Source organism: Neoarius graeffei, chromosome 4, assembly GCF_027579695.1.
Source record: "Neoarius graeffei isolate fNeoGra1 chromosome 4, fNeoGra1.pri, whole genome shotgun sequence".
NCBI lineage: Eukaryota > Metazoa > Chordata > Actinopteri > Siluriformes > Ariidae > Neoarius > Neoarius graeffei.
The window spans coordinates 57,362,615-57,467,614 of record NC_083572.1 but is presented as its reverse complement, the minus strand read 5'-3'; the positions used below and the strand labels follow the sequence as shown (position 1 = coordinate 57,467,614).

At 41.9% G+C, this 105,000-nt stretch overlaps 1 protein-coding gene across 4 annotated transcripts; it reads left to right on the top strand.

The window, feature by feature from the left end:
• Positions 1–15,881: 15,881 nt before the first annotated feature.
• On the top strand, positions 15,882–98,819 carry gli1 (GLI family zinc finger 1). 4 transcript variants are annotated; one of them, XM_060919389.1, is made up of 14 exons: positions 15,882–16,757; positions 26,453–26,522; positions 81,273–81,373; positions 88,215–88,414; positions 89,426–89,527; positions 90,684–90,882; positions 91,480–91,639; positions 91,780–91,887; positions 92,305–92,442; positions 92,597–92,746; positions 92,837–93,001; positions 93,101–93,343; positions 94,270–94,582; positions 94,710–98,819. In XM_060919389.1, the coding sequence occupies exons 2-14, from the start codon at positions 26,505–26,507 to the stop codon at positions 97,232–97,234; spliced, it is 4,422 nt and encodes a 1,473-aa protein (XP_060775372.1). In that variant the 5' UTR covers positions 15,882–16,757; positions 26,453–26,504; the 3' UTR covers positions 97,235–98,819. The 4 variants fall into 4 exon arrangements, with proteins under 4 accessions (XP_060775372.1, XP_060775371.1, XP_060775374.1 ...); XM_060919388.1 differs by lacking the exon at positions 26,453–26,522 and adding an exon at positions 17,466–17,713; XM_060919391.1 differs by lacking the exon at positions 26,453–26,522.
• Positions 98,820–105,000: the final 6,181 nt, after the last annotated feature.

Here is a 105,000-nt window from a genome sequence, read left to right as displayed (position 1 = left end):
AAACCCAGTTCGGTAACACAAAATAGCATACTCTTATTACATTCTCCAAATATTTTAAGACATGCTGCCAAAAAGAAGGGATTATTTTCATCTATTATTCTGAACATTATTCCTAATTAATGCATGCAAAATGAAATGAAATTACACAGAGCTTAATTACCTGTATTTGCATTATACACTTACCGTTTCCATTGCATTTTCAGGGCATCTCTGCAGAATGACTTTGCTCATCCTCTTCTCCTCATATGTCTGTTGTCTTTCTTCTCCAATCTGCTGTGCAGGGGTGGAACAGAGAAGCTGGGAGAGAAGGGGAGAAGCTGCCTTTTATATGAGACACTGTGTGTGGTGTATTAGTAGCAGCTCTGAATCTTGGGCCAATGGGAAGAAAACATGTGCATGAGACCATCTGCAATGGAAAAACAAATCCCATAACGATGGTGTGGATTTTGTACAGCAAAATGCTTAGGCAGCAGATGTACAGCAAGATGTATACACCTTAATACACTCTCTCTGCCTGTAGCTCTATCCATGTAGGACCCAACAACTTCATGATTTTAATTAATTTTTGAAGATTCTAACAATTCATATTAAATTGAGGTTTATAGTGAAATATTTTTCTCATAAAAATAGAAAAAAAATCCTGAAATTGTGTTGATTTTTAAGTATCATTTGTCTTTATTAGTACTAGATATGGATCATGACCATATCCATGAACATAGCCTATCAAAACACAACAAATCCTAGAGTCCCACTTTTGTTTGGAAACTGCTGGACAGAGCTGAATCTTCATTTTATCACTTACATGAATAGATTGGCCACATTAGCATCTGCTTTGGCTTATGGCATGTCACTGATCTAATCCACAAAGCTCTGACTGAGCTTGGCCAGGCATCTGTGAATGGACACCTGTAATTTTTAGACTATTTGTGAACCAAGCTACTTATTCCAATTCACTGGATGCACAGGTGATCAGTATTTTTTCTGGGCCTTAAGTAGTAAAGCTGGACTTCACTAATTTATTTTGAAAGCCGCTTTGAAGTGTGCTTTTAGATCAAGCAAATGTTGCCTTTGTTCTGCATTGGCTCCCAATCAAATTTCATATTGATTATAAAGTACTACTATTGACCTTTAAAGCACTGAATGGTCTTGCACCACAGTACCTGAGTGAACTTCTGCTCCTCTATGACCCGCCACGCCTACTTAGATCAAAAGGTGCAGGCTATCTGCTGGTACCTCGTATAGTGAAGGCTACATCAGGGGGCAGAGCCTTTTCTTACAAAGCCCCACAGTTATGGAACAGCCTTCCAAGTAGTGTTTGGGAATCAGACACAGTCTCAGCATTTAACTCTAGGCTGAAAACTAGTCAAGCCTTGTGTTAATGGTGTTTATGAGGTAAAGGAGTAGATCTGGAGGGTCCTCAGACATAGAGTGTTTTGGTAAACTGGGATGTATGGATGCTGTCAGTCCCCACTCGCTTGCTCACTCGAGTTTGTTGACGGTATAGTGGCTGGCTGCTTTATGTCCCGGGGCTCCCTCATGCCTGTGTTACCTTCTGGCTCTCCCCTTTTAGTTATGCTGTCATAGTTAGTTGCCGGAGTCCCTGCTTGTACTCAGTGCAATATGCATACTGTTCCTACTTATTCAGGTGACATTGGGCATACCTAACAACCTGTGTCCCCCCCCCCCCCCCCAAAAAAAATCTGTCCCTCTGAGTTACATGTCAGTCCTGGGATCGAGATGCTGACCTCTTCTGCTCCTCGGACCTGCCTGATCCATCCTGGTGCCCTGTGTCTGGTCGAAGTCTCATCGTATTGCTCCTGTGGAGGGCGGCCCCATGTGGACAGTTGGGGGTTGTGCCTGGAGGACGCTCTGGACTCTTGCAGTGGTGCTTTTGTGGCTGGGGACTACAGTTGACTTGCTGACTTTAGGACTGCAGTTGACTTGCTGACTTTGGGACTATGGTTGTCGTGAACGGTTTTGCGCTCGGGTTTCCGTCGGTGGGGGGTTTATAGCATCAACAAAGCTGACTTTGTTAGGACTGTTAATGTTATAGTCATATTGTCTGTTGTTGCCTGGATGGGGATGGGTTCCCTTTTGAGTCTGGTTTCTCTCGAGGTTTCTTCCTCATGTCGCCTGAGGGAGTTTTTCCTTGCCACCGTCGCCACAGGCTTGCTCATTGGGGATAGATTAGGGATAAAATTAGCTCATGTTTTAAGTCGTTCAAATTCTGTAAAGCTGCTTTGCGACAATCTTTATTGTTAAAAGCGCTATACAAATAAACTTGACTTGACATTAAAATGTTGCTGATCTTCTACTTCACGGCATGTGGACATGCACTCACACATACGTGCAGTATACGTAATGGCACTCTAAAGACACATACATAATGCAAAATACATAAAACTGCTGCAATGTGTGTGGAGTAGCAAAGGACAAACCCCAAACCTCTTCATTCCACTCACTGTTTATTTTCATAACTCAATTTATCCTGAATGCAAGACTCTTCATTTGGTAGACCATATATATCTGAGGTGGGGGGTTGGGGTGGGGCGAGGCAACAGAAGAGAGGTAAAAGAAAGAAACAGAGAACAGTAGCTATAACTAAAGTCACCTGGCATATGGCTGTAGCATCTGCCTGAAAATAAGTCCATGGTATCACAGACAGCCTCAACTCTCATTCACAATCTGCTCCTGACAAGAGCAAGAGAATTTAGCCAGAGAGCTTATAGAGGTATTCCAGGTTTGTTCTGAAGTCATGAACAATGGAGGGATCCAATTGTTTTGCTCAATTTTTAATGGGTAATTTGATATTTGATGCAGGACAAAAATCATATGAATATACACCGATTAGCCATAACATTAAAAATCACCTGCCTAGTATTGTGCAGGATCCCCGTGTACCTCCAAAACAGCTGTGACCCATCAAGGCATGGATGCTGCAAAACCTCTGAAGGTGTACTGCTGTGTGCTGGCACTCACCACAATGTTAGCAGCATATCCTTTGAGTCTGATAAGTCCTGTAAGTTGTGAGGTAGGGCCTCCATGGATTGAATTTGTTTGTCCAGTACATCCTACAGATGCTTGATTGGATTGAGATCTGGGGAATTAAATGCCAACGCCTTGAACTCTTTGTCATGTTCCTCAAACCATTCCTGAACAATTTTTGCAGTGTGGCAGGGTGTATTGTCCTGCTGAAAGAGACCACTGCCATTTGGGAATACTGTTGCCATGAAGGGGTGTACTTGGTCTGCAGTAATGTTTAGGAAGGTGATACGTGTCAAAGTAACATCCACATAAATGTCAGGACACAAGGTTTCCCAGCAGAACATTTCCCAGAGCATCACACTACCTCTTCTGGCTTGCCTTCTTCGCATAGTGCATCCTGGTGCCATCTCTTCCCCAGGTAAGTGATGCATACAAAAAACTTCAAAAACTGACTGTTTTCTTGCTGCCTAATATATCCAACCCCTTTAGAGGTGCCAGTGTAATGAGATAATCAATGTAATTCAATTCACCTGTCAATGGTTTTAATGTTATGGCTGATTGACGTTTAGGCAGTGGTGCCTGAAAGTTTGTGAACCCTTTAGAATTTTCTATATTTCTGCATAAATATGTCCTAAAACATCATCAGATTTTCACACAAGTTCTAAAAGTAGATAAAGAGAACCCAGTTAAACAAATGAGACAAAAATATTATACTTGGTCATTTATTTATTGAGGAAAATGATCCAATAGTACATATCTGTGAGTGGCAAAAGTATGTGAACCTCTAGGATTAACAGTTAATTTGAAGGTGAAATTAGAGTCAGGTGTTTTCAATCAATGGGATGACAATCAGGTGTGAGTGGGCACCCTGTTTTATTTAAAGAACAGGGATCTATCAAAGTCTGATCTTCACAACACATGTTTGTGGAAGTGTATCATGGCACGAACAAAGGAGATTTCTGAGGACCTCAGAAAAAGCATTGTTGATGTTCATCAGGCTGGAAAAGGTTACAAAACCATCTGTAAAGAGTTTGGACTCCACCAATCCACAGTCAGACAGATTGTGTACAAATGGAGGAAATTCAAGACCATTGATACCCTCCCCAGGAGTGGTCGACCAACAAAGATCACTCCAAGAGCAAGGCGTGTAATAGTCGGCGAGGTCACAAAGGACCCCAGGGTAACGTCTAAGCAACTGAATGCCTCTCTTACATTGGTTAATGTTAATGTTCATGAGTCCACCATCAGGAGAACACTGAACAACAATGGTGTGCATGGCAGGGTTGCAAAGAGAAAGCCACTGCTCTCCGAAAAGAACATTGCTGCTCATCTGCAGTTTGCTAAAGATCACGTGGACAAGCCAGAAGGCTATTGGAAAAATGTTTTGTGGATGGATGAGACCAAAATAGAACTTTTTTGTTTAAATGAGAAGCGTTATGTTTGGAGAAAGGAAACCACTGCATTCCAGCATAAGAACCTTATCCCATCTGTGAAACATAGTGGTGGTAGTTATCATGGTTTGGGCCTGTTTTGCTGCATCTGGGCCAGGATGGCTTGCCATACTGAAAGCAAAGGTTCACATACTTTTGCCACTCACAGATATGTAATATTGGATCATTGTCCTCAATAAATAAATGACCAAGTATAATATTTTTGTCTCGTTTGTTTAACTGGGTTCTCTTTAACTACTTTTAGGATTTGTGTGAAAATCTGATGATGTTTTAAGTCATATTTATGCAGAAATATAGAAAATTCTAAAAGGTTCATAAACTTTCAAGTACCACTGTACGTTGATATAAGTTAAGTATACAATACAATGTTTTCAGAGAAACAGGATGTGTTGGACAAATTTCCTTGTTCAGTTGTATAAGCAAAATGCTTATGACACTGTTGGAGGTAAAACCAGTAGATATTTGAAATGGGTGATGATATAATAGCTGTAGTCAAAACAGGACATTTGTTCCATGTGGTTCCAACGATCTAAGAGTGTAGATGAGCTTTTTCTCCTTACATGTCCTCATATTACTGCACTGATAACAACAGCTAGCAATGCAAGCAGTGTCACACCAGTGGAAAGGAGAAATACTTCATTTTGTATATTTACTGGTTTCACCTCCTTTAACCCCATAATCCTCTTGCTTGCACAGCTAATGAAGGACATTTGCCTGAAATATCCTATTTATCTGGGATCTTTTTGTACTACACTTGAATTTCTACTACAGCTCTACTGAAGTATATAGCAGTTCCTTCCTGCATTCTTCTTTAGGCATAGATATTCGCTCACCGGCCATTTTATTAGGAACACCCATCCACCTGCTGTTTTATGCAGTTATCTAATCAGCCAATCCCTTGGCAGCAGAACAATGCATAAAATCACGCAGATACAAATCGAGAGCTTCAGTTAATGTTCACTTCAAACAGCAGAATGGGAAAAATTGTGATCTCTGTGACTTTCACTGTGGCATAGGTGTTGGTGCCAGATGGACTGGTTTGAGTATTTCAGAAACTGCTGATCTCCTGGGGTTTTCACACACAGCAGTCTCTAGAGTTTACACAGAATGGTGCGAAAAACAAAAAACACTGAGTGAGTGACAGTTCTGTAGGTGGAAACGTCTTGTTGATAAGAGAGGGCAGAGGAAAATGGCCAGATTGGTTCAAGCTGCCAGGAAGGATATAGTAACTCATACAATCACTCTTTACAACCGTGGTGAACAGAAAAGCGTCTCAGCATGCAACAGCAGAAGACCACACTGGGTTCCACTCCTGCAGCCCAAAACAGGAATCTTAGAATTAGGAACAAGTTCCTATTAAAGTGGCCGGTGAGTGTAGATTTAGATATGTATCTATTAAATAACTGCAGTGTAATGAAACAATTGTTGTAATGTAGTAAAAGTTATGATAAGTACATAAAGTGTTGAGAGAAACAGGATGTTTATTTCACTGTGCATGCAAAGTGCTTCTGAGGTGGCAGGCAGCAATACAGTGTTGTAGTCGACTCAATAAACCTCGAGTCCGAGTCCAGTCTCAAGTCCCCAGTGTTCAAGTCAGAGTAAAATCCAAGTCATTCAAAAAAAATTCGAGTCCGAGTGGAATCCACTATTGAGTCGAGTCCAACACTCCAACCGCACCAAGATGGTGGCTGTTTTAGCGCCATTAACATTAGTTTGTTCCTGAACATGACGTACAACCCTGATTCCAAAATTTGGGACAAAGTACAAATTGTAAATAAAAACGGAATGCAATAATTTACAAATCTCAAAAACTGATTGTAGCGCGTATCGAGTGTGGGTGGAGCACAGAGGACGGCAGGACAACGTTTGGAGGCAGACAAGGTGATTTATTTTTATAACTTTTCAGTTTCAGTAATCTCATTCATTCATTCATTCATTCATTCATTCATTCATTCATACACACACACACTCGTCTGGTCCCGGGTTGCGCTCCCTCTCCTCTCTCTCTGCCTCCTTAAATAGGGAGCGGTTACTGGGAAAACACACACACAAACACAGGTTAATTATCCTCAGGTGTCGCGATTCTGCCTCCGCGGTGGGGGAATGGGGCGAGGACGGGACACGGGAGGAGGGGGGGAAGAAAGAGAGAGAGAAGAAGAGAAAGAAGATGCTGTCGTCCGCTGTCCTGCTGCCAGAACAGCCGCCAGATGATCCTCCGCCAGTCCCACGGCCTGATCCAGCGACGCCGGGCGGTGGCACTGGACCCACTCCGCGGTTCCAGCTGGTAAGCGGGCGATGAACTGTTCCAGCGCCACCTGGTCGATGATTCCCTCGGCGTCGCGATCTTCGGCCCTCAGCCACCGCCAGCAGGCGTCCCGGAGCTGCTGGCCGAACGCGAATGGGCTGCCGACTTCCTCCATCCGCAGCGCGCAGAAGCGCTGGCGCTGCTGCTCCAGCGTGCGCCCCACGCGCTGGAGGACAGCCCGGCGAAGGTCGGCGTAGGCCAGCCTGCGGTCGGCGGGGAGCTGTAGTGCGGCCAGCTGCGCCTCTCCTGTCAGGAGGGGGAGGAGGCGCGCCGCGCGCTGCTCCATCGGCCACCCCAAGGCTTCAGCGACCTGCTCGAACAATGTGATGAAAGCCTCGGGGTCGTCCTGCGGGCCCATCTTGGTCACGGTGAGGGGAGACGGGCCCGCGGCCGGGGCGCTGGTGGACCCCGCCGACGCGAGGAGACGCCGGAACGCCTCTCGATCTTCCTGCTGGGCCAGCACCAGGGCTTCAAAGCGGTGCTCCTGCTCCTTTCGGAGCGTGACAAGTGCCTGGTGCTGGCTCTGCTGAGCTGTGGCAAGGGCGTGGACCAAGTCCGCGAATGGGGAGGATTCCATGGGGCTGCTGTGTTGGTGCTCCACCTTTTCCCGGGTTTCAGCACCACTGTAGCGCGTATCGAGTGTGGGTGGAGCACAGAGGACGGCAGGACAACGTTTGGAGGCAGACAAGGCGATTTATTTTTATAACTTTTCAGTTTCAGTAATCTCATTCATTCATTCATTCATTCATTCATACACACACACACTCGTCTGGTCCCGGGTTGCGCTCCCTCTCCTCTCTCTCTGCCTCCTTAAATAGGGAGCGGTTACTGGGAAAACACACACACAAACACAGGTTAATTATCCTCAGGTGTCGCGATTCTACCACTCACCTTCCCCGGCTCCACCCTCCTGTCACAGACCGGCGCTTGACCACGCCCCCGCTGCCACACTGATATTGTATTCACAATAGAACATAGACAACATATCAAATGTCGAAAGTGAGACATTTTGAAATTTCATGCCAAATATTGGTTCATTTGAAATTTCATGACAGCAACACATCTCAAAAAAGTTGGAACGGGGCAATAAGAGGCTGGAAAAGTTAAAGGTACAAAAAAGGAACAGCTGGAGGACCAAATTGCAACTCATTAGGTCAATTGGCAATAGGTCATTAACATGACTGGGTATAAAAAGAGCATCTTGGAGTGGCAGCGGCTCTCAGAAGTAAAGATGGGAAGAGGATCACCAATCCCCCTAATTCTGCGCCAACAAATAGGGGAGCAATATCAGAAAGGAGCTCGACAGTGTAAAATTGCAAAGAGTTTGAACAAATCATCATCTACAGTGCATAATATCAGTGGTGTGCACAGACATTTTGGGGGGCAAGTGCTCTGGGAGGAAAAAAGGGCACTTTTTTGCGCATGTGGAACACCTTATTATAAAAGTCTGATATTTAACCCTCCTCTTGTGTTCGGGTCGCCACTGACCCGTTTTAGTTTTTAAAGGTGTAAAACAACCACTTAATGTTAATGTATTACATCAAGGCTTTTTGACTTTGCCAGGAATCTCTAGTTGAACAAAATAGAAAAATTAATTTTTGTTTGGGGCGGCACGGTGGTGTAGTGGTTAGCGCTGTCGCCTCACAGCAAGAAGGTCCTGGGTTCGAGCCCCGGGGCCGGCGAGGGCCTTTCTGTGTGGAGTTTGTATGTTCTCCCCGTGTCCGTGTGGGTTTCCTCCGGGTGCTCCGGTTTCCCCCACAGTCCAAAGACATGCAGGTTAGGTTAACTGGTGACTCTAAATTGACCGTAGGTGTGAATGTGAGTGTGAATGGTTGTCTGTGTCTATGTGTCAGCCCTGTGATGACCTGGCGACTTGTCCAGGGTGTACCCCGCCTTTCGCCCGTAGTCAGCTGGGATAGGCTCCAGCTTGCCTGCGACCCTGTAGAAGGATAAAGCGGCTAGAGATAATGAGATGAGAATGAATGAAATTTTTGTTTTCCTAAATCTGAAAATGGTCTAGCAAAAAATATAATACTTATGTGCAGTTGTTTCTGTATGCGACGGGCTACTTCACGACAAAATAATTACAGCTTGGGCTTAGAGGGCAAACAATACATTTTCACTCGATTCATGTGTTACCTGGCTGGTGGGGCAGGGGAAGAGCTGACTGACTGCCCGATGTGTTGTCTGCGCTACGACAAGGCCGTGGCTTCCAGGACGCTATGCTGCTGCAACCTCACATTGAATGCACCGCATGCTTGTTCACATGACAGAGCAAGAGAGACAGAGGTCCGGTGTGTGTGTGGAGGGGGCACACATCAGGACATTATTTTCACAGACGCTTTTAATGCCGCGGCTTTTCTAAAAGATCATGTCGACATTGGCCTCAGTAAACTGTAAAAAAAAAATTCAAAAGGGCACTTTTTTGGACAAAGGGCAGAGGGGCAGGTGCTTGAGCACCACCTCGTGTCTATCTGTGCACGCCACTGCATAATATCATCAAAAGATTCAGAGAATCTGGAAGAATCTCTGTGCGTAAGGGTCAAGGCTGGAAAACCATACTGGGTGCCCGTGATCTTCGGGCCCTTAGACGGCACTGCATCACATACAGGCATGCTTCTGTATTGGAAATCACAAAATAGGCTCAGGAATATTTCCAGAGAACATTATCTGTGAACACAATTCACCGTGCCATCCGCCATTGCCAGCTAAAACTCTATAGTTCAAAGAAGAAGCCGTATCTAAACATGATCCAGAAGCGCAGACATCTTCTCTGGGCCAAGGCTCATTTAAAATGGACTGTGGCAAAGTGGAAAACTGTTCTGTGGTCAGACGAATCAAAATTTGAAGTTCTTTATGGAAATCAGGGACGCCATGTCATTGGGACTAAAGAGGAGAAGGACGGCCCAAGTTGTTATCAGCACTCAGTTCAGAAGCCTGCATCTCTGATGGTATGGGGTTGCATTAGTGCGTGTGGTATGGGCAGCTTACACATCTGGAAAGACACCATCAATGCTGAAAGGTATATATATATATATGTGTGTGTGTGTGTGTGTGTATACAGAGTCGACCTGTAATGTGCAGTTTTTCCGAGCCTCTCAATAAGGCAATTTTTCTATACTTTTTCACGGTAGATAATGCAAATAGCCCTCTGTATTTAATCTTTCATTTGTCTTATTTTTATTTCAGTTTTATTTGTTATCTGTATGACATTTTCTTGCTACTGTAACATGTGAATTTCCCCGATGTGGGATGAATAAAGTTAATCTAATCTAATCTAATCTAATCTAATCTAATCTAATCTAATCTATCCAGGTTCTAGAGCAACATATGCTCCCATCCAGACGACGTCTCTTTCAGGGAAGACCTTGCATTTTCCAACATGACAATGCCAAACCACATACTGCATCAATTACAGCATCATGGCTGTGTAGAAGAAGGGTCCGGGTACTGAACTGGCCAGCCTGCAGTCCAGATCTTTCACCCATAGAAAACATTTGGCACATCATAAAACGGAAGATACGACAAAAAAGACCTAAGACAGTTGAGCAACTAGAATCCTACATTAGACAAGAATGGGTTAACATTCCTATCCCTAAACTTGAGCAACTTGTCTCCTCAGTCCCCAGACGTTTACAGACTGTTGTAAAGAGAAAAGGGGATGTCTTACAGTGGTAAACATGGCCTTGTCCCAACTTTTTTTAGATGTGTTGTTGTCATGAAATTTAAAGTCACCTAATTTTTCTCTTTAAATGATACAATTTCTCAGTTTAAACATTTGATATGTCATCTATGTTCTATTCTGAATAAAATATGGAATTTTGAAACTTCCACATCATTGCATTCCATTTTTATTTACAATTTGTACTTTGTCCCAACTTTTTTGGAATCGGGGTTGTATGAACAGGTGAATGTACAGTCTCTTTATCAGGGAGTGTGAAGTATTCTCTCAGAGATGGTTGGGAGACAGATGTAAGTGCAGAAGGTGTGTTTATTAATTCAAGTGTAGACAGGTAAACAGTTCAGAATGGCAGGCAAAATTGGAAAACAATCAAACAGTCAACAGGTTGAGTGAGGCACAAACAGGCTAACGGAGACTCGGCAGAATCAAAGACAAGAAACAGGAAATCAGGGGTCAGGAAACCAAACAAAGAAATAAGGTTTGGTAATATGTCAGCAGGGCGGCACAGTGGTGTAGTGGTTAGCGCTGTCGCCTCACAGCAAGAAGGTCCAGGTTCGAGCCCCATGGCCGGCGAGGGCCTTTCTGTGTGGAGTTTGCATGTTCTCCCCGTGTCCGCGTGGGTTTCCTCAGGGTGCGCCGGTTTCCCCCACAGTCCAAAGACATGCAGGTTAGGTTAACTGGTGACTCTAAACTGACCGTAGGTGTGAATGTGAGTGTGAATGGTTGTCTGTGTCTATGTGTCAGCCCTGTGATGACCTGGCGACTTGTCCAGGGTGTACCCCGACTTTCGCCCGTAGTCAGCTGGGATAGGCTCCAGCTTGCCTGCGACCTTGTAGAACAGGATAAAGCGGCTAGAGATAATGAGATGAGAATATGTCAGCAATGCAAGTCAATACTTCACAAAGTAAGTGTGTTTTCACAGTCTTTATTTAGGTGCGCTGATTGCGCCTTAATCCTGTGCAGGTGTGAGTCATTCGTGGCACCCACGCGCTGTCCGGAGCGCACCCGAGATGCATGCGCCAAGGCACACAGGTGTGACATTCTTGCATGAAATTAGTATAAAAATGAATGTAGATATAAATATTTTATGCCAAATTATTACGGCATGTTACAAAAAATAAAGAAAAAATCCGAGTCCTCGTCTCCAATTTCCGAGTCCGAATGCAGTTAACACACGAGTCTGAATCATCAGCACTTGAGTCCAAGTCGAGTCATGAGTCCTTAAAATTAGGGCATGAGTCGGACTCGAGTCCGAGTCCTGGAATCGAGTACTACGGCCTGCAGTGATAAATTTGCAAATGAGGAGAAACTATATTTACTCAAAACACAAATTACTTCATCTCATTATCTCTAGCCGCTTTATCCTTCTACAGGGTCGCAGGCAAGCTGGAGCCTATCCCAGCTGACTACGGGCGAAAGGCGGGGTACACCCTGGACAAGTCACCAGGTCATCACAGGGCTGACACATAGACACAGACAACCATTCACACTCACACTCACATTCACACCTACGGTCAATTTAGAGTCACCAGTTAACCTAACCTGCATGTCTTTGGACTGTGGGGGAAACCGGAGCACCTGGAGGAAACCCACACGGACACGGGGAGAACATGCAAACTCCACACAGAAAGGCCCTCGCCGGCCCCGGGGCTCGAACCCAGGACCTTCTTGCTGTGAGGCGACAGCGCTAACCACTACACCACCGTGCCGCCCCACAAATTACTTAATATTAAAAATGGAACAGAAATCTATAGCCTCTGAAGCACTTTGCTTGTGCAGTTTATGAAAGATTTTTTATCTGAAACATCTTGTTTCTATCGAAACTTTGTGTACATGGCTTAATTTTTAGCACTTTTACTTTACTTTTATTACATTTACTACAACTGCACTATTTAGAATGAATACTGAAGCACACTGCAGTCATGCATAACCTACATGTACACAGAGAGAGAGAGAGAGAGAGAGAGAGAGAGAGAGAGAGAGAGAGAGCTATTTGACTTGATTTTTTAAATCCCAGATCTTCCTGCTTGTCCGATGCCTGTCCCAAGAGCAGCTGGATATGAATGCACTGTTTCATCTTTCCTCAGCTGCTACAGGCAGGCATGTGATGTGTGAGACTCCACTCCGGGTTTTGTACCGCTCCTCTTCTCTCTTCAGCCACACACAGCGTTCCAGCTCGGCCCACACACCTTTGCCTGTAGCACGCATAAATTCATATAAAAAAGTTCAGACTTGTTACAAACACATGACTTCTTCTTCTCCTCCTCTTCTTCTTCTTCTTCTTCTTCTTTCGTGACCTTACCATATCAAATTTACAGTTTGCCACAACATCTAACTCATGTTATATTATACCATATCTCAGTTTATTAATCAGTCTATAAGGTATTTTCAGAAATAAAGGTAGCAAACTGGACTTTACCTTTGTACTGAGGTAGAGTCATATGGGATACACCCTTTATACCGGTACCTTTAGTATGGATCTTATCATGCATAGTATGTATCATACAGTAGTGAATCTTAAATTATATAAAACCTTAAAGGATATATATTTATTTAAACATATTTGGGGTCAGAGTTTGCCCCAAGAGCATTAAAGCTCATCGAAGGGGGCTTACTCCGAATAACATTTCACATTGATATATAGAACAAACAAAAATGACAAGACAGCAGAAAAAACAAACAAACAAACAAACAAACAAACAAGGGAGGGGGGAGGGGGAATGTAAGCAAACAGTTGGCCCAACTATTCCTGTGTGTGGAATCGTTTAGATTCCACAATAAAAGTTTGGACATATGAAAATAACTTTCTATTGTTATCAAAAGATAACAAATTGGAACCAAATAAGAAAGAGGATACTTTAACTGAATCCGACATAATTGACCAACTGCTTGCAAATAAATAGCAGCCGAGGAGAGTAGTTTATTCCTATGGGCAGCAAAAAATGGACAATAAAGAAAAAAATGCTTTATCATTTCTGATGAAAACCACATAAGCAAACAGATGATATTTTATATCCAATACGAAAAAGATAATAATTAAATGAGCATGCATTTAACCTCAATCGAGTATGTAAAATTGATGAATATCTATTAAGGCTATAATCACACACACATAACACACACACACACATAAACACACACACGATATATTCACATTTTCAGGTTAAAGATTCATATTGTAGGTGTCCCAGTGACAAGGAAAATTGGAGCTTGTTACCTTTATTTCTGAGACTGTAATCACGAGATCTTACAAGACAGTTTGTGTGTATATTTTCATGGTACACCCAGAGATCATTCATATATAAAAGAGGTCCCTGGCCATCTTTTCTTGTATTACGTGATGGTAGAGTATACTACTATCAACTACTATCAAGTTAAAGGTTATTTTGTGGTCATCACTGTAAACCTAATTGACTAACCAGTTAAAAATGAAAGGGGTAAATCGAAAGCTCAGTGACTAAAACAAGTATAAATAGCGTTCACTTTAATGGAAATATCATAATAAAAACCAGGAAGTGATGCTAATATGATTCAGATTTAGAGTGATTCTCAGTGATTCAAATTTACATCTGGGAGAGTGGAAAGTTTAGAAATAAAAGGCTGTTCAATCTTAGAAGTAAAAGTACCATACTGTACTTTTCCTTGTCACCAGAATGGCACTTTTTCTACTTGCTTAATATGTATTTTTCACCTGAAAACATGCATATAGTGTAAACATTTCAAAATTATTGAAGGTATATAAATCAACTGCAATTAGGTTTCAAAGCTACAGATTAAAGCTAAAGATTTCTAGAAAAAAAAAAATACACACCAAAGGTGTGTGTAGCCACAAATATAGTGCCCCAGCAAGAAAGAAAAGTAAAGTTTGCTAAAGTTATTTCTCAGAGTGTAATATCTTGAATAAATTTATATGATGGTACAGACTTGTCTTATTGTTTCAGAATTAAATATGTGCTGTGATCATAAGGGGGTCACAGTCACTGCACATTTGTTTACTCTGGAATGGGTTTCTGAGTTGTTGCAGCCTGTCAGTAGTAGTAATATTAGTAGTAGGAGTAGTAGTGTTAATAGACTACTACTACTACTACTAGTAGTAGTTAATAGACTACTAGTAGTAGAGTGGTAATAGACTACTACTACTAGTAGTAGTAGTAGTAGTAGTGGTAATAGTAGTAGTAGTAGTAGCGGTAATAGACTACTAATAGTAGTAATGGTAATAGAAGTGTTAATAGACTACTAGTAGTAGAGTGGTAATAGACTACTGCTAGTAGCATTATTATTATTATTATTAGTAGTAATAGACTACTACTAGTAGTAATGGTAATAGAGTAGTAGTAGTGGTGTTAATAGACTACTAGTAGTAGAGTGGTAATAGACTACTGCTAGTAGTAATGGTAATAGAAGTGTTAATAGACTACTAGTAGTAGAGTGGTAATAGACTACTGCTAGTAGTAGTAGTAGTAGTAGTAATGGTAATAGAGTAGTAGTAGTAGTAGTAGTAGTAATAATAGACTACTACTAGTAGTAATGGTAATAGAGTAGTAGTAGTAGTCGTAGTAGACTACTACTAGTAGTAATTGAGTAGTAGTAGTAATGGTAATAGAGTAGTAGTAGTAGTAGTAGTAGTAGTAGTAGTAATAGACTACTACTAGTAGTAATGGTAATAGAAGTGTTAATAGACTACTAGTAGTAGAGTGGTAATAGACTACTGCTAGTAGTAGTAGTAGTAGTAGTAGTAGTAGTAATGGTAATAGAGTAGTAGTAGTAGTAGTAGTAATAATAGACTACTACTAGTAGTAATGGTAATAGAGTAGTAGTAGTAGTCGTAGTAGACTACTACTAGTAGTAATTGAGTAGTAGTAGTAGTGGTGGTGGTGGTAATCGACTACTAGTAGTAGTAATGGTAATAGAAGTGTTAATAGACTACTAGTAGTGGAGTGGTAATAGACTACTGCTAGTAGTAGTAGTAGTAATGGTAATAGAGTAGTAGTAGTAGTAGTAGTAGTGGTAATAGAGTAGTAGTAGTAGTAGTGGTAGTGGTAATAGAGTAGTAGTAGTAGTAGTGTTAGTAATGGTAATATAGTAGTAGTAGTGTTAGTAATGGTAATAGAGTAGTAGTAGTAGTGGTAATAGAGTAGTAGTAGTAGTAGTGGTAGTGGTAATAGAGTAGTAGTAGTAGTGTTAGTAATGGTAATATAGTAGTAGTAGTAGAGTGTTAATAGACCACTAGTACTAGTAATAGTAGTTGTTGTTGTAGTCAAGGCTAAAAATAACCGTTTACATAGAAATGGCTTCATTAGACGATGCTTGAAATAGGAGAAGAGTAAGTTACAGTCTCGGCACTGGGTCTCTCTCTCTCTCTCTCTCTCTCTCTCTCTCTCCTTGAAGAAAAACAGAAAGTTCACTTCCTGTTTCGGGGTGGTCCTCGGAGTGTGTTGGGGGGAGGAGGGGGGGGGCTCAGCGCTCAGCTCGCAGGCTCGCGCTGCCTCGGGAGCTCCGGCTCTGTGGATCAGGATACCTCACCGCGCGCGCGCTCCCTCCCGACTCACTCCCAACTCACACTGCAGCCAAACTTTCTTCTGGATGAGAGAGAGAGACAGAGAGAGAGAGAGAGAGAGAGAGAGTGTCAGAGAGAGAGAGTCAGAGAGAGAGAGTCAGAGAGAGAGAGACAGAGAGAGAGAGAGAGAGAGAGAGACAGAGAGAGAGAGTGTCAGAGAGAGAGAGTCAGAGAGAGAGAGAGAGAGAGAGAGAGAGACAGAGAGACAGAGAGAGAGAGAGAGACAGAGAGAGAGAGAGAGAGAGAGTGTCAGAGAGAGAGAGTCAGAGAGAGAGAGAGAGAGAGAGAGAGTGTGAGTGAATGTGTGAGTGAGTGTGTGTGTGTGTGTGTGTGTTTTGTCCGATGTGTGTGAAGTGGAGAACTGCGTGCCGGAGTGAGGTGAACACTTTAGTTCACGCGCTTGGACTCTGTATCTGTGTGTGTGTGTGTGTATCTGTGTGTGTATCTGTGTGTGTATCTGTGTGTGTATGTGTGTGTGTGTATCTGTGTGTGTATCTGTGTGTGTGTGTGTGTGTGTGTGTGTGTATCTCTGTGTGTGTGTGTATCTGTGTGTGTGTGTGTGTCCAGCAGCAGGAGAGAAAGAGGGGCTTTATTGGAAATTCTCAAACCCCCGGTGGGACGCGCTCAGTTTTCAGCTCCAGCTCTGCTGCTCTTCCCTCATTTTGTCCTGGGAAAGCCGAGTTTGTTTGTTTGTTTGTTTGTTTGTTTTTGTATTTTCATTTTGCAGAGAAACTTTTAAAGCCCCGCAGACTGATGGACAGCCGGAGAAACTGAAAGGTAAGCTTCTGTCCCTTTGCAACTTCTTTGCTACAAGTGAATAAATAATTACTCCTGAGAGGTAAACCTGTCAGTGGCGTTGGGATGAGACCTTAAAAGGCTAATATGCGGAAAGGCTTGAGTGCTGGAGTGTTAATCAAGTGGAATGTTTGCTCATTGATTAGCAAATCAAACATGTCTCTGTATGACACACTGCTGAGGAGAATCACTTGACTAGAGATGGGAAACATAAGCACATGAGCATACATCCCAACACATACAGCGAGGCCCTCGAGAGCCTCAGAAGCTTATTGAATGAAAAGAATAGACTTGTACACTCTCAAATGTGATGAGATTTACTTGGTGCTCCTTTAACAGTTACCATAGTCCTTAAGAGTGATTCTTAAGTTGCTGCATATATTATTATTATTATTATTACTATTATTATTATTATTCCTGCACACATTTCCTGTCAGAGTTTTTTGCGTCATCCAGAAATAAAATGTGTGCTGGTGGTCTTCTGGGCTCGACTAAGGCATTTGTGCAAGAAAGTATTATCCACACATATTGTGGCAAAGATATATCCTGATAAACACATCCATCTTCCCATATTCATGTGCTCTTCAGAATATCGGAATTGTAGGCATAATGTGTACGTACTGTATATGTTTCATAACTTTTTTAGAACGAGTACTTTCTGTGACAGCTTTGTGACTCTTTTGATCGAAGGTTCTTCCCTGGAAGCCTTCTTCTCTCTGGAGGTCACAGAATGCCTGTGTGGTTCGAGGGCCGCACCTCAGCAGCTGTTTCTCGTAACCTGAAATACTTTAGGAGCAAATATATTTTCCAAATGTGCGTCACTACAGCCAGGACCAGACAACAGGCTCGCCATCTTGGTGATGGATTTAAAAGAATGGCACTGGGAAAATTTGGATATACACACAATTTCAACATACCTCATATGTCCGTCAGCTAAGGTATCGCTAATGTCAAAAAAATCTGCCCCCTTCCTTTTTTTTCATTAGAACAAGTGGAAGAGGCTAATATACTGTATCTCCCAATAATGTCCACAAAATATAGCATCACACAAACTACACATACAAAACAACTGTAACAGCCTTGCCTCAAACAAGTGTTGAATTGTCAGTATCACAAATAGACATATCGTTTCTACACTGTATGATAAAAAGAAATCACTTAATTGTAGCGGCAGCCATTTTGAAACTTGTATAATGTTATTCAATTGTACATTTGCATTTTTAATCTAGACTTATTTGGGCATTTTGTGATGTAAAAATCGTATGACTTATTGTATTGCATCTACGCATCATTTGATATGAAAATATTTCGGCATGTAGGTTGCATGTCCTGCCTGTTATAATCTGCCTGTCATAATGATCAATTACTTGTCAGCTGCATTAGTCTCAAAGATTCAGTGAAACACTATAAAAAAGCAGAAGACTGAGCTAAATGTTAGATATTAACCAAATCCTTAAATTAATCAAATCCTCTGTGATCTTTCCATGTAGCATTTATTTCAATGAATTTCTGAAATACACAAACCTAGCACAATTCTGAATACAACAACATGCTGAGACAATGTTAGCGTGACATGTAAGAACGTTATCTTTTTTACACTATCAGTAAAAAAAGATCAAAACAACTTTTTTCACATTTGCTCCCCTTTTCTCCTTTTCCTGGGTTACTTCATTTTATTGCATGTCATTTCCCTGAGTTGTGGATCTAAAAATCTGAAGCGAATTTGAACATTTCAGTGTAAACATGAGAGAAATAGAGTGGTAGTGGAGAGAAGTTTTGACAGAGGGGGAGATCCGGAGTTCTGAGTGTAAAAGCTTATGTAAGCTTTACTAATCTTCATAATTGCAGTGTAAAGAGCTCAGTCAGGCGTTTACTGTGGTTAGATCCCCTAAACATCTTAAAGTCAACAAAAATTTTCCCATAAATGACTTGTGTTGTGGTTTGCATAAATTGAGGGTATTTCAGCAAGAACAAGGAGCTGATACAGATTAAGTAAATTTCTTAGTTGGGGTTTTGACTTTTGTAATTTATACTATTAGTATTAGTATTCGTATTTTGCAGAGCTGAGATATTTAACGGTTATTCCACGAAATCAAGTCGTACATGAGCTGATAGCCAAGTTGGCTATAAGACATGTGCGACGAGATTGAGTGAAGTAACTGTTTTATTTTATCCACATCCACTGGATTTTAAGAAACAGAGCATTTTTATTGGTATTTTTTTGCAAATTCAATAAATAAAAACTTTATACAAAACGTCCGACAAAATCGTTTCCGCTTAGAATGTAAACAAACTGGCGAAATGACAGTAGCGATTTGTGAAAAATGCGATAATAATAATTCTTGAAAAAAAAGATACGTTCTTACCATCAAATACTTTTATTCCATGCTTTCTTGCTTTTTTGTAATTTTTGGGGTTTTGTTTTCGAGTAGAGTTTTTATTTCATCCTCTGTTCGTTCAGCAACACGTTCGGCCATTTTGTTTTTCTCTACTTACAGTATATGAGCTGATATCCTAGTCGTAGAGTAGGCGATCAGAGCGCGCGATTGCTCATATCCGGTGAATGTGGATAGAATAATACTAATTAAACAGAACCGAGAATCATTATGTTGGTTGAACCCTCTTTGATACGCCAGTGTCCTCTCCATTCTGTTATCGTCCCAGTATACTATACTTTACATTCGAAGCTGTACATGTACGTATACACATAGACACACAATAATGATAAGCTATTGTGATTGTAAATCAGTGAAGATCTCACACACACACACACACACACACACACACACACACACACACACACACACACACACACACACACAAATCCATACACATTCCTCTAGACGCGCCCCACTACAGGTTGACATGATAGCTGAACTTGCCCTATGAGAGGTGAGAATGGCTCAGTAGGGTTTCTTCCTCTCCCCTGTTATTCATTATTAGTGTTTGATGGAGCTGTGTTAGGGCCAAAAGGCTCTCATTAGCAAGCACCCTCCCACCCATATACACACACACACACACACACACACACACACAATTGAACTTCCTTTAGAATCAGCCTACCAGACTGTCTTCATTTCCTAACAGAGAGGTGTCAAGGGGCTAGTGCTAGTGTATGTGTCACCTTTTGATAACATGGAGGTGGAGACCTCAAGATTAAACTTCACTGGTAAATGGATGTAGTAGTTATGCATTATCACATGCTTATTATGCTGTAATAGAGCTCTTTAAGCTTGTGTGAAGCTGTTTAAATGTGAATTCAGTATCTCCAGGCATAGAGCACATGGGCTGAAACTTAACTGCAGTTTTATGCTTTGCGACTGAGATTGTCGTAGAGCAAAACTACTTTTTTATGATGTGGGTTTTTTTTTTCGTGATCCTTTTTTATAATTTTGAATCAGTGTGAGGAGATTAGCTGAAAGTGCATGTGGGTGGGATACCGCTTACTGCTTCACTGAGGTGTGTGTGTGAATGTGAGTGTCTATGTGTCATGGAGCAGGCAGGCAGCATCAAGTGCTATGTTTTTTTCCGCACTGGATTCCTTTTTCAGGCTGCGCAGCAAGATGCACCCGTCACGTGAGCCTTTCCTTTTGCTTCACCCCTCCACTCCTCCCCCCGGTGTGGAGACCACCCTCATAGGGAGTGTAGCCCCCAATCAGCTTCTTTCACACCCCGTGAACCTGAAACAATCAGAGTTTAATAGCAGCTGTCCATCCGCGCGCCAGCCAGAGAGAGAGACAGAAACAGACTGAGCAAAAGACTCACACTAAATGTCCCCCACTTGCGCTCTCTCTCTCTCTCTCTCCCTCTCTCTCTCTCTCTCTCTGTGTCTTTATCCCCTTAAAAGCCTTTTGTCTTCCTTCTTTCCTTCATTCTGTGGATAAGGAAAAGCTAAGAAAGGGCATGGCTGATGTGCATCTTTTATCCTCTTTGCCTACATGAGTGTGGATGTATTTTATATGCTTTCTTTCTTTCTTTCTTTCTTTCTTTCTTTCTTTCTTTCTTTCTTTCTTTCTTTCTTTCTTTCTTTCTTTCTTTCTTTCTTTCTTTCTTTCTTTCTTTGTCTTCTCTGTCCTGTGCACCTGTTTAAAGTTATGTGCACCCCTACATTGTTCTTACCTAAAGATTACCTCAGGAGTCTTTTTGTCACAAAATTGGATTCAGTCGTGCAAAGCTACAGGTGTAGTGAGTATAGAATGTCATCATTAAAGCGTAGAACTTCTAAGAACCTTTCAGGTATATCTCTGAATGTCATTGTAGTGTGTTTTTGTCATTGCGTGTTGGGTCAGTGACTCGGGTCTACTCGGTGAAACTTAATGAGTTCACTGGGGGAGGGGTTCAGTGGTATTGCTAAGTAGTTGGTTTGACACAAAAGGGCAAAGGCATTAAATGTTTAGCCTTGGGATGATCACTTCAGGCTCACCCCGACAAAAGAAGCCACCAGAGGACACTGCTCCAATAGAACTGATGTGCAGTATTAATAGTTGTATTAGTTATTAGTTGTATTATTAATAGGTGTATTAACTGCGGTCTATACCGATAATAGAGGTATTCGAGTAAAATAAGGCCAATTTCAGAGTTATTGTTTCAGTACTGTTTCCACCAGTAAAAAGTTTTTAAATGGTTTCTAACTCAATCATGTGTTCACTATTAACTTCTCTTCTCTTCTCTTCTCTTCTCTTCTCTTCTCTTCTCTTCTCTTCTCTTCTCTTCTCTTCTCTTCTCTTCTCTTCTCTTCTCTTCTCTTCTCTTCTCTTCTCTCTGATTGGGATTGGCTCTGACTGGGACAGTCCATGTGGTAGATATTAGTAACAATACTGTAGTTAATGAGATCCAGGTGCTAAAGCACCGTGCATTTAGCATGATTTTTCAGCTTTTTCTTCTTTGCAACTTTCCATAAGGCCTGGTGCTGAGTTTATAATCAGGGAAGAGGTGCTGAAACTTTATCTGTTCTAGAGGGGCTGAGGAAAGGAGAGGAGCTGCTTTGATTGCAGTGCACCCTGAATTAGGCTTGTGTTGCAGGTCGAAACAGTTGGCTAATTGAGTTAAACCATACAACTGAGCATTAACTAGAGTACTCCTTTTGACTGGAGAGTTTCAAAAAAGTAGAAGTGGGGCATTGTTGCCTTGTTGAGAGTTTTTCTGTGCCTCCACCACTAGGTGGTGAAGACAGTATGTTTCTGGGTTGTCTGTCCGTACATCCTTCTGTCCGTGTGTCCGTGCCTTTGTCCGAGATGCTCATTAGCACGATATCTTAAGAACTAGAGGTTGAGTGTTTATAGAATTTATATGGAAAAGTCATTGTAACCTGCAAATGAACTGATTAGACTTTGTACAATCCCGATTCCAAAAAAGTTGGGACAAAGTACAAATTGTAAATAAAAACGGAATGCAATGATGTGGAAGTTTCAAAATTCCATATTTTATTCAGAATAGAACATAGATGACATATCAAATGTTTAAACTGAGAAAATGTATCATTTAAAGAGAAAAATTAGGTGATTTTAAATTTCATGACAACAACACGTCAAAAAAGTTGGGACAAGGCCATGTTTACCACTGTGAGACATCCCCTTTTCTCTTTACAACAGTCTGTAAACGTCTAGGGACTGAGGAGACAAGTTGCTCAAGTTTAGGGATAGGAATGTTAACCCATTCTTGTCTAATGTAGGATTCTAGTTGCTCAACTGTCTTAGGTCTTTTTTGTCGTATCTTCCGTTTTATGATGCGCCAAATGTTTTCTATGGGTGAAAGATCTGGACTGCAGGCTGGCCAGTTCAGTACCCGGACCCTTCTTCTATGCAGCCATGATGCTGTAATTGATGCAGTATGTGGTTTGGCACTGTCATGTTGGAAAATGCAAGGTCTTCCCTGAAAGAGACGTCGTCTGGATGGGAGCATATGTTGCTCTAGAACCTGGATATACCTTTCAGCATTGATGGTGTCTTTCTAGATGTGTAAGCTGCCCATGCCACACGCACTAATGCAACCCCATACCATCAGAGATGCAGGCTTCTGAACTGAGCGCTGATAACAACTTGGGTCGTCCTTCTCCTCTTTAGTCCGAATGACGCGGCGTCCCTGATTTCCATAAAGAACTTCAAATTTTGATTTGTCTGACCACAGAACAGTTTTCCACTTTGCCACAGTCTATTTTAAATGAGCCTTGGCCCAGAGAAGACGTCTGCGCTTCTGGATCATGTTTAGATACGGCTTCTTCTTTGAACTATAGAGTTTTAGCTGGCAACGGCGGATGGCACGGTGAATTGTGTTCACAGATAATGTTCTCTGGAAATATTCCTGAGCCCATTTTGTGATTTCCAGTACAGAAGCATGCCTGTATGTGATGCAGTGCCGTCTAAGGGCCCGAAGATCATGGGCACCCAGTATGGTTTTCCGGCCTTGACCCTTACGCACAGAGATTCTTCCAGATTCTCTGAATCTTTTGATGATATTATGCACTGTAGATGATGATATGTTCAAACTCTTTGCAATTTTACACTGTCGAACTCCTTTCTGATATTGCTCCACTATTTGTTGGCGCAGAATTAGGGGGATTGGTGATCCTCTTCCCATCTTTATTTCTGAGAGCCGCTGCCACTCCAAGATGCTCTTTTTATAACCAGTCATGTTAATGACCTTTTGCCAATTGACCTAATGAGTTGCAATTTGGTCCTCCAGCTGTTCCTTTTTTGTACCTTTAACTTTTCCAGCCTTTTATTGCCCCTGTCCCAACTTTTTTGAGATGTGTTGCTGTCATGAAATTTCAAATGAGCCAGTATTTGGCATGAAATTTCAAAATGTCTCACTTTCGACATTTAATATGTTGTCTATGTTCTATTGTGAATAGAATATCAGTTTTTGAGATTTGTAAATTATTGCATTCTGTTTTTATTTACAATTTGTACTTTGTCCCAACTTTTTTGGAATCGGGGTTGTAATTGATCCAAACTTAATCCAAGTCAAATGACTCAAATGTTTTTTTCTTCAATAGCTTCCTTTCTGTATTAAGTATATTTTAAAGGTATTTCAGGCATACAAATTAGTAACAAGAAGGACAAGACTTGTTGGCGACGACTCGTTGACTAATAAGCTTCTTCTAAGAAGAAAAATTGTGAAAAATGGGTCAAAAGTAGCGATGTGTTGTTCGCATATGTGTTGCCTGTGCCAGCTTTGAGAACAGGCTTATGTACACTACCGTTCAAAAGTTTGGGGTCACCCAGACAATTTTGTGTTTTCCATGAAAAGTCACACTTTTATTTACCACCATAAGTTGTAAAATGAATAGAAAATATAGTCAAGACATTTTTCTGGCCATTTTGAGCATTTAATCGACCCCACAAATGTGATGCTCCAGAAACTCAATCTGCTCAAAGGAAGGTCAGTTTTATAGCTTCTCTAAAGAGCTCAACTGTTTTCAGCTGTGCTAACATGATTGTACAAGGGTTTTCTAATCATCCATTAGCCTTCTGAGGCAATGAGCAAACACATTGTACCATTAGAACACTGGAGTGAGAGTTGCTGGAAATGGGCCTCTATACACCTATGGAGATATTGCACCAAAAAACAGACATTTGCAGCTAGAATAGTCATTTACCACATTAGCAATGTATAGAGTGGATTTCTGATTAGTTTAAAGTGATCTTCATTGAAAAGAACAGTGCTTTTCTTTCAAAAATAAGGAAATTTCAACATGACCCCAAACTTTTGAACGGTAGTGTACATATATGCTAGTATTTCCCTTTTTCGAACATGCTAGCAGTGACTACTTTTGCAGTGTAATTTAATTGAAATGCTCCTATGGCATCCTTTCTTGTAACGTTTGAGCTGTTCATTTGCATGAATGGTGAAACATGTTTAACTGTTAGCTGGGTGCGAGGCTGTATCACAGGGACAATCCACTACACTGCCGTTTGCTGAAGATGTACTCCAGTAGATCAATGTATTAAGAAAGGTGATCAGATATCAGTATAATTCTAATGCTACATCCACACGACAACGGCAACGAGATTTTTTTTTAAAATATCGCATCCACATGGGCAACGGATCAGTAAAATATCAGGTACATATGGCAATGCAACACTTGCTGAAAACGATGCAATACACATGCCACACCTCTACTTGCGCTGTAAGACGGTCCCATCGGAGACACCAAAACAATAGAAGAAGTAGACGCATGCGCATAAACCCCTTTTTCTGTAGCATTAGCCACATAAAGTTTTGATTATTAATCAGTAGCGTAAAACGAAAGACGCGGAAAGAGGAATGAATGGGGGTAGATGGAAGCCGGTACGCCAACATTCTGATATCCTCCAGAATTCTTTAATGGTCCGGAATAAATTGAATGCTACACGTTGATGGATTACTTTGTTCTTCTACACCCTTTTTGAGGAATGTATTGTCGGACTTAAACCAACATCTGAAGAGGTGAAATCGCTCCTTTTTTTCCCCTATTTTTGCTGGCGGGATTGTTTTTGTTTTTGGAAAGCACACGGGTGGTGCACGGTTTGGTACTGCTTCTGCAGTGTTTGGACTAAAGACTCTGCCCTAAGGGCTATTCTCTCTCTCTCTCTCTCTCTCTCTCTCTCTCTCTCTCTCTCTCTCTCTCACGTTCTCACTTTGCACCATTACACAATAAATATTCACAGTGAAAATATTTTGTAAGCGCGTTTCATGAACCAAGTTATAGGATTTGACAACTCACATCGAGTTCGTTACACTTCTACCCGGCGTGAAGCGCTGACAGTCATGTAGTTGTGACGTCATCGTAAACAAATCCGTTCTACTCATCCAGACGACTTCGCAACGGCGCCGTTGCCAGATTTTTCCACTCTGGAACCCGTTCTCAAAAGATTTCGTTGTGGGGCACCCAAAACGCCGGTGCCGTGTGGACACCAGGCCGAAACGATAAACAATTTTATCAGATTCACCTGAATCCGTTGCCGTGTGGACAGGGCCTAAATGAAGCTCAGATGCAGCAGAGATGCTTGCTGTAGCGTTCAGTGTACATTTGCAGTGCTTCACTGATTTCACAATAATTTAAAATAGAATTCATAAAATTCCATGCAAAGCAATGTTATTTTGTTAATGAGAATGCAGAGGAAACTTTCATTCAACGTTTTCAGCTATAGTTTTGCAAAAAAAAAAAACAAAATCACTGGTCAAAATATGGCAACCTTTGTCTGGTTTAGGAAAAAAAAAAGTCAGTGAGTTATTTAGGAGCCAAAAGCGTCAGCTCTTATTCATGAGCTGAGCCAAATGATCTGACTCACTGAAGAGAGCAGGAATTCCCATCTCTAGTCAAAGGTCAAAAGCAAGAGAAAAATTCCAGAAGTAAGAAACACACAGTGACTGGGGGGGAAAAGAGAAAAGCAAATTACATTTTAAATCTTTTTATTTCAATGTGCAACATCTATTTTCAGAATTTGATGCTTACAATGTTGCTTGGAGAGATTTTTAATCATTCTTCTGGTAATTTTTTTACCATGAAGTCAGTATATCTTTTAGCGTGACCACACAGGCTGATGTGTCTCCAGGATTATCTTTTGTAGTTTATGGTGATATCACTTATGAGTGCATACCGTTCAGTGTGTAGGATGTAACTTTGTGAATTCAAAGTCCTCTTTGTTATTGTTAGTAATTCAAATCTTCCTCGTTATACTCTCATCATGCCTCAGACTTACACAGGAAATGAACAGACACCTCACACTTTCCCGATTGCAAGGCTGAATGCAGAGTTCTGCAGTGGTTAGTATATTATAGATATGATGCAGGGATGTCAGGTCAGTATATATTCTCTACTACACTCTTTTTAAAAAAAATGAATTTCAGAGGTTCTTTGAATAGTTTTTAGGTCTTTCTAAAGAGTTTAGACCTTTTCTGAAAGGGAAACCCTGTGGTGTTTGAGTGGTGTATGAGAGGGAATGTCTTTCTTTCTTTCTTTCTTTCTTTCTTTCTTTCTTTCTTTCTTTCTTTCTTTCTTTCTTTCTTTCTTTCTTTCTTTCTTTCTTTCTTCCATCTAGTGTGTACTATTTTTTTACAACCCTGATTCCAAAAAAATTGGGACACTGTGTAAAACAAATAAAAACAAACTACAATGATCTGCAGATCCTTTTCAACCTGTATTCAATTTAATACAATACAAATACAAGATATTTAAATTTATTATTATTTTTTTTTTTGTAAATATACGCTCATTCTGAATTTGATGTCTGTAACATGTTCCAAAAAAGTTAGTACAGGGGTAAGAAAAGACTGGGAAGGTTGTTGAATGCTCAAAAAAACAACAAACAAAAAAAACCCACCCGCGTGTTTGGAATATTCTGCAGGTCAACAGGTTGATTGGTAATTGGAAAGGCTCCGTTGGTCACCAGCAAGGATGGGTGGAGGTTAACCACTTTTACCCCTTTTCCACCAAATCAGTTCCAGGGCTGGTTCGGGGCCAGTGCTGGTGCTGGTTCACAACTCGTTCAACTTGCGAACCAGCTGAGAACCAGTTTGCTTTTCCATAGCTCGGGGTGCTAAGGGGAGCCACATCATTACATCACTGTATACGTCAGTTACGTCGCTGCGTTTGCATAAACCTTGGCGTGAACATCGAAGCAACAACAACACAGAGAAGAAGAAGAAGCAGCAACAACAACAACAATAATGGATGACTGCTGCTTTACTGCATCCATGATATCTCGTCGCTTATTTAAAAATGGCGCCCTCTCGCGGTCTTGCTATTGTTGTTGGTCTTAACAACTCTGCCCCCCCCCCCCCCCCCCACTGACGTAAGTAGTTCTTTCCTCTAGCCCAGCAAAGAGCTGGTGCTACCCTGGAACCGTTTTTTCTGGCCCAGAGCCAGTTCTTTGTCAGTGGAAACAGAAAACCCGGTTCCAAACTAAGCACTGGCCCCGAACCAGCCCTGGAACTGATTTGGTGGTAAAGGGATATTTGTGAAAAAAAAAGTGGGCAAATAGTCCAGTACTTTAAGAACAATGTTTCTCAACTTACAAATACAAGGAATTTAGGGATTTTAGAATAGAATAGAATGCCTTTATTGTCACTATACACATGTACAATGAGATTTTACCATTAACAATACATAATTTCATCAGAAGATTCAGAGACTCCAGAGAAATCTCTGCATGTAAGGGGCAAGGCTGAAAACCAACACTGAACACCCATGACCATTGATCCCTCAGGCGGCACTGGATGAAAAACCAACATGATTGTACAAACCCCATTTCTAGATAAGTTGGGATACTTTCCAAAATGCAATAAAAACAAAAATCTGTAATTTGTTAATTCATGCGACCCTTTATTTAACTGACAAAAGTACAAAGAAAATATTTTCAATAGTTCTACCGACCTACTAATTAAGTATTTTGTAAACATAAACAAAGTGAGAATTTGATGCTGATCAAAACAAAGTTGGGACAGAGGCATTATTACCATTGTATTGCATCACCTTTCCTTTTAATAACACTTTTTAATCATATGAGACCTGAGGATACTAATTGTTGCAGTTTTGCAATGGGAATTTTTGTCCATTCTTGCTTGATGAAAGACTTCAGCTTCTCAACAGTCCATGGTTGCCGTTGTCTGATTCTCCTCTTCATGGTGCGCCAGACATTCTCAATAGGAGACAGATCTGGACTGGCAGCAGGCCAGTCAAGCACATGCACTCTGTGTCTACGAAGCCATGCAGAATGAGACCTGGCACAGAGAATTTGACATCCGTTTTTTCCCTAAACAAGCTGAAATGTGGACTCATCTGACTACAGCACACATTCACACTGTTTTTAGTCCATCTGAGATGAGTTCAGGCCCAGAGAAATCGGCATTGCTTCTGCATAGAATTGATGAATGGCTTCCTCCTTGCATAATACAGTTTCAGGTTGCATGTCTGGATGCAGCGGCAGGCTGTGTTAAGTGACAACGGTTTTATGAAGTACTCCTGAGCTCATGTGGCTATATTTGTTACATTAGCATGGCGGTTTCTCAGGCAGTGCCACCTGAGGGCTCGAAGGTCACACACAGTGGTTTCCAACCATGCCCTTTATGCACTTCGATGTCTTTGAATTCCCTGACTCTTTTCACAATATTATGTACTGTAGATTTTGAAAGACCTAAATTATCTGGAATCTTGCACTGAGAAATGCTCTTTTTGAATTAAAAAGCCACTTCACAAGCGCATGGCTCATGGCTTTTAGCCAGAGAAGACCAGTGGTTTGAACAAGGATTAAAAGAAGCCATCTTTGTCAACCTGGAATGACCATCAATGAACAGAGGAGGTGGTCTGAGACACCACTTATCAGCCACCTACAATGCAGTCCTTGGCACACTTCCCAGAAAACTGAATATACATCCACATCAAGACTCAGCTGACTTCAGTGACTTACATGATGGCAGAGAGAGCCAATGACCCACAGAACACCCTGACGACCCTCTAGGCTGCTAACACTGTTCACACCCAGCCTCCAGTGACCCTAACAACCTACAGGATGACTGAGAGGGTCAATGACCCATGTGACCTCAGTGACTCTCCTTAGGTTTGCTTTTGGTCCACTAGAGGATAAATACCTGGAACTCCCCACTAGTCAGACAGAACTGAAGAAGCCTTTCAGATGAGAGGTGAAACGTCATCAGGGATTTCAAGCAAGTCCAGTTGCCTTCTTTAGCACCTACAGTTTACGATGACCTGGATGACTGAGAACCTTCACAGACATATTCTTTTTGAATTGACTAACAATTCTCTCATGAATTTTGGCACAAACCCTAGGAGGTAAGCCATGACCTATCCTTGCTTGCAAAGACTAAACCTTTGGTGCATGCTCATTCTATATCCAAACATGATACCCTCACCTGTTATCAATTAACCTGCTTATTATGGAATCTCCCAAAATGGTTTTACTTGAATATTCTATAATCTTTTCAGTCTTATTTTGCCTCTGTCCAAACTTTTTTGACTGTGTTGCAGGCCTCAAATTCTCACTTCGTATTTACAAAATACAATTAAGGTGGTCAGTAAAACAATTGAAAAGCTTCTCTTTGTACTTTTATCAATTAAATAAAGGTTCATGTGAATTAACAAATCACAGATTTTTGTTTTTATTGCATTTTGGAAAATATCCAAACTTTTCTGGAAATTGAGTTTGTATAAAGGATATTACTACATGAGCTCAGGAACATTTCTGAAAACCATTGTCAGGAAGCACAGTTTGTTGCTGCATCTACCTTGAAAAGCAAAAGTCAAATATCAACAACATCCAGAAACACCACCAAATTCTCTGGGCCCAAGCTCATCTGAGATGGACTGGTGCAAAGTGGAAAAGTGTGCTTTGTAGTAAAAGAGTGCAGGTGCTAAAGTGGCCTATCTGTCTCCCACTGAAAATGTGTGGCACATTATGAGGCACAAAATATGACAGCAGAGCCCCCAGACTGTTGAGCAACTGAAGTCCTATAGCAAGGAAGAATGTTAAAGAATTTCACTTTTAAAACTTCAACAATTAGTGTCCTCAGTTTCCAGAAGCTTACTGAGTGTTGTTAAAAGAAAAGATTATGTCACACGGTGGTAAACATGCCCCGTCCCAGTGTGTTGCAGTGTTGAGTGTATATTTACAAAAAACAATAAAGTTTATCAGTTTGAGCATTAAATATCTTGTCTTGATATTGTTTTCAATTGAATATACGTCAAAAAGAATTTGCAAATCATTGCACGCTGTTTTTATTTACATTTTACACAATGTCCCAAGTTTTTTGGAATTTGGGTTGTACATTTTAAGGCTTTTGCATGCCAGTACAAAAAAAGAAAGAATTAATTGTACACGTTTTTGCGGTTGTTTTAATGCTCGAAATTCAGAGAAAGAAAACACAATTATCAAACCCATGCGATTTGGATCAAAGCAAAAAGAATGAGGCTCCAGCTTGTCCGCGACCTTACACAGGATAAACGATTACGGATAATGGTTGGATGGATGGAAAAAATGGTGAATTTCATTAGCTCATTTAAATGCATAATTTCTACAGGCCAAAGTAAGATACAGCTGATTAAAAGATCTACCATTAAGATTGTCAAGCCATTTAATAATATCGTGCCATGTCTGGGTTTTTTTTCTCATTATGATCACTGGTAAGCTACTGTTTTAATAATTAAAAAGCTTCTTACACTATGACAAAACACAACAGTCCTGTCAACAGCCAGCTTTAACTGACGATCAGTTAATGATGACTTATTTTAATAATATTAAGTCAGTTTTTGGTGCACTGGGTGTCACATTGTCGCATGCGCTGCATTAGGATTTAATCATTTTTCATCGATCAATTGGGCAGCCTGTTTACAATGACCTGAGAGTGTAACAAGGTAGGTAAGTAGGTTTGAGGACCTAGTAGGTCTGTGTGTGTGTGTGTGTGTGTGTGTCGAGCAGCAGATCCAGAGACAAACATCAAACAAAATAACACATGCCAGAAGTTACTGATACACACAAGGGTGCTCTCTCTCTCTCTCTCTCTCTCTCTCTCTCTCTCTCTCTCTCTCTCCATGTGTTTTTGTGTGCTTAATACAGTGTGTGTGTGGTGATGACTCACTGATGTCCACCTCTTTGAGAAAAGAGGGGGAGCGGTGTTTATTATTCGCCCTGGTTGCCATGGAGACTGCAGATTCTTTCGCTGTCATCAGTATAATTATACACCTCTGATGTTTCTATTCTCCTCATTTGGATTTTCAGTATTTGACAAATTAGATACAACAGAGAAACCACTCAATTAGCTGATCTCTTTGAAACAGTGCAAGGATTTAGAGTTTATCAGCAGGTTAGTTTGGAGGCGAACAAGAAGGGATATTGTGCTTTTGTGCTGAACTATTGTAATGAACAAAAAAGCATGGGTGAGACTTTGTGTCTTCATGAATTTACTTAGAACTGAGACGAAATAGAGATTAACTCAAAAGATGTATATGTTATAAGTTAGCCAACTGGCGCTCTGACTTTTTGGATAGCAGCACACACACGTCCGCACGCACAAATATTCACAGAGCGCTTTCAATAACAAACCCAGTTACAGCTCAGCAAAATAATATTATTCACCACGTCTGAGAAAGGGATTTGTTTCATATCCCACTCTTCAGAGGGGAAGGATATCGAGCAAGACAAGAAGGAGGAGTTGGGATTCGAAAAAATGAAAGAGAGAGAGAGAGAGAGAGAGAGTGCTGTAGATTAAATCCACTGTGAGTCAGGCTCTCAGATTTATGCCCATGGGCTGCTGCTGCTTCTTGGGTGGGCTGGAGCAACAGTCTGAGCAAATCACTGAAAGCAAGGGGGACAGAAAACTCTGTGAAACACATTTCAGTCCACACGTTTTCTTTCTTTCTTTCTTTCTTTCTTTCTTTCTTTCTTTCTTTCTTTCTTTCTTTCTTTCTTTCTTTCTTTCTTAATATACAAAATGTGAGCCTTCTTTTCTTATTATCTTACACTGTCAAATCTATGACATACATTTTTCACAGTTTATGCATTTCTTCTGCATTTGGTCTTCCACCTTGATGTTTTTCATAGCGCATACACAACATAATGGTGTTGATTTCGAGGTGAACTCGGTGCAGAGGAATGCCTAGATAATGACTTTACTCTGTCTTTGTGTGTGTGTGTGTGTGTGTGTGTGTGTGTGACCATATTTTATACCTTAGTCTTGGAAAAATTAATGTTAATGCATTCTTATATGCATTGATATGTACATTTCTTTTTAAACATATAAAAGTTGCATTTTGCTGCCAACTTGTTTTATTGGTCTTTTGAGTCCAGTCCAGCTGTTTTACCCCACCATTTAAAGTTTTGTAAATGTCGAGATAAGAAGTTATATTTATTATATATGATGGCATTTAGCAGGAGTGAAGGAGTAGAATCTGTTCTTCGCTCGGGGAATGCTAGCGCTCCAGTAATGCTCATTTTCCAGCCTGAGCTTCAGATCTGATAAGGCTCGCTCTGCTATGAGTGCTTTCGTGCCAGGCCATTCTGTTTGTTTTATGTGAGAGCAGAGAAAAAAAATCATAGCCCGCATCTTTCCTTCTGCTCGATTCAGTCTGTAAATAAGGTGCAGGATATGCTGTCCTAGTGATATCCTGACTATAGGAGCAACTGAGAGCAGATTCAAAGTTAGAAACCGATACAAACATATTCAACACCCCTTCCTATGCTATTCTATTCGATAAGTCTTTTTATTTTTATGATCTAAATGGGCGGCACAGTGGTGTAGTGGTTAGCACTGTCGTCTCACAGCAAGAAGATTCTGAGTTCGAACCCAGCGGCTGGTGGGGGCCTTTCTGTGTGGAGTTTGCATGTTCTCCCCGTGTCTGCGTGGGTTTCCTCCGGGTGCAAGTCCAAAGACATGCGGTTAGGTTAATATGGGATGGCCTTGGGCTGAGGTGTCCTTGAGCGAGGCACCTAACTCCCAACTGCTCCCCGGGTGCTGTTAGCATGGCTGCCCACTGCTCTGGGTATGTGTGTGTGCTCATTGCTCACGTGTGTGTGCACTGCTTCAGATGGGTTAAATGCAGAGAGGAAATTTCACAAGTGTGTGATGAATAAAGTTGTGCTTTCTTCCCAGGGCTTTGAACCGGTTCAAGGAACGAAAACGAAAACCGGGAACTTTTTCTATTTCACATGGAACAGAAACGAAACCAGAAACTTTATTATTTTTTATGTTCCGGAACAGAAACGCTTATTAAAAATAATGGTAACCGGTTAATACCGGTTTTTATTTCGTTCCTCAAAGTTTCTGTAGCCTACAAATAGTCATTCTTCTCCTGCGCAAGTTTCTATGACCCGCTGGGGTTCACTTCCTGTGTGACGTTCGCTGATTGAATGGAGAGAGCGGGAAGGTGGACTGCTAGTGAGTAAGTGCATTAGAGTGTCTGAGCAAAGAAGAGCCTGAACGATGCAGCCTCCCTATTGGCTGTTTATTGGCTGTTTGTAAAAATGTATCAGTTGTTGCCCCTCCCACGGGAATCATCGCGGGCTCGAGAGACGAGACCTGACGAGTTAGTTCGTTGGTAGCAGAACAAAATGTCTGGACACAAATTGGGTTTTCAGAAAAGGAAAGAAAATAAACGGAGGGTCGAAAATACAAAAAAGGAGGCAGAAAAAGCAAAACGAGTTTTAAGGTAGGACAAATGGTTACTTTTCTGAGGCAGCCCGCCGTGGCTGCAGGCTTTCAGTTGTCATTGAATGGTTAGTTTTCTGAGGCAGCCCGCCGTGGCTGCCTGCAGGCTTATTTATTATAGCCCATTTAGTTAAAATAGTTGATATAAAATGTTTATAGTTATAGTTATGTGATGGTTGTCCTGATTTAGACTGTTTTTTTTTTTGTTTGTTTTTTTGGGGGGGGGGTTGCACGATGTTGCACCCGGGTCCAGATTAGGGCAGAACCGGCCCTGGCTACATTTCAGCTGTAGTTTGTTATGAATGTATGTACTTGCATAGATGTGTACTTCCAATATGGCGCCTAACAAAATCTCGCGGCGCAGTGACGTCATGCGGTAGCCCTCTATAGGGCCTGACTAGTCTTTGGTAACACACTAAACGAATTATCTTTCATTTTTGGCACTTTTTCTGTTTGTGTAGATGGGAAGACATACTGAGAATCCAAATCGCCAACATTTGAAATAATAATTGTTTTGAATTATTTCTTGTCTTATTTAATGAAGGTTGTAATAGAATTAGCCTACATTTGGCTTAAGCTGGATGAGACAGAGACATAATTTTATAGCCATTTGTTAAACAGCTGACAGGGAACGTAATTAACCGTTCCGGGAACGAAATTTTTTCTTCTAACCGGTTCGGGAACGTCTATTTAATGGTGGAACCCAAAACCGGAAACGTTAAAATTCCGTTTCTGTTCGGAACGAACCAATAGGAAAAAAATTCCGGTTCAAAGCCCTGATTCTTTCTTAAAGATAATAAATCTCATTGTATAAAGAACATTCATTTTCATTCTGGGGAAATTTGCAGTGGAAATTTCTTAACTACTGTATGTTAAAATTTCAAGTGCAAGTACAAGTGTGTGATGTAAAAATATTAGTAATGGAAGTTAATGGAAGTATCTGGTTGTGTTATAAGTAAGGAATGGACGGCATGACAAAAAATGGCACACTGTGAAAATGTTTTGACGGTGCACAATGTCTATGATAATATCAAGATTTGCTAACAAATTGCCAGCAGAACAGGAGAGTTAAAATAAAACAAATTCAGATTATAAAATGCTGTAAAAGATGGAAATATTTTTTTAAATAAATGTCTGTGCAATATTTGAACATTTTTAACAATTCAATGCATAATATTAACATCTAATCAGCTGCCGCAATTAGACTTTATAATTGTTATTAAAATATACTGATGATACTCTGCTCACCATCTCAGGAAACATATGGAAAATTTATCATAATATCTTTTATGTCATAATATTACTAAGCTCTGATTATTAGATAAATTAGTCTGAGCAAATTCAATATGTGTTTTGACTTATTGGAAATTCTCTGTATACATATAGAGGTTTTAAAAATAAATTAAGCACAACAGAGATAATCTCCGTCCTAATATACCCCTTGTTTTGTCTCTTTCCCATGACGTGTCCTCTATATCGTCTCTGCTCTAAGCCCCATGCTTGCGAATATGTGAGGCTTTCATGATAATAGTCATGACTGTAAGCCATTAAAGCTATTATTTACTGGAATTTGTAAGTGTGTGTGTGTGTGTGTGTGTGTGTGTGTGTGTGTCCCTTGTTATTCTATAATAATTGTGTTCTTTAATTACACACAGTTTGTCCCTTGTGTCTGTCGAATATTCAGTCTGAGTTACAGGGTTTTCAAGTTCAGATGCCGTGAAAAAGGCCCACAGAGATCCGCACTTCCACTTATTCTGATCCTAGGGACCTTTAGGGTTTTTTCTCCAAGATCTTGGCAAAAAATAGGAACAAAATTATGATTAATAGGCAACAGCTAATCATTGTAAATCTTCCCTTATATGATCCAAATGCTTTAATGGTAATAAGACCAAAATAGTACATATTTTACTTTGCAGTAAAATACAATGGGCCATTGTAGGTTAAAGAAAATACGGAGCTGAGGGACGGGGTAATATTCCAAGAAGAAACTCAAAAATTCTGAGATGAAAGAAGGAAATTTATGAGAAAAAACTCAGATATTGTCTGAGATTATAAAATCATAAATTTGTGGCAAAAAACTCAGAAATTTCCAGATTAAAGAGTCACAAATTTATGAGAGATAAAAAAAGGTTTGTTTGTTTGTTTGTTTGTTGTCAAGGAACCAGATCATTTTATAGGAAATGCAGTCTTTCCTCCTCAGTCATGCACTATAAAAGAATAAAGCGCTAAGTAATTTTCTCCCACATTTCCCAAAATGCACTGCAGCCAGGATACCAGAAAGCATGAATTTTTTTTTTCTGAACTTCTTAATCTTGGAATTTATGACTTTTTGATTTCAGAATTTCCGAGTTTTTTCTTGCAAATTTATGATTTTATAATCTCAGAGAATTTCTGAGTTTTTTTTATTTTTATTTTTTCATAAAGTTTCAACCTGAATCTCAGAAACCCAGATTTTTTTTTTCTCTGAATATTTAAAACCAACCCACCCACCCCCACACTCCATATCTTTGGCCCTAATATGCCGCTGTATTCTGCTGTACCCCTGTGTGGTGGAGAATTTATTCTGGATCCATCTGTTTCATCCCTGCTCCCAGTTGTTTTGGAACACACACACACACACACACACACACACACACACACACACACACACACACACACACACACACACACACACACACACATTTTTGATACCATCTCCTTCCGCCCTCATTCTTTAAAGCAAAGCAAACTGGTGTGGTGTTTGCCGCTGCCACAGATGTTTTCTCACCAGCAGGAGCGTCTGTGTGTCATCACATCACGAAGCTACTAGTTAAATGGGAAAGCTTCCTTTTTAGTACAAGGGTGATAAATATCTCCAGTCAGTTGACCTTCCAGTGTGGAGAAAGTAAGTGTTTAGATCCAGCTTACCTGTTTCTAAAGGGAAGACTCGACTGTGAATGAACAGAGGAATGAATGTCAAGATAAAAATAACTCATGCTCACTCAAGCTACATTAGTTCAGTTTGTTAATTTAAGTATGTGGAAACAAATTCCACGCTGGCAATCATAGATGATTGAAATGGTGGTTTTACACTGATCTAAGGTACAATTTCACAATAAGGATTATAGTTTTGGGTAGCATGAGAATAGTCCTACATCAGCACAAGATGGAGCAGTTTGCAAGGCAGTGAAATTTTATAACTCTTTGGCAAGCAAAAAGAAGCTCCAAATCACAATGATGTAGTGTACTTCAGCTTGACGTAACTTTTACAGATATAGACATGCGTTTAAGGGTACCATGGCGGGATGCAGGGACCTGTAATATACTAGGACCTCAGGATTCCTGATCCCTGATGATGTTTTCTCACCATGAATTAAGCCATGATTATACGTTTATCATATTACTATCGCTGAAGCCTGTCTCTTCTTGTTCACCGTGTGCTTTATGGATAAAAACAGGAATATCCTAGGCCTACAATCTGTAATACTTTTGGTCACAGCCTGAAGTGACTTTTCTGTAGATGTATATGATTAGTTAGGTCAGCAACATAGCCATGCTCCTCCCTGTCGATGACAAATGTTGCATGGTTGGCGCTCTGCCACAGCTGTTGTTGTTTCAGGTTCTGAGCTCTCTTCCTTGATGCAATTCTCCACACATCCCCCTTTTTCCTCTGCCCATCCTTTAGTATTCTCCCACCCACTTCTCCAACTGCCCCATTTACCCCCATTCTAACACTTTCTGTCAGCAAAGTTCACGGGAGCCAAGTCCACCTGCCATCAGGGGGTTGGAGGGGTGGGAATAGAGAAAGGGAGAGAGAGTGGGACTGTGAGAAAGGTACAAGCTCAGCGAAGGATTGTGGTTCATCTTCAGCGGCCTCACAGCACATGAATAAAAGGACAGAAGAAAAATAGCAATAGTGGATCAGTATTAGTTGTATGAGCTCACACTCTGTGTGTGCCTGGTTTTGTGTGGAGGATTGAAGGCCCACGCTGAGACTAGCCCGCTGATAAAGGACTCAAAGGAACATCACTACAGGCAAGTCCCGTCAATGTGAAATTCATCAATGTTCTATTCAGCATATGATAGATGTGTAATGAGATTCAAAGGTATAGCTCCGAGGTGCTGGCCACAGTCTGTTTGATTGATCTTTTCAAGAATACTTTAGCGGTTAAGGACCCAGATGATTAAGACATCTCAAGCTCACAAGTTATTTAGCATGTAAAATGCACTGAAAATAAAGTCAAAATGCAGCTTGCTTTGGGAAATCTGACCCGAGCAGTGAGATAGCACTGTGTGCACTGAGTATAAATCCATTGTTCTGGTAAATGTCTTTCCCAGGTGGACAGAGAGACAGGACACTGGGTCCACACCTGGTTAAATAGTGGGCTGAGGGGTTTGTGGCTCATCCCATAGTTACACATTCACATACATATACAGTACACACACAGAAAGCATTTATTCTCTCACCTTTACTCAGGTGGGGTAAACAAGCCTGTGTGGACGCTAGCTGTTTCTCCCAATTCATTATCATTTAACTTAATTCATGTTATTCAGATACATCATTCGGCCACTAGAAAATAACTATTTATTGAATTTAGTACGACTTAAGATTTACTTGTTTTAGTCATCTGTATCATTACAGGGTTTTTTTTCAGTTATTGACAATCATAACACTTAGGTAAAGAGTGTAACTGTACCTTTTCTGCTACCTCTGAACATTTTAAGGCATTAATATATGTAGAATATTATATATGGGGCGGCATGGTGGCGTAGTGGTTAGCACTGTTGCCTCACAGCAAGAAGGTCCTGGGTTCAAGCCCAGCAGCCGACAGGGGCCTTTCTGTGTGAAGTTTACATGTTCTTCCCGTGTCTGCGTGGGTTTCCTCCGGGTGCTCCGGTTTCCCCCACAATCCAAAGACATGCGGTTAGGTTAACACGGGGCAGCCGTAGCCTGAGGTTGGGCTAAAGTGCCCTTGAGCAAGGGCACCTAACTCACAACTGCTCCCCGGGTGTTGTAGCATAGCTGCCCACTGCTCTGTGTGTGTGTGTGTGTTCACTGCTTCAGATAGGTTAAATGCAGAGGTTAAATTAAACTGTGTGCTTAAGTCTGCGCTTGAGTGTACGTGTGACAAATAAAGACTTCTTTTCTTCTTCTTCTTCTTAAGTTGTTTGAAGTGTGTAATGTCCAAGAAACTAAAAAAAAGAAAAAAGAAATGAGAGAGGAACATGTTAACACTTTTACACTTATTAAAGTATCTATAAATGTGCAATTTGAAAATGCTTAGTGTCTCTAATCCCAAACAGCTAGTTGGCAAGTTAACTGTAAACTAGTTCATAGTTTTATCATCATAAGTTAACAAACCTGTTAAATTGCACCATAACACCAACGACGTTTCTATAACTAACATTATTTGACAGATACTACTTAAATGTTACTGAGGTAGCGTGGTTCACCAAACATGGTGGCCGTATCATGTAAGTACTGCCCTACAATAAAATGTAACTTGAGCACATATTATTTGCATAATTTTTGTGAGAACTTAGTTGAGCGGTTCTTGACATCATATGGATTACGACAGTGTGGTATTGAATAAGGCTATTTACTGTATTTTTATTATTTACTGTTTACTGTTTGATTTCAAACGCATTAAAAAGGCAAGAAATTGCGCTAATTAACTTTTGACGAGGCACCTGTTAATTGAAAAGCATTCCAGGTGACGACCTCATGAAGCTGGTGAAGATAACGCCAATAGTGTACAAAGCGTCATCAAGGTACACGCTGGCTACTCTGAAGAATCTAAAATATGAAACACTGTTTTTTTTAAACACTGTTTTGTTTACCACATAATTCCATGTATGTTCCATATATTATTTCATAGTTTTGATGTCTTCAGTATTGTAGAAAATAGCCAGAATACAGAAAAATGTATGAATGAGTAGGTGTGTTCAAACGTTTGACTGGTACTGTATTTCAAATCTACGTTTAAAATGTCATCTTTTCAATCTATTTCTGGTATTTGGGTCTCTTCGCGTTCAAGTAGATATGAGCCTGGTCTTGTATGACTGAAAATAGCTCTATGGGAGCATTGCCAAGATGGCTGCCGAGTGAATACACTTTACTACAAGGACTTTGGTTAGCTGGCTAGTTTAGCATGTGGGTTCTGTGGTGAAGCAAGCCACCTAATCATTTCTGTATTGGGCGCAATGTTCAAAGCAATTGAGCCTGGTTTGTGACATCACAAAGTCATGAGTTCATACATCACACTCCCTGAGTCTTTTTTTAATTTAATTCTTTTTTTACAGAAGTACTGAGAAAGTCTCTGATTTAAGTGGAAAAATGTAAATTTAGCACAGTGTTAGCAAATTTGGCGGAAATATAATTCAGTAATAGTTGATATAGTAAGAATTGCAGAGTAATAGTACAGAAAGTTTCCAGAGAAACAGGAAGCCATTTCTCCTGAATCAACCATCCAACCCGAGTTACACATTTAAAAACCTGATTTTTCAATGTAGTACTTTAAAACAGAAAATGCAGACATAGGAAACGTTCTCCTACTTGCTTTACCTGCAGGTCGAACATAGCTGTGCTGTATCCAGTTTTGCGATGAGCAGGTGTGTGTTGCGTCATGCTGTTAGTGGCTCCCTGTTGAGACACCTGTAAGTAATGACTCTGCAGTAGGTTATGTGACTGCACAGTGGACTGTTAGAGAGGGAGATTTATGCATGGACTGCTGGCTGTGTGTGGGAAAGTGTGTGATCATGCTATATTTGTGTTATAAGGGAGAGTACGGGGCAAAGGGCAAAAACTTTTGTGAAAGCATTTCTTTGTGAGCAGGATGCTCACATCCCATTGCACTGGTGTTCACACCCTTATACACAGACTCAGAAGTGGCTCTGCTTCGGGAAACTCCACATTGAACTGGAAAAATGCTGCTGTGCTAGAACCCTGGTATACACACATCAAAACACGACATAGCAACTGTGTGTCTGTGTGTTTGTGTGTGTGTTTTCACCTTGGTCGGCTGCAAAAGATTTTCCTCAAGTATTCTGGGGATTATGTTACAAGTTATAACCATTTTCCTGCGATGGTAAAATTATGGTTAGTTGTTATTATTTGCTCATATTTGGGGCTAACTTCCCTCAGTGAGAGCAGTCTGAGTGAGACCTGAGGTACAGAGGTGTGTGGCTCACCGCTGTGTGATCAGAACACACACACACACACACACACACACACACACACACACACACACACACACACACACACACACACACACACACACACACACACACACTCTATATACTCAGGGTGGAACCTGGACAGCGTTTTCCCTCTAAGCCTCATGCAGCTCAGCCCAAACCCAGGAGAAGCCTTGAGGCATGGTTCCAAAGACTGGAACACACACACACACACACACACACACACACACACACACACACACACACACACACACACACACACAGAACCCCAATTCTCTCCAGGGCTGCTAGACACACTGGTCAAGGAGGCAGTTGTTTTAACCCCAAAGCTGAAGTAGACAAGAGGAGGGGGAGATGGAAGGATAATTCACTGCCTCATCCCTCCATAAACAGAGAGAGAGAGAAAGAGAGAGAGGGCAGTTAACAGTCTGAAGTGTGATGGCTGGTTAGAAAGTGGGGCTTTCTGTGTGGAAGCAGCGGATGCTGAAGAGCTCACAATAGCACTGCTGCCCCTTTGGCTTTGTGTGCACAAGGGCCTTTACATAACCCACATAACCAATTACATTGTCTAGCAACCAGCCAGCCAGTCAGCTCTAGGGCCTGCGTGTGTGTGTGTGTGTGTGTGTGTGTGTGTGTGTGTGTGTGTGTGTGTGTGCGCGCGCGCCAAGGCAGGCTTAGACAGGCCCCCAGTATGCCTGTTAAAATGCTAATGTATCCTCTGGCTTTCAGATTTTATTCATTTAGGAGTTTCTGATCTCATGAAGGATCCTCTTCTCCCCCATATCTCTCTCCAGTTTATATCAGACACATTTGGCCCCCATCAAAAGGAACAGTTTCCTGCATATGCTTCACCAAAACCACAAAACCCTTTGTGAACCCTTTGTTTACCTAGTCTCCCATGCAAAACAATATTACTTACCAATAAAATTATAAATTAGGCTCCAGCTTGCCTGCGACCCTGTAGAACAGGATAAGCGGCTACAGATAATGGATGGATGGATGAAATTATAAACAGCAAAGTCCCCAAACTGAATAAACTTTGCGAGCCAAATGTATATACAGTCCATGATTAGGCCCAGCGCAAAAAGCAACTTGATGCAGCTGCAAAATGCACTCATGGTGCATCTGAAATGAATGAATGGTCGATGTACTAAACTGTAGCTCGTCGCACCAACTGTGCCTTGGACCACCGACTAAATGCTGCATGTGAGACATAAACTGTGGTTTAATGCGGCCAGTGTGAAGTGGCGGAAATGGTCAACCACAAAACTGCCCAAAAGCTAGGGACTAAAGAGGAAATGCAAATGATTTTTATTCCATAATATATCAGAACAAGTAAACAGTGTGCAGGGCATTAATCCGGTTCATTTCCATTTGGTTAATAATTGGCTTTAATGAAATGGCTGCTGTGTACAAAATAAGCTACTTCATCTAAAAGTGTGTAATTAAACCATTTTCCATGATTTTGTGGTAGACTGTGACTCATAAAACATAAGGAAAATTGGCCGTATCAGAAACGTACATGCTTACGTACTTATTTTTGTGGTAAATGTGACAAAATTGATGTGTGTTCATGATGTATAGTCAAGCTTTCCAGCTCTCCCTGACAAAAACAGCCTAAGTGACAATGGGTAATAAAAGACAGTTTCCCTGAATAGTTTTTCTACCGAGATCCTAAAATGGTCTCATATTATTGCAAAGTTTGACATAAAAAAAAAATCTATGATAATGAATTTTTAAAAACAACTGCACTGGTAGTGCAAGAGTAGTCTAGTTATCGGTAAAACAGCATGCCAGGTAATACCCAACAAACACTGAGAAACACACATAGCGCTAATTTAAACCTAGATTTGGCATCATGTTGAAAAAGTTTTAGTATATGGAATATGTAATCAGGCACACTTTCCATTTCTCTCTTTTTTGTTCTAATTTTCTGTTAATGTCTTCGATCATCCCTCAAATTCACATGTATTTGCACTTTACATGTTGCAGAATGCACTGCACTTCGCTTTCAGGCTTCAATGCCAGTTTCGCATATAACACAGTTTTGGTTTTGTACTCAAAATAAACAGCAAACATCTTCATACATCAGGCCAAGACTGTTCATTAATTCCAAGCTTATATGAACATTAGTTATTAAGTAATAAGTTATTCAGTACGTACGTTATTAAGTAATGAACATCTGAAGATGTTGATTTAAGATGTGGGGTTTGATTGTTTTTTTGTTTTTTTTCGGCCAGCCCAATATAGCTACAATCATTAACTTTGTCCTTCACTGTAATCTTGAGTGAACCATGTTTGAGCAACTACTAGCACATTTTTTTTATTCCCCTACAGCTGTAGAGCAATCCCTATGTCTTTTCTGTGAAAATATATGCTTATATGTATATGTACAGTATATGTTTAGCCTCAGTCTCCAGAAATGTGTAAAATATGTGGAATATGAGGCAGATGTTCACAGTGTCGAGCACGGAAAGTTACGAGTTGTATAACTACTAGTATTGTTAATGGCACTAGCTTCATTTTGAATTGTTGCTTTGTAAATTAGAGGGACACTAGCAAAGCAAAGAAATATCTGTGAGCTCACGTAAGCAAGCAGTGCAGAGTAGAGAGCAGTTAATGCTTTCATCCGTGCACCTTCAGTAGTTCTATAATGTTTGCTAGAGTGGCAAAAAAGATTCAATAGCTGCTTTTACCTGTTTCAGAGAAAGCATGTGTTAAAATTTACTGTGTGTGTCATAGGACAATAAATTGGTTTAAAAAAACAAACAAACCTGGAGTAACCGAGTGTGTAATAGTGCTCACACTAATCACAGTCCTTTGACAGAACCTGGGACTAGCGACTGTCATTATCACACTTTCACTGTATTACCTTGTCATGCTAATGACCCATTTAGCAGTAGCCAGTCACACACACACACACACACACACACACACACACACACACACACACACACACACACACTTTTCTCCCAGGGTGAAGAGGAAGCATTTATGGCACTAGACTCCATTGTCCCTCAATACACAAAGAGAAGGTACTATAGCCTTGCCATTGTCATGGGTTTGTAACCAGTCACAGAGCGAAAGAGAGACAGAAAGAGAAGATAGGGGAGGAGGGGAAGCATTGCTGGATAGGGCTTTGAGTTCATGCGTGAAAAGGGAGAACTGATTTTAGGGATCAAACCCAGGAAGAGGTCTGTTGCGTCCTGGGATCAAATCCCTCACTGAGCCCCATGATCTGCCTGCGTTAAGGTGAATACAAGTTGACAGCAGGTCTGCGATCCCGGCCAAAGTGCTACTAATGAGCAGCTGTTCCGAGCCAGCCCCCTGCTTCATGTAACAATTCCACCCCACCCGCATCCTAAAGTACCATCAAATGTGCCTAATATACATACCATACTACTGTCAAAAAGTAATTCCTAGCCAATTAGTCCATTCAGTTATTGGCCTGACTTTCCACGAACATCTCATACAAACCCTTAAATACATCATCATCATCTAATAAATACCCTGTTGATCTTGCTGATGACTGCCATGTCATTTGTTCTTCATGCACTTGAGGGAATGCAAACTCTCTCAGGCTACATCCACACGACAACGGCAACGAGATTTTTTTTTAAAATATCGCGTCCACATAGGCAATGGATCAGTAAAATATCAGGTACATATGGCAACGCAACACTTGCTGAAAACGATGCAATACACATGCCACACCTCTACGTGCGCTGTAAGACGGTCCCATCGGAGACACCAGAACAATAGAAGAAGTAGACGCATGCGCATAAACCCCTTCTTCTGTAGCATTAGCCACATAAAGTTTTGATTATTAATCAGTAGCGTAAAACGAAAGACTTGGAACGAGGAATGAACGGGGGTAGATGGAAGCCGGTACGCCAACATTCTGATATCCTCCAGAATTCTTTAATGGACCGGAATAAATTGAATGCTACACGTTGATGGATTACTTTGTTCTTCTACGCCCTTTTTGAGGAATGTATTGTCGGACTTAAACCAACATCTGAAGAGGTGAGATCGCTCCTTTTTTTTCCCTATTTTTGCTGGCGGGATTGTTTTTGTTTTTGGAAAGCGCACAGGCGGTGCGCGGTTTGGTACTGCTTCCGCAGTGTTTGGACTAAAAACTCTTCCCTAAGGGCTATTCTCTCTCTCTCTCTCTCTCTCTCTCTCTCTCTCTCACTTTGCACCATTACACAATAAATATTCACAGTGAAAATATTTTGTAAGTGCGTTTCATGGACCAAGTTATAGGATTTGTTGACAACTCGCATCGAGTTCGTTACACTTCTACCCGGCGTGAAGCACTGACAGTCATGTGGTTGTGACACCATCGTAAACAAATCCGTTCTACTCATCCAGACGACTTCGCAACAGCGCCGTTGCCAAATTTTTTCACTCTGGAACCCGTTCTCAAAAGATTTCGTTTTGGGGCACCCAAAACGCCGGTGCCGTGTGGACGCCAGGCCGAAACGATAAACAATTTTATCAGATTCACCTGAATCCGTTGCCGTGTGGACAGGGCCCCAGTTTTCTCCACTTTGAGTTTGATTTGTGTAATTAATGTGGGATGTTTTTGGTCAGACACCTTTATTTTCGCCTGCAGTAAAAGAAAAGCTTGCAAAGCTGTTTATATTTTTATATGCAGCTTACATAACGTCAGACCCCCCCCCCCCCCCCCCCACACACACACACACACACAATAGTTGTAATTAATGCCAAATACTGACATAAGCCGAAACAAACCTTACTTGGCAAGTTGAGTTATTATATATGTAGTACAAGGACTTTAACTGTGGTGTTTTAGGCTCAAAAGCAAACAATAATCCTAATAAAAGCAAACCTATTAAAAGAAATACTGCTTTAATTAAGTGGCTAATTAATTTGATTAAGGGTCTTTTAAGCTGTTTAGCTTATACTGTTACTAGCAAATTCTTCAAGTGGGATATGTACTTGATTGTGCTCATTGTGTGAGTCCATGAGTGTTTCAGAGATCGCGAGTGTGTACACGTACATGTTTGCACAGTGTTATCCAGCTTGCACGAGGCCAACAGAAGTAAAACAACTGTCAACAGTGGAAGTCTATAAAAACGGGTCGTTCACAAAGCGAGAACAAACAGCCGTGGTTTACTCAGGATTTCCTAACAAACACTTGGGGAGAGGGGACACACTGCAGAGGAGATGAGACGGAATAAAGAGGATGAAAGAACACTTAGTTGTCCATTTGGTATAGTTTATATAACACAGCTTCCACCGGGTCGAGTGTGTTTTACACCATGTGATATAGTTTAGCACTAATCGTCAAATTTTAGAACAGGTATAATCTCTAATCATATGCAACACGTAGTTATTATGGAACACCTGTGTGTATGAAGCATGAACAAGTAAATTCACACTGGATAGAGTTTCATTATCAGTGCTGGAGTAATAGATTATCGAGTCGATTGAACAAAACACAAAACAGTAAAAGTAAATGGCTGAAAGTAAAGGTGGAGTAGTTGGCAGTAGGGATTGTGTGGAGGCAGAAGTTTGAGGGGTTCAGAGGTCGATAATCCTGATATAGGCTCATACTGCACTTTCTTCATTCATAACCTCCAGGATATTTTCTCTAATGCATACACTTTCATTACAGTACATTAGAGACAACAAAAATAGAAAACAAATAAAAATGAGGAATAAAACACAATACGCCTTGTTTTTATTTTTAACATCACTCAAATACAGCTGCTAATTATGATTTGAACTTATGTATCTCATTGTTAATTGTTAGCAATGTTAATTATGTAGACTGACCAGTTAACTACTATATTATAAACCATTACGGTATGATGGTATAGTGTCAACAGAAAGAGACAATTGAAAAATGTCAGCTTCTCACGCTTTTGGAGCAAATATACCTAAACTGAAGGAAAGACTCTTGTCGTCCATGTACACAAAGACATGACTCTAAGGCCCTGTCCACATGGCAACGGATTCATGTGACTCCGATACAATTGCTTATCGTTTAGGCCTGGCGTCCACACGGCACCGGCGTTTTGGGTGCCCAAAACGCAATCTTTTTGAGAACGGGTTCCAGAGTGGAAAGATCTGGCAACGTTGCCGTTGTGAAGTCGTCTGGATGAGTAGAACGGATTTGTTTACGATGACGTCACAACCACATGACTGTCAGTGCTTCACGCCGGGTAGAAGTGTAACGAATATCACCAGGAAAAAGCCTTACAGAGCACTAGTGAGAGTGAAACACGAGCTTGGATATTATTATTATTATTATTATGTTCAGTGTTAGTTCACAGTAGTAATGCAAGAAGCAGAATAGTGACAGTAATAGTGAAGCAAAAACATGCAATTGTACAAACACTGCAGCTCTACAGCAAAATATTCATTTATGAAATGGTCTGATTCTTAACACCAGTAGTGCCAATGATCTTCTCATTGCGATGCGAGTTGTCAACAAATCCTATAACTTGGTTCATGAAACGCGCTTACAAAATATTTTCACTGTGAATATTTATTGTGTAATTGTGCAAAGTGAGAGAGAGAGAGAGAATAGCCCGTAGGGCAGAGTCAATCCCGCCAGCAAAAATAGCGAAAAAAAGGAGCGATCTCACCTCTTCAGATGATGGTTTAAGTCCGACAATACATTCCTCAAAAAGGGCGTAGAGGAGCAAATTAATCCATCAACGTAGCATTCAATTTATTCCGGACCATTAAAGACGCCGCCTTCCGCGTAGAATCATAGGTCATCCTCGCCACCATATTAGAAAGGTCAAAGCGGAGAATAAAGATTAGCTGCGTTTAACTGTACCAACAGGTTTACCGTCCAAACGAGATCACATGGGATTACCTTTCACAGGTGAGACTGGAAAAATACTTTTCACTGTATTTGGTCATTATAATGTAATTTTACGAACAGATTTTCCTGACTTTGTGGCTAATATGAAGTCTCGCGCATAATAGTTTATGCGCATGCGTCCTTACTTCTTCTATTGTTCTCGTGTCTCCGAAGGGACCGTCTTACAGCGCCCCTAGAGGTGTGGCATGTGTATTGCATCGTTTTCAGCAAGCGTTGCGTTGCCATATGGACCTGATATTTTACTGATTGTTGCCCATTTGGACGCGATATATTTTTAAATAACATCTCGTTGCCGTTGTCGTGTGGATGTAGCCTAAAGCTCTTGGGCAAACAGGCAGGCGATGGGGTAAGAAGACTTTTCCACTGTCTAAGGCATCATTAAACCATGGAACTCAGTGACTCAGAACATGTAGACACAACACAGTAACTGACAGTTAACTCAGTGTGTGTGTTAAATGGCATTGGAAATAACCTGTTGAGTCTATTTTTGTTTGGTTAAGTATTGGAGTCCAGACTGTAGTGATTTCAGTAGTTAAAGGGGAACAGAGGGCAATATATAGAGTAAATATAACAATAAAACACACAATGACGAACCTTATTCAAGACTTACAAAAGTTTTTTGTTCTAAGGTTGGAAAGTTATAGTGTTTTGAAAGTAGCTCGAGCAAACTATTTCCGCAGTTTGAACAGCCCGCCATGATATTAATTTTATCCAATCAGAATGCACCTTAATTTTCTCTGCGTAACACTTATGACGTATGTATGTGCCCAGTTGTAAATAAACAATATGGCTCATTGAGGTTGGAAATACCTGTTTCTGCCTCTTGCGACGATTTCGCAAGTCCACGGGTGGCGCCTATCTCATTGCAGCAAATAAATTCTGCTGGACTCCTGAGCAACTCCACGTTACATTTTCCGCACGAGCACCACGCCGTGTCACCTGCACGCAGACGCTCTGCCCCACGCTCAGCATCAGTATCGGTCTCATCCTCGCCGTCATCCGAGCTTTCTTCTCTTATTTCGTCATCACCGGAGTCGAGAGTACCTCTCCTAGGTTCAAACTGGTACCCTTCTAAGCCATAGCCTGCTTGCAGTGTGTCTTGCGGGATCTCTTCGTACGATTCGACAGAGCTGTCGCTTTCACTTGATGCGCCCGACGCCATGATTACACGAGTTCCACTAGTGCAGTGGGTAGGGCTGACGTCACGGTCTTTTAAAAATGGCGACTCTTGTGTGGTTTAGCGTACCGACTATTAATAAAGTATTATATTTACAATTACCAAGATATTTCGTTGTTTTCTAGTACATAAATTTGATAGAATACTTATGAATACGTTACTTTGTCACATCAGCAACCGTATATGTTATATTTTGGACCCCTTTAAAGATGTCAAAGGACAGGTACAACATGGTACATTTACTAATCTGAATCCTAAACTATTCTCATCCTGATCGAGTGTCTCCGTTTGCCAATGGCTTAACGATACACATGAAAATAAAAATATCTGTGAAAGTAAAAGTATCTGTGAAAGTAGGAGGAGTTCTTGTTTCTGTAGGCCTATGTTTACTTTCCCGTTTGAGAGTCTGCTGTTTGATGTTTGTTTTCTGTTTAAATGTCTTGCTGATTTTATCCCTTCATCCACTGGTTGTCGGTTGTGACATAGCTCCAGACCCAGTCTTGAGCATCGATGTTTCCGTGCTCTCTTTGTGATCCATGGCGCAGGGTACTGAGCGCTGTTGCCCGGCGGCATTGCGGCTGTGCAGGTTGTGTGAGACATTCCTGTGTGCACCTTTCGGTGAGACTGTGAGCATAATTGCAGCCTGACAGCTTTTGGAGGACTCTGGGGTTATTTGTTTTTTGTTTGTTTGTTTGTTTGTTTGTTTGTTTGTTTGTTTGCTTGGTTTTTTATGTTTTTTGTAACTGTCAAACGACCTTGGGTGTAGGAAAGGCACTATATAAATTAAACACGTTATTGTTAATTCCAACCCCAAATGAGAAAAAGTTGGAACGGTATGTTGAAATTGAACTTAAAACTAAAAACAATGATTTGTAAATAATCTTTGACCTGTACTGCACTCAAAACAATACAACAGCATATTATTTGGTGTTTTATCTTGTGAATTTTACTGTTGTTTTTTTAAATAAACACTTATTTCAATTTGCAACCCATTTCAAAAAAGTTGGGACCGTAAAGAATTTACCACTTTGTAATGTTGCTGTTCTTTCTCACAATACTTTAAGGATGTTTAGGGACTGAAGACACCCAGTGATGAAGTGTTTCAGGTGTTATTTTGGTCCATTCTTCTTGCAAACAGGTCTTAAGGTGTGCAACAGTACACAGCAAATTCCTCAGTCAGTGCGTTTACATGCACATCCAAATCGAGCTGCTGTCGGTAATCGAGCTAAGGGTCCCAGCAGGGGTGCCAGAGAAATCCAATCCTACATGCACACAAGGAAATCGAGCTATTGTGTGAGGTACATTGTGCACCCGAGCCACAGGTGGCGCTACACGCCCCATCGTGTTGGTACACTTCCGGTTGTCGTCATGAAGAAGAGCTATTCAAGAGTATAAACAAAGTTATCAGTTCCGTGTTCACAAGAAGAACGACGACGAGGACAGCAACATCGATATATATATATATATGGCGGCACGGTGGTGTAGTGGTTAGCGCTGTCGCCTCACAGCAAGAAGGTCCTGGGTTCGAGCCCCGGGGCCGGCGAGGGCCTTTCTGTGTGGAGTTTGCATGTTCTCCCCGTGTCCGCGTGGGTTTCCTCCGGGTGCTCCGGTTTCCCCCACAGTCCAAAGACATGCAGGTTAGGGTAACTGGTGACTCTAAATTGACCGTAGGTGTGAATGTGAGTGTGAATGGTTGTCTGTGTCTATGTGTCAGCCCTGTGATGACCTGGCGACTTGTCCAGGGTGTACCCCGCCTTTCGCCCATAGTCAGCTGGGATAGGCTCCAGCTTGCCTGCGACCCTGTAGAAGGATAAAGCGGCTAGAGATAATGAGATGAGATGAGATATATATATATATATATATATTCAATTCCTTAAGCTGAATGAGCATGAACTCTATCTCCTCATTGCTCCAGAAGTGCACGTTTCTACTACTGTTGTCATGCCAACCGAGGCTGTCGTGTTTCCTGCTTGTGGTCTCGTCACTCGTCACTTCCGGAAGGGGCAGTGCTGAAGTAAGTAGCTCGACTACGTAGCTCGATAGGGTTTACATGCACTAAGTAGCTCGGCTACAATCGCATAATCTAGGTCGCGTAGTTCGATTACGAGAAATCCAGTTTGGTTCGATTTCAGCCGAGCTAAGGTGTTTCCATGGCATTTAGAACTTCGATTTCAGTCGAGCTACGGCAGAAATTCGATTTTCTCTATGTGCATGTAAACGCACTGACTGTTGAATTAACACCCAGAGTGTTTATATAGGTCCAATTGGACCTATATAAACACTCTAGGTGTTAATTCAACACTGGGGATTTTGCTGTGTACGGGGTCGTTGTTGTCATATTTTTCATTTCAGAATTCGCCACACATTATCTTTTGGGCACAGAGGGGACAGGCACCCTCTTCTTCCACAGCCATGTCTTTGTAATGTGTGCAGAATGTGGTTTTGCTTTGTCTTGTTGAAATATCTCTGGAAAAGATGTCGTCTTGAAGGTAGAATATGTTGCTCCAAAATCGCAGTGTACTTTTCTGCTTTAATGCTGCCATCACAGAAGTGTAAGTTACTGTAGTATGTCCCTGACGTGGGTGGAATACTGAAGTGCAGCAGGCAGGAAATGAGGTGAACACAGACTTTACTTTGTGTTTTCTTGACATTCACTTTTCAGCACTTTTTATTGTTTCACGGTCTCAATCTCAGACACACACGCACACAACACACAGACGTGCTCTGGTTGGGAGAGATCCTCTCTCTTCGCTTTCTCCCTCCTTTTTTACCTTCCATCCTCACTGCAAAACACACACCGACACAACATTAATTGACAACAGGTGTATTTGCCACTCACCTTCCCTGGCCCCGCCCTCCATTCACAAACCGATGCTTGGCCATGCCCCCGCTGCCACAGTTACCTTTGCCAAGGGCACTGACACAACCCTATATCATGACAGACCTTGGCTTTTGGACTTGTTGCTGGTATCAGTCTGGATGGTCCTTTTCGCCTTTGGTCCGGAGCACACGGCGTCCATTTCTTCCCAAAAATGCCTGGAATACTGATTCATCTGACCACAATACATATTTCCACTGTGTGATGGTCCATCCCAGATGCAATTAACATTGTTTTGAAACATTTCAAAAATTTTAACATACATTTGTTGACAAACTGGAGATCCTCGGCCCATCTTTGCTCCTCAAAGACTAGGCCTTTCCTGGATACTGATTTTATACCAGATCATGATTACAGTCATCTGTTGACATCACCTCTTTCAAATCATATCATTATTTAATTGTTTTACCTCATTAGTAGCCCAAAATTGCCCCGTCCCATTTTTTTTGAATGCGATATAGGCCTGAAATGCAAGAATGGCTGTATATTAACAAATGAAATAAAGTTGACCAGATAAAACATGACGTATCTTGGAAATACAAAGAAAATTGTTAATATTGAGTGGTAGACACATAGCAATTATTGTATTTGTTATGTGTCTACCGCTCAATATTAACAATTTTCTTTATCCAGAAATAGAAAAGGGCGGCACAGTGGTGTAGTGGTTAGCGCTGTCACCTCACAGCAAGAAGGTCCGGGTTCGAGCCCCGTGGCCGGCGAGGGTCTTTCTGTGCAGAGTTTGGCCAAAACAATTATCAGCACATCATGATTGTGTGATGATGGTCTGTGCTGTTTCTAGCTTCACCTATATGTATTTATTTTTTACATTTGTATATGTTAATACTTAATTTATCTAGAAGTTTTCTCTATTTTCTATTTTCTGTTTATTCAGTAATGATACTGCTGGAATTTTAATTTCCCTGAGGGAACCCTCCCAAAGGGATCAATAAAGTTTAATCTAATCTAATCTAATCTAATCTAATCTAATCTAATCTAATCTAATCTAATCTAATCTAATCTAATCTATATGTCCCGGTTCAATACATTTGATAAACTGCTAAGAACCAAATTCATTACACATACTTAGTTACAGTACAATTCACTTGGCAATGAAAACAACAACGAAAAATGAGATTGTTTGTTTCTGTACCATGCTGTACCCCACTGTCCAGTGGGGAAAAAAGACTATTAGGTTATAAAGGGATGATGAGTGGGGGAAGTGAGGTAGGAAGCACTGAGCAATTGCAGGAGGAGTGGGTGATTAAAATTCATCCCACAGAGAGAACAAAAAAAGAGTGAAAAGAGTGAGAATGTGAAAGAAGGAGAAAGTGAGTGATAAGATTGTACGACTTCCCCTAACTCAGCCTTTGAATTACAGCACAATCACTCTGAGACAACGGAGTAGAGGAAGGAAGAGAGAGAGAGAGCATTTATTATTCTGGAGGTTTTCTCTTCAGAGTAGCCTGGGCAGGCTGAACAGGAGGTCAACAATTGACTCAATTACAAGACAAACTTCCCAAGAGCCCTACACCCTGGCTCTCAGCAGACCTGCTCTCTCAGGCACAAGAGCTTTTCCTTTATTCCTCTTCTCTCCTTTGCTCTCTGTCTTTCCTCTCCCTTTCTTTTCCTACCCCTCATCATAAACGTTTGAATGTTTGCCCCACCCCAGGTAGGAGAGAGTGTAGCCTCTTTTATCCACTCAAGGATTCCTTCCCCTCTTTCTGTCTGATAAGTGGAGGCAAGAAGGAAAATGGGTGAACGATGGTGAGATGGAGAGAGAATAAGTGCAGGTTATAGGGGGAGAAGGCATCTCTTTGTGTCTGTTCTGAAGTGAAAGGAGAAGTAGACGGTGATCTAAACAGAACAGTCTAGTTCAAAAAGGTAAATCAGTTCCACTTGTATTACCAAAAAGCTCAAGATACAATACGAGTAAAATAGTAGATAGAATTAGTAGCAGCTAATGCAGCATTCCTAATATCATTTGGGGGGGCCGGTGTTGCACAAAGACTTATTTTCAAAATATACACATTTCTGCAATTCTCTCTAGAACAAACCAACCAAAACTCTAAACATGTTACGTTTTCTTTTCTCCATAGACATAAAAACCTTAATCTGGCCAGACTGAATAGAAATGAGAATGACCTTCGCACGTGCACGTGGATGTCCCTTTAAAGCAATGCATTTTAACATTAGAGACTGGACTAATATTATTAACAATATCATCATTACATAATGCGCAGCATCTTGAATTAAATTTTAGTGCTTAATTAAACATTACCTGTTAAATCTCAGTATGTTGGTGTTTTATGCAATTTATGCATCATTTATAATTCAGGGATTTACAAAAGTAGGATTGGATAAAACTGTAATTATAATCACTGGAGTAATTATGTTGTGATGTAAGCACAGCACTGGGGTGTATTTAATAATTCAACCTATGAGGTACTGCACATATTTATCCCACTCACAAAGAATTGGACAGGACAAAATGACGACTATGTTTAAAGTAACTGCAGCTGGAATGTTGGAGAGTAATATCTGATGTCTGTCTGAGAAAGACAGCAATAAAGAGTGAGTAATAAGACCAGTTATGATGATAGTAAGACTGGAGATGAGTAATAGGCCTCAATCTTGTTAATGCATTAGATTTGTTTAGAATTTAGATCTAATCCTTGAAGCTGTCTGATGCTTCACAATCTGATCTGTCATGACTTTTCAACTATATGATTGTGGCAGCGGGGACGTGGTCAAGCATCGGCTATGAACAGCGAGAAGTCAGGGTGAACCAGTAGATAACATGTGACAAGGTGCGCTTGTGTCTAATTACTGGCTGTCAATTAACTTGTGCCTCTGCGTGTCTTTCAAACAGGTAAGAACAAGAGAGAGAGCTGTGACACCCTGTCGTGTGTGTGTGTGTATGTGTGTGTGTGTGTGTGTAATGTGTTTGTGTAACGTGAATAGTCACTGAAAAGTGTGCACAATAAAGAGAACACACCTGTTCTGAAGCCTGCTCCCAGTTCTTCTGTTTCCCAAAGTCAGACAGTTGTTACACTGGTGCCAAAACCCAGGACTGAGGAACAAATGCCACCATGGAGTCTGAACCAGTCAGAGAGCTCCTCCAGATGCTTGCCAATAATCTCCAGTGCCAGCATCATGCCCTTGTCGTGCTGTCAGTGGATCAGGGGTGGCGCTTCCAGGCTCTGCTCAAAGCCCAGGCAGAAAACCGGCAGGTGATCCAGAGCTGGGTCCAGTCAACGAGTGCTCCAGCGGCCGTCCCTGCGGCCAGCATGCCCATCCAGCTGATCAGGATGGGGCTACAGGACGACCCTGAAGCCTTCCTTGTGCTGTTCGAGCATGCCACAGAGGTGAGCTTGTGAGTAACCTCACAATGGGCAGCTAGCCTATTGCTGCTCCTGTCGGGGGAAGCTCAGCTCACGGCTCGGCAGCTCCCTGCCACCAGCATGTTGGAGTACTCCAACTTGAAGCAGGCCATCCTACAGCGGGTCGGCCATGGCCCAGAAGAGCAGCACCAGCGCTTCCACTCGCTGGCATATACAGCAAAGTGGGCCGGCCGTTTGTGTTCACGCAACAGCTCCAGGACGCCTGCCAGCAGCCACTGTGCGACGTCAAGACCATCCTCGAGTGAGTGACACTGGAGCAGTTCATCGCCCAGTTGCTGAGCAAGACGTCAGCATGGATCTGATGTCACCGAGTGGCATCACTGGAGGAGGCAGTCAGGCTGGCTAAGGACCCCCTGACTGGGTTTCCAGGAGCGGGCACTCCCACAACTTCTCCTCTGCTCTCTCTCTCACTTTCGCTTTCTCCCCCTCTCTCTCCCCCTCTCTCTCCCCCTCTCTGCCCCCACTCTCTCCTCACCCCTCCCCTACCCCAGCCCTGCAGAAACGGGGGCCAATTCCCCAGAAACCCGCTCCCTGCACTCATGTCTGTCCTTATGTTTCTACTCTCCCTTCTCCCTCTGTGTCTGTGCTGCCATTAACCCCCTCTCTCTATCCACAGATGAACTCATCCATGCCCACCAGAGCTGAGAGCGAGCCTGGGCAGGTCTGTAGGTGTGGAGGGAAGGTGGGGAATCAGCATTTCAGCAAGGAGGCAGGGCTAGTGATTCGTGTCCCTGATGCACCACAGGCTACCCCTGATTGAGTGGGAGAGTACAGGATAGTTGTGAGTATTCAAGGGATACACATCAGGCTTTGGTGGATTATGGTTGTAATCAGACCTCCATGCATCAAAGCCTGATTCAATGGGGGGCACTGGGAAATGCACAATTGGTGAAGGTCAAATGTGTGCACAGGGACATTCACAAATATCCGCTAATACCCGTCACCATTCACTTCTGGGGAGAAAAGCATCGTGTGGAGGCAGTGGTTACTCCAAGCCCCACACACCCACTGATCCTGGGCACAGACTGGCCAGGGTTTAAAGCATTAATGAAACAGTTAGTAGTGGGTGGGTCCTGCAGTAGTATGACATGGGGGAATGTTAGCTGGGGAGGCAATCCTAGGACTGTCCACGTCAGGTCCACATCATGATGACACGGAGAGGAAGGAGAGCTCTCCTCTCTCTCTGGGGACTCCCTTCAGAATTTACCATTGGAGCACACATGTGATGAGTCTCTGAGACACGCTTTTGGCCAAGTGAAAGTAAGTGATGGTCAAATACTCCAACCTATTGCTGCGCTGTCCTTCCCGTATTTTTGTATTATTAAAGATAGGCTACAGTGGTGCTTGAAAGTTTGTGAACCCTTTAGAATTTTCTATATTTCTGCATAAATATGACCTAAAACATCATCAGATTTTTACACAAGTCCTAAAAGTAGATAAAGAGAACCCAGTTAAACAAATGAGACAAAACTATTATACTCGATAATTTATTTATTGAGGAAAATGATCCAATATTACATATCTGTGAATGGCAAAAGTATGTGAACCTCTAGGATTAGCAGTTAATTTGAAGGTGAAATTAGAGTCAGGTGCTTTCAATCAATGGGATGACAATCAGGTGTGAGTGGGCACCCTGTTTTATTTAAAGAAAAGGGATCTGTCAAAGTCTGATCTTCACAACACATGTTTGTGGAAGTGTATCATGGCATGAACAAAGGAGATTTCTGAGGACCTCAGAAAAAGCATTGTTGATGCTCATCAGGCTGGAAAAGGTTACAAAACCATCTCTAAAGAGTTGGACTCCACCAATCCACAGTCAGACAGATTGTGTACAAATGGAGGAAATTCAAGACCATTGTTACCCTCCCCAGGAGTGGTTGACCAACAAAGATCACTCCAAGAGCAAGGCATGTCATAGTCATGCGAGGTCACAAAGGACCCCAGGGTAACTTCTAAGCAACTGAAGGCTCTCACATTGGCTAATGTTAATGTTCATGAGTCCACCATCAGGAGAACACTGAACAACAGTGGTGTGCATGGCAGGGTTGCAAGGAGAAAGCCACTGTTCTTCAAAAATAACATTGCTGCTCATCTGCAGTTTGCTAAAGATCACGTGGACAAGCCAGAAAGCTATTGGAAAAATGTTTTGGACAGATGAGACCAAAATAGAACTTTTTGGTTTAAATGAGAAGCGTTATGTTTGAAGAAAGGAAAACACTACATTCCAGCATAAGAACCTTATCCCATCTGTGAAACATGGTGATGGTAGTTATCATGGTTTGGGCCTGTTTTGCTGCATCTGGGCCAGGATGGCTTGCCATCAATTGATGGAACAATGAATTCTGAATTATACCAGCAAATTCTAAAGGAAAATGTCAGGACATCTGTCCATGAACTGAATCTCAAAAGAAGGTGGGTCATGCAGCAAGACAACGACCCTAAGCACACAAGTCATTCTACCAAAGAATGGTTAATGAAGAATAAAGGTAATGTTTTGGAATGGCCAAGTCAAAGTCCTGACCTTAATCCAATCGAAATGTTGTGTAAGGACCTGAAGCGAGCAGTTCATGTGAGGAAACCCACCAACATCCCAGAGTTGAAGCTGTTCTGTACGGAGGAATGGGCTAAAATTCCTCCAAGCCGGTGAGCAGGACTGATCAACAGTTACTGGAAACATTTAGTTGCAGTTATTGCTGCACAAGGAGGTCACACCAGATACTGAAAGCAAAGGTTCACATACTCTTGCCACTCACAGATATGTAATATTGGATCATTTTCCTCAATAAATAAATGACCAAGTATCATATTTTTGTCTCATTTGTTTAACTGGGTTTCTCTTTATCTACTTTTAGGACTTGTGTGAAAATCTGATGATGTTTTAGGTCATATTTATGCAGAAATATAGAAAATTCTCAAGGGTTCACAAACTTTCAAGCACCACTGTATATCAAGTGACGCAAGACACTCAAACAAAAAAAGAGATGACACAGTTGTTGGTCCCAAAGAGCTATAGGGAACTTTTATCCCATGCAGCTCATCCTAATCTTTTGGCTGGCATTTGGGGCAGGATAAAACACTAAATCGTCTCATGGCCCATTTCTGTTGACCAGTGATTCATGCCGATGTCCGCAGGTGGTGTGCAGCTTGTCGCAAATGCCAACTGGTAAACCCAGTGGCCATACCAAAAGCACCATTGGGCCCATTACCATTAATTGCGATTCCCTTTGAAAGAATTGGCATGGATTGCATCGGGCCATTAGATAGATCTGCACGCGGGTATCACTTTGTTTTAGTCATAGTGGATTATGCAATGCGATATCCAGAAGCAGTGCCTCTTTGCAGTATTTCAACACGCAGTGTTGCAGAGGCACTCTTCCACATTATCTCCCGAGTTGGGATTCCAAAAGAACTCCTGACTGATCAAGGCACTACTTTTATGTCATGCACACTGCATGAATTGTATGAATTATTGGGGATTAAATCAATTCGTACTAGTCTTTATCATCCGCAAGTGGACAGGATGGTCAAACGATTTAACCAAACACTTAAAAACATGATTTATAAGTTTGTTCATGAGGATGTTAAAAACTGGGACAGAAGAAGAAGCCTTTATTTGTCACATGCAAACTCAAGCACACAGTGAAATTCGTCTTCTGCATTTAACCCATCTGAAGCAGTGAACACACGCACACACACCCAGAGCAGTGGGCAGCCATACTACAGCACCCGGGGAGCAGTTGGGGGTTAGGTACCTTACTCAAGGGCACTTCAGCCCATGGCTGCCCCATGTTAACCTAACCGCATGTCTTTGAACTGTGGGGGAAACCGGAGTACCCGGAGGAAACCCACGCAGACATGGGGAGAACATGCAAACTCCACACAGAAAGGCCCCCATTGGCCATTGGGCTTGAACCCAGAACCTTCTTGCTGTGAGGTGACCGTGCTAACCACTACACCACTGTGCCGCCCAGGTGGCTCGACCCTCTGTTGTTTACAGTACGCAAGGCTCCATAAGCCTCCACCAGGTTTTCCTCATTTGAATTGCTGTATGGGCGCAAGCCCTATGGTGTCTTAGACATCATTAGAGAAAATTGGGAGGAGGGTCCTTCTCAAAGCAAAAATGAAATTCAATATGTTCTTGAACTGGGAGCAAAACTCCACACACTGAGTCACATAACCTAGGAGATTTTGCTACAGGCCCAAGAACGTCAAGCTCGCCTGTACAACAGAGGGGCACAGCTAAGGGAATTTGTACCGGGAGATAAAGTCCCCATTTTACTGCCCACCTCAAACTTAAAATTGCTTGCGAAGTGGCAAGGGCCCTTTGATGTCACACGGCAAATTGGGGAGGTCAACTATGACGTCAAATGTCCAGACAGGGGTGACACGTCAAATTTACCACCTCAATCTCCTGAAACCGTGGAGAGACGAAGTTCCTGTGGCTCTGGTGATAGTAGTTTCGGAGAGGGCAGAGCTGGGACCTGAAGTAAGTCTAAAAAGTGCAGCTCAATTCACCCCGGTCCCCTGTGGAGCCCACCTCTCACAGTCCCAGAGAGCACAGGTTATTGGGTTGCAGGAGGAATTCTGCAATGTGTTCTTGCCCCTCCCTGGTTGCACTGACCTCATAGAACACCACATGGGGGGGTACGCAGCCGTCCGTGTCGGCTCCCCAAGCACAAGAAAAATGTGGTTCGAGATGAATTCCAGGCTATGCTTAAGATGGGGGTAATTGAGGAGTCAGACAGCGACTGGAGCAGCCCAGTGGTCTTGTTTCTCAAGACTGATGGGTCAGTCCGATTCTGTGTGGACTATCGAAAAGTCAATGAGGTGTCTAAATTTGACACATATCTGATGCTTCACACTGATGAACTGCTCAATCGGTTGGGTGCGGTTCACTTTTACTTGACACTCAATTTAACAAAGGAATATTGGCAGATCACCTTGACTCCATTATCCCGCAAGAAAACAGCCTTTTCCACTGTGTTTGGTTTACACCAATTTGTCACCCTTCTTTTTGGGTTGTTTGGGGTCCCAGCAATGTTTCAGCGTCTCATGGACCAAATTCTACGTCCCCAGAATGCATATGCGGCGGCCTACTTAGATGACATAATAATTTATAGTAATGATTGGGAACGGCATCTACAACATCTCAGGGCGGTCCTGAGGTCGCTGAAGCATGCTGGGCTCACAGCAAACCCGAAAAAGTGTACAATTGGACAGGTGGAAGTACGGTATCTGGGCTTCCACTTGGGTCATGGGCAGGTGCATTCCCAAATTGACAAGACTGCAGCAATTGCGGCTTGCCTGAGACCTAAGACCAAAAGGGGGTGAGGCAGTTCCTGGGGCTGGCTGGCTATTATAGGTGGTTTGTGCCTAACTTTTCAGACGTCACCACCCCACTGACTGACCTCACTAAAAAGGGGGCACCAGATCCGGTCTAGTGGATGGAGCTGTGCGAACAGGCTTTTGCTCAGGTAAAAGCAGTTTTGTGTGGGGGCCTGCTGCTGCATTCTCCTGACTTTTCCCTCCCTTTTGTTTTGCAGACAGATGTGTCGGACAGAGGGCTGGGGGCCGTTTTGTCCCAGGTGCTGGAGGGGGAGGAGCGTCCGGTGCTGTACATCAGCCGCAAGCTCTTCATGCGAGAGTCAAAGTACAACACCACAGAAAAGGAGCATCTGGCCATCAAGTGGGCGGTCCTCACACTCTGTTACTACCTGATAGGACGCCCATTCACCCTCTGTTCCAACCATGCCGCACTCCAGTGGCTCCACTGCATGAAGGATGCCAACGCGCGGATCACTTGTTGGTATCTGGCCCTTCAGCCCTTTAAGTTTGAGGTGGTCTACAGGCCGGGGGCACAGATGGTGGTGGTGGCAGATTACCTCTCCCACCGGGGGGGAGTCAGCTGCAGGCCAGACGGCTCCCCGGCCTGAGTCAGGCGGTGGGGGTATGTGGCAGCGAGGGCATGGTCAAGCGTTGGCTGTGAACAGTGAGGAGTCAGGGTGAACCAGTCGGTAACATGTGACGAGGTGCACCTGTGTCTAACTACTGGCTGTCTATTAGCCTGTGCCTCTCTGTGTCTTTCAAACAGCCAGGAATGAAAGAGAGAGCTGTGACACCCTGTCATGTGTGTGTAGCATGTTTGTGTAATGTGAATAGTCACTGAAAATTGTGCACAATAAAGAGAACACACCTGTTCTGAAGCCTGCTCCCAGTCAGAGAGTTTCCCAAAGTCAGAGAGTTGTTACAATTATTATTTAACTATTATTTGCCGAAGTGAATATCGGTGAATAATAACTGATAAGAGACTAAGTCGAGGTTAATATTCATCGCTATTCACTGAGCCTGAGGTGGATAATTGTTTTATAAATATGCAGGTCATTGTTTAAAAAGCTGTATTAAAAAATCAGTTATTTCAAACTTCAAACTCAGCATGCAAATGTAATAAAGGTGTGGCGCAGACTTGTGTTACTTATCTATGCCAAGTCACATAGAATACTTTGTTTTGAAATAGATTAAATAAAGCACAATTCCACCTTCCCTTTGAATAGTTTTAGACCAAACTTTATAGCATCTATAGTGCTTTGAGGAACAGCATTTTCTTTCATAATTTGAATTCTTCCTCACTTACGGTGAGAAAGTGCTTGGCTGCCATTTTGCTGACTCGCTCGAGGTGATTATTGAGGATTAGTCCGAATTTTTTGACCAATCAGTGCGCACAATTTTCTAGAATCACCTGTGTATTTATACTGAATAGAAATGCAGTGAAAAGAACATGTAAAAATACACATTTAAGTACTATAACAAAGCAGTTGCACTTTGTTATGTCCCACCTCTAATTATATTAATGAAGTTAGAAGCATTTTGTTCATATATAGTATGCCCTAGTATCTTTGGGATTTTTGGACTTTAATATTATAACGTTCTGTCTCCCATTCAGTCTTAATTAAGATTATAATACTAAGGTCACAATGTGCAGCTGTGAATACATTGCTTAATATGCAAATTGCCAAGCCTCATGCTTTTGGCATACAGACTCATGGTTTTGGGTGCTGTCTCACTCTTCAGAAAAGGCCCTCAAATCATAAAGTAAGAAAACCAAATAAGAGCGTTTCCTGGTGAAGGAAATTATCCGGCTTTACAAGACACTTAGTTTGTTCAATGGTGTTTTACTGAGTTAGAGAGACTGTTGTGTGGCTATTAGTCTTTGACAACACAGGTTGTCTTCTCCTCAGTGAAACACCGTACCACCTAAACACCTTATCCAGTGATTATGGAGCACCATATGGACTTAAACACTTCAAGTTTACTGTTATTCCAGTTTCATTCCTGTGAAATTTAAGCCATACCAATATTAGAACTTCAGGTATTGTCCAGAACCTAATACCAATCCAACACTGACTTTCTCTTAGGCCCTGTCCACACGGCAGCGGATTCAGGTGAATCTGATAAAATTGTTTATCGTTTAGGCCTGGTGTCCACATGGCACCAGCGTTTTGGGTGCCCCAAAACGAAATCTTTTGAGAACGGGTTCCAGAGTGAAAAAATCTGGCAACGGCGCCGTTGCGAAGTCGTCTGGATGAGTAGAACGGATTTGTTTATGATGACGTCACAACCACATGTGCTTCACGCCGGGTAGAAGTGTAACGAACTCGATGCGAGTTGTCAACAAATCCTATAACTTGGTTCATGAAACGCGCTTACAAAATATTTTCACTGTGAATATTTATTGTGTAATGGTGCAAAGTGAGTGAGAGAGAGAGAGAGAGAGAGAGAGAGAGAATAGCCCTTAGGGCAGAGTCAATCCCGCCAGCAAAAATAGGGAAAAAAAGGAGCGATCTCACCTCTTCAGATGTTGGTTTAAGTCCTACAATACATTCCTCAAAAAGGGCATAGAAGAACAAATTAATCCATCAACGTGTAGCATTCAATTTATTCCGGACCATTAAAGACGCCGCCTTCCGCGTAGAATCATACGTCATCCTCGCCGCCATATTGGATGGGTCAAAGCGGAGAATAAAGATGCCTCATTCATGTGCTGCGTTTAACTGTACCAACAGGTTTGCCGTCCAAACGAGATCACATGGGATTACCTTTCACAGGTGAGACTGGAAAAATACTTTTCATTGTATTTGGTCATTATAATGTAATTTTACGAACAGATTTTTCTGACTTTGTGGCTAATATGAAGTCTCGCGCATAATAGTTTATGCGCATGCGTCCTTACTTCTTCTATTGTTCTGGTGTCTCCGATGGGACCGTCTTACAGTGCACCTAGAGGTGTGGCATGTGTATTGCATTGTTTTCAGCAAGCATTGCGTTGCCATATGTACCTGATATTTTACTGATCCGTTGCCCATGTGGACGCGATATATATATTTTTTAAATCTCGTTGCCGTTGTCGTGTGGATGTAGCCTTAGTAACTGGGTTGGCGCCTGTTGCTAAGTTATATAAAACATGAGAGGTACTATTTATGTCCTTTATAACCAAGATTTGTGTTGTGTTAGTCAACATAGTTCGTGTTTATGTCAGAAAATACATCCAATCCAATACCATTATAGCCTTCATGCAAGTATCAGCCCTAATACCCATGCTCACTTGCTATACCAGATCTTTTGTCAAAAACTAATATTATCCAACTACCTAACTTTTGGACAAAAGTATGTAATAATGTGCCATTTAATTTGTTTCAAATTGTAAGTGAGCCAAGAATATATTTCAACCAGTCCATTTGCCTCATTTGTTTTTCAAATCATTCTTTGCACATTGTTGTGATTACTTACAAATCTCACTTCAGACCATGAAAGTATGCTCTTGTTAAATAAGGATTCAGAATTGGTGTATGCATGTGTGTATGAGTACAGGATCTGGCATTATTCCAAAAGGCAGATTTTAGTTTTACTTTATAGTCCAAGCTCCATATAGAACATCAATATATTTATGTTTGACTTTTTCAGTTGTTATTGAGTTTTTATACTGTTTGATACTGAGAGCAATTTAGAACTGCTTGGTTTTCTGAGTGTGTTCATGAATGTGTGTGTGTGTGTGTGTGTGTGTGTGTGTGTGTGTGTGTGTGTGTGTGTGTGTAATATGATCAGTGTGAATTAGTTAGCATGGTGTGTGTGAGCGAGCATCGTTGGCTGAGGATTGCAGCCGTTGAGGCCACACACGAGCACTGCATCATTCTTCACTCTCACAGCTACAGCTACAGGGAGAGAACTGACTCAGAAATATATTTTTGCTGTGAGGTGAAGAGTTGCACTGTTAGCTCTTGCAGATATAGTTTGCTATATGCATGCTGTTGCTGATCTCTCATTCTTGGAGGAAAGGGTAGTGTTAGAGATGCTGGGTCTGGAAAGAGGAAAAACCACAGGACTGAAGAAAGGAAAGTTTTGTAGAATGAGCAGATTGTGAAGTTAGACCTTCTGGCAGCTCCTGCTAAGCCCTGCTGAGGCTGCATTTTAGCTTTCTCATCAAAGATAAATATTCAGATTTCTGATGACAAATAAATTGTTTGCACACAAGCATTCTTTTATCACCTAGAAAATCCTTAAGAGGAGCTGATCAGAAGGGGAGATAAGCAAGAGTGGTAAATGGATATGACAAAGACAGAAGACAAAGAAGAGAAGGACGATGGTCATGTATTGTGCCAGGAACGTGTTGGCTCATAGCCTGGAGTCCTTGTCAGCTCATAACACACACTCACACATTCATAAACACACAAATGTGTAAGCACACCAATTAACAAGCTGAGTACAAGTCGAAACAGGTTACAGAAAAGTTCACTTTGTCATATTAAAGAATGGAAATGTTCAGGAGTGAGATTAAGGGAACTCAACCCATGTTCAGACATCATATGGCCCTTTTCCACTACCCTTTTTCAGCTCACTTCGGCTCGCTTCAGCTCACTTCAGCCCGACACGGCTCGCGTTTCGACTACCAAAAAACAGCACGACTCAGCTTGCTTCAGCCCTGCTTAGCCCCTAAAACTCGCACTGTTTTGGAGTAGGGCTGAAGCGAGCCAAAGCGAGCTGAGTGAGGCTGGGGGCGTGAGCAGACACTCCCCTGTGCACTGATTGGTGAGGAGGAGTGTCCTCACATGCCCACACACGCCCCGCGAGCACGCTGGGATCTGTAAACACCGTAAACCCGGAAGAAGAAGAATTACGAATTACGAGAATTTCTGAAGCCTTATGCGCCTCGCCTCATCTATACGCTCTTGCCAGTATCTGTTGGCGTTGTCGGTGACAACAAGCCACAGCACCAAGACCAGCAACACTAATGACTCCATGTCCTCCATGTTTATTGTTTACTATTCGGGTTGTGAGACTACCGCTTAAAAGCTCACTGATGTCACTGTTTGCGCTGCTTAACGACATCACGTGACGTCCACCCACTTTCGCTAACTCCACCCAATGTGTCCACCCACTTCCAGCCAGCGCGGCTCAGCGCGGTTGTAGTCGAAATGCAACTCCAATAGCCTCACTCAGCTCGACTCAGCACGGCACGGCTCAGCCCGACTCAGCCGCGTTTGTAGTGGAAAAGCGGCAATAGAGTCAGTGATGTTTAGAATAATGGCAGTCAACCTGCATGTTGAGATAATGAACTGTTTCCATGGTACATTTCCAGATATACTCAGAATAAGGGATGTCAGATTTCCGTGATTATTGCTTTTCTGATCATTTCTGAAGATTAAGGCCAAGCACACATAACCTACTGTACATCAGCTGCCATGTCAGACTAGAAATGAGCTCAGCCAGCATCAGAGATAGTGTGTGTGGTCTGTGTGTATGAGGACACTCAACATGCAGCCTTGCCATGAAACCCGTTTGAAAATGTAAATCTTGGTTTCCTTGGCGTTACCTCCTCCAAAAACCAGGCATGTTCCTACCGTCTTGTTTCTCTTCTCTCTGTGCCTGCTTCTTCTCTCAACTGTTCATTGCTGTCTGCCTCCATCCCCCTGCTTTTTGTGGTATTTATAGTAAAAGTAATGGTTCTCAAAATATTCAGCACACACATAAGTTCTTGGGCCACCCATCATTATTACGATTATTATTTTTTTACACAATCGTCAGAGCCAACATCAGGGGTTAGTAGAGGGTTATACAGTACTATTCTTGACTCTTTGTGTGCGCGTGTGTGTGTATGTGTGTGTGTGGGTGCATGCGTGCGTGCGTGTGTCAGGGCTCGGCCGCTGCAGCTGGGTCCCAGCTGTGCATCCCAGCCTTTTGGTGGAGCTGTTTTCCTCTCCTCCTCCTCCTCCTCCTCCTCCTCATCTGTTCCATCCCTCCCTACTTCCTCCGTCTCCTACAGGGAGTTCAAAGGGATACATGTGGGCACATTTGGGCACATTAATAACACCATACTGTAAGACTCTCTGGACACAGAACAGAGCCTAAAGAAAAAACATTCAGAGCCACATCACTGCTACAGAGAACAGATTAATTTTCAGGTTAACCAATTTAATTCCTAAAATCCATGGGAGGGTCCAGACTCACTCCGTCATACCTTTCCTATTAGTTTTTGTCGTATTTACAGTGGTTATGGGATAACATGCTTTAAAACAAAAAACTGAATCCAGGACTTTAAGGGGTTATGGTACAGATTATTAATTAAGATAGGACAGGGGTGAGTGAGTGTTCACTGCAAAAAATGATATCAAGTGAAAATATCTTGAAAATAGTTGAAACGATCTAGCATTTCCTATTAGAAGGATACAAGACACTAATTCTGAGATTATTAAACCTAGTTCTAGATCGCAACCAACTTATTCTAAGATGTTTTATCAAGTAAAAATATCTGTCCATGCAGCAAGATCATTTCAACTAGTAATTTTCTCCTCAAATTCAGTTTTCAATTTTTTGCAGTGTTCAATAGACAGCATAGTAGCTCAGAAGGTATGAGGATTAAAGGAAAGCTAGAAAGAGAACATGAGGTATGAGGTGAAGGGAGGGAGGCTGACAGGAAACCACAGGTATGCACTGCCTGGAAAGAGAGAGAGAGAGAGCTGGATAGAGGTTAGAGGACTTCTAAACTGGGGAGAATGGGTTTTTAGATTATTACTTTATTGATTGCTGCCTCATCAAAACTCATTTTTGACAAGATATGCTCAGGCATCCTTCTCTCTTCCTGTCACACACCCATAACACTTTCTAGTAGTCACTCTGTCATCGGCCGCTCAAAAGCATGACGAAGATCTTTGCACTGACAGAAGCTGATACACCTGAACGCCCCACCAATGTCATGTTTCCTGTGCAGATAAACAAATGTTTGTTTCACCAATTAACTTCAGCAGAAACTGAATTAGGTGAAACTTCAAACAAACACGGTACAGCAGAGTTTTCCTGTGTGGAAGTTCACCTTGAGGTACTGAGTGGTGCTGAAGAATTTGAGTGCGTGTTTGGGGGTGGGGTGTCTGGGTTGAGGGGAGCAGGAAGGGATGAGTATGTGTTATAAAAACAAAGTGAGAATGATAAAAAAAAAAGTTTAACATCGGAAAAAAGTAACATGTAAAAAGTGTGGCAAGAGAAGAGAACGAAAGGGCAGGAAACGCTTAATTTTTTTTTTTTTTTGTAGTTCACCAAAATCTTAAGTCTGGTCCATTCCCCCCTCCCTTTCACCCTCACTCCCTCAGGAACAGCAAGCTACATTAGAGCTGCCATTATCCCCTCTAGCTCATAACAGTCAGAACACCCACCTCGACTCTGCTCCATGAGCAAGGGAGAGGGAGGGAGCAATGGGGGTTGGGATGAGAGCGTGTGCAAGATGAGCAGCTAAAGAGGGAGGAGGAAAAGGAGGAGGGGGTTCAGATGAGTGTGTCCAGCCCTATGTCTTGTTTTAGAGTTTCTCCTTTCATGATGACGTGCACTTTTCTGCTGGGGACTGTACTAAGCTGTTTATGTTGTAGTCGCAGAGTGCCGAGCGAATGGGAGCAAACAGAGCCATTTGAGGATTAGGGGATAGTGCAAAGAGTGGAGAGAAAGAGGTGGAGGAGAGAGCTGGACGTGCTTGAAAATTCATTCTGTTACATACATAAAGGGGGAACAGAGATAGACAAGGAGTAGTGGTAATAGAGATGGATGTTGCCTTCTGTGTGGGGTCAGTTACATGTCTGAGAGGCAAGAAGTTAAACAGAGTAAACACAGTGAGGCTGTACAGAACACCATGTTGTAGAAGGGTGTCCTGCTCCATGCACAATGCTGCTGGCTGCAGATATTATTTCCACCAGTGTGATACAAATAACGCTGGATGATAATTTATCCTTGACCAGGATAAATGCATTTGTAAGTGCTAAAGTTTCTGATAGCCAATAACCGTGTATAAAGCAACTTCAGATTAAAGGATGCTCAGACACATTTTTACAGGGAAAGAGTATGATTAATTTTTTCCCACATGTTATTTGCCATTCTACAGTGGAGGACAAGAGTAAAAGGAAGAGAAGTAGAGATACACTTTCACCCTGATATCTCTTCTTCCGCCATTTGGTCTTCATCATCCTTTCGATCCTCTTCTACACAGTCTTGAGTTCTGGATAGTTGTTGCATTCATGTTTGTTATGTTGTAATCATCCTTTTGTCATTTGTGTTAAGTTTTTGTCTTGTCTCAAACAAGTTTACTGGCAAAGCAATATTTCTTTTGTTATATAGTACAGATGCATCCTTTAAGGATCTGTGTGTTAGCTGTATAACACTTTGTACGTTAAAAGAAGTAACAACAACATCATCTTGGCCCTCGCTTATCATGTAATGCAAGTTTATCCTTTCTATGTTTGGAAAATAACAGGTTTATACAACTTGGCAAAAAGATTATATTCCACTGCACTAAATTTATGACAGAAACCAGTTTGGAATTCATTCACTAAACAGCCCAAATGAATTCCAACCATACCTTAATTAATTTAACTGGAATTCAAGTTAACAGTAACTGTCAAAAAAATCTGGTTTAGTCTTAATCTTAAGTAATTTTAATGTTTTTGGTAACTTCCAGGAGTATCTGTAAATAATGTTTTTTTCCCCCAATTATCTCCAATTTCAAGAGTTTATTATAATGCTCACATTGTGCTTATAATTGTGTGTAATGTTTTTGGGAACAGGAAAGTGTCAAGTCAAGTTTATTTGTATAGCACTTTTAACAAGAAACATTGTCACAAAGCAGCTTTACAGAATTTGAACGGCTTAAAACATGAGCTAATTTTATCCCTAATCTATCCCCAATGAGCAAGCCTGTGGCGACTGTGGCAAAGAAAAACTCCCTCAGATGACATGAGGAAGAAACCTCGAGAGGAACCAGACTCAAAAGGGAACCCATCCTCATTTGGGCAACAACAGACAACATGACTATAACATTAACAGTTTTAACATGAAGTCAGTTTCATTGATGTTATAAACTCTTCATTGATGGAAACTTGAGTGCAAACCTGTTCATGACAACTGCAGTCCTAAAGTTAGCGAGTCAACTGGAGTCCTCAGCCATAAAAGCATTACTGTAAGAGTCCAGAGCGTCCTCCAGGTGTGACTTTCAACTGTCCACATGGGGCCGTCCTCCACAGGAGCGATGTGATGAGACTCCAACCAGACACAGGGCACCAGGATGGATCAGGCAGGTCCGAGGAGCAGAAGAGGTCAGCATCTCAATCCCAGGACCAACATGTAACTCATACCCCTTTTCCACCAAATCAGTTCCAGGGCTGGTTCGGGGCCAGTGCTGGTGCTGGTTCAGAACTCGTTCAACTTGCGAGCCAGCTGAGAACCAGTTTGCTTTTCCATAGCTCGCGGTGCTAAGGGAAGCCACGTCATTACGTCGCTGTATACGTCAGTTACGTCGTTGTATACGTCAGTTACGTCGCTACGTTTGCATAAACCTTGGTGCGAATATTGAAGCAAAAACAACACGGAAGAAGCAGCAGCAACAACAACAATAATAATAATAATGGATGACTTCGCGTTTGTACAGCTGCTGCTTCTCATCGCTTAAAAATGGTGATCTTTCGCGGTCTTGTTATTGTTGTTGGTCTTAACAACTCTGCCCCCCCCGCCGACGTAAGCGGTTCTTTCCTCTGGCCCAGCAAAGAGTTGGTGCTAGCCTGGAACCGTTTTTTCTGGCCCCAGAGCCAGTTCTTTGTCAGTGGAAACAGAAAACCCGGTTCCAAATTAAGCACTGGCCCCGAACCAGCCCTGGAACTGCTTTGGTGGAAAAGGGGCATCAGAGGGACAGATTTTGGGGGAGAGGAGAGAGAGAGAGAGAGAGAGAGAGAGAGAGAGAGAGAGAGAGAGAAAACACAGGTTGTTAGGTATGCCCAATGTCACCTGAATAAGTAGGAATAGTATAGACCCTTCCCACTCACATGACCTTCGTAAACGCGACCGCCATTTTGGACATGAAGAAATAACGGTTTATGGCACAGACCCTTTCGGTTCTCGCTCATCTAGCTGCTACAATGACTGCTTAAACTGCAACAATAATACCTAACACACATTTAAGTATCCGTCGTAAAGACGTGAAACTCGTCGAGTGACGAGTGTGTTCATTGATAAGCTAACACAATCTAAAAGTAGACATACCATCACACTGCCCTGGCACTGTGTACAGTTTACCTTCTATGGTTTGTGCACTCACTATTTGCCATTACTTTCTCCAACCCAGTGTTCGAACTATGCCGATATTTTCGGGGGGGTCCCTTTTTTCCCTTGGGGGGGGGGGGGGGGGGGGGGGGTGCTTGCGCTTGCGCTTGTCTCAGAGCGTGGATCTCCAAACACATGAGAAGCCTATCTTACGCACATATCACGCGGACTCCACACCTCCACACACGCATCGCGTCTGAAGTCATAACTCATCAGGGGAAATCGTGTCCGCATTGGCATGTTCAAAAAACAACCTCGCGTCAACAATGATACCACACACAAGAAAAAAAACAAACAGTCAGGCTACTCAACACATCTGATCCACAGCAGCACCAAAGCATCACTGGAAATCATGTCAACAACCAATCTTCCATTTCAACACGTGTCAACAAACAAATGGCACCGCAAACATGAACGAATCAGTCAGGCTACCGATTCCAAACCCACAGCAGACGAATAATTAAATGCATCTTACCTTAAAGCAGAATCGACCACAAAGGAAGTGTGTTGGCACTGTTGGCACACTTCCTTTCTACTAGTTTGTGTCCCCAACCTGGCAGCAGCAGTCGTTGTCATATCGGTTTATTTTATCTTTGATGTAAACACAACACTTCGGATATGCAAATGCTTCCCGTTACACACGATTGCTATGTCAATAAACATCATTTTGCCAATATTTTAGAGACCATCCATCTTCTCCGTCGGTCAGCATCTGTCGGGATCTGATAAAATGATAAATCTTGCCTTGTGTGTTGATGGTTACTACATCCAGGTGCACAACAATATAATGGCATGATGGAAGTCTTGCTGAAAGTAAAAACTTTCTTTGATGGCTATATTCTTTTCGATGCTTCGCCGTCGTTCCTCGTTGTTGGCTGTGGTAGACTACTGGTAGTTCATGTCCAAAATGGCAGCCACATTTGTCGTGACGTCACGTGGGATGGGTCCATACATATTGCACTGAGTACAAGCAGGGACTCCGGCAACTAACTATGACAGCATAACTAAAAGGGGAGAGCCAGAAGGTGACACAGGCATGAGGGAGCCCCGGGACATAAAGCAGCGGCCACTACACCGTCAACAAACTCGAGTGAGCAAGCGAGTAGGGACTGACAGCGTCCATACATCCCAGTTTACCAAAACACTCTATGTCTGAGGACCCTCCAGATCTACTCCTTTACCTCATAAACACCATTAACACAAGGCTTGACTAAACAGATATGTTTTCAGCCTAGACTTAAACGCTGCGACTGTGTCTGATTCCAGAACACTACTTGGAAGGCTGTTCCATAACTGTGGGGCTTTGTAAGAAAAGGCTCTGCCCCCTGATGTAGCCTTCACTATACGAGGTACCAGCAGATAGCCTGCACCTTTTGATCTAAGTAGGCGTGGCAGGTCATAGAGGAGCAGAAGTTCACTCAGGTACTGTGGTGCGAGACCATTCAGTGCTTTAAAGGTCAATAGTAGTATTTTATAATTAATACGAAATTTGATTGGGAGCCAATGCAGTGTGGATAAGACAGAGGTGATGTGGTCATATTTTCTAGTTCTAATAAGGACTCTTGCTGCTGCATTTTGAACTAACTGGAGCTTGTTTATGCACTTATTAGAATATCCAGACAATAAGGCATTAAAGTAATCCAACCTGGAGGTAACAAAAGCATGAACTAGTTTTTCCACATCATGTAGTGACATTAAATTTCTTATCTTAGCAATATTTCTGAGATGAAAGAAATCTATCTGGGTGACGTTATCAATGTGAGTTTCGAATGAAAGACTGGGGTCAATAATCACTCCGAGGTCTTTTACTGCTGCACGTGAAGAAACAGAAAGGCCATCCCAAATTACTGTGTAATCAGAAAACTTAAAAGTGGGGTAGCAATTGGGGTAGCCCAGCATGTAGATTCATGCCTCGCCCTCTTATAAGTATATTATAACTGGATTAAATTAGTTTTACACGGAGAGGTTTTGTAATGCACTTAGTACCAAAGTATCTCTTAAATATTTTAACCACCAACCAGGAAGTGGCTATCACGCATTTCCTCTTGAAGCCATCCTGTTCCATCTTTTGACATTTCTTCTCAGAGCAGTGTAACACACTTGGAATAATGTGCTATCTGCCCTCTTCCATATAGCTCAGCTTAGAGATACCCACAACTAGCCAAAGTCACTGTGATTGGCAGAGAGAATGCAATCCCTCTTGCCCAAAGAATACAGCCAGTTTTGCTCACTTGGTTACCAGCTACTGATAGCTTTGGCATCATCGGAATTTGAACTCATGATCTTTGAGTATTTGGGCCAATGTTTTTCAGAAGTGCCACCTGAAAGCGCCAAGTAATTTCACATTTTTATCAACTGCGTATTCCCTGGCCTGGTAAAATTATACCTTTTCCCTACTATATATAGAGTTGTAGAAACAACACCAGATAATATACACTTACTGAGCACTTTATTAGTATATTACTATAGTAATACTGCATAGGGCCTCCCTTTGCTCTCAAAACAGACCTAATTCTTTGTGGCATGGATTCCACAAGATGTGTAAACATTTTACATTACAGGCATTTAGCAGACACTCTTATCCAGAGTGATGTACAGCATACCCAGAGCAGCCTAGGGGTTAGGTGCCTTGCTCAAGGGCACTTCAGCCATTCCTGCTGGTCCAGGGAATCAAACCAGCAACCTTTTGGTCCCAAAGTTGCTTCTCTAACCATTCAGCCATGGCATTCAGCCATTTCTTTGGGATTCTGATCCATGTTGACATGATTGCATCACATAATTCCTGCAGATTTTTCAGCTATACTTTCTTGCTGTGAATCTCCTGTTCTACCACATCTCAATGGTGTTCTATTGGATTTGGATCCAGTGACTGGGAAAACCACTGAAGAACATTGAATTAATTGTCATGTTCATGAAACCAGTTTGAGATTATGTTTGCTTTGTGACATGGTGCATTATCATGCTGGATTAGAAGATGGTAAATTGTGGCCATGAAGTGATGAACATAGTCAACAACAGTACTCAGACTGTAGCATACAAACCATGATAAACCCTAGGTGCTAAAGAAGGCAACTGGACTTGCTTGAAATTCTTGAAGACGTTTCTCAGATAGTCATTCCCTACATTTCTGGACTATCTGAGAAACTCGGGAGGATCTTCTACAAACACAACATCCCTGTACATTTCAGACCCAGTAACACTCTGAGGCAGAAATTGGTCCACCCTAAGGACAGAATACCCAGACACAAACAGGACAATGTAGTGTGCACAATTGAATGCAGTGAGGAATGTACAGACCTGTACAGTGGGGAAATGAAACAACTGCTTGACAACTGCATAGCTCAACACAGGAGAACCAGTTCCTCAGGCCAGGACTCTGCAGTCTATCTTCATGTCAATAACAAAGGACACTCGTTGCAATGTATGCATTCTAGCCAGAGAAGACCAGTGGTTTGAAAGAGGAGTAAAAGAAACCATCTTTGTCAACCTGGAACGACCATCACTGAACAGAGGCGGTGGTCTGAGACCCCACTTATCAGCCACCTACAATGAAGTCCTGACCTTGGCACACTTCCCAGAAAACTGAATACAAATCCACATCAAGACTCAGCTGACTTTAATAACTCACATGATGGCAGAGAGAGCCAACGACCCACAGATCACCCTGACGACCCTCTAACACAGTTCACACCCAGCCTCCAGGGACCCTAACACCTACAGGATGACTGAGAGTGTCAATGACCCATGTGACCTCAATGACCCTCCTTAGGTTTGTTTTTGGTCCACTAGAGGATAAATACCTGGAACTCCCCACTAGTCAGAACTGACGAAGCCTTTCGAATGAGAGGCGAAACGTCTTCAAGAATTTCAAGCAAGTCTAGTTGCCTTTTTTAGCACCTACTGTTTACGATGACCTACAGTGGTGCTTGAAAGTTTGTGAACCCTTTAGAATTTTCTATATTTCTGTATAAATATGACCTAAAACATCATCAGATTTTTACACAAGTCCTAAAAGTCGATAAAGAGAACCCAGTTAAACAAATAAGACAAAAATATTCTACTTAGTCATTTATTTATTGAGGAAAATGATCCAATATTACATATCTGTGAGTGTCAAAAGTATGTGAACCTCTAGGATTAGCAGTTACTTTGAAGGTGAAATTAGAGTCAGGTGTTTTCAAACAATGGGATGACAATCAGGTGTGAGTGAGCACCCTGTTTTATTTAAAGAACAGGGATCTATCAAAGTCTGATCTTCACAACATGTTTGTGGAAGTGTATCATGGCACGAACAAAGGAGATTTCTGAGGACCTCAGAAAAAGCATTGTTGATGCTCATCAGGCTGGAAAAGGTAACAAAACCATCTCAAAAGAGTTTGGACTCCACCAACCCACAGTCAGACAGATTGTGTACAAATGGAGGAAATTCAAGACCATTGATACCCTCCTCAGGAGTGGTTGACCAACAAAGATCACTCCAAGAGCAAGGCGTGTAATAGTTGGCGAGGTCACAAAGGACCCCAGGGTAACTTCTAAGCAACTGAAGGCCTCTCTCACATTGGCTAATGTTAATGTTCATGAGTCCACCATCAGGAGAACACTGAACAACAATGGTGTGCATGGCAGGATTGCAAGGAGAAAGCCACTGCTCTCCAAAAAGAACATTGCTGCTCATCTGCAGTTTGCTAAAGATCACCTGGACAAGCCAGAAGGCTATTGGAAAAATGTTTTGTGGACAGATGAGACCAAAATAGAACTTTTTGGTTTTAATGAGAAGCGTTATGTTTGGAGAAAGGAAAACACTGCATTCCAGCATAAGAACCTTATCCCATCTGTGAAACATGGTGGTGGTAGTATCATGGTTTGGGTCTGTTTTGCTGCATCTGGGCTAGGATGGCTTGCCATCATTGATGGAGCAATGAATTCTGAATTATACCAGCGAATTCTAAAAGAAAATGTCAGGACATCTGTCCATGAACTGAATCTCAAGAGAAGGTGGGTCATGCAGCAAGACAACGCCCCTAAGCACAGAAGTCGTTCTACCAAAGAATGGTTAAAGAAGAATAAAGTTAATGTTTTGGAATGGCCAAGTCAAAGTCCTGACCTTAATCCAATCAAAATGTTGTGGAAGAACCTGAAGCGAGCAGTTCATGTGAGGAAACCCACCAACATCCCAGAGTTGAAGCTGTTCTGTATGGAGGAATGGGCTAAAATTTCTCCAAGCCGGTGTGCAGGACTGATCAACAGTTACCGGAAACTTTAGTTGCAGTTATTGCTGCACAAGGGAGTCACACCAGATACTGAAAACAAAGGTTCACATACTTTTGCCACTCACAGATATGTAATATTGGATCATTTCCCTCAATAAATAAATGACCAAGTATAATATTTTTGTCTCATTTGTTTAACTGGGTTCTCTTTATCTACTTTTAGGACTTGTGTGAAAATCTGATGATGTTTTAGGTCATATTTATGCAGAAATATAGAAAATTCTAAAGGGTTCACAAACTTTCAAGTACCACTGTAGATGACTGAGAACCTTCACAGACATACAAGCCATGATAGATTGATATTCAATCATTGGGCCCAATGTTTGCCAAGAAAACATTCCCCATACCATTACACTACCTCTATCAAGCCTGGACTGTTGACACAAGTCAGGTTGGGTCCATGGATTCATGCTGTAGACACCAAGTTCTGACCCTAACATCTGTGTACCTCAGCAGAAATTGAGATCAGGCTACGTTTTTCCCCGTCTTCAACTGTCCTGTTTTGGTGAGCTTGTGCCCACTGCAGTCTCAGTTTTCTATTCTTGGCTGACAGAAGTGGAACCCAACATGGTCTTCTGCTGTTGTAGCCCATCTGCCTCAAGGTTCAACATGTGCATTCTGAGATACTTTTCTGCTAATCCTAGTTGTACACAGTGGTTATCTGAATTAATGTAGCTTTTCTGTCAGCTCAAAATTGTCTGGCCATTCTCCATCTCACCAGCAAGGCGTTTCCATCCACAGAACTACAGTACCACACATTGTATGTTTTGTTTTATTTGCACCATTCTGAATAAACTCTACAGACTGTTGTGCATGAAAGTCCCAGGAGATCAGCAGTGATAGAAATACTTAAATCAGTCTTTCTGGTATCAACAATCATGCCACAGTCAGAATCACTGAGATCACACTTTCCCCCATTCTGATGGTTGTTGTGAACATTATCTGAAGTTGCTAGCCTGTATCTGCATGATTTTATGTATTGCACTGCTGCCAGACAATTGGCTGATTAGATAACTGCATGAATGAGTAGGTGTACAGGTGATCCTAATAAAGTGTTTGGTGAGTGTACATCCTGTCCAAAAATACATGTTGGTAAGAATTCTGTTATAGCATGTTGGAAAAGAGATTTTGTACTTTTGCTTTGGTATAGAGACACTTCTAGAAGTGATCTTTTCAATACTCTTTCAACAAAACCAAGTAGTAGCAGAGTTTAAGATGTAGATTTATGGCGTATTCACACCTACGTTGTTTGGTCCGGACCAAACGACCAAACGAACCAAATTTCCCTTGGTCCGGACCTTTTGGGTTGGTCTGAATACAAACCACCGAACTCTGGTCCGGACCAAACAAGCGGACCGAGACCGAGCTGCAAGGTCGGACTCGGTCCGGACCAAAGGAACCCTGGTGCGGATCTTTTGGAGGTGTGAAAGCAGACCGGACCTAATCCGACAGTTTTGCTTTTTTGTACCTCGGGAGCTTCCGTTGTTTGTCGAGCATTATGGGAAACAGAGTCTTGACACTCCACCGCAAAGTGCAAACACTGTTTCGGTTGTCAAGGGAACCTTACAACAGTCGTTCAGTCATTCAGACCAGTGGTAGGCTAGACTACAGAGCACAAAAAATGAGTAGGGGGCAAACGTGGGCCGAGGAAGAAACACGTACCCTTGTGGATATATGGGCAGATGTCCACATATCTGAGCTTTTGGAGAGAACACACAAAAATTCCGACGTGTTTGCTGTATTCAGTGAGAAAATGAAGGAGAAGGGGTTCACGCGCTCCCCAGAACAATGTCGGCTAAAAGTGAAGAAACTCCGTCAGACCTACGTTAAAATCAGGGACATTCTTTCAAAAAGTGGCAGTACTAGCGACGCAAAAAAGAAATTCATCTATTGCGTGAAGAGCCAGAACTGTCACAACATGATGTGCGCTCATCAGCACTATCCTCCGTAGCCGCCTTGCCCTTTGTCGTCGTCGTTGATAAATTACTTGTACAAAAGCATAGTAATTGCACAATTGTGAAAACAGTAAAAACTGGAAAAAACATATAGCTTTGATGACATTAAAAAGAATAACAGCACGGAAAGCCTCCATGACTACTTTTGAACTTAATGCTTTGTGCGCTTGTCGTCTCTGACCAATAGCTGAACGACCTCAGGGCGCGTGGCTTTGTTGACAGATTTTGGTCCGCTTACTAAAATGTACAGTGTGAAAGCGAACCGCACCAAAATGAAAAAATAAAAAAAACATTTGGTTCGGACCAAAGCAAGTGAACTATCGAACTATCCTGGTCTGAATACACCCTTATATAATAAAAAGGACTTTACAAGAAACTGTCAGAGAATCTATGCATCTGGGGGTTCTGGGCAAGTTATAGAGTTCCTAGTGCAGACATGTTATAGACACGTAACCTAGTATGATCAAGTGCATCTTGGGTGGCTGTTCAACAAGTGGTTATAAGAAAGATCACAATAATCAGTTTCTGTTCAAATGAGGTGTATGTTGCACAGAACTTTTCGTGTTGTAATCATTTATATTATATTTACAGGAGTGTTTTATTGGGAAATACGCCACTCATATTTTTCATACGAGCTACATCCAGGACATGGAGAACCAAAACCGTGACATAAATCTCTGTATGTCACTTGTGATGAAATCCATGAATTGTTTTGATAAATTTGGGTACTTTTTGTTCGTGAATGTGTCTATATAATAAAAAGAAAATCACATGTTGGCTTGAAGATATGAAGTTTATCTTCTTGTGTTGAAAAACTGTCATTTTTTCATACGAAATACATTGTGGATCTGAGTGACATATTTCAATAATATTGGCTGGCTTTTTTTCGTGGTATATCAGATATATTCCATTCAGCTAGCATGATATTGAACTAGTCAAAGATGAGTTCAGTATCATGCTAGCTGAATGGAATATATCTGATATACCACGAAAAAAAGCCAGCCAATATTATTATTATACATACACATTTGATGGCACTGCCGCCGAACAAAGAAATGCTTCTGTGCATGTGCAGCAGAAAACTCTCATTGGATATTCAAATCAGTTCCGACATGTGACTTCATGTTGTCTTGACAACCATGCAATATCATAAACCATATTGAATGCTCATTCTCCATTGGGTAGAGTGACGTAATACACGTAGGATAAGCGATATGCTAACAATATTGCATGCTGTCAAACCAAATGAATGAAATAGGGAATAGAATACGTTTTTATTCCATCAAAAAGTGTCCTGTATGTATAATAATTCCTGATATTTCACTCCAGTGGCATCACTCCCAGTGTTTTCCCGCTGACTAGACGTGTGTTGTCAAAATGGCGAACCGGTTCAACATTAAAATTCTTTTGATGAACTTGCGTATTTTTTTGTGTGGATATGTCCATATAATATAAAGAGCATTACACAGTGGCGTGAAGATATGAAGTTTATCTTCTCATGTTGAAAATATTCTCACTCATTTGCTTCATTCACTCGTGATATATCCATTCACTACTCGAAGATAAAGTTAATATCTTCGCGAACCGTCTAATATCCACTATATACAATACATCATGCAGACATTCCCATCTCTGATATTATACAGAGATTGCTTATCATATGTGAATCAGCCATAAATACTGCATTTTAATATTTGGTATGCTTCTTCATTTTAATATTTGAAATTTAAATAACATTCTTTCCATTCTCTCTCCACTATGAAAATTCTGTTTAGCCCTGAACCTTTAAAGGTAGGGCAGGATATTGCTGCACCTGCCAAGCCACACACACACACACACACACACACACACACACACACACACACACACACACACACACATAAAGTTATCCTTTCCAGAATAAAAAACACTGCCAGGACATAAATTTAAAACCCATGCTTTCATGTTTTGCAGACAGACATCTAGCCTCCATAGTAGCGACAGACAGACTCTAAAAGACTCATTATACTTCATCAGAACTGATTGTATGAGCCGACCAGAACAAACTTTGGAAAATCCCATACATACAATAGATACTGTCAAACACTTCAGTCATGTGATCAATCATCAATTTCTCTCTATCACAATCCCTCACGGTGCTTGTCAACACACGCCTGGAAAGCAGCATGCCTTTAGTCACTGAGGTATTAACACTTGTTCTGCTACACATATATGAACACACTTTCTCAGTAATGCAGAGCCATTCTCTTTGGCTTATACACTAATCTCCGGTTTACCCCCCAATGATTCTAACAGGTGTGTGTGTGTGTGTGCGTGTGTGTGTGTGTGTGTGTGAGAAGGATTGGACACTGCTATAGCAGCTGTGGCTTCAGAAGATATCTCTATTTAGTGTATCCACCTCATTAGCATGTGTTATCAGATATACACCTCAAAACATCTACATAAACACACATATGCACACAAACCTGTCAGTGTATGTAATATATTCAATCTATGTGAGTGCTGTCATCATATTGTGAATTAGCAACATTCATTTTTATGCTAGTCATTTAAATGTTTCTAGTTTCAGACTAGGGGTAGGAAATGTCACAAAATATTATCACTATAATAGGAAAAATAGAAAAAGTTGAGTGACCTTAGTACTGTAAGCTTGTACTGAAAAAAAGAAATGTTTGTGAGTGTTTTAATGTTATAAGTATTATCAATTAGTATTTTAAGTTTTTATCAAGGTAAAGACAATGTCAGATAGAACCTTGTTTTACTCATGACTGAGGTTATGTTTTATGGAACAAACTGAACCATAAATTATTTAACACAAAGAAACATACAGTGTATAAAATGTTCGTGAAAGTAATAAAGAAGTCAGCCAGTTTTATAAAGCTGATGATACTCATGGTATATCAGGAACATTCCTGGGAGTAGTGTTAAAGTGGCATTGTCATATTGTCCAACTGTGTGTTCATCTCATTTTTTCTTTCTCTTTGTGCTGATATGAATGTGTTTGTGTTCTCTCAGGGTCCTACAAGACTAGCAAGAGTGCTGGCCCCAATGCCAGTGGTCATGCAGCCTCACCACAGGCTGTATCACTACAACAACACCAGTCAACCAAGCAAAGGGTAAGACGAGCATTTAGAAAAGATGCCCTTATACCTTCAACATGAGTGGTATAGTACAAAACACCCATTATGTGTTTATCCAAACATGCAGGTTAAGGGCATCCCTCCTAAAACACCACTGCAAGTGGTATACCTAATTCAAACACCCTGGGGAGACTGGAGTTACAGTAGCAGCCAAACTTTCTCTCTGTTTCTTTCAGTGTGCCCTGATGTTGTTGTAAAGAAGGGTTGCTAGCTCCTCCTCTACTCCCCATCTCCACCCTCCTCCTGCAGAATGCCACCCAGGTTGAGCCAGCATTGGGCTCTCGCTCTTTCTCTGGGGTAACCTGAGTGGTGTTTGGTCAGTCATGCGGAGAGTAGCAGCTCCCTGACCAGTCAGTAATAAGCAGCTGTCAGAGAGAGAGAGAGAGAGAGAGAGAGAATGTTCACGAGGGATAACAGGGCTACCGATGAGGAAAGAGGGGAAGAAAGAAAAAGTGCATGAAAGGAAGGGAGCTTCAGAAAAAAATACCCCCCCCAAAAAAAAAAAAAAAAAAAATAGAGAATGCATAAAAGGAGGCAGAATTGGGGGAAGGGGGCTTGGTGGATTAGTGCAAGGAGATTAAGAGCTGTGGAATACAACCCAGTTCCAAAAAAGTTGGGACACTGTGTAAAACAAATAAAAACAGAATGTGAAGATGTGCAAATCATGGAAACTCTATATTTCATTGAAAATAGTACAAAGACAACATATCAGATGTTGAAACTGAGAAATTTTATTGTTTTTTGAAAAATATATGCTCATTTCGAATTTGATGTCAGTAACGCATTTCAGAAAAGTTGGGACAAGGGAAACAAAAGACTGAAAAAGTTGTGTAATGCTAAAATTTAAAAAACAACAACAACCCTTATTTGGCTAATTGGCAACAGGTCAGTAACATGATTGGGTATAAAAGAGCATCCCAGAGAGGCAGAGTCTGTCAGAAGTAAAGATGGGGAGGGGTTCACCACTCTGTGAAAGACTGCATGGGCAAACAGTGCTACAATTTAAGAATAACATTCTGCAATGTAAAATTGCAAAGAATTTGGGGATCACATCATCTATGGCACGGTGGTGTAGTGGTTAGTACTGTTGCCTCACAGCAAGAAGGTTCTGGGTTCGAGCCCAGTGGCCGACAAGGGCCTTTCTGTGTGGAGTTTGCATGTTCTCCCCGTGTCTGTGTGGGTTTCCTCCGGGTGCTCCGGTTTCCCCCACAGTCCAAAGACATGCAGGTTAGGATAATTGCTGGCTCTAAATTAACTGTAGGTGTGAATGTGAGTGTGAATGGTTGTTTGTCTCTATGCGTCAGCCCTGCAATGACCTGGCGACTTGTCCAGGGTGTACCCCGCCTCTCGCCCTTAGTCAGCTGGGATAGGCTCCAGCTTACCCGCGACTCTGCACAGGATAAGTGGTTACAGATAATGGATGGATGGATCATCTATGGTACATAATATCATTAAAAGATTCAGATAATCTGGAGAAATCTCTGTATGCAAGAGACAAGGCTGAAGACTGACAGTGGATGCCTGTGATCTTCAGGCCCTCAGGCAACACTACATTAAAAGCAGACACGTGTCTGTAGTGGAACTCACTGCATGGACTCTGAAACACTTCAGAAAACCATCGTCTGTGAAAACAACAAATGCATCAACAAATGCAAGTTAAAACCAGATAAAAACAATATCCAGAAACACCATCCACCTTCTCTGGGCCTGAGCTCTTTTATGATGGACTGAAATGAAATGGAAAATTGTCCCAAGGTCTGACGATTCAAAAGTAGAAATTCTTTCTACAAATCATGGACACCACATCCTCCAGGTTAAAGAGGAGAGGGATCATCCAGCTTGTTATCAGTGCACAGTTCAAAAGCCAGCATCTGTGATGGTATGAGGGTGCATTAGTGCACATGACATGGGTAGCTTGTATGTTTGGGAAGGCATCATTAATGCTGAATGAGATATACACATTTCAGAGCAATATGCTGCCATCCAGACAAAATGTTTTTCAGGGAAGGCCTTCCTTCTTTCAGCAAGACAATGCCAAACCACTTTCTGCACATATTAAAACTGCATGGCTCCGTAGTAAAAGAGTCCAGGTGCTAAACTGGCCTGCCTGCAGTCCAGACCTGTCTCCCATTTAGAACATTTGGCACATTACGAAGCATAAAATACAACAAAGGAGACCCCAAACTGTTGAGCAACTGAAACTGTATATCAGGCAAAAATGGGACAACATTTCTCTTTCAAAACTACAGCAATCGGTTTCCTCGGTTCCCAAACGTTTACAGAGTGTTGTTGAAAGTAGAGGTGATGCAACACAGTGGTAACCATGCCCCGTCCCAATTTTTTTTTAAAGATGTTGCTGACATCAAATTCAAAATGACCATATATTTTTCAATAGTTTTTACACAGTGTCCCAATTTTTTTGGAACTGGAGTTGTACACATGATGTTCTTTGAGAATTACAGCAACTGGGTGTTGGAGTGAATGTGGTGTAAGGCTATGTCCAAAGTAATACATTTTAGTTTTAAAACGTCATTTTTGCTACATTTACACCTGGCGTCCACACCGCTCCAGAGTTTTCAAGCCCCCAAAAAAGAGACTTTTGGAAATGCTCCTGGCCTTGTTTTAGTTTGAAAACTCTGATGTGGCATTTTAGTGTAGATGGGTGAAAACAGAGACATTTGGAAACAATGATGCAGACACCCATGTTCGCTTTCTGATTGGGCCTTACCTGTCATGACGTATCCTTCCCTGATTTGTCATGCTCCTATTACATGACCCTTTTCTGGAAGAAAACAAACGGGATCAGCTGGGGTACCAGCACGGGCATGCCCAGTGTACATGAATGGTCATGTGATATACGTTTCCAGGTGTGTTAATTTGGACAGAGATTATTTCTGATATGGAGCAAAAACGCTCATCTGGACAGATTGTTTTTGTTTTAAAACTAAAATGTATTAGTGTGGACATAGCTTAAGAATAAAGGAATGGAGGAATGAAGTGTGTCTGGGAGGGGTGTAGAGGGCATGCATTTATCTCTTCATGGGGACTATATTTCTGCATGTTTATAGGAATACATTATATTTATGACCTTGAGAGAATGTTTAGGTGGTCTCTTTGAAGAAAAGCCCTTTTGTATGCAAACTACAGCTTTGTTTGAAAAATTAAAAGAGCAAAAAAGATTTCCATTTCATTCCCGAGACTTAAAAAGGTTAGGGTTAGGGTGAGGCAGAGAATTACAGTAAAGCACACATCAATGGAAAAACCTCACAAAAATGCAAGACTAGGAGTGTGTATGTCTGTATAAGACAGGGAAAGACAGAGCATTCGAGGAATGTGGGAATTCCCCTGCTGTCGCTTTTGCTCTCAAAATGCAGTCATGAGATGCCACCCAATGGTCATGAATGAACATCACAACATAGGCTGCATTTGCGTTGCCAGCAAATTCAGATTTTTCTTCCTGTTGATTTCTGAAACAGACCGTATATTGTTGCTGATTGTTACTGATTTTTTTCACATCTGATATGGGTCACATACAAATGAGGTTCACATCTTGATATCTGACCATTTAATTCATGTCTAAACATTAATTCGTCCTCCTCACCCAAAATAGAGCATGAGGCCTCCACCAATTGCCCTCCAATGTGCTCAATCTGGAGCCCATCTTTCCACGTGGCCCCAGGTCCATCCTTTCTCCCTCATTTCCTTTTCAACTGTCCTCCTGCAAGTTTCCATGGGCCTGCCTCTGTTTCTCCAGCCATCAGAGAGAGCTACTCTCAGTATTGACGTGGGTGGCATGCACAGCACATGTCCAATCCATCGCCAATGGTGCTTCTGCACTTCTTCGTTGATGGGTTTGGTGGATGTTCTTCTGTGTAACTTGATGTTGGAGATAGTGTTAGGCCAAAAGATGTTAAAGATTCTTCTGAGGCATCTGTTCTGAAACACTTCCAGCTTGTGGCTTATGGTGTCTAAACATTCACATCTAGCTTTTCTGTTAACTCTGACATTATTATCATTGCGATTGGCTAGGCTAATACAATAATGGAAAGTAGCCTTTGGAGTGAAGTTTAGTTTTGGCTGAGCACCATCTGAACTGTTAATCACATCATCAGTTTTTCTTTGGCTAATCAGATGCAAGGTACACCACCACTCTTGCTGAGGCAGTTGGGGGTTAGGTGTCTTGCTCAAGGGCACTTCAGCCAGTCCTACTGGTCCAGGGAATCAAACCAGCAACCTTTTGGTCCCAAAGCTGCTTCTCTAACCATGAGGCTACTCATCTCATCTCATTATCTCTAGCCGCTTTATCCTTCTACAGGGTCGCAGGCAAGCTGGAGCCTATCCCAGCTGACTACGGGCGAAAGGCAGGGTACACCCTGGACAAGTTGCCAGGTCATCACAGGGCTGACACATAGACACAGACAACCATTCACACTCACATTCACACCTACGGTCAATTTAGAGTCACCAGTTAACCTAACCTGCATGTCTTTGGACTGTGGGGGAAACTGGAGCACCCGGAGGAAACCCACGCGGACACGGGGAGAACATGCAAACTCCACACAGAAAGGCCCTCGCCCGGGGCTCGAACCCAGGACCTTCTTGCTGTGAGGCGACAGCGCTAACCACTACACCACCGTGCCACCCCCATGAGGCTACGGCTTCCTAATAAATTATATTATTGCTCAGTGGGGAGATACAACTGCTAAAAAACTGCAGGGTAGCTAGAGCAAGGACAATGCCTACAGGGACATTTCTCAGGCCATGGCAGAGTAAGCTTATGGTCTGTCCTGGATCTAATGTCAACATACAGTGTCTTGCAAAAGTATTCATTCCCCTTGGTGTTTGTCCTCTTTTGTTGCATTATAAGATGGAATTAAAATGGATTTTTGTTGGGTTAGCACCATTTGATTTACACAACATGTCTACCACTTTAAAGGTGCAAATTGTCATTTTATTGTGACACAAACAATAATTAAGATGAAAAAACAGATATCTGGAGCATGCATACAGTAAGTATTCACCCCTTTTCATATGAAACCCCTAAATAAGAGCTGGTCCAACTAATTCACTTCATAAGTCACATAATTAGTTGATTAAGCTCCATCTGTGTGCAATTAAAGTGTCACATGATCTGTCACATAATGTCTGTATAAATCAACCTGTTCTGGAAGGACCCTGACTCTGTAACACTACTAAGTAAGTGACATGAAAACCAAGGAGCCTCCAAACAGGTCAGAGACAAAGTTGTGGAGAAGTATAGATCAGGGTTGGGCCATAAAAAATAGCCCAAACTTTGAATATCCCGGGGAGCACCATTAAATCCATTATAGCAAAATGGAAAGAATATGTCACCACTACAAACCTGACAAGAGAAGGCCGCCCACCAAAACTCACAGACCGGGCAAGGAGGGCATTAATCAGAGATGCAACAAAGACACAAAAGATAACACTGAAGGAGCTGCAAAGATCCACAGCGGAGATGGGAGTATCTATCCATAGGACCACTTTAAGCCGTACACTCCACAGAGTGGGGCTTTATGGAAGAGTGACCAGAAAAAATCCGTTGCTTAAGAAAACACATTTGGAGTTTGCTCAACAGCATGTGGCAGCCTCCCCAAACACATGGAAGAAGATTCTCTGGTCAAATGACACTTCAGTTGATCTTTTTGGTCATCATGGGAAATACCATGTGTGGCACAAACCCAACACTCTGAGAACACCATTCCTATAGTGAAGCATGGTGGTGGCAGCATCATGCTGTGGGGATGTTTTTCATCTGCAGGGACAGGAAAGCTGGTCAGGACTGAAGGAAAGATGGATGGCACTAAATACAGGGCAATTCTGGAGGAAAACCTGTTTGAGTCGGCCAGAGGTTTGAGACTGGGATGAAGGTTTACTTTCCAATAGGACAATGACCCTAAACACACTGCTAAAGCTACACTGGAGTGGTTTAAAGGGAAACATTTAAATGTCTTGGAATGGCCTAGTCAAAGTCCAGACCTCAACCCAATTGAGAATCCGTGGCATAACTTGAAGATTGCTGTACCCCAATGGAACCCATCTAACTTGAAGGAGTTGGAGCAGTTTTGCTTTGAGGAATGGGCAAAAATCCCACTGGCTAGATGTGCTAAGCTAATAGAGACATACCCCAAGAGACTTGTTTTTTTCTTGCTTTTTATTTTTTATTTATTTTTTATTTTTTTTTTGCTGTAATGGCTGTGTGCGGGGCGGCACGGTGGTGTAGTGGTTAGCGCTGTCGCCTCACAGCAAGAAGGTCCTGGGTTCGATCCCCGGGGCTGGCGAGGGCCTTTCTGTGCGGAGTTTGCATGTTCTCCCCGTGTCCGCGTGGGTTTCCTCCAGGTGCTCCGGTTTCCCCCACAGTCCAAAGACATGCAGGTTAGGTTAACTGGTGACTCTAAATTGACCGTAGGTGTGAATGTGAGTGTGAATGGTTGTCTGTGTCTATGTGTCAGCCCTGTGATGACCTGGCGACTTGTCCAGGGTGTACCCCGCCTTTCGCCCATAGTCAGCTGGGATAGGCTCCAGCTTGCCTGCGACCCTGTAAAAGGATAAAGCGGCTAGAGATAATGAGATGAGATGAGATGGCTGTGTGCACTTGACCTGGCATGGACTCCAAAAATTTATAGACCTGTGTAAAAAAAAAAAGTCCCACAATGTAAATGCAGTCAGTCCCATCATTGTTATCAGTATAATCATAATCGATCAAAAGATATATTGCAAACATTTTATCTGGAACTGAAATAACTTTGTGCTTTTAACGCAGATGAGATTGCATTCTGTCAATGTGTGTTTGTAGTCTGGCGCCATCAATAAAATCACCCTACAGTGAGGCGTCTCCTGTGTGTGGGGCTCCCCCGTGTGGTCAACTTCCACAAAGCAGAGCAATGTACAACCCGTCCTTCAATCCAGGAACCTGCATGGATCCTTACATGCGGCCTCCGCAAGGACCCCCACCCCATGGCATGATGGGACACCGTGGCATGCCCCCACCTGAGGGTATGTGCTGCTATCAAATGCTTAAAAATCATAGTTTCTTGAAAGCACTATATACATTTTCAAACTTGGGTTGAGTTGAACACTACAAAGTTCTCAAGCACTATTTATACCCCAAAAAGCTGATCGTTGCCCAACCATTGATCAACCCAATTACAGTACTTCATCATTAGAAAACCTGGTTTAAACAGTCAGTGAATTTAATCACATGTAGAGAGTGCATGGACTGTACTAAGTTAGCTTGTTTGTATGTCCTGTCAAGGCACATTGCTCGATTCTAGGATTTTTAGGTCTTTTTATTACACAGCTTTGTTGAATACTCGATTCTGATTGGTCAGTTGCAGCATTCTACAGTCTGTTCTTTCTGAATAACAAACCGTTGCTGTGGATACAGTTCTGTTTATATACTCTGGAAGGCCATGTCCAGTCATATCAATGCACAGAAAGAAATGTGGTAAATTTTGATGCTGTAATAATTAAATTAACGATGTCAGTTCATTCACAAGACACTGCAGCAAAAAAAAAAAGTTACTACATCAGAAAACACCATAGAAGATTAGTCATTTAATGTTTAGTTTAATGTGAATTATAATGCTAAGTACGCTAATCTTAAGAAGGCTACAGAGTTTACACTGCTATGAGTGCAGTTCCAACTGTCGAACCTAATGGACTATTTATTTAGCTGAAGCAATAAAATTATTTTTAAATCAGTATTTTGTGTCAAATTATTGCTTTTTTTTAGTAAGTAACCATGTAATAAGCAGAAAGCCAGTCGTTGTTGCAAAATAAACCACTTCATGGTGATTCAAGTCCGCTCTACTTTATGTCCTGCATCACCCTGTCGGGTTTATTTCACAGTAGTGACCACCTGGCTGTATATTATCCCTTACATGTATCAAGAGGAATTCTTTAGTAGACATTATTCAAAGATCTACTGAGAAATGTTTCTACTTCAAGCTTCTTTCTAGCCAGTAGCAGTATTTCATGCTCGATTTTTATTCTTTGTATTTTTAGGAGGTAATGGTATCCCCTACTGTAACCAAAGTAACCCGATGTCAGCTCATCATGGCTTTCCTCACAACCAGTCAGGCCCAGACCACATGGGTTCAGGAGATGGTGAGATGGCACTCGCATTGTTTCTTAAGTAACAGAGAATAAGATAAAACCTATTCAAAGAATCAATAATAAACTGCATTCCACATTTATACTTTTTATTTTATTTTATACTGAGGAGGCATATTAATAATAATAATAATAATAATGGATTTTGTTTATATGCGCTTTTCAAGGCACTCAAGGACACCTTACAACACACAGTAAAAATCAACATACAAGGCCTAAAATACAATATAATGAAATAAAATGATAAAAGTCAGCACTGAAGTCAGACAGAATAGGTAAGTTTGAAAAGGTGTGTTTTAAGGTGGGATTTGAGGGTTGGAAGAGAATCAATATTACGAACGACATGAGGAAGAGAGTTCCAGAGGTGAGAGGCAACACTACTGAAGGTTCTAAACCCCATGGTCATCAAACCAGCTGAAGGTGTAACGAGATTGATGGAAGAAAAGGCTCTAAGAGTCCGAAAAGGTCTGCAGATATGCAGTAAGTCAGAGAAATACGGAGATGCTAGGTTACAAAGTGCCTTAAACGTAAGAAGCAGAATCTTGTAGTCGATATGGTATTTAAGAGGAATCCAGTGAAGGGCAGCTGAATTATGAATCAACTGAACTTTATGAAGAGGTTTGTGAGGAAGACCAGGGAGGATAGCGTTACAATAATCAATGTGAGATGTAACTAAGGTATGTATAAGAATAGCAGTGCTATGAGGTGTAAGAGACAGACGTAATCGGTTGATATTGCTTAAATGAAAATATACAGACCGAGTGATAATATTAATATGTGCTTCAGAGTGTAAAGTACTGTCAAGGATGATGCCCAAACTCTTAACCTGAGGGGAAGGAGAAACTATGACATTGTTAATAGTTATATTGAGAACAATATTAAGAACCATAAATTATGATTTATGATAGTCTGGCTACCAGCCACCTGAGGGAAGGGGAAAGAAGATTTAAAAAATAACTACATAAAAAAGAATGAACACACTAGCAGAAGCAGTATTACAATGAGAAGGTGAATAACAAAAGGACAAACATGATTGACAAAAAAAGGCACCATAGCACAAGTCAGAAGCTCACAAATTTAAAAATCTATAGCGCTTAGTTAAAGTAAATGTTAATTTAAAAAAAAATAGATCCTTTTACTTGTTCACCAGGTTCTCGTTTCTCCACTCCTCGTTCCATACTGAAGTTGAGCAAGAAACGAGCACTGTCCATCTCTCCTCTCTCTGATACAAGCGTGGACCTGCAGACAGTCATTCGCACATCTCCCAACTCTCTGGTGGCATTTGTTAACTCTCGCTGTGGGCAAAATGCTGCTAGTTCATATGGACACCTGTCTGTGGGAGCTTTGAGGTAAATGGCAAGTTACGTGATTTCAGTGTCAAAGATGTTCAGTGTAAAGGCCATGCCTCCATATAGTGTTTGACATTTAAGATTTTATATAGTAACTGGGGCGGCACGGTGGTGTAGTGGTTAGCGCTGTCGCCTCACAGCAAGAAGGTCCGGGTTCGAGCCCCGTGGCCGGCGAGGGCCTTTCTGTGCGGAGTTTGCATGTTCTCCCCGTGTCCGCGTGGGTTTCCTCCGGGTGCTCCGGTTTCCCCCACAGTCCAAAGACATGCAGGTTAGGTTAACTGGTGACTCTAAATTGACCGTAGGTGTGAATGTGAGTGTGAATGGTTGTCTGTGTCTATGTGTCAGCCCTGTGATGACCTGGCGACTTGTCCAGGGTGTACCCCGCCTTTTGCCCGTAGTCAGCTGGGATAGGCTCCAGCTTGCCTGCGACCCTGTGGAACAGGATAAAGCGGCTAGAGATAATGAGATGAGATGAGATATAGTAACTGGCCATACCGCAGAAAGCCAAGCAGGAATACTGAAAGAACTTAAGTGTAACTGCTGTTACATGAGAGAACGTGCGTTTTGCTAAGTAACTGAACCTTTTTTCCTATGTAGTCCATCAATGGGTTACTCAAGCTCAACAAACTACCAGTCCAGGCCTCAAGGGAACATGTACGGAACTCCACTTGGCCACACCCCTGCTCCCTGCCATGGACCCCCAACTCGCCTGCCTCCTCACAACCCCCGTCTGCATGCACCTCCAAAACATGGACACGTAAATAAGATCTTGTGCTTTCTCACCATTTTACTGCATCCTCAACTGACTTGGAAGTTGACTCATAATGGTGTGTGTGTGTGTGTGTGTGTGTGTGTGTGTGTGTGTGTGTGTGTGTGTGTGTGTGTGTGTGTTTCTAGCTGAAGACAGAACCCATCATAGGTAGTGTGATGGATGGCATTAATGTGAAGGGTTTAGAAGAGCATTCAGAAGGAGATGTGGCCAGTCCATCTTCTACTGGAACTCAGGTACTGCAGCCGAACTATTCAAAATTCACAGATAATATTTTTTCTCAGACTATTCAGGCCTGGTGACTGTTTGTCAACTGTTAGACTGTTTAGACGGTCTTAGACCAGTTGTTTAGGTCCGCACTTGAGTGCAGTTGCTATGTTCTTACTTGCCAAAGGAACTATACTAAAGAAGAACACACCAGGGTTTGATTCAAGTGGAGTAAATGCTGCATATGTGAAATTACCCTTAGATTAAACTTTCCTGTATACCTATAACACACACACACACACACACACACACACACACACACACACACACACACACACACACAACAACAACTACAGTTAAAAGTGTGTGTTGAAGTACTTTGTAGGACACAATCAGTGAACTTGTTTTTTGCACAAGATATAATCAGTGAAATGTGTTTACTGTAGGATCCTCTTCTTGGGCTTCTGGAGGGCAGAGATGATTTAGACAAAGAGGAAAAACCAGAGCCTGAGGCCATCTATGAGACCAACTGCCACTGGGAGAGCTGCAGCAAGGAGTTTGACACTCAGGAACAACTTGTACATGTAAGACAGATTTGTGTGATTGTGTGGAGGGTAGAGATTATGTGTGGGAGTCTTTGTGTAGTTATTTCCCTTTCTATCTTTTCCATATTTCCATCTATTTTGCCTTTTTTTTCCACCTTCATTGACTAATTTGTTTAATTGTATCTCCCTCCAGCACATCAATAATGAGCATATCCATGGGGAGAAGAAAGAATTTGTGTGCCACTGGAAGGACTGCTCTCGTGAGCAGAGACCATTTAAAGCTCAATATATGCTGGTGGTGCATATGCGTAGACACACTGGCGAGAAACCTCACAAGTGCACTGTGAGTGTCTGTGTGACTGACGCTGGATTTTATATACAGTTTCTGCGAAGCCTAGCATTGTCTTTGACCATGTGTTATTTTGTGCCTTAGTTTGAGGGTTGCAACAAAGCATACTCTCGTCTGGAGAACCTGAAAACACACCTGCGCTCACACACTGGTGAGAAGCCATATGTATGTGAGCATGAGGGATGTAACAAGGCTTTCTCTAATGCCTCAGACCGGGCAAAGCACCAGAACAGAACACACTCCAATGAGGTATGCACCAAAGACAAACAAAGGCATGAGCCATAAAATCAGACATATACTGTCAAGTGTATTTTACATGAACCATACATACCTGCTTCTCATCTTCAGAAGCCCTATGTGTGCAAGATTCCTGGATGTACAAAGCGTTACACAGACCCAAGCTCCCTGCGCAAGCATGTAAAGACAGTCCATGGGCCTGAGGCTCACATCACTAAAAAACACCGTGGTGATACCGGACCTCGACCACCAGGTTCTACTCTGACCTCCGCAGGTCAAAGTTCAGAGCTGATGATAGAGAAAGAGGAAAGGACAAGAGAGGACTGCAAACTTCTGGCTCCTGAAAATACACTGGTGAGAACCAGCCAAATTGTGATGGCTAGATGACTGGGTCTGAGCATCTCCAAAATGGCACATCTTGTGGGTGGTTCCCAGTATGCACTGGTTAGTACCTACCAAAAGTGGTCCAAGGAAGGACAACTGGTGAACCGGAGACAGGGTCATGGGTGTTGAAGGCTCATTGAGTCGCATGGGGCACGAAGGCGAGCCCATATTGTCCAATGCCACAAAAGAGCTACTGTGGTACAAACTGCTGAAAAAGTTAATGCTGGCTAAAACAGAAAGGTGTCAGCATTAACTTTTTCAGCAGTTTGTGCTACAGTAGCTCTTCTGTGGGATTGGACCATATGGGGTAGCCTTTGTACCCCATGCGAATCAATGAGCCTTTGACACCCATGACCCTGTCTCCGGTTCACCAGTTGTCCTTCCTTGGACCACTTTTGGTAGGTACTAACCAGTGCATGCTGGGAACACCCCATAAGATATGCCATTTTGCTCAGACCCAGTCATCTAGTCATCACAATTTGGCCCTTATCAAAGTTGCTCTGATCCTTACGCTTGCCCATTTTTCCTGCTTCCAACACAGCAACTTCAAGAACTGACTGCTCACTGCTCTCTTGCTGCCTAATATAACCCATCCCTTGACAGGTGCCACTGTAATGAGATAATCAATGTTATTCATTTCATCTGTCAGTGGTCATGATGTTATGGCTGATCAGTAGATCAGTGTGTGTGTGTGTGTGTGTGTGTGTGTGTGTGTGTGTGTGTGTGTATATATATTTTATTATTATAGTTTTCATATATACTCTGTTGGTCTCTAAGTATTTATGCTCACTATTCAACTTTTTTTGTTTTAGAATGCTTAAAAATTATATCAGAATCTTTTTTTGTTTTTTGCTCTGTTATGACTGATCTTCTTCTGTCTGCTGTGGATACACCAGAAGTCTCAGCCAAGTCCTGGAGGCCAGTCATCATGCAGTAGTGAGCGCTCTCCATTAGGGAGTGCAAACAACAATGACAGTGGTGTGGAGATGAACCTGAATGCAGCAGGTAGTCTGGAAGACCTGACAGCAGTGGAAGATGGAGGGGGAACCAGTGTGCCTGAGTCAAATGGGGGAGTGGGTTCTGGGGGTATGGGTATGTCTGCACAGGCCTTGAAGAGGCTGGAGAACTTGAAGATTGATAAACTAAAGCAGATCCGCAGGCAGACCCCACCAAGCCGGGGTACAGTAAATAAATTACCAGCACTTTCAGGTATGGGAGATCTGGAAAATCAATGATGTACAAATCTGACGAAATTGCAAAATGCACAATGCATTAATTTCTTACCTGGGATTTTAGTAGCACAATTACAAAACTAACTTTCTCTTTCTCTCTCCAGCATCAGGTGAGATGATCGGCATGTGTGGCTCTTCCCCTTTGCTTTCTAATCGTCGTGTGATGGAGCTCTCTACCCCAGAATTGGGTGGAGGTGGTATGGGTGGAATTGGCAGAATGGTTATGCCTTGCCCACCCAGTGACCGCCGTGGAAGTGGTACCAGTAGTTTAAGCTCCGCCTACACTGTGAGTCGTCGTTCCTCTGTGGTTTCCTCCTACTTATCAAGTCGACGCTCTAGTGAAGTATCTCAGGTGGGCACAGTTGGACATTGCCAGTCTGCCATTGGAAATGATGTGAGTGGGGACCCATTACCACCCGAGACCAGCCACAGAACTGGTTTGTGCCACAGCACCAGTGGATTGCCAGGTCTACCAAGTCTTACCCCTGCAGAGCAATATAGTTTGAAAGCTAAGTATGCAGCAGCAACTGGTGGACCACCACCAACACCCCTACCCAATATGGAGCAGCCTAGTACCCCCAATAGACGTAGTGGTTTCTTGAGTGAATATGATGGTCAGCCACTCCCACCATTCCTACATCAGGCTGGAACCAGGAGACACAGTGCCAATACTGAGTATGGAACAGGGGTTATTTACCCACACCAGGCTCCTGGCAACAACATGCGACGTGCCAGTGATCCTGTGCGCTCTGGAGCTGACCCACAAGGACTACCGAAAGTGCAGCGCTTTAACAGCCTGAGTAACATGACTATGATGGGCCGTCGTAATGCCTTGCAGCACTGTGGGTCTGATGCCAACATCACCAGACACATGTATTCACCACGACCACCAAGTATTACTGAGAATGTGATGATGGAGGCCATGGCAATGGAGCCTCAGAGGAATACCACAGAAGGCCGGGATCATGGAAGTATGATACAAGGTGCAGACAGGACCTACATGGGCTACCAGCAGTCTCAGGCCCATCCTCATACTAGTGGCCAGCTTTCTCCTGGAAATGAAGGCATGGGATGCTTGAATCCATCTTACCAGTCACAGATGCAGGGGCAGTACCACAGTCAACATGGGAATATAGGTGTTGGGGAAACTGTGGGTCAGAATGAGATGTCAAACACTCTCCTCCAGCAAGCCGAGTACAGTATGAGTACCTGTCAGCTCAGCCCATCTGGGCCACACTACTCTGGTCTGGGACAACCTAGTGAGGGAGCAGGACCCTGGGGACAAAATGGCCAGCTCCACAATCCTCATGTGGGTATGCAAGCAGCTATGCAGTTCCAAGATACAGGAATGCAGGGACAACAGTATTCTCAAAGTTTGTATGATCCCAACACTGATCCTAACCATCAGAGGGTCACAATCAAACCCGAACAGTTCCATCCACCCATGGGAGGCTCCAGTGCCTGCCAAAATGCCAAGGCTCTTCAACAGCACCACCAGCCTAATACTATGGAGGTATGTCAGCAAGCATATGCACCACAAACAAAAGCTCAAGGTTTAATCAGCAAATCTTCCAACACCAGTTGTGACTTTGTCCATGGTCAGATCAAAACTCAGACTGAACATTGTCAACAGCAAAGCCAGGCTGGATCATTCCTCCATGGGGGGAGCTTGAGTCTTGGTTGTGCAGGTTCTGTGTTGGCTGAGGAACGGAGGTCTCAGACTCCAATGTTGCAGGTGAAGGAGATGATGGTCCGAAACTATGTGCAATCACAACAGGCACTCCTTTGGGAGCAGCAGCAAGAGCAACAAACAGCAAATAGTAGTGTCCCTCGGAAGCCAGAAAGCATGGAGATGGGAGCACAGCCAGCAATGATGCAGCATAGCCCTCAAGATCAGCAGCTTAATCAAAACATCTACCATAATAGTTACCAGGGCTACTCAAATCAGAATGTCTTGAGTCCCTCAGCATCCAGCTCAGTGCCAGTCAAGGAACAAATGGATGGCATGCAGGATTCCTCCTATAGCCATGATATGATGCCACATCCACCTCAGGGTCGAAAGCCTCTGAGTCAACAGAACAGTCTATCCCAGCAGGCAAATGGAGCATACCTAAGCAGCCCCCCTAACTTACCGGTAAGTCCTGGTCATTCTACTGCCAGTCCCAGGAGAAGTGTCAGGTTACCAGCTGTTCATCAACAACAGCAACACACTGATAATTTCTATTACTCAGGCCAGATTCACATGCACCACAATATGGATAAGTCTCTGGAACCACACAATGGATCCTGCCAGACCCAGCAGCACCTTGCTGGAATAGAGCCCTCAACAAAGGCTGCTTCAGTGGCATATCCCCAGTCTGCATCTATGTCAAATACACTTGAGAATCTGGACTTGGAGAATGCTCAAATTGACTTTGCTTCCATCATTGAGGATCCAGATCCGTCATCCTACAGCCCAGTAAATCAAGTTCTGGGCAACCAGTCATCCTCCCAGGCCTCCTCCCGTCTTACCACTCCACAAAACTCTATCACCCTTCCCTCCAACTTATCTAACATGGCCATTGGAGATATGACCTCCATGCTGACATCTCTTGCTGGGGAAAACAAGTATTTGAATACACTAACTTAAAGAACAGCTTTATATGTTTCAGAAGGTTGTACGATATAAACTGTCATTCTGGCTATATCAACATCCAATGGACTAATTAGACTCCTGATAAATGTATTCAGTGAAACAGCGGTTGCTATGGACCTAGCTACACTCAATGTCTGTAGCGAGTCTTAAAAGACGGACCAGGTTTCTATAGAGGGGTGATCCTGCTTCACGATTTCCATTTGTTTTTGTTTTATTTGTTTAATAAACATTGCATTGGGTTTCATTGTCAAGACTAAAATGGTAGTTCAGTTGCCATGCTGGGAGGTTTAGTAATAAAACACTTTGTTTAAATGTAAATACCTTTTACCATTATACTAGCAATGGAATTTAAACTGAGACAATGATAGCATAAAAAAACTATCATCTACATTATAAAATTTATGGGGACTAGGAAGAGTTAGAGAGAGCACATTTCCTTTCTGAGGTACTAGAAAAGCTCAGTGATAATAAATGGTAGAATATGTCTGAAGTGCCTTTGCCTGTTGTGGCTAATGACTCTCTACAAGTACATTAGACTTATCATTTTAGGGAGTGACAGTCAGACAAGTCAGGAGTACAAAACCCATAATGACCAGTCATAGTGCTTATGTGCAGTGCAGTATTCAAAGCCTTATCAGTAGTTATTTTTGATAATTATTATTCAACTGAATGTGACAAGACAGGTGGAATCCAGTAGAGCCCAGTTGATTTAAATAAACTTTTCTATTTGTGTTTTTTTGGTCGTTCGTGTTCAGACAGGTAACTTTCATCAAGTGGCACTGATTGTCATCTTTAAATGGTACCCTCCTTTCAAAGCTTGGATACACTAAGCCAATTTTTGCCTGACCCCACAATTGTTTTTATTTGAAACCCCTATTCCTTAAAGAAAAGTAAACCAGTCATCTAATATACATTTGTATTTTTGTAGCGTTTCCAGACCTTAAATTGCACCACATCATGTAAACTTAATATTGCACTGACAACAGCACTGAGCTGATTTTTTCTGTTTTGGGTCTTATAGTACAGTATAAGATATTGCATTCAGGCAGTACCCAGCTGACAAACGAAAGGACATAATGTCCTTTGTTTTAGCACATCCATGTGATGCCTCACAATGGTGTGAAGGACTCAGTTAAGTATTGAATACAAGCATATCCCTGTGCTTCACTACAGCTGTTCATGGCATACCAAAGATGATTAGCACTGGGAAGAGTGCATGTGCACCCTTCAGTATCAACATTAATACGGTCATGTCGCCATGCCTCTATAGTGCTGCAATGGAGAATGTAATTTTTTAACATTATTTTTTAAGAAAAATAATAGATTTGTGGATTTTGCATTTCTCTGTGTGTCACACACTGTGACTAGCATCTGTCACAGTTTGTTTCTTTTTCTTTCTTTTTTTTTGCTGGCAAAAGAGAATTTAATGTAGCATTGCAAATTTGTGATATTAGCAGCTATTACGTCTATATACAGGAAATCAAGTGATATATTTTTTGCATACCATTTTCTACATTTTTATACAAAGTAAAGGTACTATATTCTACCTGTTTATTAATAAACACAGCCTGTGATGGAACTCTGTGTTGAGTTGTCACAATCTGTTAGTGTATGATAATTATTTCATGACATTGTCTGTTAAGAAAAATGATTGATATTCTCACTTTTAAACGTGCCAGAAAACATTATTTGAATTGAAAATAATCTTATAATATTAACTAAGAACTGAATTAACAAATTCATCTTTCTTGAGAGTTAATTATGAATTGTGTCATTTGAACATTTCAGGAAAGGCAAGAAATGGTTCATAGCTTTCCTTAAACGTTGTTCTTGTGTGTTATAGCTCTGACCAGAGTCATGCAGAGACCTTTGGACAGACAGGTGCTCCAGGTTAAAGAGGGGCATATGGATCAAGATTCTTACTCTGCTGAACTACAACCCCAATTCCAAAAAATTTGGGACACTGGGTAAACTGTAAATAAAAACAGAATGCGATAATTTGCAAATCATGGAAACCCTATATTTCATTGAAAATAGTACAAAGACAACATATCAGATGCTGAAACTGAGAAATTTTATTGTTTTTTGAAAAATATATGGTCATTTTGAATTTGATGCCTGCAACACGTTTCAAAAACAGTACAGACAGGGGCATGTTTACCACTGTGTGGCATCACCTCTACTTTTAACAACACTGTAAACGTTTGGGAACTGAGGAGACCAATTGCTGTAGTTTTGAAAGAGAAATGTTGTCTCATTCTTGCCTGATATACAATTTCAGCTGCTCAACAGTTCAGGGTCTCCTTTGTCGTATTTTGTGCTTCAGAATGCACCAAATGTTTTAAATAGGAGACAGGTCTGGACTACAGGCAGGCCAGTTTAGCACCTGGACTCTTTTACTATGGAGCCATGCAGTTTTAATATGTGCAGAAAGTGGTTTGGCATTGTCTTGCTGAAAGAAGGAAGGTCTTCCCTGAAAAAAGATTTTGTCTGGATGGCAGCATATTGCTCTGAAACGTGTATATATCATTCAGCATTAATGATGCCTTCCCAGATGTACAAGCTACCCATGTCATGTGCACTAATGCACCCTCGTACCATCACAGATGCTGGCTTTTGAACTGTGTGCTGATAACAAGCCGGATGGTCCCTCTCCTCTTTAGCCTGGAGGACGCGGTGTCTATGATTTTTGAAAATAATTTCTACTTCATGAGACCTCGGGACAATTTTCCACTTCGCCTCAGTCCATCATAAAAGAGCTCGGACCCAGAGAAGGTGGTGGTGTTTCTTGTTTATATCTGGTTTTAACTTGCATTTGTAAATGCAGTCATGAACTGTTTTCACAGATGATGGTTTTCTGAAGTGTTCCTGAGCCCATATAGTGATTTCCACTAGAGACACGTGTCTGCTTTTAATGCAGTGTCGCCTGAGGGCCTGAAGATCATAGACATCCAATGTCAGTTTTCAGCCTTGTCTCTTGCATACAGAGATTTCTCCAGATTATCTGAATCTTATGATATTATGTACCATAGCTGATGTGATCTCCAAATTCTTTGCAATTTTACACTGAGGAATGTTATTCTTAAATTGTTGCATTGTTTGCCCACGCAGTGTTTCACAGAGCGGTGAACCCCTACCCATCTTTACTTCTGAGAGACTCCGCCTCTCTGGAATGCTCTTTTTATACCCAATCATGTTACTCATCTGTTACCAATTAACCAAATTAGTTTTTTTAGCCTTACACAGCTTTTTCAGTCTTTTGTTGCCCCTGTCCCAACTTTTCTGAAACGTGTTGCTGACGTCAAATTCAAAAGGAGCATATATTTTCCAAAAAAAAAAAAAAATTCTCAGTTTTAACATTTGATCTGTTGTCTTTGTACTATTTTCAATGAAATATAGGGTTTCCATGATTTGCAAATTATCACATTCTGTTTGTATTTACAGTTTACACAGCGTCCCAACTTTTTTGGAATTGGGGTCATATCGCAGCTGATATTTGAATAGAATATAACAAACCACACTATTATATAATTATATTGGCATGTCTCAAATTGCATAATAACTGTTTTTGAGTTGAAAAGTGAATGAAGCACCATAGCTTTGAATTAAAATATGCTCATTCATGTTCATTAACCACTTTATCCTGATCAGGGTTACAGTAGTTAATTCATGTTCCTGTCCAGTTTTGATGAACCTGTGTGTAGCCCCAGTTTCCTATTCTTGGCTGACAGGAAGTGGCAGGATGTGGTCCTTTGTCTGTCTGCCTCAAAATTTGACATGTTGTGCATTCTCATGCACTTTTTTGATCACCAAGGTTGTAAAGAGTGCTGATTTGAGTTATCAGACTGGCTCCAACCAGTGTAGCAATTCAGCTCTGACCTCTCTCATCAATAAGCTGTTTCCGCTCAGAGATCTACCTTTCAACGGATGTTCATTGGTTTTTCATACTATAATGTGTAAACCCTAGAGACTGTTGCACATAAAAATCATAGGAGATCAGCAGTTTCAGAAATACTCAAACCATCCTGAATTGCAACCATGCTACAGTCAAAGTCCAGAGATCACTTTATTTCTACATTTCCAGATCAAACCTGTTTGATATGAATATTAACTATATTTCTTGACCTGTATTTGCATGATTGTCTGTATTACATTGCTGCCATGTGATTGACTAATAATTGCGTGAATGAGCAGGTGTACAAGTCTTTCCTATTATTAGTCCTCAACAATATATTACTTTATTAAAACATGGATCATGGGCGGCACGGTGGTGTAGTGGTTAGTGCTGCCGCCTCACAGCAAGAAGGTCCGGGTTCGAGCCCCGCGGCCGACAAGGGCCTTTCTGTGTGGAGTTTGCATGTTCTCCCCGTGTCCGCGTGGGTTTCCTCCGGGTGCTCCGGGTTCCCCCACAGTCCAAAGACATGCAGGTTAGGTTAACTGGTGACTCTAAATTGACCGTAGGTGTGAATGTGAGTGTGAATGGTTGTCTGTGTCTATGTGTCAGCCCTGTGATGACCTGGTGACTTGTCCAGGGTGTACCCCGCCTTTCGCCCGTAGTCAGCTGGGATAGGCTCCAGCTTGCCTGCGACCCTGTAGAACAGGATAAAGCGGCTAGAAATGAAATGAGATGAGATGAGATGAGAACACTAGATGGAGCCAGTGCTGAAACTCTGGGGTTTGGGCACCCCAGATACTAAATACGCTGAGGGTATACACAACCAGTAAAAACCGTGGGCCCTTTAGATTGTGAAAAATATACATTTTTTAGTCTCTCAAAGACATTTTAATAAAAGCTGATGGATGAAAGTTGATTCCAAGACTAATGTAAATATTTTAATGAAAGACAATATGTAGATTTATATATGTGGTTGGTTGGTTGGTTGGTTGTTTTTTTTTTTGCTTAAACAAGTAGTTTTTATTCAGAACATAGAATAAGCAACCAACATGTGCTTGTTCTATTTGGGAATTTTAAGGAAATCCTCATGGTTGAAACTCTCTCATGAAGCTGGTGGAGATGCTAAGAGTGTGCAAAACTTAATCAGGAATACCGTTAAGAACGTTAGAATATAAAGTAGGTTTTTTTCTTTGTTTAATATTGAATTATTATTATTATTATTATCTCATCTCATCTCATCTCATCTCATTATCTCTAGCCGCTTTATCCTGTTCTACAGGGTCGCAGGCAAACTGGAGCCTATCCCAGCTGACTATGGGCGAGAGGTGGGGTACACCCTGGACAAGTCGCCAGGTCATCACAGGGCTGACACATAGACACAGACAACCATTCACACTCACATTCACACCTACGGTCAATTTAGAGTCACCAGTTAACCTAACCTGCATGTCTTTGGACTGTGGGGGAACCCGGAGCACCCGGAGGAAACCCACGCGGACACAGGGAGAACATGCAAACTCCACACAGAAAGGCCCTCGCCGGCCACGGGGCTCGAACCCAGACCTTCTTGCTGTGAGGCGACAGCGCTAACCAGTACACCACCATGCTGCCATTATTATTATTATTATTATTATTATTATTATTAATAAATCATGGAAAATAATTAAGATGAAGAAAACCCTTCCAAGAGTACGTCCAAACATTTGAGCAGTAGTGTAACTTTTTTCCTCTGTCAAAAAAGTGTTGCTTTTTTTTTTCTCTGCAAATGGAAATAGACCCAAAGAAGTCACACTCAATGATCGTCCATTGGCTAGCTGGCTACTGTAGCTAGCTCACAATTATTTTTATGTTCCCACTAAAAGTGCATCCAGTAAAATTGGCTTCCCTTCTTCCTTTTCGTCTTCATCTGATGAGCTTTCATATTTTAAGTCACAATGTATCACAATATAATTCGTAAAAATGTATTATTTTGATGTTATGATTTCACTAACTCTACTGTAGTAATGGTTTCAGTGGGATTGTAGCTATAATTAGAAATGTATATTGTGGCAACAGACAAGCAGAATGATACAAACAATGAAACGTACCAGTGCGGTTATAGGCCAACTAAGTATAAACACCCTTAGGATGCCTCTCATCCAATCAAATTAGAGAACTGGAACTAACTGTTGTCTAACTGTTGTATTTTTTTTTTCTTATATGCCCTTTTCAAACCATAAATAATGATATGTCTAATTATAATCTGAAAACAGCTTACTGAAATGTTCTGTATCAGTGCTCATACATGAGAGAGCTCCCATGAGGCTCTAGTTAAAATCTCTACAGTGTTGATGACTGTGTAAAATTATACAATTAAACTGTAAAGATAAAGAGCCGAGAGTTAATCAGGCCCAGAACTGCAGCCTCAAAATGTGAGCCAGAATGCGCAGAGCTGAGCTTTGTGATACAAATGGAAGTGTTGAAATGAGAGCTGAGGTTTTCACATGCGAAAAAGTGAGGTCAGGATAATGACTTTTCTTTTCTTGTTTTGCCATTCAAGTGAAAGCTTCTTTTTTTCTTCTCTTTGTCACAACTGTTGGCATATAATTAACTTCTGCTTAATATGCTGTTGGGGAGTCTCCTCCCTGTGCTCTTTCTCTGAACCCCTGCCAGACGCACTCATACACAGAAACATGTTCAAAATCTCTGTGGGGCACCCACCCCTGGGCTCTACTCTGTGTGTGTGTGTGTGTGTGTGTGTGTGTGTGTGTGTGTGTGTGTGTGTGTGTGTGTGCATTTGGTGACCAGATTCCTCAGTTTGCTAGTTTTTAGCTAACACACACACACACACACACACACACACACACACACACACACACACACACACACTGCTGTTCCTGGAAATTTCAGTGGCTTGTGCAGTAATGTAGACCTATGGGGCTTGGTAATGTGATGGCCTTATGGGTGACCTGCCATTTTTTCAGGGTTCCTTCAGTATCTTCAGTATCCTTCATGATATATAGATGGTAAGTTTTCCTACAAACTGAGTGTCATGATTTTGGCAAGCTATTCTTTTGTTATAAACCACGACAACAACACCCATCTCATCTCATCTCATTATCTGTAGCCGCTTTATCCTTCTACAGGGTCGCAGGCAAGCTGGAGCCTATCCCAGCTGACTATGGGCGAAAGGCGGGGTACACCCTGGACAAGTCGCCAGGTCATCACACAGACAACCATTCACACTCACATTCACACCTACGGTCAATTTAGAGTCACCAGTTAACCTAACCTGCATGTCTTTGGACTGTGGGGGAAACCGGAGCACCCGGAGGAAACCCACGCGGACACGGGGAGAACATGCAAACTCCGCACAGAAGGGCCCTCGCCGGCCCTGGGGCTCGAACCCAGGACCTTCTTGCTGTGAGGCGACAGAGCTAACCACTACACCACCGTGCCACCCCACAACAACACCCATGACAGTTATTTAAAGAAAGAAAGAAAGAAAGAAAGACTGCAATCTACACTTTATCACTGTTGTTTTACCAAGTGTATATGTAGAGGCAAAACTAGGGAACTAAAACTCCCGAGGTAATATATGCTTTTTAAACTTTAACACAGTTAACAGTAAAATCATTCGAGAATAACGAGAGACCTATAACTTTAATATTATCTACACACATCTGAACACGGTGTTATCACACTTTGGTTTCCTGTAGATCTGCAAGTCCTTTACGCATTCATTTGAAAGCTACCGTATATGGGTTTCTCGTGACTTTAAGTGCTCAAAAGAATAGGCACTCAGGCCGCACAAAAGATCTGAAAAGTTGTCTGATAATGTAAGGAAGTAGAATATCCAGAGCATTACTCCACTGTATCTGGGATT

Excerpts from the sequence above, each read along its gene's own strand:
- gli1 (XM_060919388.1), top strand. The coding sequence starts at position 17,636 with ATGGATTTAAAAGAATGGCACTGGGAAAATTTGGATATACACACAATT. Across the intron at positions 91,640-91,779 it reads CACCTCCAAAACATGGACAC|CTGAAGACAGAACCCATCAT; the intron begins GTAAATAAGATC and ends GTGTGTTTCTAG. Across the intron at positions 92,443-92,596 it reads CTCAGGAACAACTTGTACAT|CACATCAATAATGAGCATAT; the intron begins GTAAGACAGATT and ends ATCTCCCTCCAG.